The sequence below is a fragment of the Plecotus auritus genome (assembly GCF_963455305.1).
Source record: "Plecotus auritus genome assembly, chromosome: 8".
Lineage (NCBI taxonomy): Eukaryota > Metazoa > Chordata > Mammalia > Chiroptera > Vespertilionidae > Plecotus > Plecotus auritus.
This window is the reverse complement of record NC_137782.1, coordinates 139,495,965-139,640,143: the sequence shown is the minus strand read 5'-3', so window position 1 is coordinate 139,640,143 and position 144,179 is coordinate 139,495,965. Positions and strand designations below refer to the sequence as shown.

Genomic DNA, 144,179 nt, shown 5'->3' with positions numbered 1-144,179 from the left:
CTCATACAAACCCCCATGATTCCATTTCACAGGAGGGGGTGGGGTGATGGCTAAGTCGTGCCTATCAGGAATGGAGTCCGCTGGGGCCTGGGGGTCTCGTGCAGACTAAACATTTAAAACCCTGAACTCCCACAGATGTCAGTCTGGCTGGACAGCCCAGTCGGACACCTCCGAAAGGCCGTCCACTGCCTGTCTGAGAATAAACAGGACCACAAACTGTTGGATTTTTTTGGTGTGCGTGTGTGGATTTTTTTCTTGAAGGAAAAAAGAAAATGGCATTTCCTTAACCCAGAGGTCAGAGGCTCAGCCCTTCCCACCTCAGCCCACACACACACACCAATTCCCTCAGCCCCACGAGTGGCTGCAGGAGACAGACGTTCCCACGACTGTGTCCCTGCTCACCCGCACCCTCTGATCCTTCTCTTCCATGAAGGCTGCCCTTCCTGTCTCTGGCTGCCGGAGCCTCCTCCCTCCAGGATCATTCTCTCAATGTGTCCGATTTGTTCGAAACCTCATACCTGAGGTCTGAGCTGCAGTGACTAGCGCTAACTGTGCCTGGAGCCGTGGCCTGTCTCCCCAGCATCACACTGGTGGGACAGCCCTGGGGGAGTGGGTGCCTCTTGAGAGGCTTCCACCTGAGGCTGAGGAAGTGGCCCCTGTTATAGAAGAGCCGGCCTTGGCTTTGACATGGACTTTTCCACGTGACCACCCTCATCCCAAGTGAATTACAAAATGTCACTGAATGAGCAATCCTTTTTTTTCCCCCCCTTAATCCTCACCCAAGGATATTTTTCCCTTGATTTTTAAAGTCAGGGCAAGAGAGAGAGAAACATTGATGTGAAAGGCTTGGTCCCTTTGCCTCCCACACAAAGGGACCAAGCCTGCAACCAAGATACATGCCTTTGACTGGGATCGAATCTGGGACCCTTCCGTCCCCAGGCCAACACTCTATCCACTGAGCAAAACTGGCCAGGGCAACAATGTTTTATATAAATACGAACCTGGAGATCCCAGGATCCAGTAACTCCAACTTCATCTCATAAACGTCTGTCCCCCTCCACAGCAACTTCAACCCCCACCCAGGACCCTCTCTTTCTCTACCTTTTCCTTTTCCCAAACTAAACTGTGACTACCCGAGAAGTCTGAGGGGGAGCATCCGCGATATCACCTTGCCCATAGTACCACCAGAGCCCCCTCGGTGAGGGTCTTACTTATGACAGAGGTCCTTTTTCAAACTTCCTGGGATTCAGAGGGGCCAGTGTGCACATCTTTAATTTAATTACTATTTATTATTTATCAGCCCTTCATAAGCCTGGGAGCTCTGAGCCTTTAAAGAATTCAACATGTGTACTACTAAGATCTGCAACCCAGAGGAAAACAGATTAATCATTGGCCTTTTCCCTTTTCTTTTAATTTTTAAAAAATGTCTTTACCATTCCTGCTTCTCCCTAACATGCATTTACCCGGAATTAACTTTACAGAAAAAAAATCCCTCCCCAGGGAGCAAGAGGAGGGCAGGTATATTAATGGTCAACTCCTAGCTGACGTTTAACCCCCCAGCCCTTTCATCAGAAGATTGACCATTCAGTAAGCAAAAGGGCTGGGCTGAGGGCAGCTGCAGCCGCCTTTGGCCCCTCGTCCTTATCACAGAACAGATGTCTGTTCTCCCTGCCTGGCTTCAATCCAGAATCCAGGACTTCAAGAACAGGGTCATCACCAAGACCCCAGTGCAAAGCAGCAAGGACACTTGCTCTGCTACAGAGAAGCTGTGGGGTAGACAGACCAACATTTATGGAACAGCCATCTCTGAAGGGAAGAGTCTGGCATTTAGACAGTCCTGGGTTGAAATCCTGGCTTCACCCCAGACTAGCTGTGTGATCTTGGCTGAGTTACTTAACCTCTCTGTTTCTCCATGTGTAAATTATTTAACTCACTAGTTATCATGAAAAGGAAAAGTGATGGTATAAGTGAAGTGCCTGGCACATAGATGGTCAATTTCTTTTGTCTCTTGCAGGGAGGAAACTCTTTAAATAATTGGGGAGTGGAAGGGACAAAGAAAATAGTACTTCACTTGTTTCATCACTGATCGCAGAACCAATACTAACTCCCCTTGGATATAAATAGAAATTCATAAGTAATATAAGCGAAAAAAAACAAAACTAGAGAAGCTATGCATTCATAGGAGGCTTGTATGACAGCCTATTTTGGTCCATATTCTATGCCAGGGATCAATAGACTTTTCCTATGAAGGGCCAGGCAGTAAATATGTGTGGCTTTGAGGGCCAGTCTCTGTCACAGCTACTCACCTGCACTGCTGGAAGCAGCCATAGCCTTAGACAGAGAACCATAAAAGAATCAGCCTGGCTGTGTCCCAATAAAATAGTATTTACAAAAGCAGGCATTGCTCTGAATTTGGCCCCTGGGCTGTAGCTTCTGCCCTATATCAGTAAGTCCTGCATTTTGTGACTTCTTTGGAGCATGACAGGCCCACCTCTGAAGATCTTGCCATATTCCATATGTAGTCTCAAGGAGAACTGAAGTCTTGGGCATGTTCTCAAGTTTGCCAAGCTTCCAAACTGCCACTGGGTTGAGCCAGTCAACCTTTGTTAGGGGTTTTTGGTGACAATTGCTAATACTTGGGGAATATGTCATGTCCCTATCCCAGGCTACTATCAGACCACATGAAGCTGGGTTTAGCCTCTTTGAGGAAGAATCAAAGGATGGGGGGGAGGGGGAACGGGGAATGCAAACAATATGCAGAGCACTCTGTTCCCTTCTGAGCCACTGTCAATACATATCAAAACAAAACCAAGGGACTGAGCAGGTACCATCACTCCATTCTACAGACCTGCAAGCTGAGGTGGCAGAGGTGAGATTTACCTGTCACTAACTATGACTAATGAGTGACAGAGCTGGAAATGAAGTTCAGATCTTGGTCTCTCTACCATATTAAAACATCTCCTTCTGCCCTGATTTTCCTGGTTTTTGTTTCGTTTTGTTTGTTTTTTTATTTTAGGGCTTTCAAAAGTGGCGGTGAGCAGATATCTCCCACACTGAAAGGGACTGAATTTTTTGAAGCACAGGTAATGAATCAAGAAGCTCATGTAGATAGGAATTATTGTCTTGCTGTGTGTGATCTGTGATGTCTCAGGCATATTGCAAAGTTTAGCTCTCATCTCAAAGAGCAGCCTCTGCAGCCAGGAAGCAGGGCTTGGGAGATGGGGGCAGAGGGTGTCGGGGGCTGTTCCTCGTATTTTGTTTCTTCATCGAAGCAGATTGTTAAACAAGTAAAGCTGACCTTAACCTATTTAAGGATAGCTTTCCAAATGGCAACCGTTCTAAACAGGACTCTGAACCGTCATGCCTGTCCTGGAGGTAACACTAGGTTTCTGCATGGGTTCTTCCCACCACAGTGCTCTGAGGAGAGAAGGATTCTTCAGCTCCCCAAAATAAAGGAAGTCATGTTTGATCAGGGGTATTGGTTGATAGGGTACTCAAGACACATTCCTGCGCCTGTTACCTTTCCTCTTCCAAATGTTCATTGTAAAACTCTGCCTTTGCCCTATGGATTTATGCATAAACTGTCTCTAACTCTTTTAAATGAGGGCTAGATATAGATCTTAAGAAATGAATAACAACCAGCGTATATTGAGAGCCAACTCATGCCAGGCACCTTGCATGCAGCAACTCATTCACTACTCGCAGTGACCTCATTATTGTCCCCATGTCCAAGATGAGGAAGACTCTCAGAGCAGGTACAGCTTCAAGTGACACTCAGGATTTAAACCCAGGTATATTTGTCTCCAAAGTCCTCCTGCCCTGGCTGAATGGTGCTCATTAATAGAGCTGTCTCTCTTTATAAAGCCCGAAGGAAGTTCGCCTGGGAAACTGCTATTCACTGGTGGCTCATTCTCTCTCCCACCAGCCTTCAAAACTCAGTGTCCAAAAGATGAAGGGGGAAAGAGATGAGATATTCACTATTCTTGCCCACTTTATTCAGCGTCCTTGGGGAGACCTAGAGAATCTTGACAAAGAGGTGAGTCCCAGCCAGGGTCTTATGCAGAGCAGCTGTGCTTATGCAGGGACCGTGGTGACAGGACGGATGAAGATGAAGATCAAAGCCAGAGGTCCACAAGGTGAAGGGAGGCCATCTGCCCACATCACCACAGGGCAGCAGACAGCCCCGGAACCAAGAGCCATAATCACCGCTCTCTGAAGCCTTTTCCAATGTGTCTGTCTGCCGAGGTTTCATTCACCTCCTCTGAGGTTTCAGGAGATGACCTGACACTGGGCTGCAGACCTGAGGCTCTCCTTCAAGGTCACAAGCATGAAATACAATACGGCTCCCTTCCCCCAGCCTCCAGTCCATCTCAAGGCCTCCGGCAGCTCACAGGAGCCCCGGAGGGGAAGCAGACAGGCCTGACCAGGGAGAGAAGGGAGCGCATGACCTTCCAGGATTTCTCATGCCACCACATTAAAAAAAAATAGATAGGTCAAATTTCATTCATGTCTTCTGGTTTACAGAAAGCAACTCTGAGAGTTCAGGCGGGAAGTCCACACAGAAGAAGGTCCCTAAGGTACAGAAACCAGACAGCCTGTGTATACGGAGGGGAGGGGGTGACATACTGTTTGACAAAGGTGTCATGTGATATTAAACATGGTCTCAGACCTGCGAACACTGACCTTCGCCCCCTTTCAGCCACACCCCCTTCTCCCCCCATTTCAAATCTGAAATGTAGATTTGGCTTGAATACAAAATACCTTCTACCAACCAGAACTGAACGTTTGCACACCCGACTGCATTGAAATGATACAATGCCGGGGTCAGAGTAACACAAAATACTAGGACCACTAGACATAACACAGACTCTTTATTTCTAAACATCATTCTAGCAGTTGGCAGTCCCCAACCCCCATCCTCAACCCCAGGCTCAAATGGAAGAGAATTTTCACTTTATCTCCTCAGGCTTGTTTTGCCTTCACTTTCATTATTCATTCAGTGTCTCATTGTTTTCTTTTGGCTTTTATAAAAAAAAAAATATCAGGGTTTTATTGAAAGCCTCGGCCAGCCTTTTTAAAACAGCCTTGGTGCAGGAAAAGGCACCTTCAGAAAATGTGTGGAAATCTGTTTGCAACTTTCTGGAGTGTAATTCTAAACCACAAGGAAGAATATCCTTCCGCCCTGCGCGGCTGAAAAATTTAACACACCACAATGGCCTTTCCCACTCAGAGGCCAGACACCCTCCCGCCGGACAACTGGATTCTGAAGAGCAGGACCGATGGGAAGAATCCTCACGAAGATGGTATCTTCTCTCCACTCACTCACCTTGAGTTCTGAGGATGTAACTGTGTGTGTGTGTGTGTGTGTGTGTGTGTGTGTGTGTGTGGACATGTGTATGCATGAGTACATATTTGTGCAAGTAAGTGTATACATGTGAATGTATGTATGTGCCTGTGTGTATACATGTGTGTACAAGTGCATGTGACTTTGTTTATATGTGTGAGAGTGTATGTGTGTATGTATGTTGATATGCATTCATGTATGTGAATTTATGAGTTTCCGTGAACTTAAATAAGTGCCTATTTGTGCAAATGAATGTATATACGTATGTGTGAATAGTGAGTGTCTGGGCATGACTGTATATATGTGTATGTATGTGTCAGTGTGAGTATGTATATAAGTGTGCATGCATGTGTGCATGTGTGTGTGTATATGGGTTTTTAATGGAGAAACGCAGCATCTGATTAATCAGCCGGAAAAGAGCTCTACTGGCTTCACTTGGGACCTGTCCCTACCCCACCCCTGCTGCTCCTTAAGTCAGGAAAGGTTGGTGTTGAAGTCACCGGGAGATGTGCCATGAGACAAAGGTCAGAAAAACACAAAGCAGTGAGCATTCTAGGGAGCCGGTTCTATTGTTGAAGACACTGACATTTTTGGGGTTGACCCTGAGTCCCTGGAAAAGCCTACCACAGGAGGGAAAGCCAATATCACAAGATGGGCCCACACCCTAGAACAAAGCAGGGGAGAGGATGAGACTCCCAGCAATGCTGTTTATTTGCCGAATTTCTTAGTTGTCTATCTGCCCCAAGTTCACCAGACCTCCTGCACCAGGGGGAAGATGCCCAGCCATAAGGCAGCCTGCACTGTGGGGCAAGAAACTGATATATCCTGATCCACCCAAACTGGTTCCCTCCTCTTCATCCGACCTCTACCCAGCATTTTCTCTCTCCCTCTTAGTCCACAGCACTCTATCAACCAAGTGACAAAAGACTGGAATTAAATTTTCCTTTTCCCCACAAATTTATGCTCTTCACTACCCCCTTATATTTCTAATCTCCTAAACTCATTTAATTATGTCCAGAGTAATTAAACTTGCTATCAGGGGGCATCTGGAAGAAAACTTAATACATTTTAATTTGACTTATACAATGAATATTCGATCCCACATACCGTGTGGGGGGAGGTGCTTATACACACACACATTCTTGCATAATGTGCTCCTGGGGAGCATGGGTTACAGGAGGTTCTCAGGGTGGGAGCAGGGAAGATTCACCCAGACGTGCCAGGAGCCCATGAGCACCGTGTGGACGAGGCCTCGGGGTGAACGGGGATTAGTGGGGAGTGTTAAAACGGGGCAGGGTGGAACGTCAAGAATCTCAAATACCCTTTTGACAAAACAAAGTCCCTGAAATTTAAACCAGACAAAAATCTTCCTCAATAAAAATTGAGGATTTGTATTTCCTTTTAAAAGCAGAGGTGGGTGGGGTGAAAAATAAAATGTGTTGCTTGTACTGAACCTCCCTCCCAAGTGAATTTTTAATGAGGCTATTATCCTGAACTAGCCTGGCAGGGAAAGGTGGACACAAACAAAGGTCCTCACATGCTCCTTCTGAGAAGGGGTAAGGAGTGAGGTAGCTGCCCGCCGTAGGTACGTACCATGTCTCTGTCTACACATGTGCCAAGCCATGCCCACACCTCTTGTAAACCAAGAGGATGAGTTCTCATGACTTAGAATCCTGAAGCTGGAGGTCTGAGTCCTGCTCCTTAATAGGCTGTGTGACATTGAGCAAGTCCCTTCCCTAACGGCTCCCTGTGACCAGCTAGCCTCAATTTTGTCATCTGTGAAGTGCCAAGTTGAACAAGAGGCTTGCCAAGGTCCCTCTAGCCAGGACACTCTATGGTTCTATATCTTCTCGCTTCAGACCTCCCAAGGGAAGTGTGCTCCCTGGTGAGAAGGGGTTGTGGGCCAAGATCTGTTGGCAGTAGAGTTCCCCAGCAAAGGACATTAATCCACAAGGGGACAGTTAGCATAACTGAAATTTAATCGAATAAATGGCTAAACCTTAATTGTTAAGTAGGAGCCTGCCTATGCCATCTGACAGATGGCATATTCTCTAATCCTGCAGCTTATTGCACGGCTGGACGCCACTAGAGGGACTGGGTGGGACTGAAGCAGATCCTGCTCACCTCCCAGTTGGTCCCAACCACTCACATGCTTGCACTGGTGAGGCCACTTGTCATCAGAAGGCCCCATTATGCTAACAAGCCACAGAGATAAAACATGTGACTATTTGAGGGTCCCTGGTGGGAAAGACTCATGGTAAGAGAACGCACCTCCCTGGAAACAGATGTCCTGATCCTATAACACAAATTGCAGTATCACATCCCCAAAATACAAGCCCTCCCATAAATCATTCAGGGGAGCCTGTTTCGTTTTCCTGTTCTGATGAAAGTGACCCGTGTGTGGGGCTCAAGGCCAGAAGTGCTGCCACACTCGAGCAACTCCACACTTCCCCACAGCTTACTGTAAAGGTGCTGACCAAAACCACCATGGCTGGAACCACTTCCTCGCTTGCCCTTGAGAAGCTGGCATTCCCCAGGCTCTGTCCACAGCTAAGGCCCTGCCTTCCCCCTCTTCCTGTGCCAACCCCACCAACCCCGCAAGCCCATCCACACAAGTCTCCTTTCTCCTCGCCACCCCAGGAATATCTACATAAAGTTGAGAGCTAGGTCTCATCTTTAAATTTCTATGAATGAGAGTTCTAGTTGCTCCACATCTTTGCCAATACTTGTTATTGTCTGTCTTGCTAATTTTAATCATTTGAGTGTGTATGTAGTGGTATCCCCTTATGGTTTTAATTTGCATTTTTCTAATGACTGATGATGTTAAACATCTTTCCAGGTGTTTACTTGTCATTTGTATATCTCTTCTGGTGAAATGTCTGCCATTCAAATCTTTGCCCATTTTTATTGGGTTTCTTATTATTAAGTTATACGAGTTCTTTACTCTGGATACAAGTTCATCAGATGTATTTTTGCAAATATTTTCTCCTTGTCTCTGTCTTATCGCTTCATTTTATTAACAGTGTCTTTTGAAGAGTTAAAGTTTTCAATTTTGGTAGTGCTATTTTATCAATATTTTATTTTATAGTTTGATGTGTATGTGTGTGTCCTATTTAAATGTATTTATCTAGCCCAAGGTCACATAGATTTTCTCCAAAGTTTTCATTTAGTTTTAGCTCCTACATTCAGGTCTATGATCCATTTAATCTTTGTGTATATAGTGTGAAATGGAGATTAAAGTTAGTTTTGGGAGAGTGGGGTTGCTTGGTTTGATTTGGTATGGTTTTTGCATCTGGAATCTAAATACTTCAGTTCATTTGATGAAAAGATTATCTTTTCCTCCACTAAACTTCCTTTGTATCTTTGTACAATTTTCAGCTGAGCATGTGTGGATTTATTTCTGGATTCTACTTTGTTCTATTGGCCTTCATGCCTACCTATACACCAACACTACAATGTCTTGATTATTCTAACTTTACATTAAGTCTTGAAATCAGGTAATATAAGTCCTAAAACTTTGTTTTTCTCTTTCAACATTGTTTTGACTATTCTAGGTATTTGTATTATATAAATTTTAGAATCGGTTTGTCAGTTTCAACAACACAGTCTGCTGGGATTTTGATTGCATATGCATTGAATCTATTGATCAATTTCCCTCTCCATTATGTTTCAAGTTCTTGGAAGTCATGGAACCTATCTTACAGTTCCCCCATGGTTCCTGAGTGGTGGTCACATATCCACCTCGGTGTGGAAATCTGGCTATGACTGGGGGCAGGGCAGACTGAGGGCAAGGGCAGAATGGGAGAAGGCAGAGCTGAAGGAGCACAGGCAAGGAATGATGTAGAGTCAAGTACAGACATGAGTACAATGAATGGGAACTCTTGGGTGATGTCATATATCCTGGGAGTGGCACAAGAAAAGGGCCAGTTTCTCTTATAGCCAAGGTCACTGTGTTTCACATCAGGGAAAGTTCCAAGATGTCCAGAACTTGACAATTCTAGAAAGAGAAGCTGGGTCTCCTGGAGGCTGGGAGCTGGTGATCAATCACCCAGAAACGGAATGAAATTTGATTTCATTTCCATCTGACTTTAGCTCTCCCCTAGAAAGAGTTGGAAAGGTTTTAGAGATCATCTAGTCCATGTTTTACAAGTGACCAAAACAAGAACTGAAGAGATTTAGGTCACAGATAAATAGTAAATCAGTGGTACAACTAAGGACTAGAAAACGATACAGGTCTTCTGTCCCCTTCTGTCCACTATAGCTCAGCCACTTTTTTGGGTACTGTGTATCTTCTCCAACCTGTCAACTAACAGAGCCATTCGCTTCCAGAACTAGAGCTCAAAGAAGTTAATCAGATGGCTGTTCCAGAAATTCAGAGGTTGGTCTATAGATCTCCCCAGATGCCTCTGTCCTTTCTGTCCACCCATCAGCAGAAGCCATTTTCAAGAAACTGTAGTGACTTCTTCTCAAAAACCACACTGCAACCAAGCTCCCTTTCTCTTCCTTTCACATCAAGCCAGCTTTGGCTTTCCCAGCACTTTGGTGAAATGAAAAGACTCTGAACCAGGTGTCAGGAGACCTGTCTCTGGACCACCTGCCCCAAACTCACCATACAAATGACTGGCCTTCTCCAAGCCATGGTTTTTCTCCTCTGTCAAATATAACATTTGCCCTATCTGCTTGAAGGTTCTGTGAGGATACTATGCCTATAAGGTGGCATACAGGAAAAGATACACGAATGGAGATGACGGACTCCAAAAATGTGCTTTTTCTGAAACTTTGCCAGAAGCAGGAATTACAAAGGAGGTTTGGAGCACACGCTCTTCGCAAGATTGAACTACCTCCTTGCTTGTAAAAAACCTGATTCGCTTCTTTTGTTTCCAGTGTATGTAGAGGTTTCATGTGTTTGGGAAAGTGGACATGCCAACTCTGCCAATCATTCCATCTTCCTCTCTCCTGAAAATAGGACCTTCCCAGAGATATTTAAGCTCACCTTTGCTCTAATCTTGGAAGCTCCTCCTACTCCAGATAATTGTGCTGCTCAAGTCCGCAATATGCAGCAGCCCCTGCTCACTCTGCCTCCCAAGTAAGTCCAGTGTCCTGACCCATCCCTTGAGCTGTCTCCTACTGCAACTCTGATTTGTCTCCTCAATAGCTACCTCAAACAGCCCAGGGCTACATCCTTCCATAAGCCTGCCATGCCTAAAATGAGGTGGTTCATTCATTGAACACAGTTTTGAACACACCCAAGTATTAAGTGGGAAAGAACCTTACGAACCATTAGCGATCACCTCCTTGATACCAAGCACTGACCCCATTCTAAAAATCCCAGATAAAACTGCAACTGGTTCCCATAGACATGTTCCTTTTGCTTGCCTTTCTCTCCCCAGAAAGGAGACACTACCTCCCCGCAACACTGCTCACATGGAATACCCTCCTTCCTGGAGATGCAGGATTCAACTCCTATTCCTGGAAGGCCTAAAATTCAGGGCCCCTGGAATTAACTCTAGGCCTGCTTAGAGCAAATTAATTATCAAATTAAGGTAATATCATTGTTTTTCTAATCACAAATAACATTAAAATGATCAATGTCGCTAATGGGTAGCTGGATCTCCCTCCAGCCTTCTCCACCTACTCACAGCCCCTTCCCCCAACCCTCCCAGAATCAAACTGTCCCCTCTCCTAGTGAGAGTATCACATTTCCATGTAAATTGAGTGTCCAGACTGAATGGGGTGGGGGTGGTGCCCAGACTTTCTCCATGGCTGAGTTGCTGGAGTATTTGCATAATAAAATGCGCTAACAGCTTGGAATTAATCATCGCTGCAACCCTGGATGGCCTAAAGAACTATTTTCCAGGCCCTCTTCTGTGAAAACTCTGGGTGGCATTTGTAGGTAATGGAGCCTCTGTATATTTTTCTAATTATCATTACATTTTTTTTTTCTGTCTCCAAAATGTGCCCCCATCCTAGATTATCATAAAATGTGGTCGATTTCTTAGGATATTTTTATTATATGAAAATCCTTAAGTGCGCAATTATACACTGCATGCCTTTGTGCATGAAGATTAGACTGGAATAGGGTGAGTAAAGGTTTGCATGATTGAGTGGACTGGGTACAGGCTCTGGAGTGCAAATGACCCCAGTTTGTGTCTTTCTTCAAGGATGATTTAGATCCTTACTAAGATTCGGTTTCCTCTGCTGTAAAAAGGGGATGTGGTAGGCTGCCTTCTAAAATGGCACCAATGCCCAACCTTCTGGTATCCATACCCTTATGTAATTCCCTCCCTTTGAGTATGGGCTGGACCTAATGATAGGCTGGCTTCCTTTAACACAACAACAACAAAAGATGGCAAAAGTAATAGGATGCCAATTTCAAGATTAGGTTACAAAAGACTATGACTTTCCTCTCTCGACTTGCTCACCTAATAAAGCTGGCAGCTCTGTGTGAGCTGCCCTATAGAGGCCCACACAGCAAGGAACTTAGGATGGTCTCCAACCAACAGCCAGTGAGGAACTGAGGCACTCAGTCAACAGCCCACGAGGAACTGAATCCTGCTGACAATCGCTCAGTGAACTTACCCAGTAGAACCTCCAGAAAATTGCAGGTCTGGCCTACACCTTGATCATAGCCTCAAAGCAGAACCCAGCCCAGCTAAGCTGCCCCTGGTTCCTAACCTACAGAAACTGAGATAATAAATGTGTTTTAATGTAAGTGCTACCTTGGGGATAATCTGTTTTGCAGAAATAGATAACTAATCCATGAGATCAAACCATATAAGCTACTTCACAGGATGTTTTCTCCTCTGAGATAATAGGGTTTTAAATAGTGAAGGACCATACAGATGTACATTATCATTTGTTTTCAACCCAATAATAAGTCACTTTCCTAAATACTCAACTTGCTTTGGCTGAACAGCCAGAGGCAGTCCTACTCTCCTCCCAATGCCCCCATCTATGTATTTTCCAGGAGTTTTTATTCCTATGGCAATTTTGGCTTCAGGGCTTGGAGTTTGTTTTGCCTGATTGTGGACAGGACCACTTCATAGAAGAGAGTGGGTAGACAATGATGAGAAGTAAAATAAGGTAACAGGAAGGCTGTGCCTATAAAACTATTTTTACATGAGCTTTGTCATGGACAAACTCCAAAATAATAGTGATAAGAGTCATAATGATAATAGCTACTACTATTTATTAAGCAACTACTATGTTGGCAAACATTCCTTCAGTTCCTCACCACAATCCTGGGGGGGAAAAAATCCAGAGGCTTTAAAACACTTGCTCAATGCTAATCAGTTAGAATGTGTCAGAGCAGAGGTCAGACTCAAACTCTTGTGTTTATATTTATTCCTTGTCTTTTTTGTATGTGTGCCTACATCAACTATCTATTTAAAAGGCTAATATGCAAAGTGTCCCCTCGGGAGTTCAACTGGGAGACCAGGAGTTCGATCACTCACTATGATGTGCGCTGACCACCAGGGGGTGGCGCAGAACGAAGGAAGGCCCCGGCCAGCAGCTGGAAGGCCCCGATCGATCGATCCTGATCACTGGCCAGGCCTAGTGACCCTACCCACGCAAGAATTTCATGCACCGGGCCTCTAGTTTTTTTAATAAAAGTGAGAATTTGTTTTGTATTTTTTTTTCTACTTAACACTTCATTGTGAGGATTTTCCTATGTTATTCAACTTTTTAAATGCTATTTTAAAAGGCAGCATAATATTCCATAATCAAGCAGATTGACCCCACCCTTATTATTCAACATTTAGACTGTTTCCAGGTGTTTTGCTATCACAAACAATGCTGTGATAAAGCACTCTTGTACCTACAACTGTGCTCACATCTCTGATTATTCCCTTAGAATAAAGCCCGAGAAGTGGGTCTGCCAGGTCAAGTTTGTAAACGTTTCTAAGGCTCCTGATGCGTGTTGCCAAATTGCTTTCCCGAAAGGTTGTACCAATTCATATTCCCAAGGAGATAAACACTTAACTTTGAAAGCAAAGGGAGTTTAAAATGTGAGATAAGCTGGCACCCTTGTTTAAAGGAACAACTCCTCAAGTCCCCTGCAAAGGCCTTCTGAGAAGCCCTGTGAACTGCTGGCTGAGGAAACATTGTTCTGCCTTCCTGACTGGCTGGTTAAATTCCCAATGTCCCAGATGTTATTTTATTCACGGTGATAGGAGGGGACTGGGTGGGGTAAGAGGGGAAATGGAAACATTTGCATGATAATAAACCTGAAACTTAATAATCATGCTTTTACAAAACGTGTATATGGTCCTTTCTTGAGGCAGCTTTGCCAGAATTGGATGACCTTCTCCAAGGGGACAGGATATTTTTCTCTGCCAGATCTTAAGCTAGGACACTGAAACAATTTTTATATACATACACAAAGAGGAGGGAGCTGAGGTGCAAATATTTAGTCACCCAAAGAGAGGAGAAAAGATACCATGGTGGCATTAATTATCTAGATAGTACTTCAAGCCAAAGGAAGATTTGGAATTTTTTTTTAATTGTTAAAATTTTCCATCCCAATTTGTTATGCATTGACGTAGCTAAAGAACCATTGGCCTATTTTAACCTTTGAACATTTCTATTTTACTGTAATAAATTGAGAGAGATAAAGGAAAAGAATATTCACAAAGACAATGGGGGAAGAAAGACAAAACAGAGGAGGGGGAAGGCTATTTCAATTCTCTGTAGTTACTTGAGTTTTCAGACCATAGGCTAGGTATTAAGAAACAGGTCGGCTTCACATACCAGTACAGTCCAGGCAGGGCAGGGCCTGAGTGGTATGGTTGTCAGAGGCCAAGAAGACTTCAGCATTCTGCCATTATTTGAAATGCCTTACATTGATCAGATCAGGCCAAACTGAAGTAGCAAACAACTTGCATTTCAGAGGCCTGACACACACCAAAAAAGTTACTTCTTCCTTGTATCACAGTTTGTTGCAGGTTAAGGGGAGGGCAGGGGTGATGGAGGGTCTACTCCACACTGTCATTCAGGAACCCAAGGAAATGTGATGTAAAACAAGACCATAACATTTTCATAAAATGTGAACTTTTGCAACAAAAAATATATCTGTATATAAATTGTGTGACTCAAATAGATTTTGGGAATTATAAAATAGCCAGCCGGTGTTCTGTGCCCCCAGAACATGCAGAGAAGGCCCTCGTAAGCAAAGCTAAAAGTGGAAGCCCCAGAAGGAAATGACTGCCTCCCTACAAAGAGCAGCTTTTGGCCACAGGGAAGAGGCTCTTTTAGGCTCTTGTGGCATCAGAACACTCCCTACAAGAATAAATCACCAAAATCAGTACATCTTGGATCCTGGACATGAAACCTCCAGACTCATGTCTAAGCTCCTGCTCTTCTGTGCTCACGTTTCTTACTTAGCAGCCCAATCGGAGCATCAGTTTTGGAAGACAGAGTCCTTGTTCCCAGGCAGCGGGCGAGGGGTGGGAGGGGGTGGGAGAACTGGGTGCGGCCTAGCCACACTCTCATCAGACTCATTAGAATCATGCCTCCTGCCCTGGACAGGTGAATGCTGGACAAGGAGGCTGTGACGAATGAGAAGGTGGTTTCAGGGACATTTGGTGCAAGATCAGTTAGACCAGGGCCAAACTAGCCTGTGGAATAGGAAGTATCTAGTTACACAGGCCTGGGGATGAGGGCAGAAATCAGTTCATCATTTAAATTTCAGTATTTGTCTAAGAGAGACCTGAAGAGCCTCACAGGGGAAAACTATAACTGCCAAAAAAGACTGTCACTTTCTAGAATTTTACTACATCTCTTAGTGATACCTCCACTCTCCTTGGTTGAGCAGCACCATGCTAACTCATGCCACTGTCCTTAGGGTGGTACCTCATCCCAGTTTGCTCATTTGCCAAATTTAAAACGGAGGGAAACCCCTCCTTCTCAAACCAGCATGACTGTTGGTCACTCCAGTCCTTCCACACAATTTTACTGAAAGCATCAACTGGGGACTGTTTTACCCAAGTGACAAGGGATTGGGGCTGATGCCCTGACATTCTCACCTGGAGAAGTCAGGATGATGGCAGGTTAGGGCTCTGTCTGTGACCCAGCACAAAGCAGTATTATCCATCCCAGGAGAAGAGGAGACAGAATTTACAACTTGGGCCTCTAGTAACAGATTTGGGAGGGAGCTTGGAGATTATCTAATGCAACTATCCAGATGGAAAATAAGGAAACGGGGATGGAGGAATGTCAAGCAACTTGATTAAGGCCGCATAGCAGGATGGTGCAGGGTGAGGCTGCTTTTCTAATCCGGTGCTCTTTCCACCTCATCACACAAATCTGTCACAAGAACACCCAGCAACCAAATCAATGGGACCCAGAGATGAACCTGGACAGCCTCCCAAATCCTATGAGGGCTGCTCCCCCCAGTCACCACCAGTGGCAAAGGAGAGGAGGGCGGCAGCAGCCTCGTTGGGGGAGATTCAGTGTGATGGCTAAGAGGCCACGCCACATCTCCATCAGCCACCGTGTCCTTCTGGGGCTCCACCCCAACCTCCAACCTCTCCTGATTGTCAGACCCCAAACCATCCTGTGCTTTCCTCCCATCCTGCCTCCTCAGGTACACGGGGCTGGTAAAGAAGACGAGAAAGAGGGAAGAGGTGGCCACGGGGTTGGGGAGTGTCAGTAAATCAGAGTCACCCCAACAGCCTCCCTGAGAACCTCTCTAAATTTACTGACAACTTTTGAAAAGCTGGATGAATACCCAGCTCAAGTTGATTCCACAGAAATGTCATTTCTGTTTTCAAAAACCAAGCCAGCAGCCAGGCAACTACTTCTTCAACTAATGAAGCATCTTTTGACAAAGGTCTTAAAGGGAATGAAAAAGGTTTTGATCACACCTAGAAAGGAGTCTGTGCAGCTGTAACATACGCCCCTTGGGAACACAGGGCTTTTAAAATCATGACTCTTCTGGCTTCTCCCGTTACTATTCAGGTTTATTAAGCCTCATCTGTGTACATGTACCTGTAGAAAGGTAATTCAGATTGGGTATCATTTTAGGAAGCATTCGGAAATTGCCATCAAAGAGTATCTTATATTCTCACCTCCCTCCCAGCGACCATCACTATTAGAGCATATGGGAGTAAGGCAATGCAGTCTATCTCCATCCTTTCCAATATTTGGGGGATTAAAGGGTAATTTCAAGTAGATACATTTGAGCCTAAAAGGCCAAGACATTGCCAAGTTAAACCATCTATTCCAGTTTTCCTCTGCACCTCACTGTCCCCCCATATACCTTGTTCTACTTCTCCTCTCTGCTCCCTGTTCCTACAAATCTTTTCTATGCTCTGAGACCCAGCTTAAGATCCTCCCAAGACATCTCACCAAGCCTCTCCAACCCACATCATTATCCGTTCCCTGAATTCATGTAGATAGTAAAGTAGTACTGAACTACAATACATGGTATATTGTGCTTTGTCTTGTGATTGTTAGATTTGTTTCCCTTGGAGTACATGCCTGCAAAGGCAGCATGTTTGATGGAAAATGCTGGATTAATATTTGTTGAATGAATGAGTGAATAACAGCAGATTTTGGAGTCAGGAAGGCCTGACTTTACCTCTTTCTAGTTAAATGACCTTTATCAAGTCACTTACCTAGTTTAAGCCTCAGTTTCTTTATCTGGAAAATGGTAATACTCCATAGCTCAGGGAAATAAATGAACTAAACATAACAGCTGCTCCAAAACAGAGTGTATCCCTTACCTTTGCCCAAGTATCCCATGAGTCGGCATTCATTTATCATCTAAATAAGTTTGTATGTATTCCAGAGTCTTCTTTTTTTAGAGAGAGAGAGTGGAAGAGAAAGGGAAAGACAGAGAGAAACATCCATGTGAGAGAAATACATTGATTGGCTGCTTCCTACACGAGCTCCGTCCAGGGTTCGGGACAGGGAGGAGCCTGCAACCAAGGTACGGGCCCTTGACCAGAATCGAACCCGGGACCCTTTGGTCCACAGGCCGACACTATCCAATGAGCCAAACAGGCTAGGGCAGAGAGTCTTCTTTTTTAAAGTGTTCACACTGGGCTATGTCTACTGTATTTTAAGTAGGACAAAGTTTGGCCTACTGATTATGAAAGGTTTCCAGAAACCAAGACCAAATCCCGTAGCAAAAAGACACATGGAAGTCACTGTGTAGATGTGTGCTGATATGCTTTCTTATCTGAGAAGGACAATTCCCCAAACTTAGTACATTTCAGAAAATATGTTTACTGTGTTTCCCTCAAAATGTCTCATACTGTGCTGCACACATAGTAGGACATAGTGGGTACACCTTTTGAGTTTGTAAACTGAACTAGAGTCATGATTCAGAAGTGTTGGGAATTTAAGTATGTAGCTGGGGTGGGAGGGAAATGTTTTCAAAAACTACTTAATTCTTTGCACTCAAGACTATATTTCAACAAAACAGAACTCCAAAAAAAATTACCCAAAGCTGCAGCCAAAACAGCCCTGGGCTAAGAGTTGTTGAATGGTGTTCTTTAAACCCTGCCTCATAAATACTCCCAGTCTACTGACCCCATGCCCTCACACAGCCTCTGAGCTGGTCTACTAACCCCAATACATGTTAAATTTATGATTTCCAAACAAGATAAAAGACTTGATTGGATTTATTCCCTTTTAAAAAAAAAAATAGCATGAAAGAAAGCATTCCATTCCTGACCAAGTTGAGACCCTGAACTGGTTTGTTTGCTACTAGCACCTACTTGCCCATCACTTAGGCCAAAACTCCCTCTGTAGCTTCGTCTTCCTTCCCTGACTGGCCTGAGTCTACTCCTGTCACCACAAATTGCTCATGGCAGTGGCTCCTCAGTGATTCACTGATTCCTCCTACAACTGTGCCTGATGACTTCCTACCTGGTCACCACTGAGCATCATTCTCCCAGGTTTCCCTCCCAGGTTCTCCCCTCCAGGGAGAGGCACATAGAATCTTAGAGTCGGAAGTGACCTTAGAATTCATCTACTCATTTTACAGATGAGAACACTAAGGCCCAGAGAAGAAAATAAACTGAGAGAGCAGGAACTAAAACCTAATTGTCTTGGTTTTGAAGGCAGTGATGTACCACCAGGCCCGTGGCGTGAAGACGTTCTCATGCCCTCCCCCAGCACACATTCCAGGATCCCCTGTGAAGTCCAGGGCGTTTGCCTTTGGTGCCTCGGTGCCTCAGCTGAGCCTCCAAGATGTTGCCTGGAGAGGCTCTCTGTGGCTGTCATCCTCCCTCCCAACATCCTGTGACTCCAGCCTTGTCTTACCTGACTTCTCAAGGTCAGACTCCTTGCTTCTGGAATAAAGTGAGATGTGCAAAACCTAACAAGCTAATCTATCTGAGGAAGGGAGACTAACAACTTCTCCCAGATAATTTGAAAATATTAAAACAAGGGCTTTCTAAAGAAAATGGCTTTGCTATCCAGACCAGAACGATAACTTTTAAAGAAGGCATTTGAACTTGGAGGGTGAAGGGATGAGCTGCCCTCTTATGGGTAAGGCATAGGAGCTGGCCAGGCTCAGAAGTGGCCCAGAGGCTGCAGGCAAAGAAACGAATTCCAATCATCTGCCTCCATCACCAGCAAATACGTTCTGACTGCTCCCTGGAAGCAAATCACAGGGTTGAAGGCTTAGGGTCCCTTGCCCTGGTCTCAGAATGTAACTTCAAGTCTCTCACGTTCCTTTGCTTTTGAGGCCAGTTCTTGACCTTCAAGTTCATAAAGTCCAATAACGACCAAACGAAACTCTTGTGCCCACTGTGTCTTAACTCACTGTTCACATCTTGCATTCCAGTCTCTTTCTGTCTACAGACGTGAACCTTCAGGGTTTTGACAGGCAGGGAGTTTTGCAAGGATAGGCTGTGATTATACCATCTTATCACTTAAGGATGAAAAAAGGGGGGAGGGAATTCCAAACAAACAAGGAATGACCACACAGTTTAACAGGACAGGTGCGATTTAGAATCTATCTTCCCTGATCCACCCTGAGTACATGTTGGAAAACCAGGTTTTCCACTTTTCCTAATGGTCAGTATGGACAATAATGGAACATTTAGAATGATACCAGTAGATTTCACACACTAACAGTGAAGAGCCCAGCCCCAGGCCCGGAACATTCCCCCTGCCTTTGGAATGCCCCCATGACTTGAAAGAACCCCACTTCTTGTGCTTCCTAAGTGTTCAGAAATTATTCAGAAGTGGAACTACAGTGAGAGGGAGCAAGATGCCTGGAATGTGATGGTTTTCTCCGTTTCCTCCCCAACAGAAGCCTTCCACTAAAGTAAATGGTGCTGAGGGCGCAGTTCATCTCAAAAGTACTCATATCAACCACCGGCTTTAAAATGGACATAAATATCAGGTCAGTTTCATAGCCGTTTATCCTACTCTCGGGATAAAACTCATAAATAAATTGGAAATGGACACTTCTCCAACCCCAGAGAGGTGACCCCACCCGGGGGCTCCAGGCACACTGTTGAGTAATAAAAGAAAACCTGCCTTTCTCTGGCTGAAACTGGCCGGGACAGTGTCCCTGAAGGTGTCTCAGGTCCCAGAGAGTGCCTCTCTCTCCTGACAAGCTGCAGGCCCCCAGGCAAAGGGCTTCCCCTCCCACCTTCCATTCCCATGCCACTGTCTCCCACCCCAGCCCCTGTCCTTGCCCTGTGCCTTCTCTGTTTTCCTTACAGCCTCTGGTTTGCTTTTTTGGTTGTTGGTGGTCCTTTTTGTTGCTTTCTGTTTGGGCTTTGTTAGGTTTTTTAAAGTTTTTTTTATTGTGGTAAATTACGTATCACATTATATGAGCCACTTTAACCAGTAGTGAGTATGCAATTCAGTGGCACCAAGTACATTCACAGTGCTATGGACCTATCCCCACCATGCATCTCCGGAACTTGCTCATCACCCCAACATAAACTCTGTGCCCATTAAACACCAACTCCCCCTTTCCCTCTCGCCCCAGCCCCCCGTATCTTCTCTCCTGCTTCCTGTCTCTATGAACTTGCCTGTTCTAGGTAACTCATATAAGTGAAATCATACATTTGTCCTTCTGTGACTGTCTGTTTTCACTAAGCATAATGTTTCAGGGTTCATCCATGTTGTAGCATGTGTCAGAATTTCATTTCTTTCTATGGCTGAATAGTAGTATTCTGTTGTGTGCATATACCACATTTTGTTCATCAACTCATCTGCTGATGGACACTTGTTTCCACTTTTCAGCTATTGTGAATAATGCTGTTGAGAACATGGCTTACAGATATTGTTCCAGTCCCTGCTTTCAATTTTTTGCGGTAGGAGTCCAATTGCTGGATCATATGGTAGCTAATAGCACTGATGACATGCTGCCAGTCTACCCCAAGAGAAGGCACTGAACCAAGTTATTGTCTTGGAGGGAAGAAGAAGCAAATCAGAGGACTTTAACTTGTCAGAGAAACAGAGGTCCACAGAGCTCCTTTTATACCATCCTCACACAGTACTGAAGCATCTACCCTGGGGCCTGATTTGACTCCTAACTAGCTGTATAATCTCAGGAGAGGCCCCACATGGCTCCGAGACTCAGTTTCTCAGTGAAATGGAGGTAAGAGCACCTGTCCTGCTTGTATCGTAACCACAGTGCTGCTGTGAACAGCAAGTGAGAGAATGCTTGTAAACTTTTTGTAGGCCAGTAGGTACACAAATGTAAGGAGTGGCAGTAATAAGAAAATGGCAGGGAATTTAATCCCTCCGTGAACTTCTAATGCCGCCTCCAAAAGCCAGAGGCTGCTTCCCCAGCAACTCAGTGTGTCACCTGGGCATCTCTCAGGCGTGCATGTGTAATCAGGTACTTAGGGCTTTCCCTTCCAAAGCACCTGGAAAGATGGCTTCTCAAGGCTAGATCTAAACCTTGGAAAAACATCCTGGGAGATGCAATTTTCCCACCGAAGGTTATGTTGGCCCTTCCAAAGGGCCACTTACATCTGGGCACCTCTCCAGAGAATGATGTGTGGGCACTGTGCTTGCTCCAGGGAAAGCTAAAAAGTGTGGAACAGGGACGGGTGGAGAGATAAGAAATTAATTGTAACGCTGCAATTAACAAAGCTCTAGGAGACAAGCTCCTATTTAAGAGATAAGCTGGGTTTAAAAACAAAAACACACATACACACACAAAAACTTCACTGAGCAATGCAAAGTTGAGCAGTGGCCTTTGCCGCTGCACGCCTAAAATACCTTCTTAGATGCTTCCACTCTGCTCGCTCAGTATGAAGTAAACTGGGCCTCATGCAGGGTTGGAGTCTTCAAAATGCACGCTCTGCAACTATCTTCTTAGTTTTCGCTGAGTTTATCAGCCCTGCAAAACCAATACAGGTTCTTCTCTTCACCTGTCCACACTCAAGGATCGATTGTCTGGTTATTCTTTAACTCACTCATACTTAAGTGTTACCTCAACCCCGACTTTGCTGTGTAAGCATTTTCTCTCCTGACTGTGTTATGAAAGGATTTTCATCTTATTAAACAAGTTTTAGGCAGGTTAGTGGGAGCAGAATTAGTCAAGAAGCCCCTGAATTCACCAAAGGCTTACTCAGCCTGCCTCAAGGTCAGCAAGTTTAATTACCTAGGGTGGCCCCGATCCCTGTCCTGAACCCTTTCTCTCTCTTCCCTGTCTCCCTAACTTCCACTTTCAAGGAGGTAACTGGCACCCTATTTCTGGATAGGGCAAGGCAGGACAGACTACCCTTATGTCCATAGCTTTTTCCAGGGCTTCTGCCAACACTATCAGAGCAAATGTATTCCCTCAGCATACCCTCTGTGCCCTGCAAGTTGGACAACCCTTTCCCCCCCAGCCCACATCAAGGTGACTCAGGTGTTACCTAAGGGAGTTGTGCCCTGATAAGCTCCAGTGTATCCCCATGCTTCCTATGATATTTTTCCCTCTAATCACAAAGATTTCAATCTCCCCCCAAAAGATCGTTGTTTGGAGGACCCTCTCTTCATTTTACAAACCCTAAATGGTAAGTGCCAAATGAGAGGTTCATACCTGAGTAGGTCAGAGGACAGGGTTGGCAATACTTCTTAGAAGTCAATACACATCATTAAAATGAGGGGCTAGACGCTGTGCATTTCTAATGGGTTTCCAAGTGATGGCCAGGCTCTGTGGTCCACTGATGCACTTTGCGTCTAAGGGATGGAGGTCCCTTCCCCCAGAGCCACTAGGTGAGGAAGGCTTCTGAGAGCTGGTAAGAGCTGAGAACAGTTTTCTCATCTGTTGAACCCCACAGGAGTGAACACCTGGAGAGATACAACCTAGCGATGCCACCCTGAGAGGGAAGCATAATTCACCTGCTCGGAGTGGCAGTGGTGGCGGGAAGTCCGAGTACACCAGCAGACTATTTGTGCCACCCGAGGAAAGAGGAACTGACCTTGTTCTCGTGGGGAAGTACATCTTCTCTTGTCCAAACCACAGACTCACAACAAGACTAGCTCAAGTGAAGTTCCTGCGATGACCACTGAGCATGGGCCTGCCTCTTCTGGCCCCCACCCAGGGACTCCCACCCCATGGGTCTGGGCCAGCCAAGCAGGCCACCGTTCCCCTGCCCTGTGGCAGGACCCCAACCTCTCCACCCAGGAGCATAGCACCACTTGCCTTCCCAAGCCAATGCTGTGATGCCTCGAAGCCCAAGCCAGAAAAGAAAGCTGTATACACTGACACTTAAATTGGATCCTTACAATTATCTCTCAATCCTGGCCTGCCCTGTGCTTTTCTATCACTTTTTTTTTATAGCTAAAGTTACTCGCCCTCATTTTAAGTACATTGTGCAAAAGGCATAGGCCAACTTCTGATATATTCCCACAAGCAAAATTAAATACCAGTAACATGTGTTTTAGTGAATTGGGTTCCTCAATTTGCATCTTATAATAAGGATGTTATCATACTGGTTTATGGCTCAGCTCTTTAGTTTGTACCTCTCTGGGGCTAGATTCCCCTCATGAGTTCAATATAAGTCTATGAACTAATGTAATTTTAAAAACGCTTTTCTTCTGTGTTAACATTAACACCCTTATGAGTGAAAGGGTTTTACTCCCCAAAGGGTACCGACTGTTTGCAGTCACTGGAGGATGGGGTGGGATATTAGCCCGCAGTAACATCTGTGGCCGCTCTTAAGTGAAAGAGTTTAGTCAGTAATCCAGTCTGCCACTAAAAAAAAAAAAAAAAAAAAGGCTTTTTCACCTCTTTGCACCGAGACGTAATCTCTGGTGTGTTAATTCCCTTACATTTAGATTAATTATAAAACATTGTCACCAGAATATTAAAGTAATGTTTAATACACAGAAGGGAATAAGGTATTCTGGAAAATGCATAATTTTTCTAGGATGATTTTGCCAGTTGCATGCAATATGATCTTTTGATTGCCAGCTATAGAAATATTGTGACTAAGCTTTCACTAGCTTTTTATTTTTGCAACCATCCTGTCATAGCACTTTGAAAACTGTAAGCTTGGCCGATCAAAAAAAAAAAAACAAAACAACCTAAGGGTGCCCATGCTAAAGAGTTCTCTCAGTCTGGTTCCAAAAGAGGGTGGTGAAAGGAGAGGGTATAGAGTATACAGTAGCACTTTCCATTTCAGCAGCCCTAACACGGCAGGACACGGCAGGCTGGTGGAGAAAAGACTGACCCAGCCCTCTCTGAACCAGTCACACACACACTCACTACACACCACACCACACCACACACACGCCATGTCCCTTGTATATGGGAAGGTGTCAACATTCCAAAATGGAAATCTCTCAAGCCCTCTCACTTGCTTCAGATTTTCCAAGCTCTAGTGCAGCCACACCCCCAGGAGGGATGGTTTAAGTCAACACAGAACAGCAGTGAGTGGAATGTTCCTTGCTGGTGGTGGCTGAAATGGGACCTGTGCTCCTTGGGGGGACTGCTCCTGGGGATTGGTTACCTCAGCCATCTCCCTCTAGGTCACTGGGCTCTGTCCTGGGCTGTGTTGGTTAACAACCAAGTGTGGTTACCAGCACAGAGCTCCTGTCCTTCGAGGTCTCACTCCAGGTCTCTGCAGGTGAAACTTTTCCATTTCCATAGTAATTTTTTTAAGTGATAATAACAAATGCAGAAGGAGCCCACACTTCTCGTGAGCACTCGCCACACAAGTTGGCATTCCCATTCCTCTGTCACACCACCAAGAATGCTGGTAGAATTCTTTGAGCTTTTAAAAACTGGAATTAATTTTTAAATATTTATCCATATCACTGAATGACAATATGCCCAACACCTGTCATCTTGTTTCCATTATCTTCAAGGTTTCCTATGCTTCTCTGACCTCCACCCTCTGCTCTCCCAATATATACCAGTTGTATATATGAAAAACTAAGCTCTCTTACCCCAAAAGGCTCAGAATCTGGAGGCTTAATTACCTCTCCATTTGCCACACAAAGGCCTCTTGGGTCAGAGTTAAATTGTGGTTTGCAGTAGGAGAGGGAACAGGTTTATTCCATTGCCGCCCATCCTACATCTGTTCTGTAGGCATACTGTCTCCTTAGGCTGGGAGAAGATGAACAAAGCTTCTCTGGCCAGCTTTGTGGGCCTTGACCTTTAACTTCTAGAGAAGAAAGGTGGGAGCCCAAAGCAAATACAGTTTCTGACGATAAGACTCTAGAAACTAGGGAGTGATGAAAACCAAAGATCCCAAACCAGTAATGTCCTTAGGATCATCACAGTCTTTACAGATGAGGCCTGTTCTCCTGTGTGGGTGTGTTTGGGGATGTGGATGTGCTGGTGGCACACACAAGATATGAGTATGTTTTTGTTGTAAGTAGGTGTATACATAAGGAATTATAAGTGTCACTGTGCGTGGGTATACACTTCCTGAGCTTCTGACTCACGGGGAAATTGGAAAACGTGGTTAATGCAAACTATTTCATTAAACAATTAAATGGACACTTGTATTTCCTACCGAAGTATATACGGCTTTCAGTGGTTATCATTTTCCTATGGTGTGGCTTGAGCCCAGGGCTGACGTGTAAGACAGGGCCCAGCTAGAGAGGGGAGTCTGTCTGCTCCACAGACTGCACCTTGCAGACGCCTGGCTTCCCTCCCCGTCCCCCACCGAGGTCTGTAGGGAACCCGGTGGTCCCTTTACCTGCTTTTTGCATTCCCTGGGTTTCAGTGCTGAGTAGTGAGCTCTTCTGAGCAGCGGACTGTTTTCCTTCGTGTGCTGTTACAAGAAGCGCGATGAAATCTCACGCTGTCCGGAATGAAGTCTCGCGCTGTCCCGGGATGAAATCTCGCACTGTCCAGCCGGGGACCTGAATCAACCCTTTGGCCAGCCTAGCTAGGCTGTACCCGCTCTTGCCCATTAGCCACTGAGTAGCCATCCTGTTGTCAGATCAACTCTTGCAGTGCTTGTGTTCAAGTAACCCTATTTCACTTAATAATGACCCCAAAGTGCAAGAGTGATGATGCTGGCAATTTGGACATGCCAGAGAGAAGCTGGAAAGTGTTTCCTTTCAGTGAAAAGGAGTACCTGACAGAAGATTTTGAGAGATACCACATTTATATATATGTAACTTTTATCACAGTATGTTGTTTTAATTGTTCTATTTTTAGTTATCATTAATCTCTTACTGTGCCTAATTTATAAATTAAACTTTATCATAGGTATATACTGAGTGGCCAGATTATTATGATCTCTGAATGCATAATAATCTAGCCATTCAGTGTATATCTTATATAATAAAAGGCTAATATGCAAATTTTCCCCTCGACCAGGAGTTCGACCAGCAGGCAGGCCGCCCAACCTCCCATGTCCCCTCCCCCTGGCCAGGCTGGCCGGACCCCACCCATGCACGAATTCATGCACCAGGCCTCTAATACACACACACACACACACACACACACACACACATACACTGAGTGGCCATATTATTATGCTTTCAGAGATCATAATAATCTGGCCACTCAGTGTATATGTATAGAAAAAATAAACAGTATATATACGGTTGGGTACTATTCACAGTTTTAGGCATCCAGTGGGGTCTTGGAATGTATTCCCCGCAGATGAGGGACCACTGGACTTAACTTGTTCTATTATATTCTATTTCAGTGGAAAGGAAAGCATGGGCCATATTATCAGTGTTTTCACACCTCAGGGAGCATCTCCACTGGTGTTGAAACCCTTGGGCAGCTCCCGGCCATTTCCGACTGATCCTTAGCATGTATTTATAGCCTAGACCAGTGGTCGGCAAACCGCGGCTCATGAGCCACATGCGGCTCTTTGGCCTCTTGAGTGTGGCTCTTCCACAAAATACCACAGCCTGGGTGAGTCTATTTTGAAGAAGCGGCGTTAGAAGAAGTTTAAGTTTAAAAAATTTGGCTCTCAAAAGAAATTTCAATTGTACTGTTGATATTTGGCTCTGTTGACAAATGAGTTTGCCGACCACTGTCCTAGACAGTCCTCCTGATGGGTGGGGCAGTGCTGAAGCTTGTGGCTGTGGACAGGTCACAGGAATGGGGGGGAGGCTCTGGGAGAAACTCAAGGGTGTAATGGAGAGTTCACAACCCACTGTCAAAAGTAGTTCTTAATGTGCCTTACATGTTCTGACTTATGACAATGGACAGTCGTAGACTAGAATTGCTTCCAGGAGAAAGAGCGGGGTAGGCAGGGGGAGGGAAAGTTACCAGATGAGAAGACCGCAATACAAAAATACAAAGGTCTCTATTTTTTTTTTCACATATTATTTTTTTTTAATTTAATAAATCTTTATTGTTCAGATTATTACAATTGTTCCTCTTTTTTCCCCCATAGCTCCCCTCCACCCGGTTCCCACCCCACTGTCCTCATCCATAGGTGTACGATTTTTGTCCAGTCTCTTCCCATACCCCCCACTCATCTTTCCCCCCAAGAATTCTCAGTCGACTCCCTTTCTATCGCCCTGATTCTATTATATTCACCAGTTTATTCTGTTCATCAGATTTTTTTATTCACTTGATTTTTAGATTCACTTGTTGATAGATATGTATTTGTTGTTCATAATTTTTATTTTTACCTTTTTCTTCTTCTTCCTCTTCTTAAAGAATACCTTTCAGCATTTCATATAATACTGGTTTGGCGGTGATGAACTCCTTTAGCTTTTTCTTATCTGTGAAGCTCTTTATCTGACCTTCAATTCTGAATGATCGCTTTGCTGGGTAGAGTAATCTTGGTTGTAGGTTCTTGCTATTCATCACTTTGAATATTTCTTGCCACTCCCTTCTGGCCTGCATAGTTTCTGTTGAGAAATCAGCTGACAGTCATATGGGTGCTCCCTTGTAGGTAACTAACTGTTTTTCTCTTGCTGCTTTTAATATTCTCTCTTTGTCTTTTGCTCTTGGCATTTTAATTATGATGTGTTTTGGTGTGGTCCTCTTTAGATTCTTTTTGTTTGGGGTTCTGTGCGCTTCCTGGACTTGTAAGTCTATTTCTTTCACCAGGTGGGGGAAGTTTTCAGTCATTATTTCTTCAAATAGGTTTTCAGTATCTTGCTCTCTCTCTTCTTCTGGCACCCCCATTATTCTGATGTTGGTACGCTTGAAGTTGTCCCAGAGGCTCCTTACACTATCTTCATATTTTTGGATTCTTTTTTCTTTTTGCTTTTCCAGTTGAGTGTTTTTTGCTTCTTTGTATTTCAAATCTTTGATTTGATTCTTGCGATCCTCTAGTGTGCTGTTAGATCTCTGTATAATATTTTTTATTTCAGTCAGTGTATGCTTAATTTCTAGTTGGTCCTTTTTCATATCCTCGAGGGTCTCGCTAAATTTATCGGCCTTTTCTAGAAAATTCTTGAAAAACCTTATAACTGTGGTTTTGAACTCTATATCCAGTAGTTTGCTTTCCTCCATTTCTTTCATTTGTGATCTGTTTCTTTGACTCCGCATTTTGGCTGCTTCCCTGAGTTCATAGAGTGGCTTTGTGTGCTATGTGTCCTATAGGGCCCAGTGGCTCAGCTTCCCCAGTTACCTGAGGTGGACACTCTTGGTGCACCCCTTTGTGGGCTGTGTGCACAGTCTTGTTGTAGTTAAGCCTTGATTGTTGTTGGTATCACTGGGAGGAATTGACCTCCAGGTCAATTGGCTGTGAGGATCAGCTGTGTCTACGCTGGGAGAACTTCTGTGCTGGAGACACCCTTAATGAGACAAGACTTGCAAAAGCCTCTGTGCTCAGCTTGGATGGGGCAGAGTCTCAGGGCGGAGCAGACAGCATTGGCTTCCCATCAGCCCTGCCCTAATAGGCCCCTGTGTCTCAGTGTCCCGTGGTAATCACTGCAAGCACCTCTGAGAGAAAGCCGCCCTCGAGTTCTGCCCACTGCCAGACAGTCCAGTTTCTCCCCGAATGAGTCTGGGTCCCCAGAGTCTTGTCCGGAACTGGAGTTCAGTGCAGTCGGGAGCTTTTTTCTCCCTCCCGCTTGAGAAAGCCAGCTGCGCACTCAGTCGCCAGTCCTCTCCACGTGTGCCTCAGTACCTCTGCCTCCTATAGCTCCTCTGAGTCTCAGTGTGCTTTTCTCTTTCCTTCTAGTTGTAGAATTTCCACTCAGCCAGCCTTCCTGTAGTTCTGGATGATGTCCGTTCTGTCTTTTAGTTGTAGTTTTGAAATTGTTGTGCGAGGCAGCAGTTTAGGTGTTTACCTATGCCGCCATCTTGGTTTCTCTCAAGGTCTCTATTTTTGAAACATAAGCTCCAAGAGAGTGAATCCTGCTCAGCCTTACTTTGTGCACAGAACATTTCTCTCATTCAGTATAAACATGCTTCCTTACTTTTAATTCATGCTTTCTGTATGAAAGTCATATAATGCTGTGGCCAAGTGACAATAAAATCATATTACAGGACCTGGAATGTATCAACAAGCATACAACAAAGAAGAAAGCAACATAATATAACTTTTACAAATAACCAAGAGAAGCCAAAAAATTCTTAAATCTTCCCCACCCTCACCCAAAAAAAGGAAATCCTTGGAGCCCATTGAGCTACGATATTCTAGTAGTTTCCTATTCTTTCTCCAGTTAAGTTTATCATTGTGCTTGAGACATGATGTTAAAGTGTTAAATGCTTGATGTGACATGTTTTCCCTTTGTATTATAGAAATAGTCGAGCTCTGGGAACTAACTGACCTGTTTGGGCCTCAAGGTCTTTATCTTTAAGCTCTTTATTGTGTAGGCTTCTAACAACAGCCAACATGTAAGGAAGACCTTTTGTTGGCTTCCATAGACTGGAATGGATGTAGACCAGGGCAAATAGGGAATTTAGATATAGTACCATTGAACAATTGGGTCATTGTCTGCTTGAAGGTGCTAAAGGTGACTGCATAGTCTGACCCAAATATTCATAAGTAGAACCCTTTCTTTAGGAACTTGCCAACACCTACAAGGGGCAGCCTCCTACTGGTTTCTTGGTCTCCTTTGAATTCCCCTTCAATCCATTCCAGGGTCTGGTATGCTCTTTTTACCAACATGACTTTGAAAAATTATTTTTGACTATGATACAAGCCCCTTAGCCTGTCGTTAAAGGGCATCCATAACATGGCTCAAAATTATTTTTCAGCCTTACCTTACATGATTTTGTAGACAACCCTTATTTTCCTGGCACACTGGTCTAGCCTTTGCCCTCCAAGCTCCACAGTACTGCCTTGAACTGGTTTGCCCTCATCCTTTCTCTTTATCATCTAAATCAGCCTAACTTGAAAGACCCATTAAAAGCCCAATATCTGGACCTCAGAGAAATGATCTTTCTTTTTTTTTTTAAATAAATCTTTATTGTTCAGATTATTACAGGTGTTCCTCTTTTTTTCCCCCTAGCTCCCCTCCACCTGATTCCCCACCCCACCCCATGCCCTTACCCCCGCCACTGTCTTCATCCATAGGTGTAAGCTTTTTGTCCAGTCTCTTCCCGCACCCCTCACACCCCCTCCCCCCTGAGAATTGTCAGTCCACTCCCTTTCTATGTCCCTGATTCTATTATATTCACCAGTCCATTCTGTTCTTCAGATTTTTTATTCACTTAATTTTTAGATTCACTTGTTGGTAGGTATGTATTTGATGTCATTTTGTTGTTCATAATTTTTATCTTTACCTTTTTCTTCTTCTTCCTCTTCTTAAAGAACACCCTTCAGCATTTCATGTAATCCTGGTTTGGTGGTGATGAACTCCTTTAGCTTTTTCTTGTCTGTGAAGCTCTTTATCTGACCTTCAACTCTGAATGATAGCTTTGCTGGGTAGAGTAATCTTGGTTGTAGGTTCTTGCTGTTCATCACTTTCAATATTTCTTGCCACTCCCTTCTGGCCTGCATAGTTTCTGCCGAGAAATCAGCTGACAGTCGTATGGGTGCTCCCTTGTAGGTAACTAACCGTTTTTCTCTTGCTGCTTTCAAGATTCTCTCTTTGTCTTTTGCCCTTGGCATTTTAATTATGATGTGTCTTGGTGTGGTCCTCTTTGGATTCCTCTTGTATGGGGTTCTGTGTGCTTCCTGAACTTGTAAGTCTATTTCTTTCACCAGGTAGGGAAAGTTTTCTGTCATTATTTCTTCTAATAGGTTTTCAATATTTTGCTCTTTCTCTTCTTCTGGCACCCCAAAAATTCGGATGTTGGTACGCTTAAAGTTGTCCCAGAGGCTCCTTACACTATCTTCATATTTTTGGATTTTTTCTTTTTGTTTTTCTGGTTGGGTGTTTTTTGTTTCCTCATATTTCAGATCTTTGGTTTGATTCTTGGGGTACGTTGATCTACAGTTGAGTTTCTGTATATTCTTTATTTCAGACAGTGTATGCTTAATTTCTGACTGGTCCTTTTCCATTTTTTTGGCATTCTCATTAAGGTCCTTGAAGGTCTCACTAAGCTCCTTGGAGGTCTCATCAAGTTTCTCGGCGGTTTTTAGAAGATTCTTGAGTAACCTTATAAATGTGGTTCTGAACTCTATGTCATCCATTAGTTTGCTTTCTTCCATTTCTCTCATTCGTGACATGTTTCTTTGTCTCCGCATTTTGTTGCTTCCTTGTGTTGATGGAGTAGCTTTGTGTGGTAGGTGACCTATAGGGGCCAGTAGCTCAGCCTCCCCAATCACCTGAGGTGGACGCCTTTGGTACACCCCTTTGTGGGCTGAGTGCAAAGTCTTGGTGTAGTTAAGCCTTGATTGCTGTTGGTACACTGGGAGGAATTGACCTCCAGGCCAATTGGCTGTGAGGACCCGCTGTGTCTATAATGGAAGAACTGCTGCGCTGGATACACGCTTATGGTGCAGGACTTGTTTCAGTGGGGCTTTGGTGCTCACTGAGTCTGCCTCTTGAATGTATCACTTATGGATGTGAGGAGTTGAAATCTGGTGTCTCACACTGACCACTAGGTACACTGGCTTCTGGATCTCCAATGGGGTGCAGGTCAGCTACTGTCTGAGGCCACCCAACAGGAGCTACAGTAAGAACTACAGTTTTCTCCTCTTTGCTTGGGGTTTGGAAGTTTTGGAGCTGTCTGACCCGGGTTGCAAATTTGCTAGGTTAAGCTGCGATAGGGCAGGCCATTCATATGCTAAAGCCGCTGCTTGGAGCTTGGGTGGGTTCGTAGATTATGCAGGGCGGGGTTTCAGGGCGTGACTAGGCTAGGGCGTGGCAAACAGCAATGGCTGCCAGTAAGCCAGCTCTGCGGCTCTGCGTCTCTGACCGTGTCCCCGCGTCCTGCGCCCCAGCACAATAAACAATTGTTCCTGCGAGCAGCCCTGCAAGCAAGCCTCCCTCACTTTCCGACCCCACGGCAGACAGTCCAGCTTCTCCCCGTAGGAGTTTGGGTCCCCCGCGTCTCCCCAGAAACGAGTTCGGAGTAATCGGGAACTTATCTCCCTTCAGGTTGAAAACAGCAGCGCTCCCAGTCACCCGTCGCCAGCCCGATTCACGGTCTCCGTACCTCAGCTCTTCAGCGCTTGTGCACCCCTCAATGCTGTTTGCTCTTTCCTTCTAGTTGTAGAACTTCCACTCAGCCAGCTTTCCCGTGGTTCTGGGTGATAGACATTTTGTCTTTTAGTTGTAGTTTTGAAATTGTTGTGCGAGGCAGCAGTTTAGGTGTTTACCTACGCCGCCATCTTGGATCTCCCCAAAATGATCTTTCTTCACATTCCTACACTTTGTGTCTCTCACTTCTGAATTAATCATATTGCATCCTTTCATTGTTAATTACCTGCTTTTATGCTTATAATCTTATCCCACCCCATTAGGACTGACTATAATCCCTTTGAGGACAGGGGTTAGGTCTTACACTTCTTTGAAGTTGCCCACAGTACCTAGAACATTACCTTTTTGCACACTGGAGGTAGGGAAGACAAACTGGGCTTATGTTCTGAGAGAGATCACAGAACTGCATGTAGAAAAAGTGCAGATTTCTTTGTCATGTTCCATTTAGATTAAATTAGCAGCAGGTAATCAGGTACATGTCAGTTTAGAGAGTTGAAATACATGGACTTATCCCCTATAAAGGTTATTTACTCTTGATCACAGGACAAGAAATGTGTTCCTATTACTACTCTCCTTCTAAATCATCTACTGTTATTTTTTACAAGGAGGACTGGACCAAATGCATGAGGAAACATCAATGTATACTCATCCCCACCATTTGAGAAACAACTTTTAAGTCTGAGTCTTATTGATCAGATACAAAGAATAACATTTAAAAAAAAAAAAAAAAAGAATAACATTCCCATTCATTCAGGAGCTCCAGAGCCCCTTGCTTGGGACTGCTATCTACATTGGCAAAGTGAATTATGTATTAGCATTTTAAAAGACCCACTGTTCTCAGTTAAGCTGAGACTAGTTATTTAGTAGGATTCTAATTAATTTAATTCTCCACTGGTGGCAATTTCTGATGGGCAATGACTGTGCCTTTTACCTCTTTGCATTCCTTCCCCAGCACTTAGCTCAGTAGGTTGCATATAGCATGGACCTAATAAATATTTGTTGATTGAACAAATGAAGGAGCCTTACTACAGATGGAGAAGATGCAAGAGTGAACTCAGACATGCCTCACAAAAAGCAAACTCCCAGTGCTGAGGACGGACAGAAATGCAAGCACCATGGGAAATACTGATAGCAGCCTTGCTCAATAGTTAACAAGACCAGAACCCTCAAAGCCAAGCCAGTCTGCGTATGCTTTTTAATCTGCTTAATTAGCACTATTGTCATTGTTTTTATATGGTATCCTCACCCTTTTGCATTGGTGACAAAAATTCTTTTCATATATATACACTAGAGGCCCGGTGCATGAAAATTCGTGTACTGGGGGGAATCCCTCAGCCCAGCCTGAACCCTCTTGCAATTCAGGAGCCTTCGGGGGATGTCCTAAGCCAGCATTTGGACATCCTTAGTGCTGCTGCGGAGGTGGTAGAGGCTCCTGCCACCGCTACTGTGCTCTCCCTGTGGGAGTGCACTGACCACCAGGGGGCAGCTCCTGCGTTGAGCATCTGCCCCCCTGGTAATCAGTGCGTGTCATAGCAACCTGTCAATTTGCATATTAGCCTTTTATTATATAGGATATTTTTTAAAATTGATTTCAGAGATAGAAACATCAATGATGAGAGAGAATCATTGATCAGCTTTCCCCTGCACACTCACAACTTGGGATGGAGCCCACAACCCAGGAATGTGCCCTGACTAGGAATCAAACCATGACCTCCTGGTTCAGAGGTCAATGCTCAACTAATGAGTTGAGCAGGCCTGGCAGTGACAAAATTCTTGAATGAGATTGATCCTGGAAGTCAATATATAAAGGTTAAGAGTGAGCATTCTGGAGTCATATCATAGTGGTAATATTAGTTGTATAACCTTGGACATGTCACTTAGTCTCTTGAAGCTTCAATAAAATGGGAATAATCATAGTACCTACTTCACAAGATGGTTACAAAGAAGAAATAAGAACAAACATGGAAAACTCTTATCACTGTGCCTAGAACACAGTAAATGCTCAATAAACATTAGCTAATATTGTTATTTCTACTTTAACCTATATTCTGCTCTTTACCAAGCTCTAGGCAGTCTGCTAGCTAAGGATGGGAAGGGTTAGGCATTCAATGATAGATCATATTTCAGACATGTCCTGGCCCTCGATCTCCAGGCAGCAGTTGTGTGGTGCTTTGCCACTCCTGGTGGGATGCATGAGGCCCTGTGGGAAAGGGCTGTCCTTCAATGAGTGCTACCCTCCAGCAAGGCGAGGGACTTCCGACTTTAAGGTGCACCAAAGTGATAAAATGTGCCCCCTGAAAGGCAGATGCAACCATTTCAAAAAAAAAAAATGAGCATTTTTAAAACATGATGGCAGCCTTAGATTCCAAACAAAAATCACTGCCGCTTTTCTATTCTGTGACATAAACTTATAAAGAAAATGGGTTTATTATGCAAAAGCAAAGGAAAGTTCACCCTGAAGATGGACCACTACTTCATTTCCCCACAGCCATCAGGCCTGGATATCAATATCCCCAATCCTCTGTAGGGCCCAGGGCATTACACTGTTGAGACTGTTGTGTGCTATTGGCTAGTAGGTAGGCAGGAAGCAAGGTGTGTCCTTCCATTTTTGGAGGGAGTAATGGGCCTTGAATGGGATCAAGTACAGAGAGAGGGGACACCAGGCAGGTGAGCGTGGCAAAGACAGAGCCACCATTACAACCTGGAGCTGCCGGCTCAGACACCAGCACCATTTACTAGTCTAGACCAAAACCCCAGGAGTCCACCACCCCCAGCACAGCCTGTCAGAGGGAAAAGAAAGTCTACTCTCCAAGAGGCTGAAAAATAAAAAAAAAACTCCACAAATAAGGCAAAGTGGCTACAGGCAAATCCACACAAAGGGGTCTACATAAAAGGCAAATCTCTGGTGTTCCTGAGTTCTGAGCTGCAGATGAGCTTCGGAAAAGAAGTGTTTGCATTTGGGTTTTTCCCCTGTGTGTGGTGAAGTAAGCAACAGGCAAAACGGGGCACTCTGAAATCGGGGCGCGAGCAACTCTCCGCCAACCAGATCATCTCCCCGTGCCCCTCTGTAAGCTTTCAAGGTGTCTGAGAAGAGAGGACACAGTGACTGGGAGAAAGGAACAGAAGACACAGCGAAGCCAGCAGACGCTGCCTGTTTGCATCGCTGTCTCGGGAAATTCAGGGAACTATCACTAGGGGGAAAAATGGGGCAAATGACTTCCTCTCCACAACCCCCCCCCCCCCCCCGCCCACTCCACCCCCACCCCCACCCCCACCCCCACCCACCTTGAAGGGAATGTTTAATTCGCGGCTGCTCTGGGAGACTTCCCCCAGTCGCGCTCCTATTTCAGGGATGACTTTGCCCCTGCAGGCTCCTAACAGCTGCTCCCTACAGCAACTGCCGCCCTCTCCGGCCCCAAGACATGGAAAGTCAACCCGTGTTCATTCAAAAAAAGTGCGTGTGAATCAAAGGATGGCTGGCAAGAAAAGAAATGGCAGCAGAAGAGCTGAACATAGCAGATCTAATAAGATCAAATTTGTACATCTCTAAACACAGAGCCAGGGACCCCTGATCACAAGGGAAAATGAGTAAGATTTAATCTTGCACAGAAAAAGACTGTGCAGCCAGGAATAGGATGTTAAGTGGAATAATCCTCACAATCGAGTTGTATACCATGTCCATCACCCCTCCCGTTAGTTCATTGCTCCTTCCCCACCTCGGAACTCTAAATTAAATAGCCCTAGTAACATGATTCGGGTCATTCGGGTTATACGGATTCTCTAGCAGGATGTGATGCAGCCTCGAAATTCAAATTAAGTGGGAGTTTCTCTTAAATCCTGTCTGGAGAATGGAGCAGATTGTGCTATCTACTTAAGTCATTTAAAATGCATTTAGTTTTCTTATGCCTTTTTAACTTTAAAGGCTGTCTCCCTACAAGGGTTGGTCCCTAAGTTTATTTCTACCATCAGAGAGGTGAATTAAAGGAGGAATCCTCCCTGGTAGTGACCTGTCATCAGGATGCTGCTTAGAAACCTTTGAAATGTGGGCCATGCTTACTTGCTCCCTGCTAGGACTGGCACCCAAACAAGCTTTTGATTTCATTCTTAAATCCTTCTGTAATGCACACTCTTCTGCCATCCCTGCTGCTGAACTCTGTAGGCCGCTAAGGAGAGATTTGCAGTGAGAATTCCTTTGCCCAGGAGCTGGAGGCTGGGGTTCCAGTCCTAGCTCAGCCACTAAATGTGTGGTTTCAAGCTTGGCTATCCCTTTTTTTTCCAAGGTGTGTGATCATAGGTCCTTCACTTCATCTGTTGCCCTGATCTGTAAAATGCATGATTGGGGTGGCTCCTTGCAGCTTTCGTCTGTTCTAGTCCTACTGAATTTCTAGGCTCACTAGGAAAATTGATTCTATCATGTCTATAAAAGTACTCCATAAATCTTCAACATTTCCTGGGAGCATTTTTAAAAATATAAAGCAAGGGGAAAGGTAATGTGACTTAACAAAGAGTATGTTAATTTATACCAAGATGGGATGGAAAACAGTTACTCCTCTCTGGATTTTGCTGGAAGTGAGAAGTTCTTTGGCTTAATATACCCCTGGGGGCATACAAACTGAAGAGTGCTGTCTCTACTGGGGAGTTGTTGGTTGAGAACTGAAACAGGATGGATCCTTGCAGTTTGTTGTTTTTGAACTTCCAGCTGAACTTCATACGGACTTCACAGCCAGTCTATAAAGTCCTCAAATCTGTTCCCTCACATTATACTCCAAAAGGAGCCAAAGCTGTGAGGCATGTAAGAAGAGACACAATAGCCACCTAACACTTCAATTCTGACCCTCTCCACCACTTCTTTCTGGGACATTGATTTGTAAAATAAGAATTCTTGATAGTAATAAACATTAGTACTGAGGGAAAATATGGGTTAATGTTAATAATTATCTTTTTCAACATTAACCTCACTATCTAGCCCTCAAAACAAGAAAACCATGTCAGGACACACACCTTGAAAGATATTCCTCACCCCTTGAAAGGCTTGGCTCGTCCAATGCAAATGCTCTTGAAAACACCAAGCAAAAGTGCCCAGGAAACATTCTGCCAAGATTGGGGCCCCCCCATTTAGGCCTCAGTAGAATTCAAGTTAGCTCTCCTTGCCTAAGATTTTTTTTTTAAATGACCACCAGTTTCGAGTGCAATCATTTATATTGAAAAGGCTGAGTGCTAGGTGCTGCAGAAGCTACTGACCCTCTGTCATCATGCACCCAGAAGTCTAACAGACCTTTGTGTTTAGTGTGACAATCTGGACAGACCACAGAATTAATGTTCATAGACCAGGCTTGGTAGGGTAAGAGCAATATCCCATATTTGGTCCCCACCCTCTCACGCACCCGGGGCTGTGTCCTCAAATTGGAGCTCGGTGCATGCTGGGTCAACAGTTAATCTCTCCTCAATGTGAGTTCCAGTCTCAGGAGAGGGCTTGGTGAGAACCCCAACCGGATATCTCAGCCCCTTCTGCTGCTCCATTTGAGGATGGCCGTGACCTGGACAGGTCACACAGGGAGATGGCTTCAGTGATCATCAATCCTGTGTGGGTTTTCAAAAGTCCTAGTCCGAGAACAACATCATTATTTCATAGGAATTTAATAGATGAATCTTTTTCTTTCAACTGAAAAAGGTATGAGGAAAGGGATGGCCTTTTTTTTTTAAAAAAAAAAAAAAAAAAAAAGGAGGGGGGGAGATCTTTTTTCTCCAAAAGGGGGAGAAAAAAGAATCTATCCTTTACCCAATCCCTCTCTCCTCCCCCATTCCCATCCCCCTAAAATCCCACTTTGAGAGATGCCCATTTATTTACAAACTGTCTCTGAGTGAAAATAAGAAATGAAAGTGTAGTGAACACCAAGAGTGGTTACCAAGCTGAAGTTGTCCAAAAAAACATATTTGTTGTTTTAGTCAGGTCTCCCTTTTAAAGTGCCATCACCCTAGTTATCAGCAAGGACCTTAGCACACTCAAGAAGGATGTTGTCACAAAATCCCTAATGGTCTTAGGTGTCAACAACCCAGGCAGAACAGGGGGCAGGGAGGGTGATTCTCCACAAAACAATTTGTCTGGAAGTACCATCTCACCTAGGTGTGAAGACATCTCAAAAACTCATCAAGGCCACCTAGTCAGTCAGGGTATTTTTTTGTCATGGAGAAGTCACTGGGGAAAGGTGGCAAGGAGGGAACCTTGCTCCTGCAGTGCACACAGCTGTTGGCCGGAAGAGACAACTGTGCATGCCCTTACCAATGGACATCCTTGATGTGATGTGTATGTGTGCGCGTGAGCCATACATGTGGGCTGATGAACATTCATGGCATGTGTGCTAACAGCACAGGGAGGGATATTCCCTTTGATCAGTTACAGAGTTTAATGGAATCAACTCTGGACTCAATACCAGAACACCTGGCTTCTGGGCTCTCCCTCACCTTAGTGACGTGGTCTCAGGCAAGCCCTTAACCTGGGTGAGCCTCACTCTCCTCATCCTAAAGTGGAGGTTGTGAGATCTGTCCCAATGAGGGTCAGATGAAGCAATGTACATGAAAGCACTGTAGAAAGTATAAGGCAGCAGGCTACTGAAAGGAATCATTATTTATGGTGAATAAATAAGCAGAAAAGAATCCGGTTGCCAGTAATTTTGTTATCTTCTCACAAGGTGAGGTAATCTAGCCAGAGGGTGAGTGGGTACGATTCCCCCCCCCTCCACCCCCTCACATGCACAGCCAATATGTAAATCTACAATACACGGGTTTTATTATTTATAAACCTATTTCAATATGCTATATGGTTTCTAGTTCTCTTTTGGATCTCCAGGCAATAGAAAATACCAAATTGAGAAAAGTTCTTTGCAAATTAACTGAGCCAGAAGGAGTCTTTATCACCTGTCTGTAAACATAACTTATTTGTGTCACTGATTTCTAAGTAATGGGGCATTACTATCATTACAATAGTGTGTTCTGATAGGAACCTCTTTCCTCCTAAAATTTCCCCCCTTATAAAATCTGTTCTAAATTTCTTGATGTAAGTAATAAAGAAGTTTTATGTATGTTTGTTTGTCTGCATTAAGATATATTTGCCAAAGGTTTGGGAACCTAAAATTAGAATATTTAATAAGCAACAAGTGACATTTGCCACCTTCCTTGGGATTTACCACTAACCCAGTGATGTTATCTTTCTTGAGCTAAATTAAAAGACAAATTCAAATCCTGCATGGTAGCCACCAAAAGCATATATTTGAAAAACAGAATTCAGCGTGCCATATTATGCATTATTTAATGGTATGCAAATTATAAGTCAGACAGTTAGGAAAACCACACTTCAGCATTAATAAACAGCAATACTACTACTACATTAATTATGATATCGCTATGATTTATTCCCAAGTTTTGCATGTTGCTTCTTGAAAATTTATGCCATCCAATATGCAGTAACCTATTTCCCCTCGTACGCCTCCTACCCATTCCTCAAATCTGTCCTCCCTACCCACCCAATGGGTGTCTGCAGGAAATGGGTACAGAAATACAAAGTTATAAGCAGCTGCATTGTCTTATAAACATTAATAATTAAAGAACAAGAAAACACCACCTAAAGCTCCAACATTTATTGTGTCAATGTTAAGCACACTTTTTAAAAGACAACATAGAATGTATAGAAACAAGGGGTCTGGGACTCATGCTCATTTCCACAATATGGGTAATTAGGTTGGCTGGTTTCAAAGGGGCCAGGACGTCACTCGGGGCAGTGTTGGTCCGTGGGCCCTCTCTCTATGGGACTGATTCACTATTCCAAGGTGGGTCTGTTTTTTTGTTTTTACTTTTTATTAAAAAATATAAATAAAATGGTGCTGCAGGCCCAGGCAGGAAGGCCTCTGCAGGACTCTGTCTTCGCACACGGCTTCTTGGAGGCTACTGTCAGAAAACACCACAAACTAGCAGGATGACAGACCACGCAGATGTTGCCGGGCGGCACGCGTCCACCCCGCCCCTGGGGGCTTCAAATTTTCTCAGAACTTAAGGGCTCTCGAGCTTCCATCCGAAAACTGCCACACATCTTGAGCTCTCTGGACACTACGCCGAATGGGGATGTGTGAAGAACCTAGAAAGAGGATGGAGACAGAGGAGGGGGAGAAAAAAGGTACAGGTGTGACTTGGCCCAGTGATTTTCTGTTCTCTAACTAGCTTTTTACACTCATTACTTAAACCAGCCACAGGTTGAGCCACTGGCATCTTAAACATGATTTCAAACTCCACCGCCCCCCCCCCCCCAGTCTCTAACCTCCGAGTGCCTTTCCCATGAGCTCCCTCCGTGCCTTCCCCCAAAGGACCCAGACCCTCTACCCAATCATATGATAGTCCTAATAAAGTGGGGACACACCTGGAAGGAAACACTTTCCCTTATGACTGAGAAAACTTGAGTAGGAAACAGTCCTTTGGTTGAGGAGAACAGGGGAGGAAGGAAGGAAGGGGGACATTTCCTTAAAATAATAATAAAATTATAAAGAAACTGAAAAATCAAAATTGATGTAAAAGCAGCACAACGAAAACATGAAATGTCATCAAGTTCAACGTCAAAGCAGCCAACGATTTACAAGAGGCGAACAAATCTCTGAAGAGGAAAACCAGAACCCAACATAGTTGCTCCCAAATTGCACCAAAAACTGCCTGTAGTTTCTTTCGAACATGCAGTTTTCTTTTCTTTCTTTCTTTTCTTTTTTTTTTTTTTTTTTTTTCTTTGTTAAGGGGGAAAGGCAATGGTGAGGGGAAGATGGGAGTTATTTTCCTCCGGGGTTCCTCCCTTGCTGTGTACATTGACTTGAAGCAGCAGAACTGGGAGTCCGGATGTGGATGTGCCGAGGAAGAGGGCTACCACTGTGGCATTCCAGGCCTCGTTGCCATGGCGACCTGAAGCAGGGGCCTGGGGCCTCCTCTCCCCTGACTTGGCTCCGCAGGAGGCTCAGGGTCTGGAGCTCAGCTGCTCTCAGGAATCCTGAGTGGTGGAGACCTGGGCTGAGGGGCCTGCTGTGTCCAGGTGGGCTCTGGGAATCCGGTTCCCAGTCCAGCCTTAAGTCATTGTCGTTGAGGCCCCTTTAGCTGATACCCCCATCAAACCTTTGTCAGACCTGCTACCAATATTTAAAACCCTAACAGACAAAAAGTGTAGCATGGGCATGTACCACGCTCACTGGTATTTAAAAGCACAGCCCCCTGTAGGTGTGAGGGTCTCTGTAGGTTTAGAGGGTAGACTTTAGAGAAATCCTTAGATTGCCTTTTCTGCTGTTTCATAAAGACCTGATATTTGCTCTCTTTAAGCAGTCTTTGCCACTTTACAGGAAGGAAAACCAGTATTTGGACCAACCACTGCATTGTGTTCAGCCAAGTTTAGGGTTGGAGTACAATAACCCATGTGAACTGTATTGGTCTTCTTTCCCATTTGAAAAGGAGAATTAATCGCATCCTATAACCATAGATGACACTGGGGTGGGGGGGGGGGGGAGGAGAGAGAGAGAGAGAAACAGGCCCATCCCCCAAAGGCTGATTCACTGGCCATGTGTTTTGCTAAATGAAACAGTGGGCTAATGAGATAACAAGATGACAGTAAGCAAAAAAAAAAAAAAAAGTGATACCCAACAACCCATGTCTACAGTCTGTAGCTGTCACAGCCCTGGAATAAATGTATGTAATCCCAATTCTGCCTATGTGTTCTGATGTCCATTTCTCTAAAAATGAGTTCATTTATTTGTAATTGGGAGCTTCAGGGCCTTAGGAGACACTTAGGAAATTTGCTAAGTGGCTTGTGCCTTTTAAAAGCTAAGTCTTCCAAATAAACATTTTTTTCCAAGCAGTTTAAAGAACACTGCCAATCCCATCCTCATATCAGTAAAATTCCCACAATTTTTCTTTTTTAAAAAGGAAGTTTTCTGGGGAAAATGAAAACAAAAACAAAAAAAACAGGAGAGAATGGGATGGGTACATTCTTGAACACACTAGCCGTGGGGACAACAGAGTAACAGCATCATCATGAAGAAGACAGGATTACAGCACAGTCATAAGAAATTGTGTGTGTGTGTGTGTGTGTGTGTGTGTGTGTGTGTGTGTGGAGAGGGGAAGGGTTTAAAAACAGAAAACCCCGTATTTCCTCCCTCACTCTCCATGAGTAAAGTGTGTGAAACAGGACAGGATGGGATCTTTTCAGGAAGGCTTGAAATATCCCAGTACCTTTTCCCAAACTTGGAGTACCTGTGAATAAGCCACCTCATTTCCTTATTTCTCCAAACGAAATATCTAACCCTCACTGCCACTTCCTTTCAAATTCTCACTTCTAGCATTATGAATATATACAGTATGTACTTATTGCATATACAAAAGTGGTATTTAAATAAACAGCTCTGTCACAGAATGCCCTGGGAAAAACTCGACTACTTCACACTTTCTGCCATTACTGTTACAAACGAAGAAGCAAGTGTAAACCTCACTTCTTAGCAACCGTTAAAATGGGCTCGCCAGTCCTGTAGGTCCTAAACAGAGGCTAATAAATGGTCTCAGGATGGAGATAGTCCTTGTATTGAGTTTCTGGGTTAAAGTCTGTGAGAAATAACATCTGCTATATTCCTGTTTATTAAGTTGTTCTCAAAATGAAGATAAAAAGGGCCCTTCTTTATAAGTGGCAGTTCAGGTATATAGAGGACATTGCATCAGCACATTGGGAGTGTCATATAACCTTATTTGAAATTTTTGAAAAATGTCAATGTTCATAGTATTCCCTCATTTTAAAAAGGATATCGTGAATTCATCCTACTGTTGAAAATGTGGGGGATTTGGGGTTATTTTGCATTGATATTTTTAATTTTAGGGTTCTGGATATAAGATGCCATTCTTATTGTCTAGGTTTTCATGCTTCCGTTGTTTGTTCAGCTTCAGAAATAGTATTTTAGAAGAGGGCCTTGATAAGTCAGGTGACTAAGAACCCTGAAGAACCTGTCTCCCAACAAATTTATTTCACTTTGGGATCATGTGAATCAAATACAATCTGTGATTTATCACCAGATGTTTGCATCCCTCCCTATCTGCCATTTGATTTAAGAAATCTGAACATACAAGTATACAGTATCCACCATTAATTCTGCCAGGACGCAAAACCTAATTACACTAAAAGCCTCATATACTGAGAAATTAATATAAATACTGTATATAAAATGTGCACAGCTGCACTCATAGCTCCCAATAAAAGAGTAATAGGGACACACAGCGGCTTTAAAGACATTTAATATGGTGGAGCAGAAGTCACCACGTCTAAAACTGTCCTGGCGCTGGGGAATAGTTCTGTCTTAAACAGCATTCTGGATTCAGTTGTGAAGTAACCTAATCTAAAACACATATATCTGCCCTCAGTTCATTGCCAATTATCAAGTTCTACAAGTCACCAGCCTTGCCCCATCCCATCCCATCCCATCCCATCTCATCCCAGCTCTCCCAGATCCCCTCTTACTAGACTTCTCTCTGCCTCCACTCTCTGCTTCCCACCCAAACAGGCTTTTAAAAACAAACACCCTACTACTTTCTCTTTATTTAGAAAGATAAGACTATTCTTGCCTCAGATAAAAGGCTTTACATGAAAAGTCCACCTCACAGGCACCAGGGCATAAGAACTGAGCAACAAAAAAATGCTACCACAAGAAGACAACAGAACAGCTTGTTTTGGTTTTTACAAGAGTAAAAACAATGTTGTGTCCATTTGTCTACACTGGGAATGGGGAGACGGTATCACAGAAATATGTGTTGTAATAAAGCAAATAGATGCTGCATCAGGCAGTATTTGTAAAACTGACAACATAGATTTCTAAAGGGCTGGGGGACTTGAAAATAGACCTAACTTGCTTTGCCAAGATGATGTTTCATTCATAAATCTGTTGATTGGCCAAAAGATAATTAATTGAAAGGTATTCCCACTCTAATTTGCTATCAGCCAGGAAGACCCTATAAAAATGCCTAAAAGATCTGTCCCGTCTAGGACCCTAGCATCTCCGAATCACAAGACAAACCACCACACATCTCAGAAAATCAGTGGCTGATTCCACAGATTTGGCCACATCTGGTTACTGCTTTCATTCTTTTCTCTCTCTCTCTCTCTTTCACCTGATGCCTTCATTTCTGGATTTTTAGATTTGGGAGGTGTGTTTATTTTTGACACGAGGAAAGACTATGTGGGAACAAAAAAGCTGATTCCTTTAAAAAAAATAACAACACCTGTTTACATTATGCTCTAAGGTAGGATGAGAATGAGAGAATAGAAGAGAACTTTTAGACAATAAGAAGAGCAAAAAAAATCTAAAGGAAATCAAAGCTTAAGATGCTATTACTATTATGTTTTTTTCTTTATATCTGAATGGATTACTGCAAGGAGATGAAGGGAAAGTTTTTAATATCAGACTGAAAACACCTTCTATTTCTTGAAAATTATTCTAGAACTATAAAGTCTAAAAACTATTTCCATAGTTTGAGATATATCTATTTTAATATAGTAAGTATTTTATGTTCCTTTAGGGTATGATACATGCATCAAAATGCCCATAGAAATAATCCTGAAAAAGACTGACTGGCCTTCTCTTAAAACTTGTTATTTTCTTGAAAGTAATTTACAGAGTGTGTCAAATGAGGACACAAGAAGCTTACATTGTGTACTTTAATTTTTTTATTTTTTTCAATAAAGGGACAAAATGGGTGTATGAACAGGTTAATGCAGACAACTGCCAAAAAAAACACAGACAGTGGTTTTTCCAATAGAACTTAACAAAGACCAGAAACAAATACAATAAAAAGCCAGGTTGTAATGACCTTTGGTCATCCAAATAAAAAAAAAATAAAAACAAAGAAAAATAAAAGATCAAATTAAGTGCCTCTGTTTTGAACAGGGCACATAAGCAATAATAAATAGTGACTCCCATAGTAAAAGATAAAATTTCAAGTTACGACAAACAGCTTTCATTACAGGAATAGAAAAGGCCAATAACAAAATATTCTGCATTGCCATTTACAAAAAAGTATTGACTAAAGCGGGCTTTCTCTTTAATATGCTTTGCATATGAAATTCTTTCCAATCTAAATATAAAGCACCATTTAGTTTTTGGCAATGAAAAAAACTGCAAAACATTGTGGGGTGTTGTTTTTTTTTTTTTTTTCCCTTATTTTCTTTCTTTCTTTTACTGCATATGAAGGTAAGATGCTGGAATGTAAGGGTGATAGAAGGAAAGGGACAAAAAGCACACTACATAACAAACCAACGTTATTAGCTTGCAGTACTGCATACAGTATGGCAGCAGGAAAAAGGAACAAAAAAGGATATGTACAACCCCTATGACAGCCATCTGTGTGACATTCTAGCAGGCTCCCCCAAACGGCCATTATATGGCTTCTCATTTGTACAATGTCACACTTTTTTGTTTTTCTCTCTCTCTTTTTTTTTTGAAGCATACAAATAATTTGTACTATATTATCCTGCCAAATTAAAAAAATATACTGTGGCAGCCTGTCTTTTTTTTTTTTTTCCACTACCAAAAAAGGTACACTGATACCTTTTAAGAGAACAAGCAACAGTTAAAAATACAAGCTTCAATATAAATACTATAGTGCCTAACACTAGATGAACATTTAATTCAAATACCATTCTAGAAATACAGAAAAAAGACCATAAATGTGTTTTAGCATAGGAATCAACATGAGTGTGCATTTTCCTATATTTAAGTACTATATAATCTTAAACCTTTCCCCAATGTATGTTTGTTTTTTTTTTACAACCTGAAGAGCGGTGTGTATCCAAGGCATAGAATTTCCACTACCATTTTTAAATGGATAACAAGTCTTGTAACACCACCAAGACAATAGAACCCTAAAATGCAGCCCCCCGCTAAACATAATGAAGTGTTTTTTAAAAATTTTTTTTAACATTTATATTTTAAAAAGTTTTGTACAAAAAAATCCTTGCACTGTAGAAGCGAAAGCAATCATTCATTTCTATGTTAAGTGTATTCTGTTTTCCATTCACAGCGCTTGCAATGTTGAGTCCAAGTAAGTAAGCTCATTAGTCAAGTAAATGGCTGGCAAAGGTTTTTTTTTTTTTTTAGTTTTTTAAAAAATGCTCATCAATGAGATTGTGTTCAATTTTTTTTTTTTTCAGCAATCTTGTAACTTTTCCCTTAAGTATAGACCTGTAAACTGGGAAAATTGTACAGTGCACTTAATTGTCCTATCTGAGCAGGTTTATTTTATACTCAACCTCTGTATCTCTGATTAGAGAAAAGATACAGATATTACAGGCAGAGTCAAGTGCTATTTGAACACCAACTGGGGCAGATGCTAGCTTAATAAAAAAGAAAGAAAAAATTTAAAAATAAAATAAAAACAATGAATCCTCTTCCATGTTAACACAAATAGCACACAGTGTATGGAAAAGAAATGAAGTACAACTTTAGGGAGCACAGACATATATACTGCTACTCTTAAAACTCTCTTCTTTTTTAAGAATGTCACATTTCAATGCATCGTAAGAATTCATAATCATCATTGTATCAATATTAGCTTATACACCTGTTCTAGTTTAAAATGGCAAAAAGTACCACGTTGTGCTAATAAATCACTTTTTTTCCCCTCTGTTATCCTCTGTCAAACCTTATGGTCAGCCTCTCCTTTTTAATATGGAATACGAGGTCTTGAAGTTTATTGTGTGATTGTCCTTTTGACAACCAAGTGGATCTGGATCTATTTCTTCTGGTGCCAGAATTTTTTTAAAAGACATTTTTTAAAACAAGTATCTTCATGAAGTGAATTCCTTACTCGTGTATTTAATTATATTCCAGGGCTTTGCACATTACACATTCAATGTAATCATCATTTAAAAAACAAAAAAACTTTGGGCAAAACAGCCCATTTCTTTTAAGCTCTCACCAGGAGCAAAATAGCTTTTATACTGGTATAATCAGTTTTGCTTACAAGATTAAACTAAAGGGAAAATGATGATTAACTAGGACATAATGGGTCATATTTTTAGGTAGCCATTGTTGTGAGAAATACAAGAAAGAATTATATGTTAGGTCCTAAGGTTTATTACCTCACCCAATGCTGAATTAAGCTACAAGTTTATTACAAGTAAAAGAACCATCAACGTGGCTTTAATAGATCCAAGGCACTCATATTTTAAAACCAAATGATAGAATAAACTTGTTTTGTTTTTTCTGTTAATTTGTCAATTCAAGGCCTTTTTTTCCCTCTCCAATTAATACATTTAACCCTTTAGAGACAGACATTTAGCTCATAGAGATTTTCTTTCAGCACTACCTATTCTGTCTATAGAGGGTTAATCCAAAGACTGTTTTTCCTCCTCACATTATAAAATAAAACTGTACATGATATGTATTACAGAATGTATGCAGCATGGTCTTTTTCTCTCTCTCTCTCTCTCTCTCTTTTTCTCTCAGAACGGAACTGGAAACAGCAACGTTTTTGCTCAACAATGAATCGGGGACAATTTAAAATAGCCATTACATACCATACATGCTGTCTAAGTTAAAAAAACAAAATAAAAAAAAAAAAAAACAACATACACAACATGTAAATTATTGCACAAGAGAAAGGCTCAAAGTTTGCGTAAAATGCAATAGTATTGCCCCATACAGATCATGCATTCAAACGGTGAGAACATAAAGGAAAAAAAGAAAAAGAAAAAGAAAAAAAAAATAGGTGTGCTGGTGACAAGCACTCTCATATTCTTAGCTTCCGTTACTTCTGTTTGCTTGCTTGCTTGCTTGTTTGTTTAAATCACATGGGACTAGAAAAAAAATCCTACTGGGAGTGGGTCTGGAGGGCGATGGGGAAGAGGGTGATGAAAAAAGGAGGTGTCAAGTGGGAGTGAGGGGGGTATTAATATACCTCTATTCAGTTTTTATATCATTATTCAACACTCGATCACTGTGCCATTTTTTCATGTGTTTCTCCAGGGTACTGTACACGCTAAAAGGCATCTTACAAATTTCACATTTGTAAACGTCCTTCCCCACCTGGCCATGCGTTTTCATGTGCCTGGTGAGCTTGCTACTCTGGGCACAGGCATAGTTGCACAGCTCGCATTTATAAGGCCTTTCGCCCGTGTGGCTTCTCCTGTGGACAGTGAGATTGCTACAGTTCTTGAAGACTTTCCCACAGTACTCACAAGTGTCGCTGCGTCTGCCCTCTTTTGAGCTGGGCCTGCCCGGGCCCGGACCACTAATATGGGGCGTGCTCCCTCCACTTCCCGTGCCGCTGCGCCCCGAGATCCCTCCGTCCAGCTCCCCGGGTGGCGTGGAGAAGCGCAAGCTCCCGTTCTCCGAGGAGTGCTCAGACGAGGAGGCGAAAGGCGATTGTCTGGAGTCTCCGAAGCTAAGGAAGGGATCTTTGAGCTGCCTGGAGGCCGCGTAGCCAGCGAGCCACTGCGAATATACGTTCTCAGTGTTGGGCATCGCGGCTGGGGGCAGGTCGAACTCCTTCTCGAGCTTGATGCGCTTGGAGAAGGGGCTCAGCGAGCTGGGGCTGCCCAGCAGCAGCTTTTTGGACAGGCCCCCGGAGGCCGACTCGCCCGGGGAGCAGCCGCGGCCGTTAACAGTGCCATCGTCTATGCGGTCCGACTCGCCGGCCACCGAGTCTTCGTCACAAGTGTCCCTGTGGCCCTCAGCCTCGGCCAGGTGGCCACGCTTATGCTTCTCGCCCAGGACCTGGTGGAAGGCCTCGCTGAAGTGCTGCATGGAGCTGAGCACCATGCCCTGCATGACATCGGGCAGGGCACGGCCCTCGTCGCCCACGCCCACCACGGCACCCCGCGAGCTGTTCTCGTGGTGGCGCGCCGCCTCCAGGCTCAGCCCGAAGCCGTAGTCCACCCTCTCGCTCTCGGTCAGCTCCTCCTCCTCCTCTTCCTCCTCTTCTTCCTCTTCCTCGTCGTCCTCCTCTTCCTCCTCGTCCCCATTCTCCGGGATCAGGCTGGGGTCATTCTCGCTCTTGAACTTGGCCACCACGGACTTGAGCGCGCTGCTAGCACTGCCCACCAAGTCGCTGGTGCCAGGTTCCGGGGAGCTGGCGGTGGAGAGGCCGTCGTCGGACTTGACCGTCATGGGGGACGACTTGTGCATGTGCGTCTTCATGTGGCGCTTCAGCTTGCTGGCCTGCGTGCACGCGTGGTCGCACAGGTTGCACTTGTAGGGCTTCTCGCCCGTGTGGCTGCGCCGGTGCACCACCAGGTTGCTCTGAAATTTGAACGTCTTGCCGCAGAACTCGCATGACTTGGACTTGACCGGGGGCTGGGAGGGAGGAGGGGCAGACTGCAGAGGAGGGAGTGGGGGCGTCGCCAGGAAGGGCGGCTTGCTACCTGGCTGGAATGGTTGCAGTAACCTTTGCATAGGGCTGGGCCGGCCTGGGGACAGCGGTGGGCTAGACGTGTTCCCTGCCAGCTCTCTAAGTCTCCTAGAGAAATCCATGGCGGGAGGCTCCATAGCCATTGGGTTCAACCGCAGCACCCTGTCAAAGGCACTCGGGTGATGGGTGGCCAGGGCCATCTCTTCCGCCCCCAGGCGCTCTATGCGGTGGGGGTCCAAGTGATGTCTCGGTGGTGGACTAAACAGGGGGGGAGTGGGTGGAAAGCGCCCTTCTGCCAGGCCGGAAGCCTCTCTGGATACTGATCCTGGTATTCTTAGCAGGTTAAAGGGGTTATTGTCTGCAATATGGATCCCATGGAGAGGTGGCTGGGAAGGACATTCTGCACCTAGTCCTGAAGGGATACCAACCCGCGGGGTCAGGGGACTTCCGTGTTCGCTTTCTAAGTAGATTCTTAATCCATGAGTGTTCTGTGCGTGTTGCAAGAGAAACCATGCACTGGTGAATGGCTGTTTGCAAGTTGTACATGTGTAGCTGCTGGGCTCATCTTTACCTGCAAAATAATACAACACCAACATCAATGTTTAATCACCGAGGAGGGCATCAGCAATTGCTTATTTATGTTCTACCTCAAGCCTTCCCTGCCCCCAGCTCCCAATCCCCAGGCCTGAGCCCTCCCTGACCTATCCCCTGTACCTACACAGTGCTTGGCATATCCAGTGGTTGGTGCCCAATAAATACTTGCCGAATCAGTCTTCCTGCCATTTAATTCAGTTCTAGGAATTTTAAATCCAGTCTCCAAAGCAGAAAAATCTAGACCAATTCAAGCTTGAGAATGACCATCCCTACAGCCTAGAGAACCTTAGCAACATCTTCTGAACTTTCCAGTCTGCCACCAGCTGTGGTTTGGGGAAGCCATTTCAATCTCGTGCCCGTTTTCTCATTTGTTAAGTGAGGGACTTGGACACGATGACCTAAGGGAAACTTTTCTGCTCCCTAAATCCCATCGTTCTAATTCCCCCCTGGGTGGCAGGTGAACTTTCTAAATAGGCAATCATTTCATGGAGATATCAAAAAAGAGAAGGTCAACTCATTACAATTCTCTGTGGCCCCAGAGATGCTTTTAATCTTAGTCTGAAATACACTAATTGTTGATATTATTAAAAAATGAGAAAGTTCTCAAAAATAATTCCATGGAAGAGAGACTAGCAACATTCTCACATCCCAGCCTGTGTGAGGGTCAGTGAGTCCCAATTCTGATTCCACAGTGCCCCAGGAGGACTCTCATTTTTATCTCTCAAGGGATGTTGTGAAAATCTCAAAAGATAAATTTAATTCGGTTTTAAACAAAAGGCCATGTCAAATCTTGAGGAGTTGTCCCCCAGTCAAACAAATGCAAGCCTAGAGTTAGGGGGAGAGGCTGGTGCCAACTTACGCAGACACGGCATCCTAGTTTAATAACAGTTAAAGCAGCCAGCACCATGACCAGCAGCAGGCTGAGAAATGCTACACTATCCTCCTCCTCATTATTTTGAGAGGCTAACAACGTGAACCAAATTATACAACATCCTGCGCCCTCGGCTGAGCCTCAGCTCCAGTTGAGAAAGAAACAGAAAGACACAGTTCAGCTAGTCAACTCTTTGGCTAGTAGCCAAGCCGTCTGGAGAGGGGCCCTGCTTAAGTCACATTATTTCTCTCTCGTTGAAAAGAACCCGAGAGTGGTAAATGCCACTTTGGCAAAGAGGGGCCAGCTTGACTTCACGATCATTCATTTCTGGAGATAGCTAAATTTAAAAACAACAACAACAACATATACACGCCAAGGAAGTAACTAACAGTTTACCAGTCAACTGCAGTATTAAAGAGGGCACGAATGTTGGTGGGCAAAAGACAGGAGGAGCAAAAAGAAAATTTCCCACCAGGAATTCCAAACAGACAGTGTATAAAAAACAAATGAGAAAAAACAAACTTTAGCCCCTCTCTTAAAAGAGGGGCCAGAGGCGTTCCTGAAAGCATTGGCTAGTAACTTCTTAATAAGGAAAAAAATTCATACATGAGCTAGAATGGGAATGAGGAATTAATCAGTTATGATTCCTCCATTTAGCAAGTCAGGAAGGAAAGCTGGCAGGGTCTTCTCAGAAGCCCCAAACACTCCTATTCCAAAACAAGCCAGTCTCGCACAAGCACTTGTCTGAATAATGGACTCCCTGCCCTGACCTTGCAATTTACTTTACAATGCATTTATAATCTCACTCACTATATCCCACTCCTGGGCAAATCTCTTTAACAAGATTAGATGATAAGATACCAAAATTAGGTTTTAAACATTTGCCTAATGTGGAGGGAGAAAAAAGGCAGAAAGATTTTGAAAGAAAATGCTGACATTAGTATCACATTATCTGCCTATTTTTGTTTGTCTCCTCTCTTCAAAGGGAAATAAAAAGCATCATTGAGAGTATTTTCATAATTTTTTTTTTACTTGAGTCTTAAACAGATAGGAAAAAAACGATCCTGGTTCCAACTACAGTGACCCTCTGTGGCTTTCTCCTTTGCCTCTCTAGGACTCCGTATTATTATCATACATTTAGCCTGACAATCTGAATTGGGTAAGTAAAATAGAGGACTTGTCAGCTGAACCAAGTCCTTAACACTTTCATCACTCCAAATGCCTTAAAACCATATTTTACCTTACAATATTCTATTGAAACCCAGCACTTGGACCCCTGCGCCATGAATGTGGCCACTGATAAACGCCAAGATTTCGATAGCACTACTTCAAGGAGCCCCTCTGTATCCTATCAAAAAGGCTTACCTGAGAAAAGCCCATTTTATTTTGCTGCCCTGAGCATCCTAAAATTTTGTTTTCAGAGCCAGCGTTGTGATCATGTTAACACTGTGCTGTTACCTTCCCTTCTCTTCCATACATCAGGTCAGAGAAAATGGCATTTTATCTTCTAATGAGCACACAACATACAGTTTTCACTATTGCATTTTAGTATTCCCATCAACTAGCTATTCTAGATCACGAGGGCAGCTAGTGTAATCATAATGTCAATGAGAAGGGCTGTTACAATTGAGACTAAAGATTACATGAAAAGAGCTGCTTTGAAACTGGTAATTATTACCAGTCCACTAATAGCAAATGATGCATTACGGCTTCCCCATATAATCTGTATTTCACTAAGCTCATGCCCGCGCACCGTATTATATTACAGTGCTCACAGATTCTAAATTCCTAAACTGCAGTCATCAATAAATGTGTTACTTGCCATAATTTGTGAAATTACTTTGTTCATAACATCTTTGATGGTTTAGAAAGACCAGAATTGATTTCCTGAGTGGCAAAATTAGGGCTACATTGATTTATTGACTTGTAAAATATAATAATATTCTTCATTTACTCTGATGAAAATCAACTTCTCAATTTGAGAGCCTCATTGGGCAATCCCAGGGATTGTTTTGATTTAGAGCAATAAACTGAGACCTGGCCCCCCATACACACAGGAACTCAGGGCATCAAAACTGTTAAAATGAGCTATGAGCTCACCTACTGGCTTTTATTTTATTTCTTTTTATTGTATGGGAAGGAATGACCCCATTTCTAGTTTGTCAGGTGATTAAAAAGTCACATGATCAAAGCCTCAGGATTTAGATGAAAAAGAGAGTTGGCCCCTGGCTCTGCTGTACACTAGCTCCTGGCTCTGGGACAGCCTTGGGTTTCCTATCTGTAAAATGAACATAAAAATAGTACCTTAAAGAATTGTGAGGCTCAAATGACAGACGGGTATAAAAGCCCTCTGTAAACTATCAGGTCCAACGTGAATGACCGTGAATGTGAATCTTCATTACTACTAGGCTTGACTGGTTACCTAGCATGATGACTAACTACATCATACACCCAGAAGAGCATCCAGGGGAAAGTCTGAATCTAGAATCCAGAATCCAGGTCTTACCCCAGGCCAAGGCAGGGGCCAGGCTAGAGGAAAGCAGGAGGGGGCTGTTTTAAGGAGTGTGACTGTGCCCACTAGCAGAGAGGCCACAGGTGCTTAGTGCTCTGAAAGCCTGGCTCGGGCAGCTGAGTGGGGTCGGTGTCAGCTTGGTGCTAGAGCTTTCTGAAACCCCACCACCCATTTCCACATACCTTGCTCTGGTCACTCCTAAACTGGTCCTGCCAGCATGAGCACCAGCAACTTAGGCACCCACCCTTTGCAGCAAGCAAGGAAGACCGGGGTTCCATATCAGGCTCCTAGTTTCCCACCCCTCAAATCAGACTTCCGGCCCTTGGGAGGATCAAGTGGAAGAGAGAGAACTAAACAGATTCCAAGGCCAACAGCCCTTGGCTACTCAGCTCCACCCTCCTCTCTACTGCCCCACTTCCCTTCCTTCCCCTTCCCTCCAAGGTGGCTCTGTTCCCACAGCCAAGTGTGGGGCCCCAAGCACCCACAGCCAAACAAGGAGAACTCTCCCCACCCAGCACTCAGTTAGCATGTAGGGACTCGAAACCATGAGTCCAACCCCCTAAGCTCTTCTATCTGTGACCTAACCAGGCTTAGACCCAGCTTGGTGTGTGGGGGGGGTGGGGAGGGGGGGTGTGCTTTTAACCCCTGCACCACCCAGCCCTCAGGACCCAAGGGCTTGTGAAATTCACACAATAACTCTTTGTTACCTAGGATTACCTAGGAGTTAACAAAAATAAACAACTGGCTTTGAATTTGGTCCCAGGGTGCATACCATGCCCTGCAGACACCATTCACAGGTCTAGTTTACCTCCCATCTGAAAACCAGCCCCCTGTACAGCTTCTACTCCTGCTTCTTGCTCTTCGGGTATTCTCTTCCATGACACTTTCCCTTTCTTTTTTTCTTTCCACAATAGGCTATTTTTCATTTACTTTCAAAATGAAAATACTTTCCTTAAATAAAAGTTAGATATCACACTTCTTTTTATCTTGAACCTGCTTCTTTGTGTCTGGGGTAGAATCAGCCTCCCCCCGACCCCCTCTAACTTTTTAGCCATGCATGATTCATACCATTTATTCCTACACAGAGAAGCAAACTGTATTACTTTCTAAAACAATATCTTTCAAAAAACATTTTTATGAACATACAAATCTAAATTTCATAGGAAGTTCTCCACTATAAAATTTGGCTTGAACAAGTAGTGGTTGGTGGTTGTGGTGGTGATGGTGGTGGTGGTGGTGGTGGTGGTGGTGGTGGTGGCTATGGTGGTGATGATGGTGGTGGTGGTAGTAGTGGTGGTGGTGTCTTTGAATTTTGGCAACAATGCTGTGCATTTTCCCCTAAAACTAGGAAAAAAACAAGTAGAAATTACATATGTATGCACATATATAATGCACCACATATATATAAAAATACACCATGTTTAAATACACATGTAAATGCATATGTAACATGCATGAGAATAACTTTGGAGTGACTCTAAACTGACTCCCTTTGGTTCCGGCCTCTGCTAAAAATGTATGCCATGGAATAATTCAGTCTTAAATGAGGCCATGGGAGCGAATATCCAGCAATAAAATGGGCTCTGACCACACAGACATTTGCAGTCACCAGCCATGGAGCCAGACAGGACCCTGGGGAGGAGACCCACAGGGATGCGCTGCAGTCAGCTCCGTGCCCTCAGTATAGAAGGAAAGAAAAACGGAGAGGGAAAAACTGAGTGGAGTGAGTGGGGGACTGGGTGCCAAGTGAGTAATGGAATAATACATGTGCGGATGCCAATCTATTTTGGAAGTAACTCCTTTCAGTGCATAAAAAGTAAGGGTAATTTCCAGAAACTCTCATCTCTATACACATGGACATTTGTAGAAGAAATAATGCTCAACTTACAAATACCCTGCGGGCCATATTCTGCACTCATCCCGGGCGTGGGGATTAGAGCTCCGTGTGCAGAACGAGGGGAGGAGAGGCCCCTCCAGTGCAGAAGTTTATCTGTGAAAGAAACCCAGAATCAGGCACTGAAGCTGTGAACAATGTGCATCGAAAACCACAGAATATCTCCACATTTCCATTCCAATAAAAGAGACCAACATCATTACAACAGCCTTGCAGATAGTTAGCAGGACCAACACCTGTATCAAAAAACAGTGAAAAGTTATTTCCCACCGTTTGGTTTAATTTTTAATCTTGGTCTTTTTGACAAAAGGAAAGAGGTTTCTAAGGTTGGTTTTTTTTGTTGTTATTTTTTTCTTTTTTGTATTGGGGGTGGTTCTTTCATTTATTTATTTGTTGGTTATTGCTTGATGATTGTTTCGTAATAAAGTGTATATAAATAGCAAGGGAAAACTGGTAATGCATGGGTAGGCTGGTAAAATAGGGGATTTATCTGCAAGGCTGGTTTATGTGCATACATTTACTTTATAGATAAGCCCAAGGAAAAAACAATATGCTGATAGGAAATGAGTGGGTTTGTGAATCATTCCTTCTCAGGGTCCCACTCCGCCTTCCCTGTCCCAATGCCCCTTGTCCCATGCTGTGTTTATGAGAGCACATTGGCTGATAGGGAAACCTGAGACACTTCAGGACTTAGCTGAGCCACACTCCAGAACTTCTATCAGTGGAGTACCCCATATAGACACAAAATAGTGGAGAATTAAGATTAGACTTTTGGGATTAAAATAACTTTGGCAAGTTCTCACCATGAGCATAAGGAACCATCCCATTAAGTGACGGGGAGAAAACCAACATTCCAATACAGTGGCACCCAGAAAAAGTGACCCACCTTCTCCATTCCACTGCACTTTGTTGCACTCTGGCAAGGAAAAAAGAATTCTCACACTAATAAACATAAATCTAGCAGTAAATCAAGCATTTCTAGCAGTGAAATTTTTGTGAGAAAGGAAATATTTGGTTTGTGCAACCTGGGGATTATATGGTTTATGTGGGAAGTTCCTAGCTTTTCCAAGTCCACCTTGAGCTAACCAAGCAAGCAGAGGTCAACCTTGAGGCAGGGTGGAGGACAAATGGAGCAGGAGATGCTCAGTGTGTCCTAGAGGTTTGTAGTTTGTGATGATTGGGGGAGGCAAGAGAGAAGAAAAACAGACTTTGATGGTGAGTAAACAGAGTATGTTTTCCATTAGCTTAATATTAAGAGCACTTAAAAGTGTTGTTGTTATACTCTAGGACAGCAGGTCTCCAGTGTAAAATACATCCTGTTCTCCTTACATAGATCATATTACCAAGAACAGCCAGGGCAGTCGGCACAAGGTTTCCTTTCATGAGGACCCAGTGGGTAACAATGGCATGGGGCTCATGGAAGCTCTTCCCCGGACGGCACAAATCTGTTGCTACCAGGAATGCAAAGAGAGGCTGCTGGGGAGCCTCCACCCAGCCCACAACCAGCTATAGAGGCACGTCCTCCTTCCTGACCCCAAACAAAGTAAACACCACAGAATGAACCAGCTAAAGGAGGAAGCCTGGACTCAAAAATTAGGTATGTCTTCATCTGACCACTTATGTTAAATGAATTGAGAGTATGGGATAGAATTACCTACGGATTTAGTCATAGTGTTTTTCGACAGGAGATCTAAGAATTCATTTTTGCCCTTGTATTTGCCTCAGCTATTTAATAAGTGTTTGTCGCTGAGACTAAAACCCTTTTCTCAGGTGACCCACACAACTGAGGTGACTCTGTGACCCCAGCATAAAAAGCAACAAGGTACTTGGACCTTGTAAGGAAATTAGACAGGCAGAGTCTAATTTCAAATTCCCTGCCACTCACTCTGGGAAGAGACCCTTGGGTGCCTCAAATGGCCTCCAGCAAGAAATGGGAGAACTGTTAACCTGATCCAGGCCTGGCCACCTGCATGTGTCTCTGGTTGGCAAACCTGTCCACAAACCTGGTGGCCCTGAGCACGATGAGCTTCAGGGAAGCAGCCTGGCCCAGTTCTCCACAGCACCAGGCCATGTGGCACCATAAGGGCTCATCCAGGGGAGTGCTGAGTTTCTGGTACCATGCTTTTTTAATCTTTATTATTGAAAGTATTACATATGTCCCCTCCCCCCCGCCTGCCCCTCCCCCCGTTTTTGTTTTTTTGAGTTGTAAAAAAACTAAGAGATCATCAAATCTATGCCTTTTTTTTTAATCCTCACCCAATGATATATTTCTTTTTTTTTAAATATATTTTATTGATTTTTAGAGAGGAAGGGAGAGGGATAGAGAGTTAGAAACATCAATCAGCTGCCTCCTGCACACCCCGCCCTGGGATGTGCCCACAACCAAGGCACGTGCCCTTGGCTGGAATCGAACCTGGGACCCTTCAGTCTGCAGGCCGACGCTCTATCCACTGAGCCAAACCGGTTAGGGCCCAATGATATATTTCTTTATTGATTTTTAGAGAGAGAGGAAGAGGGAGAGAGAGAGAGAGAGAGAGAGAGAGAGACATCAATGTGAGAGAGAAACATCAGTGGGTTGCCTCCCATACACAACCTGACCAGGAATAGAACCTGCAAGCTTTTGGTGCATGGGATGATGCTCCAACCACTGAGCGACCCTGCCAGGACTCTATGCCTTCATTTTACAGATGGGGAAACTACAGCCTTGAGAAATTAAATGACTGGCCTACAGCTATATTGATGGTTAGACACAAAGTGAAGATCAGAATTAGCCTTCCGACTCCACGTCCAGTGCTCTTTCCATCTACTGCCTCCCCTCCGCCGGTCCTGCCCTGGTCTTCACTGACCAAGAAGTGCCGTGAGGAGGACTCTCCTTCTCCTGACCCAGTAGGAGAAACAAACTCTTTTAACCTCTTGGGGGAGAGTCCAGCCCAGAGGTGTCGAGTGGGCCTTTCAAAAGGTCCAAGTGTACTGACTTGGTTTCAAAATCGGAAAACAGCACCTGATCAGCCTCCTGCGACTCTTGGCGCGCCCCACTGTTCTCACCCTCTGCCTCTGTTCCCCTGCAGAATTAGCCAGCTGAAGAGGAACAAACCATTCCTACCAGCCTAACAAGCCATCGTCATTGTCTTTATAAGACAGACTCATCCTTGAGTTTCTCTTCCTCCTGGAAGAGTGTCAAAGCAAAGGCGGTGCGGACCCCAGCTGACTGCCACCGCTCCCACTGGACGCGTCCGCAGCACTCTCCTTGTAAGTAGAATCGACATTCCCACAGGAACTGCAAATGCTAAACTGTTAATCGTTTCCCCAGGGTTTCACTTCTTGCTATGATGCTTTCAATTGTTTCATCACAGTTTAGGCAAAGCAAAGTCTCACATTAGAACTTATATTTTAATGCTTCTAAGCATCAGACTCAACGCGCAGCTCTGCCTTCCCAGGCCACCCTGGTCAAAGACCTCTTCTACTACCTGCACTTCCTTTCTCCCCAGGGAGAGATGGGCTCGGGTGACTGGCTGGGAAGTGGGTGGTGCTGCTGTGCTCTCTTTATGTCCTTGATGATACTCATAGGGCAGAGGTTCTCACAGCGAAAGCCCAGGCCCAGTATGAGCATCGCCTGGAACTTGTTGGAAATGCACATCCTCAGGCCCCACTCAGACCTACTGAATCAGAAACAGGGTGCAGGGTCAGGGGGGCAGCAATCTGCATTCAACAAGCCCTCCAGGCGACTCAGCTGCACAATCCAGTTTAACAAGTGCCACCTTCAGGTAGGGTCTGATGTTCCCCTGGCAGAGATCCCTAGTCTGTGAGGCTGTCCTCCCTTCTATCTGGGAACCTCCTCCTTTAGGACTGGGATAGTCAGAAGTAGAGCAAGCTTGGGAAATCCCTAAGGCTCTCTCCATGTGGAATCCAAGGCTCTCCTCTCCCTCACTGATCAGGACAGGAAACAGGCCTGGCCTCTCCAACAAGTAGGAACACTCTTTGCATAACACAACATCCAAACCAGCTCAGGTCAGGCAGGTGGTGTCCTCACTGCTCCCATAGAAGCTGAAAATGTTGGGGATGCAGCTGTGGCACCCTGTATGGCTGGAGCTAGAACTGGACTCCTGCTTCCCTTTCTGGACACTCAAAGGTGACATGTGGCCCTTTTCTGAATCAACCTTTTAAATGTCCTGATTCCTCTGGTGAAAGGTGTTTTAACCTGTTCTGTTTCATAAAGGTCTCTCCAGACCCATCATCTCCACTTGGGGCCTCAGATATGTCTTATGCATTGTTACGCTGCAACATTTCCTTATGGCTGAATTTTAAAAACAAACAAACAAAACACCTTATTTTTCAGGTCTCATTAAAAATATGCAACAAATTGGGAAGGATTTTGATTGAATGTAACACTTTGGTCCTTCTATATTTCTATACACAGTAAGTACCAACTTTTGATGCACTATAAACCCGGCTGGATGTCCCTGGAACTTAAGGTCATTAAATCAAGTTTTCAGTTTCATCGAGAACATCTCAAAAATCCATTTACTATAGACATACTATTTGTTTCGGACACTAATGTAGGTGTGTAGTACATCCACGTTATTGTCTACTAATTAACAAGGAATACTGCTGATCTACAAATGTGCCCAAACCGCTACGCACAAAGCATCATTTCCAATACACTTAATGACTGCCCTGGGTGCCCAACTTTTATCAGGAATTAAAACCCCAGGCCTCTCTAGGAGTACAGATGTTTGCTGTTCATTAAAACGTATATGTGTGACCCTGCCCAGTGTGGCTCAGTTGTTTGGGTATTGTCCTATGCACCAACAGGTTGCTGGTTTGATTCCCGGTCAGGGCACATGCCTGGGTTGAGGATTGGTCCCCAGTAGGGAGTGTGCAGGAGGAAGCCCATCGATGTTGCACTCTCACATTGATGTTTCTCTCTTCTCCCTTCCTCTCTCTCTAAAAAGAAAAATCAATAAGCTATTCTTTTAAAAAATGTATATGTATGCATATATTTTTTTTCTCAAACCTATATTTGTAGATAACATCCCTGTTTTTCCCATGAGACAGGGCACAAAAGAAGTCAAGCTGTCCCCAAGAGGAATGGCTACCTTCTGACACTGTGACCTACTTACCATGTTGGGTATTCAAGAAGAGAAAGGATGACAGCCCACCATAATAGGGAGGGATCTCTATATTGGTGACAGGCCAAAATAAAGGACCCTTACAGCCCCTTCCAGCTCCAAGATTCGCAAGTCTCCTCCCCACCCAGCCAGCAGCCAACTTGTAGACTACACTTAAAATGCATCCTGGGAGTTTGTAAAGTTCCCTGAAAGAACCAATTCTAGTTTATTCAATATTACTGAATCCAAGTCACAAAAATAACAACAGTGCAGCTAGTCTGAGCTAGAGGCTTCTTTAACCAAAAGCAAATCCACGGAACGTCCTTCGAGTTCTTGACCCACCGTTTACGATAGCTATCAGCTCCCCTCTCTCAGAGTCTGTGACTTCGCAGAGTCTTACAGAGCGAACGTGAGCTGTGCCTGTACCCTGAGTCATGTCGATCTAAACTGAAATGTGCCAGCTAGACCACTGCTAATAGACTTCTTAATTAACCTTCCAATATTGTCAAAGTCACGTTCTCGTTTGTTTTAGAAATGAACATTTCCATGAGCATTTTTCCATCACTGCTTTTTGACCAGCAAAGGATTTGCCAAATTGTGATGCTCTTTTAAAAAGTATATTGTATACAAATGAAAGCAAGGGAGAGTTCTAGAGACACCACACTACAGAATTTCTTTGCTGAAACTTGGTCACGGTTCTTACATTCCTTGTTATTTCATCAGCGACTTTAGTTTCATCAATCACTCATTTAAAAACTCATTTTCTTTTTTGACCAATTCTATCCTCAGAGCCTTGATTATCTAAACAGCACGTTACTAACTTCACCTCAGAAGAGTTCTCACCCTATGCATTCACTCTATGAGCTGGGAGATGGAGAGATGACATCTTTTATGCCCCTTTATCTGTAAAAATGCAAAAAATGCACGCCACCAATCTGTCAGGCCTAAACAAAATTTTCTGCAATCTGTGTCTTTAACATAAGCAAAGCATATAATTTCAAAAAAAAAAAAAAAAAGAGCTTGCTTTTCTGAAGAATAACTAAGCCAGAGACAATGTGTTCCATCTTTGTGTTGAAATGCAGATTTCCCACTAAAAGGCAAATCCTTCATTTCAAAAGGTTGAATAGGATGGTACTTAAAAAAAGAATTCCAGCTGGTTAAATTTAGGGTGTTGAAAAAAGTTCACTCCAATAATATTCTTTGGCTCTGGGCCCAAAGTATTTTCGCTTGATCGTGAATTAGATAAATTTTTATTACACATTACGCTTTTGCCTTAGAATGATAGAACTTATTGAGGAGACTGGAAGGGCAGCTGCATTAAAACGACAAATTGTCTTAGGACAGTTTTTTTTTTCTTGGTTTAACTGTGTGCTTCACTATGCAAAATGTATGTACCCAAGACACCTTTCTTTCTTTCTTTCTTTCTTTCTTTCTTTCTTTCTTTCTTTCTTTCTTTCTTTCTTTCTTCCTTCCTTCCTTCCTTCCTTCCTTCCTTCCTTCCTTCCTCTCTCTCTCTCTCTCTCTCTCTCTCTCTCTCTCTCTCTCTCTCTTTCTTTCTTTCTTTCTTTCATGCATACATTCAACAACCCTTTACCAAACGCCTATAATGCCCAAAGCAGTAGGCTAGCCGCTGGTTAGCGCACAGAAAACTCAGACCCAGACTCCAGCAGCTTTCATCTATAGTAGAGAAGAGAAGGCTAGAACAGAACTCGTTCTATTCCAGTGTAGGAAGTGTGTCACCAGAGAGGCACAGATAAACTACGAAGGAAATTCAAAAGGAAGAAAAATGGCTTCCATTTGGGAGAGAGGGCAATGGCGTTGGGGAAGAAGTAACTTAGGAGCCAGGCCTGGAGAGCTAAGAGGAAGGACTTTCTAGACAAAAGAAAACACAGGTATGGATGCCCAGAGAGAAGCAGAGCCCAAAGTGTGCACAAAGCAACTGGGGCCCAGGGGGTATAGTGACATTTAAATCAAACTACGGTGCATTGATTCATTCAGTTGACAACTGGATATGGTCACCTAAATGGCCCTCTGAGGACTTCTGTGGAGTCTTTAGCTTTCCCAAGTTCCTATGTTCAAACACCACGTTTTCTGAGGGACGCAGGCATGTGAAACTCGGAGCAAGTTCATCTGCCCTCCTTTGTTTCCCCACCTTGACTTTCTTCCCCTGATGAATGGTGGGTGGTCTCCCAAGGCAGACTCCACTGTGTTCTAGCCCCCAAGTCAGACAAACAAGTGTTGATAGCCACATTCTTTGCAATCCTGCCTCCCCAGCTTAAATGATCTATTTCAGATGTATCATTGCCAGTTTAAGATGGGCTTGTACTTGCTGACACATTTTCAACAAATGACTGTACAAGAAATGTGGAGATTTTCCTATACTGCTTTGTCTCTTCAATCATCAACGTGACCTTCCCTCCAAAATCTCCCTCTCCCTTCTCTCTCCTCTTCTCCACAGGGAGTGGAGCCACTGAGTCCTTATTTGAGGATTTTGTTTGTGTATTGTGAGGTGTGCATGTGTGTGTGTGCTTGTGTCTGTGTGTGTACAGGCTTGCCTCTTCCTGAGGTAGTTTTCAGGTTATTTGGGGGATTTGGAAACTATCTTCTAAAGATGCCCTTGCCCGGTGCATTCCTCTGTGAGCCCCACAGACCCTCTCTTCAGAGTCTTTTCTTTCTTTAGGATGTGAGGGACTCATTCCTCGGAGAGACTGCTGGAACGAAGTCAGAAATCTAGGTTCTTCAGGCCCAACTCTGCCACTCACCAGCTGTTCGTGACCTTGAGTCCGTCCCTTCCCCTTTCTGGCTCTAAGCGTTCTCATCTTTAAGAAGAGAAGACTGGCTGATGTGTATGACTTCTCTTTCCTGTTCCCCACACCAGCTGCAGTCTCCTTGAGAGAAGATTTAGGGCGGGAGACTTGGACGCAGTTAAGACACCTACTACGGGCCTGACCAGAAGCCAGCCTGGATGGGCTTTGTACCCTTTGTGCCTTGCAGGGATCAGGAGGGATCCAGAGACTGGGTGGGCTGGGTTCTGCCCCAGGTTCATTCTTAGATTTAGTGTAAACCTCTGGGGCACAGTCTTGCAAAGCTCACCTGTCTCAGCGTCAAAGGGGAAACCTAAGTGGGTCCTGACCCAAAGAGGCTGAAGGTCAGAGAGAACCAGGAAGAAAGTTCCCACAAACTCAGGCTAAATGTCAAGGGAAAAGGTCTCTGCTGTCTGTGCCAGAAGGCCCGTGGCGAAGCTCGGCCTCATGCCAGAGCCTCACACCCACTGCTCACCAGCAGGACTCTCGAAAAAGCCACCTCACACCAGTGTCCTGTGGTCCCTGCCCTCGACCAACGCAAAGGGTTCCTGGAAAGCCATGTGCAGGATGGGTCTCTGTAAAGTGAATCCCATTTGCTAACCGACATACTTTCTGAGATGTTTCATCACCCTTCCAGGCTCATCGAAAATTGGCAGGGCTTCTAAGATCTTACCTTTGAAGAGCTTCCTCCTCCACCCCCTCCCAACCTCTCTGTCAAGTAGTTAATGATCTGTAAACAAACACTTTAAATTCAGTGGGGGAGCTCACTATTTAAAGAAACCCTGTGGTGAAACCTTTTGAAAAGTTAACAATCTTTCTGTAATGTGAAAAATCACCCTCTAATTGATCAGTTTCCATTAGTGAGACTTGTGTGTGTTGGACTTTCTTAAGGTGGGGCTCACCTGCAACCCCTTTGTGGTTAGAAGAGGAGGTGAGATGTTCTAAGACTCCACTCACACCTCTCTACCCTACCTGAGAAATGAAGAGAAGGGTGGAAAATCATAGTCCTAGACACCTGGCAAGCTTGGAAAACCACCCGAGCTTCTGATTTAAGTATTATTAGATGTCTTTCACATTTGGGCTGTCAAGATGGATCCCATGAGACTGACCATTTGCTTAGCAAACGTTTAGTTCTGATAACACCAGCCAGGGCAGTGAAGACTTGTCTATCAAAGCCAACAGAACGTGCAACTCCCAAATTCCTCTGAAGAGGCCACCCCGAGCCTTTTTATCTGTGTCAACTCACAACAAATGTAATTTATGTCTCTCTATCACCATTTTCATCAGTCTCAAGAAAATACCACAGTAAGCTTCAGGAAACCAAATTTAGCGCGTATACCAAGACCCTTGATGTTTTCGGGTGTTCTTGGTGGAGGAGGACATGGGCCGGGTGGGAACACGGGTGCTGCTGGGGGGACCCGAAGGGGGAGGCATGGTTGGAAGATGGGAGCAGGCCCAGGAGCGCTGCCACCCTGCAAGCTAGAGTTTTCTGCTCTTATCTCCCAGGAATGGCCTGAGCAAACCCTTCCATGGAAAAAGGCCCAGAAGAACGGGCAGCCCCGGGAAGGCTGTGTCAGGCCTCCACGTCTGGCCCTTCTTAAGGAAGTCTGTCCTGGCCTCTGTGGAGGCTTTATCTGCTTCCGAAAGCCTTTCCCTCACATCTGGCCCCACAGCAATCCTGTGGGATGAGGTCAGGTGTTATCCTCACCTCCCCAGCCATGAAAATGGGAGATCTCAGGGTCATCCTACAGGGGTCGTGAGGGCAGGGTGGGACACTCAGAGTCCTACCCACCTTCTTTGCCCCTCGTCACCACTCACCTCAGGTTCCCTGGAGTGGGTCAGGGCAAACTGCTGTCCAGGCACTAGTCTTACAGACACTGATTTGCCTTCCTGGGACTACAACGTGGTGTGTGTGGGTGTGGGTGTGGGTGTGTGTGTGTGTGTGTGTGTGTGTGTGTGTGTGTGGAAGTGGGAAGGCACACTCTACTGGCCTAACGTTCTGTGATGGACCAGCTTGGCCAAGAGATTCTCAGAACTAGAACTGGACATTTTCCAGAATGAAAACCTATTATGTCCTATGGTTAACACAGAATTGCTCAGAAATTATGAGAACTAATTTAAGGCTTCAAAGCTCTACACACTTAAAAAAAAATGGTCTAGCAGGTCAGGCTCTGACTTTTCTTCAGGAACAAAACTAGGCTGCCCTCTCGCCTGAGGTGAGATTGAACCGCGGAGGGTTCTGGTGCTGGGAGGCCAGGCCTTGTCCCAAGGTAGCAAGTCCCTCTTTCAGAAAACAGGCCTCTGCCCGCCCACACGCTCCTCCGGCTTCTGCCCCCCACTACTCAGTCCCTCAGCACCCGCGCCCCCTCACTCCTCCCGGACACACAGCAGCCCTGCTCGGGCCTCAGCCCTAACCTCTCAGACACAGTCCCACAGAACAAAGGCGAGGCAGACATAGCCTATTTATTCAAGGCCTAGTTTCTTGGCTTCATAGTTATTTTCCTGGCTTTTTACCCAATTTCAAATCCTTCATTTATACCACTTACCAACCTGGAAAGAATTTCCTGAATAAAAAAGAAATGCCCACATGTATAATCCGTAATCATTCAAGAGGCCCCAATCCAGCCACAGAATGGGTGCTGCTGGCTGTTCTCGGATTTACTAATTCTGTTGATTCAATGGGGGTAACACCCAAAGCTATCAGACACCCTCTCCCCCCACATCTCCTTAAACCAAGAGCGTGTCATCTCAGCTCCGGTCTACACACTGGACAGGTACACGGGGAGCTCAGCTCACGGAGGCCTGGCCCCCCCGTGCAATGGGTACACAATGCCTCTTTTCCTTCTCCATAGGCATCAATGGCGGGGGAGAGCAAAGGAACCCCATACTACAGAGGAGACCCCGGGATAATTTTTCATTTTGAATGCCTCTAAGATTCAATGAGATTCTTCAATCAAGATCTCTTACGTCTACCAGGAACAGGAGACACTCCACTCTCCCTAACAAGCCCCTCGGGCTGAAATCTTTTTGCTTCCAGAACCTCAACTTTCGACTGCTGGGTAGAAAGCCCCGTCTGTCACCGGCCCACAGATCTCCGCCGCCTTCGCGCTCAAACCCTGTCAGGCGGTGGGGAGTGTGGACAGCAGGGCTGACACCATTTCAAAGAGGCCGACCAGGCAAGAACCGTCCTGTACGCCTGCCCCGGCTCTAATGCAATAAAATGTCTTTTATCAGCCTAACTCAAGGCAAAGAGTCAAGGGTCTGTCACCATTTTAAAGAGGCTTATTACATGGCCACAAAAATTTGCCTCAGGCTGCAACCTGGCATGTATGGTATCAGCGTGGGACAGGTTCTTTTGATTTTATTTTATTTTCTTACAAAATCCGAAAATGAAACGCTTCTGTCCCTCCCTTCCACCAACCGTTTTTTGATTTATGGAGAGGAGGAAAGAAATCTGAAGTTGACAGGTTGGGACAACTCCACTCGGCTTTCTTACTCAAAAGCTGCTTTTGTTAAACCATACTTTGCATTTATGGCCTGCGGCTCCTGGCTGACACAAGGGCGGCTCCTGCAGTGAGGAGCAGGCTGTGGACTTCCCCGGGAGGAGGCCCCACTGAGATTACTGGGAGCACTGAAGCTCAGGGGGTGGGGGCACCAAGGCCCCTGGCTAGACAATGGATAGGACAGCAAGGCTATGGCGCTCTCTGTCCCCCGCTCTCCACTACATTTGGAGGGCTCCTGGAATTATCATGTATCCCACCAGCACTGGTCCCCCAGCTGAAGTCCACGCCTTCTGAGAACCAAGATTGTCCTGTTTACTGCTCATCGCCCAGCACCCCTCTAGGCAAAGAAAAGCCGTCAGTAAACACTGAGAAATCGAGGCTGCTCAGTGGACTCTCCTTCCTGCTGGAGGCTGTTTGTTCTAAATGACCCGGCTGGCTGGAAGGAGCGCCGGCCGGGGAGCCAGCTGTGGCCAGGGGAACCTTCCCTTCCTGAAGCCATTGAGGTCTCTTCAGTAAATGATTCACTCACCAAGGAGCCTCCGGGTCAGCCTTGACCCAAGGCATGATTACAGCAGCCCCTTGAAGGTGGCTGCCGGTCTATCAGTCCACTGTACAATTTTGGCACTCTGTAACTGTATGTTTACTCAATGGCTGTTATGGACAATCAGGTTAATAATTCACTTCCCAAATGCTGTGTAATTACTAGATGTCAAATTTCCTTACATCTTCTGATGAATTGGTCCCAATTACTAGTCTGGGTCCCTTTCCTCTCCTCTCTTAATTTTTTTTTTAGTAAACCCTACCACACACACACACACACACACACACTTTCCTCTCTTCTTACCCCCTACAGCACCCCCATTTTTATGCCCCAAGAGAAAAAATAGCATGAAGTCCTTCCATTAAGATAATCCTGTTTATAACCCATAGTTTTGCTACAATAAAAGGGCTTTAAAATGAGGCTAGAAAGCTATCCATGGAAGGGTCAGTAAAAGCTGGCTGGCTGATCTCGCCTGCCTCCCTGCCTCAGACGCAGAACACCTGACCCACCCACACCTCATCACCTGAGCTGCACCCGATCCTGGCACAGCCCAGCGTGGACCCCGAGGAGAAGGAATGCAGAGCCCTGGTGTGTTCTGCGAGACCGGGGCTCCCCAGCCCAGTGGCTGGCAAGGGCCCTGGGACGTGAAACCACATGGGCTTACAAGACAGCTCTGCTTGGGACATGCCGGAGGGGGTGAAGAGAGAGACACAGGTACCCTGAAAACAAAAATGGGAAAGGTATCCCAGGAAAAGCAACAGCAGCCAGACCCAGGGCCTCCTCTCTGTCTCCCAAGGGCTCTTCGCACCTCTGCTCTGTGGTTTTAACACACTACACCTCACCCACCACAAGCGGACAACCTGCTTTCAAGGGTCAAAGCAATTTCTGCTCCCCAATAGGGCAGTGTGGTCAGCTGACCGGGGTCACCCCAGCCTGGAACTGAAGCCACCCAGGCCACAAGCTGTGCTCAGGGACGCAGGCAAGACAAGGGTCCCTGAGCACAGCTGCTGAAGGAGGAGAGGGGACAAAGGCGACAGGGTTGTCCCCAGCCTGCTCCTGGCCACGAGTGACTGCGGCTGAGACAGTGTTTCTTCTCCAAGCTAATGGGTTGTGATTTTTTTAAGTCTTTTTTTCTTTTCTTTTTTTATGTTCCACCCCCCTACACCTTTCTCTCTCCCAGCACACACAATTCGAGGCTCTAGTATTTTTAAAGGTGCTGGTTTGTTTGGGGTTTTTTTTCCCCACAGATAAGATTAGTTTTCTAACAGACTCCCAATGCATTTTTCTGTTATGGTAGGAAGTGAAATGGGAAAAGCCTGGCCAGACAGCCAGCCCCACAGAAAATTCCCAAACTCATGAAATCCATCTAGATAGAGAGAATGTCTCCTGAACCTCTTGTCCATTCTTGTCCATTCTAACCTTGGTGTCAAAAGAATGCAAATGGACTAATGTTTCCCGGCTGAGGGCTTGGCTGTCACTTTCAACTCAAACATCCCTGCTCATCAGGGTGGGAACAGACTGGTAATGGGGGATTTCTATATATTTAGAACACAGGGGACTGTTCTACCTAGAGTTTAGTTTGTTTGGCATTTCTGTGTTGTTTATTCAGGTTGTGGTTTCTTTTCCTCCCTAGCGGGGGGTGGGGGGTGGGGGGGGAGTAGAGCTGTATTTGTTTCCTGATCGTGGACAGAAGGAGGGTGTGCAGTGGAGGAGGTGTGTGGGGAGCAGGCGGATAGATGGAGTGGGGCCGAGAATATCCGGAATTGGAGGGAAGTGAGAAATGGAGCTGTTTCTTGGCTTCCAAACAGTTGTAATTTCTACCGCCACTGCTTAGATCCTGGGCACCAGGCACGAAGAGTGGGAAAGGGGGCATGTGACAACTTTGCAACAACTCGGGATTTGGCATTTAAATCCACAGGAAATAAGAAAAATAGAGGGACTTCTTATTTATAGATTTGCAGATGAATTGAATGAGATAACCAAAATGCACTTCTCATGTATCTGAGGAGCAATTCCATTTTCAGACTTGGAAAGTTTCCCATAACTGAGTATCTGAGTATCACCCGACCCCAGCTGCATGCTGTGTCCCAAGGTTAAGATCGGCATCCTGAAAACCGGGCAGAAGGCCGCTGCTTTGGGGGTAGCGCGAGAATTCTCCTTGGAAGGACAAGTTGGTACCACACTACATTCAACTGGATTCAGTTCATCAGATTACACAGTGCCTTGCTTTCTAGAATATGTAATCATCTCTTTCTGATGACATTTTAAATGTCCAACTGGACAAATAATTGCAGCAATAATTGATAGCAGAGTCAAGCAGGAAGATCACTGATTGGCAGAGTCCCCGCCGAAACAAATCTTTCTTTCAAATGTTACAGGAATGATGCTTAAATCTAACTTTTGCTGATAAATGCTCAAAATCTGATTTACCGATAAAGGCACTGCAAGAAGACCTGCACTTCAGCCTGTGATTACTTTGTGAGCTGTTTGAGAAGAATCAGGCAGCGTGATTTATATTATCTCACTTCCCATGAATAATTGCACGGATAGTGTGAGTAGTTTGGGGAGAATCAACACGGGCAAGAGAAGTGTGGCTCCTGGTGCTGCAAATCCTCAACGATGCTGGGCAACCATCAAGTTTACAGCCCTTTCCCCTCCAATATGCATCCCTGCTGGAGAAATGTTGGGGGGTGCGGTTGGGGGCACACAGAAAGGAAGACGCACAAGTGATCAGCTCCGCTCAGGCCCTTGAAAACTGGTTTAAATCAATGCCTCAAACCAGGACTCAAACTCCCCAGCCCTCCCTGCGCAGAGAGCCCTGAACATGGTCGGAAGGCATGGGCTCAAACGAAACCCAAGCAATCTCAGGCAGGTCCCGGGAAACGGCTTCTATCTGCTTCAGCCCCCAGCCTGTTTCTCCATCCAAGGCAGAACCCAAATCGATTGTCTCTATCATGTGTTTTGATTGCAAGATTCAAGTTGTTACAGTGTGGGGAACTGCTTTCAACAACTCGGGCCCTGTGGAATGCTGGTATGGTCAGAAATAACTCACGGAGGATGCTTGTCTCTGGGAAACATCAAATGAACGAGCTGGCGTATTAGCAGACACAGATTACCGTAAGGAAACTCTGACCAGCAGCAAAGCAAGAATTCAGAGATGGGGGTCTCAGCATTTGCCAGAAGCACTAGAATGAGGATATCCTTTCATTTTCCCACTATTTTCTTATTTTCTTGTTGTTCTTTCTTCATTTCTTTCCTTTTTTGGGGGGAGGGGGTGTGCTCCCCCCCCCCCCCCATTGAATCTGAACCATTACAGGTGAGTCCTTTCATAGCTTCTGTTAAAAATCAGAAGCTTGTTAGATGTAATGATTATCTGCTCTGTGACACTTAACCACGTGCGAGGGGGCTTGTCAAACAGCTTTCCTCTGATTAGAGCTCCTCCGGTAATTAGAAAGCCCTCAGATATTCTGCAAATGCGGGTCACTATCGACAGCTCGTGCTTTTGATGCTTTGCCTGTGACAGTTGTTGGGCTGCCCTTCTAGGAGCTGGCAACGTTGTCCAAACCCTGACAGTGTCTGAAAATTCAGTCACCATGGCCGCCTCGCAGGGTGTTCCACGCAAGGTGACTGTCCGCACAGTCTGTTCCTCCATAGCCAGCAAGCCTGATGAAACCTGCACTCACATTCAGCTAAAAATAGCTCTAATTTCAATCCTCTCTCCCTTCTCTCCCAGCCTTTTTCTTCTCCTTCTCACCTCTCTCTTCTCCCTTCTGCCCATTATCTTTCTAGCATCTCCCTTCTCTCACCTTCCTTCCCCTTACACCTCACCCCCACCCCGCCCAGCCATCAGGGATCCTTGGCTCTTGAAAATGGTCATGTTCACCAGAGAGGGAAGTAGGTCTCACAGATGAACCAGGTTGTTTTTTATTGAAACAGCAGTGATTGTGGAACAGAAACTCTCCCCCTCTTTTAAAAAAACATTTCCTATTTTGTGTGCAGGTCAGCAGCTGCACCTGGTGAGGTGGAGGTCAAGTCTATGCCTCCAGCAATGCTCACATGCTTTTCTCCTAAGGGAAGGGGGACCTTGAAGGGGGAGAAGAGGAAGAGGGAGGAAGGAAAGGTTAACGACTCAAGCAAAAATGTACATAGGGCTGACGTTGTCCATTCTCATCACTATTCCAAGATAAGACCTTAAAATTATAAGAATTCTTACTTAGGAATAGCTTATTCTGACCTATGTGCTTGGAGAAAGGGGGCAGTGGTGATGTGTCCGTGACCATATGTGAGTAACTTGTGTTTATTTCACCAAGTTCATCCAAACTTCATCAAGTTCAAGCCAAAAAGAAATCTTCTGTGGCACTTAACTAAGACTTGGCCAAAACAGATACCAGTATTTAAATCAAAATGAGAAATATAAACACTATTTGCAGACACAAAACACATACACACACACACACACACACACACACCAACAAGGCACAGCCCGGGAAGAACCAGCTGTCCCTTGCCACCACAGTTCCCCAGTTAACTCATCTCACCAGGCCAAATCCCAAGTCTTACCTAAGCAGGCCCAATTCTTCCTTGAGGTCCCTGTAAACAAACACAGGAGCCTGCGGGTAATGGGAGCCTGGCCTGGCAGTTGCTGGCTTATGAAATGCAACGTGGGCTGGTGGAATACTATGCAGCAGTAAAAAAGAAGGATCTATATTACCTTTGCGACAGCATGGATGGACCAGGAGATTATTATGCTAAGTGAAACAAGCCAGTCAGAGAAAGACAAATGATCTCACTTCTATGTGGAATCTAATGAACAAAATAAACTGATGAACAGAATAGAGCCATGGATGCATGGAACAGACTGACAGATCTCAGATGGGAAGGGGTGGAAGGATGGGAATACATTAACCAAAAAACATATATGCATAGCCCATGGACATGGACAATAGTGTGGTGAAGGCCGGGGGTGAGGTGGGGGCTGGGTGGATGGAGGCAAAGGGTGGGAAAATGGGGGAAATCTGTAATACTGTTCACAATAAATAAATAAGTAAGTAAGTAAGTAAGTAAGTAAATAAGTAAAATGCAATTGGCTGGGATGGGGGTGAGATGCCATGCGCTAGAATTCGCACAAACGCAGATTAGCTAAAGTCACAGCGACTGGGCATGGTGGAGCAAGGTGACCCCCGCAAGAATCCAAGGACAGCATCCTCAACAGTGGGCCGCTAACCCCAGTGGGGGCCATGCCTCCACCCACATCCTGCTGCTGACGGCTTGGTCACTGGCCTCCAGACGTCAGCCCAGGAGAGCCCTCAATACTTTTAAGCTTATGGGGTGGCGGGGGTGGGGAGATACCCAGGCTTATTTAGATCCTGCCTATGAGGAAAAAATTTAAAAAAACCTAGGTCCGGAAAATAATGTGAATAGTGGCAAAAACCAATCAACTCATTTCTAGAGAAAAACCCTCCATCCAACGTCACAAACTGCCGAATATTAGAATATTCCTTGGAAGCTGTCCCAGCAACCTAGATATGAAAAACTACACTTGCTATTCTGAGGTGAGAAGCGAAGTTGCCTTTCACTCGGGACTGTCAAACCTGGCCTATAAATACAAGCACTGACCCTTGTGGACACCGGGCTAAGCTCAGCCCAGAGAAGGCAAGTGAGTCCCTAAGGTCACACAGTAATTCCGGTCCCCCAGACCAGTCCCCCTTCACCAAATAGATGGTTTTATCTTCTCTTGAAAATATGTATTGCTACATCTGATCCCCATATTCAATAGGAGAGCTGAGGAATGAGACTGTGCATTTTAATGTTTCTCTCCCCTACTTTCTTTCTCCAACTTCTGTTCGGGTTCTTTCCTCCCCAAACACACACACACACACACACACACACACACACACACACACACACACAATCTGTTTGGTATATTTAGGGATCTATTTCCATATCTACCCAATATTTCTAATACTCTTGTTCTGTCAGCAGGCCAAAAGTAGAGGACAGTGGCAAGCCGTTCTCCATTCTGAAATGGACTTCACTGAAAGGCTGCCAAAGGTCAAGACAGCCTGGGGAGTCTGGTACGTACACAGGGGCTTTCAGGGTCATTGCCCTGTGGGTGAACTCATTTCCAGAGCATGGCTTGTGATTTGTTCTCTCCCCTTCACATCAAATCGAGACACCAATCACAGCTCTGCTAGCCCACCTTGCCCCACCTCAATGTAGCCTTCTTCTCACATAATGAGATGGGTGTGGCCAAATGCTGTGAGTCCACTTTATGCACATACATGTAGTTTAGTACTAAGGCAAGTAAGGAACCTATACTTCACACACATACACACATATGCACACATACACACACACACTCACACACACACACACACACACTTTAAGCAGTAATTTCTAAAGTCCTACCAATGTGCAATATTGAAAGAAAATGGCTCTATCCAGCCTAGAAAAGCCTTGAACTTGTCCCTTTCTACATACCACAAGCCCCATGGTGGGCCTGGGATCCTCCGGCTTTGAAATAAATAATGCACAGAAATGGGCAGATTGATGGATTAGCTGGAAGATAATCAGACACATGGAAACTCCAGCCCAACATCAGGATTAGGCCTGGAATTTCCTTCACGGAGACCTTAATAGCATTAGACAGTTGACCAGGACATCATGGTGTGACAGAGGAGCAGCCCATAGTCTTCGAATGACCACTGCCTCCACGGAATGCTTGCACTCAGTGCCCTGGGAATGGCACTCGTCCAGCCTGAGACAGTCATGCCATGGCTCTCACCTGACCACTGCTCTGCCTGCTGCTCACTCCCCCTTTCATGCATTCACCCTTTTCCCTGCCGTCACAAATGGAATCAGAACAAATTAATACTTAATTTCAAGATTATAAGTCTATCAGAACAAAGAAGACTTGGGTAGATGCAAAGCTAAGGCAAACGCCCCTCCCACAAATCTAACTTAGCTATTCAGACGCTCACAGTTCTACAACAGTCTTCCTGCCTTCTGCCCACTATTTGCCAGGGGCCTGTGCCACAGGCAGGAGGGGAGAGCTGGCACCACACCTCAAAGTGTGTGAAGTCCTAATCTTTTGCCCACGAAATGATCTACTTAAAATATTATATTATATTATATTATATTATATTATATTATATTATATTATATTTTGTCTTTAATCAGAGAAAGAGTAAGATAATTTGATATCCCATAAAACTCCCTAACCTATATTTTGCAAGTCAATTATCCAGTCTTTTTGCATTAATGTCAGCATATCCCATATGCTGCACCTCCAGTCCAGCTCTCAGGGGCCTGCGACCCACAATGCCACACACCCTGAGTATAAGAAGAAAACTCAGGGTGGGGCAGGGGGAGTCATGCAGTGGGCAGTTACTTTTTCATCATCTAAGAGGAAATTGGGAAACTGTCTTCTCAAATGGAGATTATCTTCCTGAGGGATCCTTCTGGTGGGCTATAAATACTAGCACATACTACTAATCAACATTATATATTTAAAAATGAATACAGAATCTAATTAAATTATAAAACTAAATTATACTGTTATAACATCCAAAGCAGAGAGAGAGAGGAAGAGAGAGAGAAAAAAAAACATGAAAAAGAACGCTTAGCTAGTCCCCTTAAGTTTAGCCCTATTCTCTGGCAGTCAACCCATCCTTAATAAAGGGGCTCTAAGTAACCATGTCTCACTCCCCTATTTCTGAACAACAGAATAAAAAAAGCAAGAGGTTTGTTTTTACTGCATTCCCCATCAACCATCCCATCTACAGAAGCTGCAGAAAGGTGAAGACTTAAAACCTGCATAAGAATTTGGCCTAAACCTATGAAGAGGAACACAGATTTGTGGAACAAACACAAAATACAAATGTTCCCAACTCCAGCTGCCCGATAATGTTCGTCTCTAACAGGCTTATGACTCCGCTTCCCAACTCTAAGATGGAAGAGCTAGCCAACTCTGGGGAAACATCAAAACTATTGGATGTTAAACTCTTAGAACCCTCTCTTTGTTATTACTTTTGACCCGGTTTTCAAAACACAATAATAATACTTCTCCCGAGTTTTCATTATGCAGGAACATTAACATTTTCCCAGGTGAGTCTGTCTCATTGGCTGTTAAAAGAGAATGTTTCTTTCTTTCCTTTTAGGAACAGGAGGAGTGAATCTGGCTGTATCATCAGCGTCTGTACAAGATACCTGAGTCATCACTTTAACGGAACAATTTCTCCAAGAATTCCACCTCTGAGAGGGCGAAGACGACCGTCTCCGCAGTGTGTTGGGAAACACCACTGTATTCTCCCTCATTCCTCTCCTCTGTCCTTGGCAATCCAGTTACGATTTGACAGCATTTAAAGATGACAGTACTTGAGGTAATAGGACAATGCCATAACAGGATTACAGCAAATGTGAGAGAAAGGACACGCGGAGGTATTGTCATTTAGGTAATGTCATCTGTGATCAGTTTTTGTTTCATTTTTTGCTGACACAGAAGTCAGTATCACTTATACAATTCATTGTGAACCCCGGTGTGGTCGTAAATAGTTTGCTTCCCTATGAAAAGAAACATTTATTATACTGCAGGGGGATTCGGGAAAACTTTCTAGCTTTGGTTGATGTGAAAGCAGTAACAAAAGAATTTTCAAATCAATAACCAAAGATCCAATAATAGTCTGAAGTCACTACCACCTCAAATAAATTTATCTTCAAAGAAAGAAGAGCCCTACCCAGCTTGGCTCAGTGGATAGAGCGTCGGCCTGTGGACTGAAGGGTCCCGGGTTCAATTCTGATCAAGGACACACACCTTGGTTGCAGGCTTCATCCCCAGGCCTGGTTGGGGCCTGCAGAAGGCAACCAATCGACGTGTCTCTCTCACTTCGATGTTTCTCTTTCTCTCTGTGTGTCTCCCCCCCTCCCTTCCACTCTCTCTAAAAATCAATGGAAAAAAATATCCTCAGGTGAGGATTAATTAAAAAAAAAAAAAAAAAGAAGAAGAAGAAGAAAAATGTCTGTTGGTCATGGACAGTAGAGGGCTAAGAGGTTTCAGAAGACTGTCTTAGACCCCAATGAAACTGTTGCTTTAGAGAGTTTGGGGAAGATAAAGTGGAAATACGTAACTAAATTCCCACTGGGAACAGTCAGCCCAGGCCTCCCCGACAACAGGGTCCTTGCCAGTCACTTACACTGTTCCTCGTGCCATTTCCTTTATATTGTTCACCCACAGCACATCCAAATCCATGCCATACGAGCTTTGGGAAGTCAGTTCTTTTCTACTCTCTGATTAATTCTGGCTGCTGTTAGTTCTTTCCCGAAGCCACCACCTCTCCTAGAAGCTGTGATTCCTTTGCAGAGAACACAGCTGCCCTGCCATTAAAGCGGCTTCCTTATTATACAGGACAAGGAGCGTGCTGGCTAGAGGAGGGTTAGGGTCAGGAAGGAGGCTGAAGGCATGTTCCGACCATTTCAAATCCTAACAGAGACTAGTTCTCTAGAACATTCTGGGCTCACTCGGGTTTCTGGTCTCCCTCGGACTTTCTCCACTTCCCTGGCTAATCTCCTTTCCAAATGCGTATCTACTAGCCCTCTTGTCAATTCTTCTTCTACTCCACCCAAAAAAAAAGTTCAAACTCAGGCTAGCTTCATAGCCTCCAGAGTAGGAGGGTACTATTTAAGAGAGTGCACAAGGACATGAATGTCGGTGCCTGCCTTGTTCCATGGCATGCCACCTGAATGACAAAGGCCATCACGAAACACTGTCCACGCCCTGAACAACTCCCCAGCATGGGTCATCTGGAAGGGAGAGGCAGGGAACAATGCGGAACCTGATAGACTCTCACTTCCCAACTTCATTCCTGTCCACTCCCCAGTGAAAACTTTGCGAGACTTAAAATTTCCTCTCCATTCATAACAGACCCATTTGCTAGTCCCCTACAATGGTTGGCTCCATTTTGCTTATGAAAGGAAACCCTACAGTCAATCAACTCCATCCTCTAGAACATATATGTCAATGGGGGAGAGAACTTAGCATGAAGGACATTACGGAAAAGACCCAACAAGCCGCCCCATCCCACCCCTGGACAGAGTCCTTGATTTACATCTCCTAGAATGCTGCTTTTGGCCCGTGCTCAGCACAGTCCTCCAGCCTTGATGGTGGACAGGATACAGACTAAATCCTTAACCCATTGTCCCAGAACTCCATAATCTAGTCCCGGATTTCTACCTCAGGCTTAGCTCCCGCTATGCACAAATGAAAGTACCCTGCTCAAGTAAAAATCCCTTCCAGTCTCATCTCCATTCTGGCTTTTCTCCTTATTCTCTGACTTCCTAAGACCTGTTCATACTTGGGAGGCCCAGCTAAAGGTCTACGAGCCGCCGTGGCATGCAGACTCAATTTCTTCCTTCTCCAGCCTCATAGAGTACTCATTCCCTACACTGCTCTGGCCTCATCCCCATCCTTAATCACTGGTTACCTCACTCAGCCTCTACTGAATTCCATGACTTCCCAATGTGCTTAAGGGCAGAGACTCCGTCTTCTACTTGTTTTTATTTCAAAGTACCCAGCAGAGCATGTGATATGATACATATCCTAGGAATTCAACAAATAATGGTCTGATGACTCCACCTTCCTAAAAGGGAAGTCATTTTGCCAAATATAATTTCTGTTCATGATGGTCATTTAAACCATCTCTGTACCCACAAACAGTTCCCTTCTGATATCTGTTGAACTTCTCCAGATAAAAACAGGCAAGTGGCAGGAACATGTTATGCTCCCCAAAGATTAGCATTCATATCCACCCTCTTTAAACAGCCACCCCACACCCTGGAGAACAACCAGAGCATGTGCCAAGCCGATCAAGTCTGGGTGTCAGAGTTACCAAAAAATAATGACATCTCTACGTGAAACCCAACTGGAAGGTTGGGCAACCTGTAGCTGTACTTCAGTTACCTGCAAAGAAGTGAGGCTCAGCAGGAGTGTACCCTGGATGCAAAGGCCAGGTTCTAAAAACATACTTTTCATACTCTTTTCAATCCAGCACCACTAAAAAGGACTTTGTTTTGATGCCAGAGAGCAGTGAACATGGACATTGCTGGTTCCCTTTAGCTACTGGGTGTGGCAAAGGGAAGGCCTAGCAGAAATGAAGGCAACGGTGAATGTAACTACCACTTGAAATGTTGGCCACAGTTCTCCAGGCTGGGCTGACTGTTCCTATCAAAGTGCCCTGGGCATCCTTACTCTACCTTGACAGCTAAGACCTGGAGTCAGGCCATGCGGCCAGGTAGGACCCGACACTATGCATGCACGAAGGTTTCCATGGTAAGGACCCAAATCTACACAGCCTTGCCACTGGAACTGGGTTCATTCAGAAAAGGCACTCCATGCAAGTCTGCCAAAGAAATGAGCCAAATTCAGATACCGTCTTTATGGCAACTACCTTGGAAACTTGGCATGAGAGACAATTCGGAGAGGAAGGTGGAGGTTAAAAGCAAACAAAAAAACTCTCACTTTATAGGAATTCGCCAGACAGTTACACAGTTGGGATCTCCACACAGGGAGAAGATACATCAATGAATAAGCCTTGGGCACCCTCTCCCTTTTAAATTTTTTAAAGCCCACTGGGTTTTATGATATGAACACCCTCCCTTTACTTTCTCCATCCCTCACACACTCCCAGGTGCTCACATGTTTCTCACCCAGATACATATGCTCTGCCGTGGTGGATAATACCATCTCGGTCTGCTTCTGCCTATTCTGTGAAATCATCACCAACTTCTATGAAATCTCCTCAAAATCCAAAGAGCATTCTGATATCCCTGGAATGGACTGTGGTGCCCCCATACCACCCCCCAGCACCCTCCGAGGCAGCTGGGGTCTTGAGAAGTCGCAAATAGTTAAAAGGCTAGAGATAGACAGCCTCCCTTCATGGTCCAACCCAAGGGGCTGTGTGTGTGTTTTCCGCTTTATTGAGGCATAATTTACATACAATAAAAATTACTCCTTTTAAGTGTACAGTTTGATGAATTTTGCTAATTCTATACAGTTATATAATCTCCACCAAAATCAAAATATAAAACATTTCCATCACTCTAAAAAGTTTTCTCACACCCCTTTGCACTCAATCCCCTCCCCATCCTCTGACCCCTTTCAGTCATTGATCTGCTTCTCATCACTCTAGTTATGATGTTTCTAGAATTTCATATGTATGGAATGATAAGGCATGTCCCCTTTTGTATTTAATTTCTTTCACTAAGCAGAATGACTCTGAGATCCACCCATGTTGTTATTCTTACATTGAGTATTCCATTGTATGGCTGTACTACAATTTGTTTAACTATTCACCTATTGATTGACATTGGGGCTGTTACTGCTTTTTGACGATTATGAACAATAATACAATTAATATTTGTGTATGTGAGTTTACATCAATGCATGTCTTCCTTTCTCTTAGGTAAATATCTAGGTCAACAAGTTTTGAGGACACAGAAAGGGTTTTGAGTTTGAGAGTCCAAGGAGCCCCCATTCTGTCACCCCACTTCTTCCCATCCCCCTGGGAGTCCAACTCCAAAGCCTGTATACCAGCCATCTGTTTGGCTCAATTACCAAATGTCATCTTATTCCCTAAAAAACTCTCCACTACCCTAAAGAAGTGATGGGAAGAGACCCCAAACCCTTTTTATAATGGACATTCATTTGGACTGAGGTCCCTTCTGAGTCGGGTAACTATTAAATGCACCGTTGAGAACCCTAAGAGCCCCCAGTGTGTTGGAAAGGGGGATGGTTGACCTCCCCCATTAGCCATGTAGTTGAACAGCAGCCAAGGGTCCTGGAGATAACTTCTACTTTACCAAAAGGCCTTGGGAAGAAAGACAACATCAAGGCCTCTCTCAGACAACACCCCTGGGGGGCGGAGGTGGGAGTGGGAGGACAGCTGCTGGCCAGTGCTGCGGACAGCAGAGAATCAGGGGGAGAAATGAAGAGTCCCCTTATTCCCCTGTCCCCCAACCTCTGGGAGGAGCCAGAGCATGGAGGCTACAGCCGCAGTGGTAGAAGGGGATTAAGGGAAGAGATGGGGAGTTGAGGGGATGTGGACAAAAGAGAAGCAGCCACCTTAAATAAAAGGACAGTAACTCAAGGGGAAGAAGCTGAAGAAAAGAGAACAGAGACTGCTACTGGCAATAAACTGAGAAAAAGAAAGCAAAGCCCATAAGTGAGGCACACCTATTACTTAAGATACCTGAGCAGATTCTTATTCCTGGGGCAATAGATCCTTTGGCTGAATAGACTGGGGAAGCAGGAGCTGGGGGAGAGGATGGTGCTGAGGAGTGGTGTAGTGTGGGAGTCAGTCCCAGCTTCTCATCTGTGTGCCCCGCCACTAACGGGCTGGGTGACCTTGCCAGGTCTTATCACTTCTCTGGACCTCAGCCTCCCCAGTATAGACAAGCAGGTTGGAATAAATGATCTCTAATACCCTAATGTCTTTAAACCTGGTGTCATTCTACATGGTTGGGAGTGTGGGAGAGGGACGCGGAAGTGGCTCAGAGGTAGCTGACAGGAAATACTGAAGTGCTCATTCCAACTACCTAATCTTCAGTTGGCAAAGGGAGACTTGGAGACATGCAGACTGGTCCTGTGATGACAAATAGCTGCCGACTTACCCCTAATGTATTGCCACCAAACTTTATTTCTTCAGCTGGAATAAAAAAAATTGACTCATCTGTAAAATGGGAATAATAATAGTGTCTGCTTCATAGGGTTGTTATGAAAGTAAAATTAGTCAATATTTGTAAAGTACTTAGAACAGCGTAAGTGCTGTGTTTGTGAAATAAAATGCGTGCCTCCTGGTATTTATTAATTATACCTCAGCAGAAATGAGGTCATCAGCCCCTCTCCCAAGAGCAAGTCCAGATCAACCGAAAAAGGAAGAGGGAGAGAAGCGAGGAAAAGAATGTGAGGCTCGGAGAGGGGTCGATTGGGAATACAGATTCTAGCATAACAGCCGGCAGCTGATAGATGCCTCTCTATGACAGACAGATGGGCAGGTGGACAGTGGCTAATGGATGAAAAATGGATGGACAGTGATGAGGTGGGAAGAGTTATTTCCATTGAAAAAGAAAATCTAATTCTCTGCTTACAAGAGAGCCTTCTGAAAGAGACCGCCTGAGCAAACAGCCACAGACCGGAGTTCTACCACTCCTCTTCCACCCCTCCCCAATCGGAAGCCCAGCCCTTCCATGGGGCCTTTGATAAAAGCGACTGTTAGCTTGCACCAGACCCATGTGTGGATCCTGGGTTGTTAGTCTAAGAGTGAATGTCCTATCTCTATCCGGGCCAATGTTGGGACTGTACACTGGAATCAGCTACCTACCCTTACCTATACACACCTGGGGCACCAACCAGCCCTGTGTCTCTCCTCAGCCATATCACTCCCAACCTAGCTTCCTTTCCTCTCACATGACAATCCACCAGCACCTCAGGGCGGACCCCCCGAGGAATGAATGGGGGCAGTCAGGTTGTTTTCCTGGTTGGGGTGCAGACACTGTGTTGTGATTCCTGTGGTCTGAGAGTTTGGGACTTTTCTGAAAGTCAAAATGTTCCAAAGGGACCCTCAATCTGAACATATACATAAAAGGTGTTTGGCAAACCCCAATTCCCTTCCTGCTGAGATGGGCAATTCAACACTCCTCCCCTAACCCAAACATCCTGCCACCGTGAGGCTGGGCAGAGATGGCACGCTCAGGGCATGCTGGACCTGCAGGCTCTAAATGATGCGGCACTGCTCTGAGAGTCTAAATTACATTCTTCTTAGAGTTTTTTTACAAACACCTAAGAAACATAAGACAGACCAGGGAAAGATTGCCAGAAAAGAGGTGGGGGCAAACTAAAAAGAAAGAGGCCAGGGTCACCCTCAGATGTGAACACTCAAATGATGATGAAGACTTTAAGGATAACCAAAGGAGAAATGATTGAAAGCTATGTGTATACAGAGGGAACAGATTAGGTGTACATGGGCTTACTTGTGAAATCCCAGAACGCTAGGATTAGGGGGGAACACTGGGAGCAGAAAAAACAAATTCTGGCCTATACAATTAAAGTCCAATAAATGCATTTACGGAATGCCTTGCCCTCCGGAGGTGGTGCAGGCTGCCACAGGTAGGGGGAGGGAGCAATATCCTAAAGGTGTTAGTAAAAGGACAGTGGCTAACCCTCTGAGGTAGATGTCCAGGACAGACCAGGAGCTTTTTACAACCATTTTCCAGGCAGAGGCAGGGCTGGGGCTAACCATATGACGATAGGCCGTTGTTCCCTGGTCAGCTCTGGACACATGGCGAAAGGGAGCTCAGAGCAGCAGCTGGAAGGAGAGCAGGAGGACAGAGGATGACACCCACCTTCTCCTTTGCCACTGGACTGAGACACAGACTTGAGCCAGTTTCCCCTGGAAGAGCTTGATGAGTACATCTCTCCCACCTCACACAACCCTCTCTCCTCACCTGCTTTGTTCTCCCAGCAGCCCAGGGACCTGGGGCATTTCTGGAGTCCAAACCCCAATAACACACAATTAAATTCCAGCACAGCCAATCCCCTGCACCCCATGCTCCCAAAAGGAGTCTTAGGCCAACCCCTTCCTCAAATCCCCCTCAATGGATGCAAACAGGATACAGTAAAGCAGAGCCCATTTTCCCAATCAATAGAGGCGAGTGGACACAACTTGGCACTTCATTTCTGTCTTCCCGACACTGTCTTCACAATTACTGCACAAGAAACGTGGGTTCCAAAGGGACTGCAAGTTCTCGGAAGGGTGGTTCGCTCCCCATCTCTCTTCCCCCAGCCTTGAATGCATGGAGGGCTTAGCAGACACCTGTTGTTCAACAGGCTCTAATTCTCTCGAACTAGCACCCTCTAAGCTGGAGCAGGGAAGCTATTATCTTGCAGCCTTCCTTGTCTCTATCAAAGCCTTTCCATGGAGTGGTTAATGGCCTGTAAACACTTATGGAGACACGGAAACATTCCATCGAAAAGGAACAGCACTGTGGATTCTTTAGTAAAGTGGGGGGAGGGGGAAATCACTTGTAAAATGAAGCATCACTTTACTGCTGTTTGATAAAGTCAAGGTTTTTCACAATATGGATAACTAGTGTCCAAGGACATATAAGTTGTCTTCAAGTCAAAACCTGGAAATTAGTCCTCAATATACAGCAAGCCAAGGAAATACCAGAGAGCTGTGAAGTCTAGACACACCCCAGCTCTTGAATTGAAGTGGAATGTTCCAGGTGGGCAAATTCATAGCCTCTGAAGTCAGGAATCAGCTGGAGACTCGATCAGTGCCCGCCAGTTACCACCTACCTCATTGCCATAACCTATAATGGTGATGATAATGACCATTATGATGATAATAGTAATAATAGCTTCCACAGAATGGCACTTTGCAGCTTACAGAGTGATTTAACAACTTGCAAGGCCTTCCAGGCCAGTCTTGACGCCCATTGTCTCTGTACCTTATCGTCAGCACTGACCCCAGAGGACGCCATGGCCTCTTCTGTCCCATGTCTCCCCTTGCCAAGGACAGGACAGTGATGTGGCAGAGAGATGCTCATGAGGTCCTGTGCATGGCCCTAACTGAAACCTCGGCATCACCGAGGGCCATCGTGAGAACCCAGGAAGGTCTGGGTGCTGCAGAAATCACTGTGCACAAAACCAGCAGCCCCGAGGAGGTGGGGGACTGGGGGACCCACAGGCAAGGAAGCCCCTAGAGAACAGGGTCTGGTCCTTTGGGGAAAGATGTTGCCCTGAGCAGGGCTGGGCTGATCAAAAGTCACTAGGCCAGGTTGTTGGAGGGGCGGGAAGGGGGTGGGGGAGACTGGGTCAGACTCTGAACAAGAGGGGCCTCTGGATAGATGGGCGTGTGGCTCTTCAAGGGGACACCATGGCCCTGGGCGCAGAGGTGGTGAGGGGAGATAATGCCCACAGTGATAACCAGCAGGGCCCTGGCAGAAGAGGCCCTGGACACTGCGGGCTGGGCACAGCCTCAGGGACAGCTCATGGGACGTGTGGTAGTGCGCTCCAAGGAGAACTCCTCCCTACTGGTGACCCCTATCAGTGCGCACCAAGCACACAAGACGCACACCCAGGCTGGGCTGGACGCAGGGGTCCCTACGCGGTTGCAGGGCGTGCACTGAGGAGGTGGGGAGGTGACAGCCTTCCAGCATTGCATCAGCCCAGGACCAGAAGGCGCCGTGAGGCACTGAGCTGCCCCATACTCATGTGGCCTCTTAGAAGTGGACTGGGACATTCATAACATTGCCACCTCTGGAACTGCATTTATTTGTCTAATTTTAATAGCAAATACATTTAGTGTACCGAAGGGAAGTGGGTAGGGGTGATCTGATCTACCCAGCTACTCGCCAACACATATGAAAGAGAGGGAAGCGGGCAGATGAGGGAGAAGTAGGCCTGACGCCAGTGGGGCCACTAAGGTCATCTGCACGTCCAAGGTCGTCCCAGCCCCGCCCATTGTTGGCCAGGCTGCTGATTCTCCAAGGCGCCTGGAGAGCTGGTTGCTAAGGGAAGGCCCTTGGGCTTATGTACTAATACGTGTACCTTAAACATATATTTGAAGAATCCCTAGACCTTGATCAGACTGTCCAGCTCATGCAGAAACTGCATTTCTCTAACAGAACAGGAAGCAGGTAGGGTGAGGGGATGAGGCAGGCGCAGGGTCTCCCCTCCCCGCACTTTCCCTTCCTCTGGCTCTGCACACGAGCAGCAAAAGAGAAGAACGCTATGACAAAACACGTATCTTCTCCTTTTCGGAGAGGTGACCCTATGGCATGTCCTCTGGAACTCAGGTTCCTAGAGTTGCCATCATCTTCTCCTATCTCTGGGCGCGAGCCAATGGGCTGAAGAACAATGTCTGGCCACAGAGCCCGGGGAGGCCAGGGGCAGCTCGGGCCACCACACGTGCTGTGCTAGGTCAGCAGACAGTGCCCCTCAGTGGGCTGCCAGGGGCCCTGGCACACCCCTTCGCTGCCACACACTTCCAGCCCGCAGTGCCTGAGGTCAAAGTCAAAAGACCACCGTGCTTTCTGCCTTCCAGAGCAACGCCCCTGGGAGAAGACATTCATTCGGGAACACCTCTGAGCTAGTGACAGTCAAGCAGAACATTTCTCCCCAGAGGACAGGAAAGGTAATTAGCCCCATTCTACAGATAAGGAAACTGAGGCTTAGATCAGCTTGGTTCAGGCCATCCAGCCAGTGGGTGAAGGAACTCATGGCTCCTTCAAAGTGCTACCTTCTCAAGACAATGTTTGCCAACCCCCCTGGCACCTACCCACCAGCCCCAGGCACAGGTATCAGTGAGGCAGAGGGACCATGAGGCCCCTACAAGCAAAGCATGGACTGGAGTGAAGAAATCCGCTCAGCCCCGAGGGGAGTGGCTACTTCGAAACAGCTCTAGGGCAACACCTGGGCCACGGGTGTGGTGGCAAAGATACATGCCCGAGTTGTTTGCTGCTCTGCTATCTCCCTTCTTTCACCTCCTCCTCCCTACTCATAACCTTCAAGACTTCCAGCCCCTGTGTTCCTGGCCCCACACACAGCTCCAGCAGCTGGCCAGCCGCCAGCAGGACTGAGCCCGAGAGAGTAGGCACCGCCTGACTCCCCCAGGGCAGGCCAGCCTGGGCTGGCCCCTCCAGCCGGGGCACCCACCCCACGGTGTGCTCCTGAGCTGGCTTTTGTCTCTCGTCTGGTCTGCTGCAGCTCTCCTTCTCCTTCCCCTCTCTGTCCCCTGCCCAGGCCTGCCGGAGGCTGCTTGCCAGAGTGATTGCATGTCAGGACTGTGCCCAGGGCACTGAGGGTTAGGACTCCCACAGTCCTGCTGCTCTGCCCAGGACGGAAAACCCAGAGGACGTGAAAGGTCTGGGGGAGACATGGGGCAGCAGCGGGGCTGTGGGTCAGTGGGGTGGTCCTGAAAGTGAAACTCACCAAGTCTAGCCTGGCTGGGAGAAGAAAGGGGACAGGTGAGGGTCCCTGGGACCAGTTCCCTCAGGCCAGCGCCTCTAACTTCTCCACCTCTTGAACCGCACCCCTGCGGGCTGACAGACATGCCTCGGGAGCGGGATGGGGAGAGGCCGTGGCCCGGCCTGAGAAATAATCCCCGGCAGGAATGCACGTGGGAGCCAGTGGCCTACCCAGGAGCCAGGCAGACAGTCTCTGCGGTAGGGAAGAAAGGTGAGGCCCTGGGAGAGACGGGAGAAACAGTGGAAAGAACTAGGTGTACTAAGGACACTCCACTCCTCCCAACCCCTCAGGACCAAGTCCAGAGCCAGCCTGCCGGCTGCTATCTCTAAAAACAGCACCTGCCAGCAGTCAGGGTGGGAGGCTGACAGGCCTGGGACATCAAACCCAGAGCGCGTGGGCTCCAGCTCTGGCGGGTCAGCAGGGCGAGCACTGAGGCTCCTCAGTTTGATTCTGGAGTCTTCATCTACCACCTCTTCCTGGCTGTGCAACCCAGAGCAGCTCATTAACCCCTCTGAGCCTCAGTTTCTTCATCAGTAAAATGTGCATGACAGTACGATACTGTCAGCCTCCTGGGGTAGCTGTGGAAACTGACTTAAATATTTGTCTGTGAGGCGCTGAGCCCAGAGCAGAAGCTCAGGACCTGCTGGGACTCAGGCACCTTGCAGGGCAGGTTCGCAAGCACATCTGGGCTTCACTTCCTCATCTGCAACATGGGGGAAACCTTAACTGCTTGGCCCAATCATGGTTCACTAAATCAACAACAGAGGGGCTCCCACTACCTCATGATCCCCTCCCAAACGAGACGCTCTTGGCCTGCCTTCCAAAACAAGACTTGTTTCTGGCAAGGTGTCAGTCAAAATCCAATTCTGCACTTTTTTACGACGTCATTCCAGAAATGCTACCTTCCCTCCCCTTGATATTCAACGGCAGCCAATTCCTTTCATTTGATCCACACGCGTACGGCTGACAGCCAGGAGGACAAGATGAGATGAGCTTCATTCCTTGCCCTTAAGGAGCTCACAGTCTAGCGGCTCTAATCCTTAATGACTGTAAATGGACGTGGAGGTGTCCCAGGAAGGCCTGGATCCTTCAGGAAAACGCAGGACACTTTTGTAATATGATTAGTCACTGACCAATGGTTTATAAATTCTTTCAGGTGCTCACCTGAGTGGCAAGAGATAAAAGCTTTTCACGAGTACTACATTGCTTCCTTAATTACAGCACTGTGCTCACCTCCCATGAAAAGTTAGGAAGGGGGTGCAGTGAGAAACATGCTGAGAAGCCATACCATCCTCTCTGCATTCCAGAATTATTCCTGGTTATTTCACTAGTTAATGATGGAACGAACCGGGTAATATCCTGTTTCTCTCTGCACAACTTGTGTTGCATTGGGGGAAATCTCAGGCTAACAGGGTTTCGGGGAGGAAAGGCCAGATCGAGCATAATCCTCACTCCACTGGGAAGCTTTGCCACCAGAAAGTCCTGGAAACCTGACAGCTTTGCGTGTTGCAACAATGCAACTCAAGACTATCAGAATCATATAAATATTTGTACAGCTACCTATCAAAGCAACAATCAGGTATCAGGTCCCTCGGAGCAAGCTGAGGTGCCTGCAGTTTATTGTCCTGATTTGTAAAAGTCGGTGCAACAAAGTGACGCGCAGCCGAGTTGCCGAACTCCGAAGTCAGAGAGCAGGTAAATCAGCAACCGCGTTGGCTTCCCCCCACCTACCGGCTTCTTCTATGGTCCGCAGGCAGACGGAAAAATAACCCGTCAGAAAAAGTCTCGGCCTCGTAAAATCACACAGACAGAATAACTTCGTGGAATTCAGAAGGGTAGCCCGGTGGGCTTGTGCAAGCACGCTTTTTTTGTTGTTGTTTGTTTTCATTCTGCCTGCACAGGCTTCGTACATACAATGCCAATCTCAGGCATTGCTCCGGAATTGTCCCCACTCAACTTCCTCCCCTTATCTTCCTCCTACATCAAAAGTATTACTCCTCCCCAATCCCCTGCTTTCTTATATTAAAACATGTGTTTCAGAAATGCCAGTAAGAAAAACATATTTAGCACTGATCATGGTAAATACAGTAGAACAGAAAAAGCACTCCCCTGGCCAATCCTAGTCCTGTCACTAAGAAGCTGTGTGACCAGGAGGAGGCACTTAATCTCTAAGAGTGTCAAGTCTCTTGTGGGCAAAATGAGACAGGGGAGGGCGTGAGCTAGACAGAGAGGCAGAACACTCCTCCATCAGGGGCTCTCAGAAGAACAGCACTGCTTGTTGCTTTCTCTCTTCCAAACACCTACCTGTCTTTAGGACCCAGCGCCCATCTAGGATGGATGGCTACTTGCTTGGAGCAAAACCAATGTGTCTGTCATCTTAATACGCATGGAATGTGTTTAAAATAAGGATCAAAGCCAGTCATGAAGGCCTCTGTGGGGAGGGGAGTCCCAGACCCACTCACTGCATTTGCCTTGAGGGTAGGAACAGGGGAAAAGGCCACCCCCTCCAAACCCAGTCATCCCAAAGCCAGGAGGGCCACCCCCACCCCCACCCCGAGCATGTCAGCCCCATTCAGAAGCCACAGCCATCTCCAAGCAGGTAGGAAAGATGGAGGCCAACCAGGAGACCCACGACAGAAGAAGGGGGCAGTAGCAAAGGAACCTCACTTCTCCAAGGATCTGGCTTCTCAGTCAAACTCTCACCCATATACCACCCCCCAGCCTGGGCAGCCATTCCAGAACCCAGACTTCTCCCTGGAGACAGCTGCCTCTTGGCTCTCTATGAGCGCCATAACTTTTTTTTTTCTGTGTCTTCTCCTCCATCTGTTCTCAGGATGGAGCTTAAGGCCCCCACCCCCCAGGAAGACTTGCCATGCACTGCCCAAGGCCAGGTAACCTGTGGAACTCAGGTCTGAGGGTTGTCCAAGCTCCCACACAGGGTTTACAGCTGGTGGTTTCCACACCCAGCAGTTCCCACCCTGGACTGAAAAGCCTTCATCAAATACTCAGATGGCTGGACCGAGAAAGCGTGACATTTTGTGAGGACTAATTTAACCCAACTACAAGATTTGGGAGAAAAGATGCAAACCCAATGCCCACTGAGAGGGACAATGCTCTGGATCAGCGGTCGCCAACCTTTCGGACCTCACGGACCATCGGTTGGCGACAGCTGCTCTGGATCATTTGTCGGAGTTTAATTCCTTTTGTAAATCTTTTTAAAGTAAACAATAATTTGCATTCATCTAAACCTCCTGAAAGTTAATTATCGACTGTTGACTCAAAAATAATAAAGGAGGAAAAGAAGGGACGGAGGAAGGGAAGGAGAGACGGAATGAAAGATACTGAGTGTCAAGACCCAATCAAACCAAAAAAGGAAGGAAATGAAAGACACTGAGCGTTTAGCCCAACCAGACCAAAACCCTGCATTTCCCACAGCCTGCTGGGAGCACTCGTGGCTTTGGGTGGCACATGCTGCAAACTCTGGAAAGGATCATGCATCCTACCACCGCCCTGTGCCGCAGGGCCCTGGTCCCCTTTCCAACTCCCGCTCACCTGGCAGGACTCCCCGCCACACACAAAACAGGGATGCCCACCGAGCCTCCGCATGAGAGCCCAAGGCCAGGGCTCACCCTGCACAGCTGCCTCCCCAGCCGCACAGCTGCCTGCTGGCACACGTGCAGGGGTGATGATGAAGACGCACGCACCATCTTCCAGAGGTCTGTCCGGCCTACCCTTCCCTTTTGAAGTTGCTTCGGGGCTTCGCCCAACCCAGCCACCCACTGCAAAGGTAGAGGAGGACACCAGTCTGAATGCCAGAATATTACACACACTTGCACCTTCCGCCCTGCCAGCCCGCCCTCCCCAAGAGGAAGGCATAATAAAACAAACAAGCCAACCTCCGACTACCTGTGGTTTTTATCTGTGCACCCATATTCTCCTGGAAATGGGAGCTCAGCATCCTGGAAGCCAGGAAAAGTCAAGTCTAACGCAGAATGCAAATGGAAGGCCGAGTGCGCTGAGAGACCCAACTCTGTGTGCCTCCCTCAAACCCCCTCCTCGGAGCCGTCTCCCGGCTTTGCAGCAAGTGAGGAATAAGCCTAAGGAACAGGTACTGCTGCCCACAGGGAAACGTACCTGCGGAGTTTACTGAGAAAGAAGCCTCTCCACACTAACATTTCCCATTGCTCAGGGACCATGGCCATGCATTCTTGAAATCATATAGAAAGGCTGAATGTCAGTACAGTTCTGTCCCTGCAAACCCTAAAAGGATAAAACTAAGTCCTGCCACCTGCCTCCCGTAGCAGCGAGCACCCCCAGCCACTCCTCTGCTCCAAGCTGTTCAAACCGACCTTCCACCAAGAACCAGCCTCTGCAAGCCCTGCTGGCCAGCCCACGGGAGGGCTGCGGACAGTGGAGGACAGGAGTCCGGAGTCCTGGGTCCTAGGGCTGTGTGAGGCCAGATGTGCCCTTCACCTCTCTGGGCTTCCGATGCCACCTCTCCCACCTCTTCACAAGGTTACTCATGAGGAGAGGCTCAAATCTGACAATGCCCATCCAAGGGCTTATTCAAGACCATAAACACACACTGTGGTTTTTATGCCTATCCTCGTTATTAATAGCACAATGAATGTCTGAAATGGGATGGGCCTAATTTTTTCATCAACCAAAAAAGCTAGCCGGGTTGGCAGGAAGGGAAGGCACAGAGTCTCAGAGATTGTTTCGAGGGTGTCCTTCAGAGCCCCATTCTTCCAGATTCTTCCAAATGCCTGCTACAGCAATAGCCCCAAAAGAACACGCCACCTTGTCAGGACTTGTAGGTGAAACGTGTTGCAGCAGCTGTCAGCTCGGGGAAATCACTCATCGCGTAGTCAACCGAGTGGGGCTGCTTTCAGCTGGACAAACACTGGATCCGCACCCGAGTGCGGGCTTTCCTGTCCTTCCCTTGGGGCAAACCAACCCTCCTTTACATTCCTGTCCCAACCAGTAGCCTCCTTTCCCTCAGAGGCACCCCTCCCCACCCTTCCTTTCTGTTCCGAGAGACAGGGACCTCCAGGCCACCGAGGCAAGGGATTGAGAAACAATCCCACAGCCTGCCGCCCCCTCCCGGAGGCAGGGCCCCAGCTGCCTGCTCTGTGGTGAGGACAGGTAACCCTCCACCTGGGTCTTTAATTTTAGCCGAAGTCATTCATGGATGAGTCCCGAAGGAAAGGGCCAATTACAGACATCACCAGGAACAGCCCTACCGGAGGGAGGAGGACAGTTTCCCCCAAAGCAATGGTGGGCAGAAAAATTCGCATCCAGCCAACACCCAGGAGCGACAGCAGACCCAACTGATTTATTGGCCAGACGCTGCGGGGGAGGCGCGGTGCCATTTGGAAGTAACCCACACAGGGTGTTGCAGGGTACAGGACACCACAGTAGACTTTGCAGCCAGGGTGAAAACCAGATGGTGTCAGGAGACAATGAATGCTCATAGGCAAAGGATCTGTTGTCAGCACACCTCAAAACCCCTTTTTTCTAGCCATCATTTGACACCCACCACACTAAATCACAGAGAAGTGGGAAAGAACACCTGGACCCAAAATAGCTCATCGTATTATCCAAAGGCTGGTGCTCCCGCTCTGTCTGAGGGTGTCGAGGCAAGGCAGGTGAGCAGGGCTGGGGCTCTGGCCCCTCTTTAACTCCTCTGCATCTGCCCGAGCTGTAGGTTGACTGGCCTCATCTCATGTCCCAGGTTCTGCCAGTGGCTGCCACCCTGGTCTGCAAATCCCCTGGGACCCTGAGACAGCCCTCCTTCTGATGGACAGAGCTGGCCTGGAGTGGCATGGAGATAAACCCAAGTGTGCCACGCCTCGACCTTCCAAGGTGACAAAGACCTCACTAGATTGTGTCTCGTCAGTTCAGACTCCGTGAGCCAGCCCCAGGGGGCAGGCTGCCTCCCAGGAAAGCCCTGGATGCACTCAACACACCAAAGTGCCTTTGTGTGTCTCTGCTCCAAGGACTAATGATACAATGGCCATGCCCAGCAGCCTCCCAAACTGTGAAGGCAGCATTCACCACTGATGAGAGAGCCCCTCATGTCTCCTAAAAACCTGGTATATATCCATTTTTCTGTCAGCAACCTCAAATAATGTCTATAGTGCTGAGATTTAGACATGTGTACTTCTAAATGTTATTTCGTTATAGCCCCTGCAAAACTACCTTCCCGCCTAAACATTCAATTAATGTAATTAAATTGCTACCTGATGGCATTATCTCCTTTAACTTGGGATCCAAACTATTGAAAAGCATGTGCCTTTATCCCCCGACTGGTAAGACATGTGATGAACGGAGCTATAAACATGTTGGCATAACTGAGCTGTTTAAAAATAAATTAGCAAACTATAAAAATAAACAGTTACATACATATGTACTCAATTATGAACTAACTCTAATTTTTGTTCTGAATACTGTCTTTGACCTCAGTCATAAACAAGCACTATTAAAAAAACATAATATCTCAGCAGACAGGAGGCTAAGGATTAAATGCTCTCCAGTGCCTCAGAATGCAAAACAAGGGAAAGAAAGAAGAGACAGAGAAAGAGAGGGAAGGGGGAAGAGGGAAGGGAAGAGGGAAGGGAAGCGGGAAGAAGGGAAGGGAAGGGAAGCGGAGGGAAGGGAAGCGGAGGGAAGGGAAGCGGAGGGAAGGGAAGCGGAGGGAAGGGAAGGGGAGGGAAGGGAAGGGAAGGGAAGGGAAGGGAAGGGAAGGGAAGGGAAGGGAAGGGAAGGGAAGGGAAGGGAAGGGAAGGGAAGGGAAGGGAAGGGAAGGAAAGCGGAGGGAAGGGAAGGAAAGGGGAGGGGAGGGGAGGGGAGGGGAGGGGAGGGGAGGGGAGGGGAGGGGAGGGAAGGGAAGGGAAGGGAAGGGAAGGGAAGGGAAGGGAAGGGAAGGGAAGGGAAGGGAAGGGAAGGGAAGGGAAGGGAAGGGAAAGGAAGGGAAGGGAAGGGAAGCGGAGGGAAAGGAAGGGAAGGGAAGGGAAGGGAAGGGAAGGGAAGGGAAGGGAAGGGAAGGGAAGGGAAGGGAAGGGAAGGGAAGGGAAGGGAAGGGAAGGGAAGGGAAGGGAAGGGAAGGGAAGGGGGAAAAAGGGGGCTGCCTTTCATTAAAAGCTGGGGAAATGTGTACAAACATACAAAGACTGCTGTGCTCTGACTGATTTGAAGCTGCTCCTGTCTGAGCCAGGAAAGTTAAAACCTGGAGAAGTGCTTTGCATTTTCAGATGTTTTGGAGCCTCTCAAGAGAAGAGGGCAGCAAGGGGAAGCACTGTTTCCAAGTGCAGCTGTCGCAACAGCTCGCTGTCTAAGCTTCTGTCACAGGGCGGCCTCCCCACCTGAACTGAGCTCGCTGTCCCAAGTCTGCCCCCGCCTTTGAGTTGCGAGCTCTTCTAAGACATATGGCAGAAATGTGGAAATTGTCCTCCAAACAGCCCAAGACAGAAAGGGGGAGGGGGCACAATCAAGCTGCTGAAACCAGCTACAGGACACGTTTTCACACTAATCCAGTGCCCCTGTAACAAAGGACAGCCTACTATGGGATAATTACTGCGGATTATTATTACAGTTTCTAAAGCAAAGGAACAAAAAAAAATTTCACAAAAGACATATTACACACGCAGATTTCTAAAGCTTTAAAATCATATGGTCTTCGGGGCTGGCTCCTATGGGGTTATGGGTAAGGCCCTGTAAGGCCCTAAGTGAGCAGGACAGATGCAAACACAAAAAAGAAGTCACAATAAACCTGAAATTCTCTCATGTCATGGTGCTTACTGCCCTTTATTTCACAAACAAAAGTAGTTGAGCAACAGCTAAGTACTTATTCATCTCAAAGAGACAACCTAAAATTCGGACTGCCCCAGGGCTGTCTACCCCTATTATTTGTGTCAAAAATAGTTTCTTCCTATTTTTTACACAAATAAAAAATAGGAAGAAACTCAAACCCGGCCACTGTTTTTAGAATGTGGCGGAGAAGGCTTGATGTGAAAGAGGAGCCAGAGAAAAGCTCCTTGGGACACAGAATGACGCCCAGGCCACTCTCCCTGCCGAGGGGAAGGGGCCAGGACCGCAGCCCAGTTGCCCCGTCTGTCTGCCGTTTACAGAAACAAGGCGTTTGCCAGCTGCTGCGAGAAAAACATCCCTACAACACATTCTTTAAGAGCTGTGGCTGTGAGGTTATGGAACAGCGAGTGTGGAACTGTGCTGAGCTTCTCCCTTTCTGAAGACTGTCTTTTCCTCCAGGAGGGAAGGACGTGATTGGTGGGTGGAGGATGGTTCCTGGTGCTGGGCACCTTAGCAAACTGGCCAAGGAGGGGTGCTGCCACGAGAATGAAGACGGCAGGAACCCAGCTCTGCCTGGCTCAGGAAGAGGCTGGTGCTGACATATCTGGGGCCATGGCTGTGGCTGGAGGCCTTGAGATTCCCTGAGGGTCTCTCGGACAACAAGGCTAGACCTCTGAGCAGACAGCCTAGACCAGTGGTCGGCAAACTGCGGCTCGCGAGCCACATGCGGCTCACGAGCCGCGGTTTGCCGCTCTGTTGACTGAGTTTGCCGACCACTGATAGACTCTCAATTCCAATAATTACAGGCTGCTGTTGTTCCTTGAGATTAAGCCCCTATCCCAATGGTCGGCAAACTCATTAGTCAACAGAGCGGCAAACCGCGGCTCGCGAGCCGTATGTGGCTCTGGAGCCACAGTTTGCCGACCACTGGCCTAGACTGCTCTATGGGCTCTCCTTTGAATCACCTCTGGTTCCAGAATAATTTGTTCTACCTGTGGAAAAGGCAGCACTGCAGAGAGAGAGAGAGAGAGAGAGAGAGAGAGAGAAGAAAAAAAAATACTAAGTCCTAACTTGAGGGATGGGAAACTCTTGTTCTAAATGCTGTGTTTCAAGGTCTTTATTGAGACTGCAGGGCAAAGGAACCCCCCCTCCCGCCCCCCAGAAAGGAACCTGTTGCTGGCAAAAGATGTTCACCTGTGAGCCCTACACCACAGAAGACCTCTTAACAAAAAGGGGGCTCAGACAGAAGCAATTGACTCCTGTTTCTCATCAGACTCCTAAAATCCCCGGTTTCTGATCTAAAGATTCAAGCTGAGGTCAGGGCAAGAAAGCAATTTGTTTGACTCTGGCACTTGCAAATTACCCCAAATAATTTACTTGGTCTCAGCTTTGGCTGGCTTGGGTGCTATGTGGATTCCAAGAATTATTTTACTTTTCCATTAGAGGGCTCTCCACACTCCTTTCAAGGAAAAACACTCTATCTGCCAGCCAACTTCTTTCCAGGAATGGGAAAGGGAGGAGGAGGACCCGTGGAAAGGAGGTTAACGGATTTCCATAAGGAATTCCAAACCCCGGAGTGACCGGTAGGTCAGAGCGCGGCAGAGCCACAGACGCTTCAGAAAAGGAGTCTCTGGAGGTGCGGGGCAGTGGATTCCTGGGAAGCCGAAGGCACCAGGAGAGGGTGCTGTCCAGGGAAAGACAGCTTATATGCCATTTCTAGAGCCCATGTTCACCAGCAGCCCTGGGGGTGCGGGGGGAGAGGGGCGGGTTACCCAAGCTCTGAGAGGCCAAGCTAAGGAAAGAAGTGCAAGTCGCAAAGCACGTCTTTCAGTGTCTTTGGTATCTAAAGAAGAACAGAGCAGGCGACGGAATAAAACCAATTCAGAAAAACACCTTCCCTAAAGAACCACAGTTTAGAGTTGGACTTACAGCATCTCAGCTACAAGCCGTCTACTAGAGCTCTCCCAACTGCCCCATCCGAGGGCCACGTCCCTGCCCTCCCAAACCCTCCTGAGCAGGGCAGTCTGGCACCCACCCTTGGCCCCAAGCAGAGGAGGGGCCTGAAGCTCTGGTAGAGCACCTCCCAATGCCTTCCCCAGCCCAGAATACAGCAAGGCCATCCTTGTAGGCACCAAGCCAAACACCTTAGGATCTGCCCTAACTCCTCTCTTCCTCTCATACCCCACATCCAATCTGTCCACAAATCCTGTTGACTTTACCTCCAAAATATGTCCCAAGCCCAGTCTCTTCCCGTATCCCCACCACCCTGATCCAAACTGCCACTATCTCGCCTGGGTTTTGGCAACAGCCTCTGACTGCTTCTGCCTCACCTTCCTACACTCAAGTCTTTAAAAGGAGCCAAAGGAACCTTCCGGAAACCCAAGTCACCTACCGCCACTCCTCCAGAGGCAAAGCTAAAGTCTGCACAATGGCCTACAAGGTACTGGTCTCCCCTCCTTGGGCCACAGCTCCTACTCACGTCCCAACTACTTCCCCCCTGACCACAGGGCCCATCACGCCTCCTCCAGCAACCAGACAGATGGTGTGCTTTCTATTCACTCTGCTTGGAACCCTCTTCCCCCAGAAATCCACATGGCCGCATTAGAACCAAATTACAGTTCTTATCCCTAAGGCTTAGAGGAGCCTCTAGAAGCGGCTAAGAGCCTGGGAGGTGCCATTCACCTGCAGCTCTTCAGAGCTCTTGCCCCTCGGTGTACACATGGGTCCACACACGTGTACCTTTGCACAGCCACGTGTCCAGGCAAACTGAGATGCAAACTGAGATGCGCACACGCACCCAGCGCTGTGCAGGAATACTGGGCAGGGGCAAAGCCCTGAGACACCAGCTTCCTCCAGGCACTGCTCTTCCTCTGAAAGCTTTCAGACTCTCCCTCCTCCTGGTGGGAGAGGTGTAGGGGGCGGGGGGCGGGGGGGGCGCCTTGGGAAGGGACCAATTGCTTACACCTGAGAGCCCAGGACCTGCCAGAAATGCTAAAGTACGTCCTCCCACCCTGGCATACATTTTGACAAGCAAATAAATGCTCCCCAGTAGGCAATAACAAGGAGAAGTCTGAATTAAAAGAACTTGCCAATTTGAAAAGAAATGCCATTCTATGTGACTCCACTCTCTTCTGTTACCAATAAAACACTTAAAGATGCTATTCATGCAGACATAAAGTGCTAATGGCCACTTGTTAACATGTTTCATAATGCTAATATTTCCCTCCGATTTCCAACAGTTCTCTTTTTTTCCCCCCTTCTTCTTTTTTGGGGCTATTTTAAGTTAACAGAGCACTAATCTGATTTGAAAGTGAAGGCTTAAAGAGCCACACTCTACTTAACTGCACTATTAATGACAACCATTTCTTTACATGCTGCACCGTTTCATGAAAACAATCATCACTCAGTCAACGGATTTTCCAAATCATAGAAAGAAAAGCTGTAGTAAGTTGAAAGTGCAGTAGGCATAGAAGAAGCTCCTCGTGGAAGACAATGGTGGGGACGGGTGCCGTCGGTTCTTCTCTAGGCTTTCTGCCCTCTATTTCCATGAAGGCAAGAAGAAAAGGAATGGTAAAGCAAGTGGGATTTTTTTTCCTTTCAAAACAAACAAATAAATAAGAATGTGGCAGCTTCACCTGCCTCATTCAGCTCACCAAGCTGGCCTTCTGGTAACCGGGATGAGAGTTCCAAGGCCACAGGAAGGACGTGGCTCAGTGCTTGGTACTAACTGGGCCAAAGAAACAGTAGCACTTCCCAGGAAATGCAGTGTCTCCATGACTCAAAAAGGAATATGTGTGCAGACCTGGACCTGCAACTTTCTCCCAACAATGTGGAAGGCTAAGCACGTGGAGTGGGAAGCAGTAAAGAACGCTTGGTACTCACCCTCCCTGGAGAGCTGTCCAAAGTGGAAGCCTGCTGACCTAGGATGCTTTAGAGGGGGCGATTCAGAAGGCACCTAGAGGCCCACCTATAACTTTGTTGAGGTGCTAATGGTGGCTGGCTGCCTGACGTGCTAGAAAATGCACTGGTGGGTCTAGGAGGCAGGAAAACCTATTACTGTTTGTGGCTGAGCTCTGCTAGGTCGCTTGGTGGCCTGGGCACGCGTCACTGCCGCTCTTTTAGGCTCACAGGTAGAGGATTTGCCCGCCCCTCCCCCCCCCTGCCCTCCTCTCCCAATCAACCCATCTCCCAGATGAGAAAGTCAGCTTCACGAGTGAGCGAGAACGGGCCTGGTCTGTTCATCTCTGCATCTCGTGCCCAACACAGCGCTGGGCATAGAGTAAGGAAGTGCTCACTGCACATGTGAATAAAGCAATGAGGTTACATGGCATCTGCTTCTCAGCTCAGCTCTAATACTTTGGTCCTGTGAAAACAAAAGCCCCCAGTAACTTCATGCCGCTTATCAAATAATTTAAGAGGCTTCAATAACGTAGGCATCAGGGCATCCCTGGGTTGCTTGAAATTTGTCCCGAGCCTAGAGAGGATCGCCTCTGATGAAGATGGTTTATTTTCTTTCAGTTTCTCAAGGGAGTGCCCTTTAACGAGGGGGAGGAGAGCAGGCGGGTTTTACTGCAGTACACATCTGAAGTGAAGAAATAAACTTGACCATGTTGCACACCCACATGGCATCCATTTGGAAGACAAGGGGAACGGAGTTTTACCCATTAGCATCTCAGAGATGAATCTCACCCAAAGACAAAACCCCCAGGGCACAGCAGACAAGTCCCATTTGCCCTCGCCAGCACTTCTGGGTCCCACTGAGAGAGGCAGACAGAGCAAGGACAGCCCACAGAACAATCAATCACCCATGGGGAGAGTTTCCCCAGATAGTGAGGAGTCCCCCTCCCCCTCCATAATCCACGGGTACAGAGCCTTTGGGAAGCCGTGAATAACTGTCTCCTTCTCATCCTCACAATCTGAGCTGCTGTCTCCTGGCAGGAGGATGACCAGAGTAAGGGGATATGGATGGTCTTACCTATACATATACCGGAGAGAGAGTGAGCCACCCTGTGCTAACTAGGTTTGAGGCCCACTCCTCTCGTTCCCCAGTCCCCAATCTATGTGGTCAACACTGCTCCAAGATGGTGGGATGTGGGACAAAGAGGGGACAAGGACTTTGGCCCTAGCAGTGGTACTAGATGAAGTCACTGCGCCAGCCGCCCACTCCCCGGGGGCATTCGCTGCCAGGCGATGAGAGAGAAGCTGCTCCCATGCCCCTTGAGGCTGCTCTGCAGCAGGAGCCACTGGCCAATGCCCTAAAGCCAAGCGCCCATGGCAGCAGGTGCTAGGGTGCCTCACCAGGGGTGGGTGCTGGGTTAGCCTCTAGCAAGAACTCCTACTTCTTCTCTCTTGTTGGAGCATATCTTCAAGTGCTGCCAGGATCTTCCCTGTTCTGCTCTCTCCCTTCTAGATCCCCTTTCCCTCCAAGGGCTGGCTGCCCACTCCCACCCACAACAGAACAGACTCATCCTGGGCCAGGACGGAAAGTCTCCACCACACGGATACTCCCATCATGCCAGCATCTGAGAAATTAGGAGTGAGAGCCTACTCTAGAGCCGGGCACATCTGAGTCAGCACCTACGCTGGGGTGCTGTGTGCACTACAGACAAAGGGCAGGGGGCCCATCTTCCCAATAAGCCAAGGACATGCTGCCTTCCACAGAAGGGCACCTCCAAGGATGAGAAGCAGTTCCCAAGGTCCTAAATTCCCAAAGAAGGAGGGGATGAGGGAAAAGGAGGGGAGGAGAGAGGGGCGGAGGAGAGAGAAGGAGAGGGGAGAATGTTAGGAAGGAAGGCTGGCCTGAGGGAAGGCCGGTGGACTGACCTGGGCTGAGGCTGAGGGGGTCCACAGGGACCTCTGGCAGCATCAGCCATTTCTTTCAGACTCTCCCCCTCACCCCCACCCTTCACCCCCGGAACTGCCAGCCAGCACAGCAGGGCTGCTCACTGCTCTCCAAGAGGAATGCATGTGCGCTGGGCCGCCTCTGCTGGGACAGGTGGGAGCAGGTAAAGAAGTAATGAGAATGGCCAGCAAATGAACCAGAAGGCTGTGTGGACTGCCCTGGGCACTAATGGAACAGCAGTGCTGAGCCTGGCCCTGTGGGCAACCCACTTCTGCACAGTCTCATGAAAAAAATCAGAATTGTGCAAGTAAATCTAGTTGGTCTGGATGACCCTGTTCACAACATGTCGGAAAGGGTAGCTCTGCAGGAGTCGGTGAATTCCACTGGTAAGAGGATTTTCCTCCAAATATCGATGGGCTTACATGTGCATACACCAGACAGAGAGTGAATCACTACTTAAACCCAACCCAGCATCTGCCAGAGCCACCAGAAGAAAGGCAGTACTAAGTCCCTTCTGAAAGCAGCCCATACTCCCTTCTGGAATGTTCTGGGCTGATTGCAGGATGCTGCTCCCAGTTCCCACACCCTAGAGGATCCCCTAGCTGCCCTCCCAATGTCTGCCCAGGTCTGAGGAGCCTCCCCCACACCAACTGCCCGGAGAGAAGAGGCAGAAGCTGAAAGCTCAGAGCTCACTTGGCCAAGAGGAAAGGTGCTCAGGGAGGGAAGGCCACCCCCATCCCATCCCCAACCCTTCCCCATCCTGTCCACAGGAGAAAGGGGGTGGGGAGGGGAGGACTCACTCACCCAGCCAAGGAATCCAAGGCAAAGCCTACCCTTTTAATTTTCAATCCATTAGCCTGAACGAAGTATGAATTAAATGGCATCTATTTAGTATGAACTGGCATTATTTGGGGCATGAAAATACAAAAAGTAAAACAAATCCTTGCCCTCAGAAAGTTTATAGTCGGGGAGGAGAAAATATCAACACCCAGGAGTCAGCGTGAATACCACTGATGTGCCCTCACTAACCCCAGAGCGATGCTTCCACCAAAGGGAGCAGCAGAGCTGGAGCCACTACCTGATGGAGTCAAGCCTCTGTGGGACCCCACTCAGCGTTCTTGGTGACCTGGAGGAAGGGCCTTGGAGATCCGGCTACAGAAACAAGCACTCAGTGCGTGTACCTGGGAACAAGCTACCTTTTCTTCCTTGAACCACAGCCCGAGCTCTGGGGGCGAGGAGAACAGAGAGGCAGATGAAGGTCTGACACCCACACAGGGGTTTCCAAGCCACTCTTGATCCCCCAATTTCCAGGCTTCCCCATTTCTGCTCTGGACTTGAGACTGGAGGCAGAAGTTCCCAGGGCGCTTCGCCCACGGTGAGGTCACCCTGTGGGGATTACCGAGTCACCTCCGGGCAGGGCAGGGCAGACAGGAAGCGAGCTGGTGAGGCTGAGAAAGTGCCAATCAGGGATGTTCTCTGGGCTCCGTGGGGCCAACACCCATGCAGGGGTTCTGGGCTACAAACGCCCCGGAGTCTGAAGAGCAGGTGGCCCCTCTTCTCACCAGTTTATTTACGTCCTGATTGCACTGGGGCAGGAATGAGGGAGGCAGGGACTGAGAGTCCGGCCTTGTGGCTCTAAGCCTGCTATTACTCATGCCGTGTTTGTGTGCCCTGAAATGCTTTCCCACGTCTGTAATGCTTTTCCTGTCGTCCTACACACGCGCCGTCACCCCTCCTCACCCCAGCACCCCGAGAAGATGTGCTTATCTGTGCACTTGGGTTTTGGTTTACTGTTAAGCACAATGACCAACTCCTATTATTATAACACAGGTTGTGCAGGAAACTCAAAAAGGACTTGGCTCTGCTGGCTCTCGGGGAACCTGGGCTCTGCTCCTCCAGAATCTATGTTGTCCAGATGTCAGTGGAAGTTAGGAACAGCTCTCTCCCCAGCAGTGCGTGAGGCGAGAAAGGCCACTCACGGTATTTCTCAGCCTCCAGGAAGCCATCACTGGGAGGGGAGCCGAGGGGGTGGAGGCACCTTCAGGGACAGGATCCCAACTCTCCGTCACCTGGTGAAGCAGAGAGGTGGTCGGGAAAACCTGAGACAGGAATGGAGAACTAAGTTTAAGATGAACAAGGACAGAGAGGGCGGTCTGAGATGCAGCACCCATACGGTGGGGACTAAACATTAACTGCACAACGATGGCTGACGGACCGAGGAACCCCAGCGGGCACCCAGCTGGGCACGAGTCATCGGTAAAGCACTGGTTTTTAAAAAGCAAGCAAGATACCTGAGCACAGGGCTAGGAGTAAGGAGCGTGGACAGCATGAAGGTGTCTGCAGTCATGAGACCAGGGTTTGAGTAAAATACCTGGGAAATCAGGAAGTTCTAAAGAGAGGTACAAAAATCATGAATGAGTTAAGAGATCATTGATTTATGAATTCAAGTTCAGGAAATCGAAATTATTAAAGGGAGTAAAGAAAAGAATTCTAAAATATGAGGGGTCTTAGCCCACAGCTGGTGACAGGACGACAATCTGTCTTTTCTGGAATGAAGAGGAAATGGGTAAAGACTGAAGCCGAAGGACTGAAGGCAGACAGAAGGATTCCCTCCTCTCGAGAGAGGTCTTTAAAACCAGAACCCGTGGAGTGGAGGAAGAGGTTGGGCTGGCCAATTCTCAAGACCTGCCTGCCCCTGAGAGGGTATGGGCACCACGACCACCCCAACTCCATCAACCCCCTGTGTCCAATGATCTGGGTAAAGATGCCAAGCGCACACAGGGCAACATCAGAGCTGCCACACTGTGGGAGCTCCAGCAGGAGCCAGGGCAGAGGACAGAGGCAAGGAAGGAGGTGCGATGAGCAGGCGAGGCAACACACCCACTCTCTGCAATGGCCGTGTGGTTGGGTGTTCTGTTGTTTGGTTTTTACCACGGGATCCCTAGGTTAGCATTGCCCAGAGAGACCTGGAATCTCTATCAGCAAAGCTCCAGTTCTGAACAGTAATCCAGCCGTCGTGATGAAAGCACTGGGAGCAGTACAAGGTACTCGGCAGAGGCCCAGGGAGCCGCCCCTGGGTCCTGCGGGGCAAGGAGAGGCTGTAAAGCTGCTACCGCTTTACAGGGTGAGAGTGAGGGGGCCGGGCTTTGGGCCATGTCTGTCCCTGCCTAGGGAGTGGCCTCAGGGACATGGCAGTCTAGAGAATTTTGTTACTACTTAGTACTAATAAAACTTCCTCTTTAAATGTCTGTGTTAGAGCAGACTCGAGATGGTGCCTGTAAAATGACGTTCCCATTCACCTGCATCTCAATATACTCACTCGAGTGGAGAGGGAGAGGCAGGGCCCAGCCGGAAACTGCCCGTGGGAGGGCATCAGACATGAGAATGTCAGTTTCTCACATGCACGGAGGTGGCTGGGCAAGGCCAGAAACATCCAGGCCCAACCTGAGAGTTGCCACATACAAGGGGGGTTGCGGGGGGCGGGGGAGGGGGGGTACCAGAGTGTGTTGAGGAAATTTCAGAGTTCCCTTGACAGTCCATCCAGAACCAGACTGTAAGAGGGGGTGCCCCAGGGCTTCCTGAGGACCCAGCAATTACTATTCAAGCTCACGAAACGCTGGACGGACCTCATCAACGTGCCGCTGTTTGATGGGCTCAGATGAAGACACGGTCATTCATAGTGGGAGTTCACGGGGCTGCTTACTACTGACATGTTGCCATTTAAGTTGAGACCCAAAGCCACAGGCTGCACCCAACATGCCTCCTTACAATCCACAGCCAAAGGAGAGTCCATTCCTTCAAAGAGCTCTGGTACACACCTCTCCACCCACGAAAGGAAATGAAGAGAAGGGGGATTCCTCAGTCTTGATAGGTTGTGCCAAGCCAAGAAGCTTGTTGTCTCCCACGTACACCAAGGGCCCCTTTTCAAATGTAGACTACCAATAAATAAATGAACGAGTGAATGAATGAATGACTGTGTGAAAGTGGGGCAGGAAAGGGAACCTAGGAACTGTGCATGGCCGGAATGTGGGGATCAACATCTCCGAGGCACTCTGCGGCCTCTTTGATTCTATAACCTCCAGAGTGAATGACATAAAACACAGAACATTACACCTGTCAGGTGCAGTGCCCCGAACCATCTCCAGGCAGCTTAGAGTCAGTACATCAGACTTTTAACGACGTGGAAGTTAAAGATTAAGAACATGTTGGAACGCTGACTTTAGGCAGTGCCAACAATGTGTCTATAACCTGTTAGGGGAGATGGGTGTGGAGCATCGTACGAGAAAGATGACAGCACTCACGCCGCAGAGGGAAAAACAAGGTCCCTTCCCTAGCTTTCTTCCCTCCCTTCTGTCCTTCCTTCTTCCCTAGGGAAGTCCCTCCTGCTATCGGACACGCCTCCCAACAGCGGTAAGTCAGCCACTCCAGAGAGGGAGGCTGGAACCAGTGGAATGGGGGCACGCTGCTGAGGCCAATTCTGTCCTGACACGTGAAGTCAAAGCCCCTGGTTCAGACATGCACGTGGGCATGGGACGTGCTTATTCAGACAAGGGCTCCAGGTCACATCCTGCATTCTCCTGGATTACTCCAATGACAATAAAAAACTCACTGAAAGCAAAGAGATAACTTTTCACAGGGCACTGCCATTTGCCAATCTATAATGTAAGCATTCATGGCTACACTTAGTTGACTCTCCCTTGACATGGAGTATTAAAAGTTTGCATCTGTTTGTTCTGCTCTCTCTCCCTCTCTCTCTGGCAGAAAATTCATGTCACTGATAAGCAATTATTGTACCTCCTTCAAATAACTCAGCTTAAATTTTCATGTATGGCTGTAGGTATATGTGCCCAAATGTGTACCTGATGTAGTGTTATGGTTTCTTTTTTTCCAAAAATTCAGAAAGCCAAAGATAGCAGATAACATGATATACCTTGAATGGCATGTCCTATGGATAGAAGCAAAAAAAAATGTTTTAAGTCCTTGCTAAATTATTATGCAGGAGTATTAAATTTTTCCTCAAAAGTTCCCTGGCAAATGGGTGCCTCTTTAATTTTCACCCTTACAATAAACTCTTCTGCAGGTTTTGTTTATTTTGAGGAAACATTTCACTTTTTTTTTTTCTTCAAGACATGAGGTGTGAATGATGCAAAACAGTATTTGGATATGTAAACTGAGTTATTTGCATAATGTATTACTAATCAGTGAGTATAAATCCTGGAGTCTAAGGAACTGAAATCAAGTGCCACAAGATTTTTAAATCTAGATTAAAAAGTAAAAAGCATCGCCCTTTGGTGGAATAATGTGCACATTTGCATTCCGTTTATAAGAAGGAGGAATTATCCCCACAGAGTTTGCTGAAGAGTTTTAAATAAATGATGCTGATGTGCACTGCTTTGCTCTGATTCAACAGTCCAAAATTCACAGGCACAACCACACCAAGCACCAAGGACCAAGGAGAGTCAAGTTATCTGCATCTAAAAAAGCAGACCTCACCCCCACCCCCACGAGGGTCTGCCTGCTGGACCCACAGGAGTCTGTGATATGAAGCAGGACAGGGGGGCAGCCAGACATTCTGCCTGCAATACCACTTAGATCAACTTGATCACGATGCCATGGGGCCCAAATCATCCACGCCCTCCTTCTGCTGGGTGTCCACTGGTCCCTTTAGGCAAGCTTAGCCCCTTCTTTGCAGAAAAGCACTGGCATGGATGTGCAAACAGTAAAAAGAGTATTCCAACTTTGCACACTCCCTTTGTCAATCAAGCACAGTAAAACCAAGTCGAAGAAACTATCTGTCTGAACACACATATTTTGGGGAAGGGATGAAGTGTGGAGAAGAGAAAAAGGAGGTGTAGCCCTGCAGCCGGCCTCAGACAATGGCACTTTTCCCATTCCCACAACAGTGGCCTGGCGGGTCCCGAGTCACCCAAGAGTCACCTGCATGCTCAGAACTCCCCAAGGTGCACATGTGCACGTGCACTCACACACACACTCACACACACACACACACAATCTTTGAGGGTGCCAGGTTACATTTCTACAGCAGCTGGTCCTATTGTGTACTGCCAGTGAAGCCAAACCAGCCTAAAATTTAATTTAATCTGCTGTAAACCCAGTGTCATGCACTTCGATGGCAGCCGAAAGCGCCACTCTCAGATAACTGAGTGACACCTGCTAATAATAGCCTCTACGTGAACCGGCCTGAGCGGGCATTTTGTAGAACCAGAGGCACCGATGCCTGGGAAGGCTGGTGTGGCCGCAGATCCGGCTAAAGCAGGCCCACCGGGCGCCCACGTGCTGGCTGCACTAAGACCACCGTTGGATGACCTTGCTTTCAAGCTACTCGGAGACAGTCCTGGCTTTTGCCAAGGAGCACTGAAATGCCCCTGCTCAGCTGTGCAATCCTGCACTGCTCCCTCTCACCTTCGGGGGCGGTGCCCAGTCCTGCCGTGACTGTGTTTTGGTCCCCTTCCTCCTTAGTATGCGGTCAGGCCCCTCTCAGGCGAACCACCTTTCTCCAACAGCCAGGGCTCCAGTGGCCACCGGAAGGCCCAGAGCCTGTCTTCCTCACACTACCAGGTAAGTGGGCACCGCCCCTGCTCCTTCCCGACACCCAGCTGACAGAGGCACAGGTGCTGAGACTCACTCAGCTCCACTCCACCTCTTCTCCATGCACCAGAAAAGGCTAAGGGATCTCTCTTCTTCCAGGAGGAGGGAGCACAGAGCAGACTCTTTATGACCCTTTAACAGTGACCTTTCCCAGATACCAGACCTGAGCTCACAGGTACTTTCGTCCCAGGTACAGCGGCCACCTCACTATCTCTGAGCCAAACCCTGGGGGAAGAAATAACACCCACTGAACAAGGACATTCTGCTCCTTAGCAGTTAGGTAACACCTTTATTTTCGGGAGACTCTCACCTGTACAAGAGTAGAGTCTGGTGTAAATCAACCCGCAAGCAGGAGTCATCCAGCTTCCTCCTCTAGCCTCTTGCGCCAATCTTGTTCTATCTAGAACCCCATTGCCAACCCTGCCCACTAGATTACTCACACTGATTCTAGACATCCTATCACTTCATCAGTAAATACTTCAGCGTGTATTTTTAAAAGATAAAGACTTTTTTCTTTAACCGCAAAACCATGATCACACCAAGAAAAATGAAATGACAATAATTTATTATCATCACATAGAGGAGTTACTTTAGACTCAGAAAGACTTCTTTCCATCTAGGTCATGCTTTGGAGGATCCCTTTCACCCAGGTTCAAGACTGAAGCCCAGAAAGCATTCAGAGAATCACACTCTCTCAACAAGGTCGCAGAGTTTGTTTAAAGCCACCTTGCACTTCAGCCCAATTCCTGCCCCTTGCATCCCTTGTCCTATGTGGGGTCTCATGCACCCTCCAGAGTCCTCACTCCTCTCCAAGTCCCCCTAGGCCCGGAGTCTCCCTCACTCCCCACCACGTGTCCCATCACCCATCGGCAAGCAGGTGCACTCCCAGTGTTCAGAACTGGTATTTATTTTTCTTCAAAAAAAGTGTTCTCCGAGCCGGCTCTGCACAGAATTCATTCACAGAGCATGTCTTGGATATACAGCTGACTAGATATGTCAGTTATGTTCCAAATGGGGTTTCTCAGGTCAAGGTTCTGCAGGCAAGAGCAAATGCTATTTTCAGCCAGGATAAGGTCACAGTGCTTTTAGAGACAGTGAGGTCTACAATAAAACCTATTGATCAGCCTCTGGAACTGGTGCTCCAGAGAGACACGGAGATTGAAACAAAAATTGCCTGGCCGTTTTCTCTGCAGACTCAGTGAGTAAAAGCTTGTTGGACTTAATATCTTTCAGGATATAAAATAAGTAAGAAGTAACTGCGTACAGATTACTGAAGTCCGTTTAACCAGATGCAGAGGCGGGTCACGGGAAATATCCTCCTGTCAGAACTTTGAGGAAGGGGACTTCAAGGCAAAAAGGATCCCCCGAGAGAGATCAACACCAGCTTCTCAAGACAGTGAAGGCAAAGGTACAGGCTGCATCCATGGTTTTGCCTTCACATTATTGTCCCTAAATTTAAAACACTGCCCCTCAGTCCAGGGCTATGTGAAAAACAGACCCTCAGAGACAAACAGCATGATGAGAGGAGGTATGAGCATGGATGATTTTTAAAACTTCTATACTGAAAATGGAATCACGGGAAATCTGGAGATCTTCCTATCTATACACATTATATAGAGACAGAATGCATTATATCACTATATATATACGTACTCATGCTATATGTGATACACATATGTGTGCATAAATGTATGTATGTGTACATAAATATATGCTATACCTTATGATGATAGTGCTGCTGCATATGGGAATTTTTTTTCAAAAGATGTACGTTTTTTATAGGTGTAACCCACAGGATTCCACTGAGAAAAGTCATTTATTGCCAGTGAAACTTGAGAAAGAAATTTGGAAATCATACAAACACATGGGCCCAACCAAATGAATCGTCAAGGCACAGAAAGCCACTGGAAAGTCATTTCACTGGCCCGAAGGTTCGTGAATTTACTGTGGTTTCAGCAGCAAACCCTAAGTAATGTATTTAAGTCAAATAGGAGCTTTAAGTAAAGACATTAATGTAATGGACTATCACATCTTAAACTTCAGCCAGAGATCTAAAACTTTGAAATCAATTAAGTCCCCATAAATACCTCTCCATTATCAGCAGTGCTTGATTGTTTGGGAGACTCAGGACCACAGGAACTAGTGTGAAAACTGTAGGGCCTCTTCATTTATCATCTGCTCCCACCTCCCAGCTCAGCTCGCAAACAAAATATGCCATAGTAAACATAATCCATATATCACACGGTGACACAGCTGACCCCATTAGTGAGCCCAGCCGGTCCTAGAGGCAGCACCCTATCATACATTAACAATACAACGGCCGATACATTTGCACAATACAATGAGGGGTTGGGGGGAGAAGAGGGGCTGTCGGACTATGACATCCCAAACTTCAGATCTGAACACATATTTGGTCGCCTGTCTCTTTGGCATGAATGTTGCCGTGCTTTCTCCTCAGGTAATAACCGACAGGGAAAGCGGTGCCTCTAGGTGGCTGCCATTCATTCACTCTGTTACCTTCCTTTGGTTTGGGTTAGGACTAAACTTTTTCTTTTCCTGGTTTTTTGTTTTTTTCTAAACTTGTTCTTTTTGTTTGTTTGTTTTTACCGGAACCAAACAGCATGCAAAATCTGAAATAGGCGATTATCAATGCCCTAATAGAGCACTCCTAATAAAAAAAAAAAAAACCCAAAACATTACAAATTAAAGAGGCAGTCATTTAAATAAATTACTTTTTTATTGAAGCTCTAGATCTCAAAAGTGCCTCTGTCCTTTAAGAAACACATAATTTACAACTGGTTCATTTCCCCCTCCTCTCAGCACATGGGATAACAGAAGAAAGTTTTAAATAACCATTATCAAAGAATAACTTTGTAGCTTTTCAGCATGCTTCTGCAAACATAGTTTTCTATGTAATTTAATGCCACAAATAAATGGTATCTGCTGGACCGTGTGGAAAACAGAAACATCCGTGCTAAAAGTCAATGGAAAACACCAAATTTAGAAAAGACTGCAAAAATCACATGTCCCAGAACAGGCCATATGCTTTTACCTACATGATGAATAAAAAAAAAAAGAGCATTTTCCCTCAATTTATGCTGTCTTCAACACTAACAGAGGGAGAGTTCTTCTAAACATGTTGCATCCGATGCCTTTAACAAGCAAGAATTTGTAACTCCAAGAACTCAGCATATGTAGGCTATGTCCATACTGAGAAAACAGCTTTCAGGGGAGGAAAAAGGAAAATATCACTGAATTCAGTCAGCTAATTGAATTTAAAATACCTGGTTGTTTGAATTCAACTGGTTTCTTTGTCAAACATATTTCTATTCTGACATAGCGAGAGTTGCCCAAAAAAGCAAGCTTGGGGAAAATACCCATTACACTCCTTAGAGTTTATCCAAAAAAACAAAAACAAAAACAAAAAACCCACCAGTTTGCAACAATTAAAAGGTGGATAAATCTTATAAGGCTGGAACCGTCTGTGCATTGTTACCGTTCCATTATACCGTGCTTCAGTTTTGCTTCCAGCAATTTGAAAGTTGTCCTTAAGCTTTCTGCCAAGGGATCATGAGCCCAAGCCTTAATAAACACCATGGCTTCCATCTTTGAGGAAAAACAAGAAGTATTCTGCCCTCTTTGCAAGTGAGCCCCATTCAGCAACTAGACTCCAAAAAGAGCAGGGAACCTGCCTGCCTGAGCTTTCAGAGAATGCTAGAACATGACGGGAGCTTGGAGATCCACCCAACCCAAGCAACCCGTGTTATAGATGAGGAAACTAAAATGCCAAGAGGCAAAGGAAACCCAAGGTCTCACAGCTCAGGGTCAGAACCTGCTTCCCAGACCAGTGTCTTTCCACCATCATTAAAGTCAAAGTTTGGTTCTAGAAAAATCATAAAAGACTTCAATTCTCTCCCCAAAACCAGTTTTTGTAATTTTCCCCTGCCTTCGTGGGAGAGTAAATGTCTAGTTATTGGGACTTTACAAATTTTTATTTTATAGCTTTTTTTATTTTTTTTTACTTTATAGTTTGATAACCAAAAATAACTCATCATCATGCTCTCAGACTGTCTTCCTATTAGAGGCAGAGACTGTTATTTTCTAGTAGAGAATGGTAGCAGGATTGTTAATAAGGATGTTGTTTTTATTAAGCATTGTAGTTTTTTTCTGTAACAATGACTTCACATTCCCTTTTTTTCTGTCCCTTTTTCTTTATTTTATTTTATTCATCATAATTTATCCCTTCTTTGCCCTCTTCCACCTCCCTCCATCCCCCACTATCACCACACTGTTGCCCATGTCCATGTTGCCCGTGTTCTAGGTATAAAACAGGTATGGTTTCTCTCACCCTTAACTTCTGCAAAATCTAGAAGGAATTAAATTCAGAATCGGGTGAAAATCCTACATTTTAGGACGATGTGTTCTAGCAGAAAGCTCTCGGGTTGGCTATATTTTGCTTTTTCCTCCCGGACAGATTTTTAAATAGTTTTCATTTTTAAAAGGATTTCAACTTCGGATTGTGCCGATGCCAAAGTCTCTATGCATCTAATCAATCAATAAATAAGACAAACAAAGCAGCATATGTTTACCCTTTACCATCCGGGAAGTGTACATTAATTACCGCAGATTGTCCCCTACGCGTCTCCCCCCACCGCAGACAGCAGTGCTCAAAAGGGTCCACAAAATAAAAATGTATGGGGTAATTGAATGGATATTTATAATTAGAACTTAATAATTTGCATCAGGGACAAATGAGCTCTGATTTTAATCGGCAGCGTGTATTTAGATTAGCCCAAAGATAGCGTAATTTGATGGTTTATAGGCCTCCTCTCGGATTATGAAATAATACCACGCCTTCCAAGACAGCGGGTCTATGTCAGGAGTGTGTTAGAGAAGAAGATGCAATGGAAATGTTTGACAACGTGAAAGCAGCCATAAATTACATGACAACTGTGTAAAAGTCATGATGAAACAAATAAAGGGCTGACCTATAATGCGTCTGATTCATTGTGACACACACAACTCCCCGCACTAATCTCTGCCCGGCCAACGCATTCTTAAGCGGGGAACTACTTAGCACCGGGAACGCTGTAAATTATCACTAGTCAACAGCATTGATTTTTAGTCGACATTTCAATCAGGTTGAAGTAGAAATACTACCCAGCTCATCCAACAGCCTCTCACCCAGTGCGCTGGCCCTCTGCGGTCTCCTCAGTTACGGCTTTGTTAAATTTCCATTGCTCTCACCATTCAATATTTATTAGCGCGTGGCCACAGTCAGGCACTTGGCCTGAAGGGTCACCGGCCTGCCTCTGGGGACATTAAATTTGTGCTTACCTTGAAGAAGGCAGCACCAAAAGAGAAAAAGAAACAAAAGGCCACCATCAGAGAGCTGGCCTGATTTTCAAGAGAATGGAGAGAAAACTGGGGACGGAGGGTGGAAGAGAGGCTCTAAAGCAATGATATTCCTGTTATCATTTCAGCTCTGCAGTCTAGGAGTCTGAGCAAACAGAGCTCAGAACTTCCCTTCTGGGTGATCAAGGGATACCCCTGCAGTCCTGGCCCAGGGCGTGGAGAGCCAGTGGGAGAGGTGGAGGGCCAAGAAGCAAGGATGCCAGTCCCAGGGCAGAGTAAGAACCGAAATGGAAGGTTTGGAGTTCGCTACCCGCATGCATTCTCAGCGGCCACCTCCATCCCCACCCCCAACGCAGACAACCGCCTGGGTCCATGCCAATGACAACCTCTTGGGGGTGGGTCTGAACAACCTCCCTCGGTCCAAAGGGAAGGGCTTACCATGTGAGCAGAGCTCCCAGATAACGCTTGTCAGTGCTGAGGCTGACTCTTCAGCTCCCCGCTGGGGCCTCCGCACACAGTAGGTGCCTCTTAACCACCAACTGACTGAAATTATGTAAATGGAGGTCTATGGTGGCCCAGCCAATCGAACAAATGGGTAATAAAAGGAAAACCCTGACATTTGGTTTTGGAATACATTACGTAATCCCTCTACAACAAACCTCAGGTCTTGCTTCAGCAAATATTAATGGTGTCAGAGCAGCCTGCGGAGTGACTGGAGGAGGCCACCATGCATTTGAAAACTTGCCTCAGGGAAAGCCACATGTGGATCAGATGGAGTTGTTGACTGTAGTTTCCATTCAAGTATTCCCTCAAGTCTCCTCGCATGCCTTCCAGACTCGCCTTACCACAGCCCCGATGTGGCCAAAAAAGAAAACCTCCTTGAAGCAGATTATTACCCCCTAGCACCCATCATCCCCAGCACCCCTACACACACACACACACACACACACACACACACACACACATACACACTCACACACATTCACACACATTCTCTCTCACACACACACACACACTCACACACATACATTCACACACATTCTCCCTCTCTCTCTCTCTCTCTCACACACACACACACACACACACTCACACATATACACACTCACACACATACATACATTCACACACATTCTCCCTCTCTCTCTCTCTCTCTCTCTCACACACACACACACACACACACACACACACACACACACGCTCTCCCTCACAGTATAATGCTGATTCTCCCCTCCACCCTTTAAAGGTGTGGTCAGTGAAGGGAATGCCAAAGAGACGACAGACAAAACTGCTGAAAGCCAGACTTCACCAGCCCTGAGAAATCCTAGCTTATTTCCTGGTCAGCCTACTGCCCTCTCCTAACCAAGTCATACACAAGTAGTAAAACCTCCTCGCTCCTCTTCACAGGACCCTGGCCCATTTCTGGCTCACTCTGGACAGATGGAGAAGTGACCACTTGCAAAGCAGAATTCCTCGCATTGCAACTCTTTTCCAACAGCTCCAAGGCTGCTCCAATGTGCCCAGGACAGCTGCCCAGGGACTGGATGGGAACATTCCTCTCCTTCCCAGAAGACTGCAGAACTTGACCACAGAACCCACAGGAGGCCAACCGTCCAGCACCAGAGATTCCCACCCAACTGGTGCCCTGGTGCCCAGCCCCGCTGCAGAGAGCGGCAAAGCTTTTGAGGAGGTGGCAGAGGGTAATGACTGGAAGCCAAAGAATTGAATCCTTAATAACTGTGAGCCCTCAGGGAAGTTATTTAACCCTTGGTGAGCTCCAATTTCCTCCTCTCCCAAATGGAGCTATTAGGACTTCCCTTCTGGGGTTGCTGTGGGATGGAGTAACAACAGGTCAGATACATAGTATGGCAATGAAAACTCTTGGAATGCATCCTGTGCGGCAAGTAATTTATGTGCTTTCTCTCATTTACTCCTTGCATCCACCCTATAAGGGAGGTACGTTGGTTCATCGCCATTTCACAGAGGTTAAATAGTTTGCCCAAACTCTCCCAACCAGTCAGTGGCAAAGTAGGACTCTGCACACCAAATGACTGTCGCACACCCGGGCACACGCTCCGGATGACCGTCGCACACCCGGGCACACGCTCCGGATGACCGTCGCACACCCGGGCACACGCTCCGGATGACCGTCGCACACCCGGGCACACTCTCCGGATGACCGTCGCACACCCGGGCACACGCTCCGGATGACTGTCGCACACCCGGGCACATGCTCCGGATGTCTGTAAGAATAGAGGCCCAGCATTGAGGGGGCTGCCAATGGAGAGAAGCCCCCAGTCACCTCACCTCACCACATCTGGCTCCTGAACCATCTCTACCCAGGACCCCTCCCCAAAGGCTCCCAAAAGAGTCCACCCAAGGCAGAAAGAGGCTCTGAGGGCTTTAGCACCCTCTCTGCCCTGCTCTCCTCTCATCCAGCCTGCTCAGCCCCACACAGGGAGGAACTCTGGGGACCCCAGGTTTCACAGGAGAAGGAAGTTCCCAGCCATGAGTCATAATCATAGTGGTAACTAGCTTTTCTCTAGTGCTTACCGCATGCCAGGCAAGCATTCTCATATAATGCTCCCAGCGTCCACGAGGTGGGTCCTGTGACTCCCCCCGAAATACAGATGAGGACACCGAAGCTTAGAGAGATGAGGAAATCTGCCCAAGCTCACACAACTAGAAATGGCACCACTTCTTCGCCATTTTATTTCACGGACTCACCGAGGCTGAAGAGGACAAAAAAGGAGATAAACGTATTTTTAAGAGCCTATTTCCCCCTCTTGCTTTCCCTACCACGCAGGTTACAAAGACACCTCGGTGGGAGAGAAGACGGCCCCAAAAGGCTTGGCTGAGTGTTTTTGGGAGATTTGTGGGATGAGCCCACAGGCCTCCAAATTTTCCCAGTTTCCATTATCTATTAGATAAGGAGGGAGGAAAGCTCACCTGCCTTGTGAGGCGTCAACCTGGGGAAGTAAACATGACTTTATCATATTTTATTTGGATGGTCACATTGGTGCCTTTTCAAGTCTACGGTGGGGAAAAACAGATTTCATTGTGTGAACTGCCCTTCAAACAGGCCCCCTAACCACTTGGAAGCTCTGTGTCCCCAGGTGGAACTCTATGAAGCCGGCAGTGGCCCCAGCAGCCCCTCTGGTGGGACCCGGAACATGCCTCCTGCCATGAGAAACAGGGAAATTCAATTACCTCGCCACTTGTGGCAGGAGGGCAAAGACTGCACATTGAAAGAGTTAAAAATGTCAGGAAGCTCCTGGCTGATGGCTCTTGCTTGCCAACCCTCATAAGTGAATGCATGATGTCACAATAAACTAGAAAACACAGAAACAGGCCAAAGGAGATATGATAATTGAGAACAAAACAAGCCTAGACACAGGGGTTTGCCACCAGCTCTGCACAGGAAGTGCTATGCTTCCAACAAGAGCACTTTTCCCCACTCCTGGCCTTCCTGGGCCCTGCTTGTGTATTATCTTTCTCAGCCACCAACAGATTAGTTTACAGGTCCTTTCCAACAAGGAGTTTAACTTCAACCATAAAAAAAAAAAAAAATAGTTTCCACCGAGTTCTACGTGCACACGCAGGCCCATCCACCACGCCCCACCCTGGCCTCGCACACTTCTACTCCGGCAAACGGTGCGCACACACCAAACCCTTCCGATCCTGGGCCCTCAGGTTACTGGCGTTATCACAACTTTTATTCCCCCCCAGTTGGCAAGCCAGGAAAGATGATAGAACCTGTGTTGTCGCCAAAGGACTGGCTTCAACTGGTTCAGTGGGGAGGGGGGAAGGGGGGGATTGAGCTGTGTGTCTTTTTTTTTTTTTTTTTTTTTTTGTCTTTTTCTTGCCTTTAGCCAAAGACCTGGGAGTATTTGATGTACAGTCAGCAGGTATTTAAAAAAAAAAGAAAAGAAAGAAAGAAAGAAAAAACACCACTGAAAAGGCTTGGCTGCACTGGGGCCCTGACACGCTCTCATCTAAAGCTTGGCCCTCGGCCAAGTTCATCTGTTAATGGACAGCCACAACCAAGGGCCTGCACCTCCCCCACCTCCCCGACTCTTCTCTGTTCTCCTACCTCTTTCTAGCTCCTAAACACTAGACATCGATTATGTCTGTGCTTTTCCCTTTCTATTCAAGATAAACAAAGTGCTTCAAGTTCAGGGCACACCCTGGGACCCTTGACAAAACAATCTATCATTCTGTCTGCTAAACCAGTCTGGCTACACCACGGCAGGCCGGGAGAGCAACGCTCCCATGTACAATTTTCCCTTTGTGCTCCTTCCCTCTTGCCACTAACCTCTTTTCTTTACCACCTTCTCGGGAGCAGATGGACTTGACCACTCTGCTTAAGCCTCCCCTCCCGCTCCGTCCCCGCGCCCCCCCCCCCCCAACCTCAGGAATTAAAGAAAAGAGCGGAGCTCCTGGCTGCCCCTCCTCCTGCCCAGGTTTCCCTCCTCCTCCGGGCCCCCACATCCCTCAGACACAGACATGAAACGCCCCCCCCCCCCATCCTTCCAACCCTCACACCACAGACACTCCACCAGAAAAGAAATTCAATGCAGGGACTGGCCCCTCTTTCGCACCCTGCAAGAATATTTTAAGTGAGTTTTGTTTTAAATCATATCCATTAATTTATCCTGACTTGCAATTAAATGCGGGTACACTTTTTACAACCATCACGGAATGTATTAATTATTACTACAAATGGTCAAATGAGAGCACAGTCCCTCCTAAAAATATTAATAAAATACATAATAAATAATATTAATGAAACAAAAATAGACTCATAAGCCTTGGCCAGGGCTTTTATTATTTCACACAAGGGAAAATCCAGCCAGTGAAACTTGCTATATACATACTTTGGAGGACTCTGGCCAACCACCATCACTGAACTCTGAAGAGTGTGTTTGAGGGGGGTCAGGGGTGGTGGTGCCCTAGGGGTTGGGGGCTCAGTGCAGATACCACCTCGAGAAGCTGAATGAGGGCCACAGTGCACAGGAAGAGCCCACACGGCTCACAGTTTTGCCATGTGGTAGGGAAGAGTTACCCACAGGCCGCTTCCCCTTCCTAAGGCGGCTGGGCTCATCCCTCCCCTGAAAGAACAATTAGATCCCCCGGCCCAGAGGGAAATGAGCCCAGCCAAGTTAAGGCTCAGGGTTCGTGCCCATCAGCACCGCTTAGCTTACTGGACCAGCGCTGGGAGCCACCTTCTTGCCACACCACCAGGCCCCCACTAACCTATCTCCACATCACACAGCCCCTCACATCACCCCCAGCACTCCCTGCCTCATCCACTCCCCCCAAATTCAACACACCCACAGCACAATTGAATCTAATTAAGATTAGGAAGAAATTTGCATTTTCTTTTTACTGTACCCCCAGTAATCACAGAAGTTCTTCAAATTTTGAGAATTTTGTTCCTCTGCTAAATTATTTCCCTCACTTTGCATTTCAAGGCACAAAGACGGTCTATCTCACTGGTGGTCTATTAATAGTTTGAAGTTTTGAGCATCAGAGGTGGGGTGGTGGTGGTGGTGGTGGTGGTGGTGGTGGTGGGTTCCCCCCCTCCCCCTACCCCCACCCCATCCCCACCTTTTAAAACTATTCTGTCATTTCCAGTATTGAAAAAAAGGTTTTTTGTTGTTGGTAGTGGTGGTGATGTTAATGTTTCTTCCAAAAGACAGCTTAGCAGTGCCATTCTGTGCATTACGATTTAGTCTCCCCCTTACAACAGTGACTCTGCCTGGTTTACTGATTTACAGAACCTTGGTATGTGAATGGCAAAAAAAAAAAAAAAAAAAAAAAAAAAAGGAAAGGAAAAAAGAAAGAAAATTCCTTGGCATAAGTATATGTTTGCTGATCAAATTTCAGATCATGTGTTGTTCATTATTATGACTTTACTTGAAAAACAGTTTGCCACAGTGAGATGGATTCACTTTATATGCCTTCTACCCCTCCACTCCCTTTAAATACTTTGAAAAAACAGTGCAATTCTTTAAAGGTACATTTAAAGCATGAACTGGTTTGGATTAAAACAATGTTTCAACGTCCGTAAATCCCCTCGAAATACATTTTTAAAAGACTTACTGGTATGCAAAGCCACACATGATTCTGAAGGAGCAAATGAGATTGTCCCACCAACAAAATTTAATGGTGATTTAAGAAATTCTAATACTTTTCATTTACTTCCTGTAGAATTACTTGTGTACTTGACATTTATACAGTTCCCCCATTATATAGCAATCTACTCTGGGTACACTAGATTATGCCAATCTATTAGAATGAAATTTGTACTCCATATAAGCAGAAGTTTCCAGTGGGTTTTGACTTACCATTATGTTTCAATGTAAAGTGTTATTATATCTGGGTATAAAGCACAGCTACTCCCTGCTCACGTTTTTAACTCTAATACTGTAATCTTTCTTGCTGCTTCTAGGGCTGTGTCAGTGTTTACATTCCTGGAAGTTAAATAAACCTACATGGCAAAACTCCTGGATAGACTGAATAATAAGGCCTGTGATGACTAAACTGTTTACTTTTTACCTTGTTAGGATCCCTTTCTTGTAAAGTTTGGGAGAGAGGCAGGGAGAGAGGGGATGGGGGGGGCGTGATATGAGATAGAAAGAGAGATTTACACACTGGCTTCCATATGTCACAAAGACCTTCCTACCCGCAACCAACGCGATTATAGCAGTGTGCATGAGTTAGTTTTGCCTTTCTCGTTTTGTTTTGTTTTCTTACATACCAGGTCATCTGAATACCCCCCTTCTCTACTACCCTCCCGCCAATAAAAAGTATGAACCTTTTTTTTTTTTTCACCATTTTCAAACAGCAAATTAGCCATTAGATTTCATCATATCTTAGTAAAGCAATTACATCAAGAAAATGATAGTGCGTGTGGAATCAATTATGCATGCAGTTGGCCGGAGACCAAAGGCTGTGAAGTCGGAGAGGGCAGAATCGCTCGACACACACAAATAAAAAGCCCCTGGATCTCACAGATGGACCCCATCAGTTCATCTTACTGCCTAAAAAGTTCATGCACTTAATAATTTATTTGTGTTCTGGATACTGTTTCCCAGCTGAATATTAACAACTTTGAACTGAAGCATGCTTTTAGCATGGTATGGATGGAAGTCACGGTAGGGCAGGGCTCGGGTCCCTCAGAGGTTAAAATTGTAGTTATGTTTCTTACACACTGTTCATTTTCCATCACAATTTATTTTCTTTCATTGCACATTCCTTTTAATCGGAATATCAGTTTCAGTGTTCTGATTCTGCTCGTTAACCAGTGATCAACTCAGACACCATGGATGAACATCAATAACACGGCACGGGCGGTTCAACAGCAAAGGCAAACGCCAAAAATCACAGGCTCTCAAAAATCGGAAACCGTTAGTTAGCACCTTGTTTTCACAACCAGGGCACTTGTGCACCTTGAGGGAGGCACCCGGGAGCCAGAGACCACGCTTTACTTTGGTGACTAGGGGAGGACACAGACAGAGCTGCTCGAGGGCAGCAGCCAAACAAGGTCAGGCCCAAGACATGTAGGTGCCAGCCACACAGTTAAAGAAGAAATCCAAAGCATTGTTAGAAAGGTCTGTAGTTTGTAGCCGTTTCTCTTCCAAAGGAGGAGCCTGATGTCTTCATTCACTGGAATATTCGAGTCTCCCTACCATCAAACTGCTAACAATAAAACTGCCCACGACTTCCGCGGGGGAACAGGGACAGGCAATACAGATTTCTGTACGTATCTGGATGTGCCTCAATCACACACTTAAATTTTACAGTCTTCTCCCCAAATGAGAAGGATTTCCAGCCAACACTTCCACAAACTGTACTTAACGTTAAAAGAAAACGGATAAAACATATGTAATTACTTAAGGTTAGACTTCTAATTCCTCAATTCACTAAAGGAAACTTGGCAAGAAGATGCATCATTTTGCTCCTTTCTACTGGGGCATCCGAGGAGGAGAGCCACTGAGGCAGCTAATACACAAAACATGATCAAAAGTGATTAACAACAGCTTCATATGCAAATTGCATTAATGAAGGAGTGCAAAGTCATCATGTAAATTAAATATGTCAAATCTCTTGGTGAACTTTCAATCTTGAGAAGAAAAAACACTGCTTTAATTTTTTTACATCATCAATTTTGCAAGATTGAAAATCTAAGAATCTTGGTGCTATAAACAATTTTCACCTTTTTTTTCTCCTTCAGCAGGCTGACAGGCCAGCCTGATGTGCACCGAATGCACATGTTAATAGGCCAATCAAAAATGCAAAACAATTCGCAATTACTGGAAGGACCTAATGGTCATTAGAATTTACAACTAGGTAATGAACTGAAGTCTGCCCACACCATGCATATTCATAAAGCAATTTAGCCTTTGAAGATTAAAGAAGTGCTTAAAATTCAAATGAGCTTTAGCAAATTATCAGTAAGATTCATCCAAAAAGCAAAGGGTTTTTCTTCCTATGATTTTCTCATTTTTTTAATGCAAAATTGTTATATCTTCCAGACTGAGCTTAAACTAAACATTGAGCTCCCAGTGAAGCCGAAGGGGCTAAGAGACAAACAGAGGCAGCAAACATCGTTACGGACTTTGTTCATAAAACTAAGCCCTTAAGAGCCAAACCTATCTCTAAACATGGTAATTTATCAAAAACAGCCCAGAGTTGCTCATAGGCAATACTGCACAGTCCTCCAACAAAACAGATTACCGAGTCCCACCACCCTCCCCAAATGCCTTTTCCCCCTCAAGTTGAGTCTCCTGTGTAAACATCCACTATGGTATAAAAACAGCTTTTTCATCGGCTTGGAGTGGCATTCACTTTAGAAGTCTCTGCTTCCGAAGGGAAAAGAGCAGGATAGGAGAGAGCATACGAGGCAGAGGAGCGAGATCTGGTTTGCTTCCGAAGAGTGAAAATCCTGTCGTGGGATATTTATCTTCCTGGGGGTTCCCCCATCCTGCCCTGGCAGCTTTTCATCCAAGAGGAACGAGTCATGCAGACATCAGCTGACATTCAGAAAGTTGTGTGTCCACCCACCACCACCGTCCCACCCACCCCAGTTATTAGAGTGTCATGGGAATCTGAATGCTCATGCTTCCCAATTACCAGTCTGGAGAAGACTCTAACTCACCCTTTGAATGCTACGTCACACCTTACTAACCTCATGACATTTCAGAAATTCTAGTGATAGAATTCCCCGGGGGGAAGGTCTCCTCTTCCCCCATCCCAAACACCCAAGGCCGGTGAAAGCACTAAAGTATATGTAAAAGTCCTATCTCTGTGAGTGTACAAGTCAGACTGGGGATAACAGCTTTGAAAGAACCACGTGCCCGTGCTCACTGCTCCACTGCTGGACCCAAAGGGTGACCGTGTTTGAACCCCTATTGAAAATATATTCCAGTACCTTCTCTCTGCCACCCCTCACCCCCTGCAACCCCCTGCCTCCAGGCTCAGATGTTTTCCTTGAGCTGATCTTACCTGAACCGTAGGTCTATCCAGGAAGTGGGAAAGAGTTGGAGGGAAAAGGGAGAAAAACCTCAGGTACTATCCCTGGTTCCTTGACTCTCTTTTCCATGGGCCCTGCTCAGCAACGTGCCACATTTTAACATTTATTAGAAAGAATAGGATGCGGAGCTGCATGGAACCGACATCCACAACCATCTGTATGAGCCACAGGTCCACAGTCCTGACCAATTCTGTTTGACACTAATGTTACTCTACATGAGTAGAGTTCAATGAGGGTTGATATGGGATGTGACAGAGTAAATCAGAATTAGATTAAAAACAAAAGTTTAGAAACCGATGCTACACTGCAGAGCAAATGGGACTTGAAGGCAAAATTTCCCTTAACTGCCTTCAAGCCATTTTCCCTATTAGAGTGTTTGCCTGCCACCCCCTTGCTGGCAATGCCGCAGTCACATCAGAGAGTAGAGTGTGATGCACATAGGAAGGCTTAAGATAGTCCTCTTTAGATACAATACCTATATATTTCATATATAGCAATTATCTTCTGGTCAGGAGTCTGCAGGCAGCAAGCTGCCCCAAGCAGATTGGGGGGGTGGGGGGGGGGGGGAGGAGAGGAGGGCCCAAAGCTAGGACAAGCACAAAAGACAGGTCCAATAACAATGCCTGCTGTCAGCAGCTGAATTATTTTTATACAGGAATTTTTATCTCTATTGTACAAACAAGTACATGTCTGTGCAGACTTGTTAAGCAATCCACTTGTATGTAGAATAAGATTTTTTTTCTTCCTTGCTACCAGTCACACAGCTCCAAGATCAGAAGAAATACATAGTCTTTGAAGCTGCTCAAATGTTTTAGTTAAAAGGACAGCAGTTGTTTTCAAAGATCCAAGAGTATCTTTATCAGAATTAAATTTTCCCTTATTGATTTTCCCCCTTAACATAACAAAAACATAACATGAGGTTACGATTTATTATTAAAATTTTTTCTCAGCCTTTAAATCATTCTTCAGTAGCCAATGTTCACTTTTAAATGTAAAAGAAAAAAAATTTTTTAATCTTAGGAGAGATGGAGTAGGAGAAAATCACGAGCTTTAAATTTAACATTGGTTAATGTATTGTTTTAACTGTGAACTCAAAGACTTGGGGGGGGGGGCACAATGAGCAGTAAAATGCCTCATTGTAAGCTGCCCCTTAAATGTAAATAAATCATGAAATCATGGTATCCCCTGAGTGGGTGAAGGGAAATGCTTCAGATTTTTTTTTTTTGGCCCAAATAGAAACTCCATATTTCAAATGTAAAAAAGATCAGGCGTGACATGTAGGGCATTGTGCTCCAGCTAAGGTAAGAATCCAAGCTACACCTTATTTCCCTAAAAATTAACAGATGTGATTTTTTTCAGCTCTTTTATGCATCATTACATATCAAGAAAATGAACAACTGATGAATATAAATTTAAATGCTCTGATGCGTTAGCAGAAGGCTCCTTGTGTTTTTTAGAAAGTTCAAACAGAAAATAGAAAAGGGGGGGGGGGGTACAACAGCACCTGTGTTCTTTTCAAAAGCACCTTTGCAGGTTTCACAATAATTCCATTCTTCATTTTAATGGGAGTTTTTAATCAGTGGACTCACCTCTATCTAAAACTAAGATCAAATTGTAGGTGTAATTGTTCATTGCCAATGCTAACAAGAGTGAAGATACAAACAGAAACTCATTGTGAGTGACCAAAGGTCCCCAGGTATCCCCTTCATCAACATGCCTGCTCCAGGTTCCCAGTGGGAATTCCCTGGCTGCCCAATTCAATCTGGTAACAGGCTGCCAACCCTACCTAGAAAAGGGTGTGCAAGGTGCCTTCTCACCTCTTTTACAGGAAGTTTAAACCTGATCATCTCACCTTTAGTGGATATGATTTGCTGTTGAACACTCTAAGAACTTGGTGTTTTATCTTTCTAAAGAGATCAAAAAGGAAAAAGGAGAGCAGCAGAGGGAGCGAGCCTAGTCCTTGTACTCAGCGCACTGGCTCAGAGCAGCAACCTGTTCAGGTAAAGCTTCCAGCGGCATTGCATCAGATCCGCTCCGATCAGTCTCTAGGGTGAACCCAGAGATGAAACACTCCGGTTCCCTGTCTGCAAACTTCTCATTCGCCAGTTCTTGGCAGCTTATTTTTCCAAGTGTTTTGTTTCAGGAAACGTGTGTATTTTTCTTTGTATGTTTTGTGGATTTACCACAACTGGTTCTGACAGCTGTTGATTCTGTTAAATGAACACATTATAAAAAATCCTCTTTAAAACCTCAAGCAACAGTGTACTCAAAAATAATGGTAAAACATTTTAATGGAGTTCCTTCCAATTGAGAGTTGGTAAAAAAAAAATAATAATAATAATAATAATAATAATAATACAAATCAAGGTACAGAAGTCCTTCAAGACAGCACTAAATTTAAACTGAATGTCTGTATGTGCGTGTGCATTTGTGTGTTTAATGGAGTAAGAGGGGTGTTGCAAATCACCACAAATATTTACACTGTACACCCTTTGTTCAAATCACATACTTGTAGCAGGAGAAGCTGGAACTGTGGCTATTTAAAATTTTAAATATTCAAACGCCTGTAATTAACCATATGAAACAAATTATGTCACATTTCTCCATACCAGCACATGCAAAAAAATTCTGGTGGTGGATGGGGAGGTGGCAGAGTTGGGGAGACAACTCCAGGAGGAGGAAAGGATGATGTTTTCATTTTGCTATAGATCAAAGAACAAGAATGGGAACTGTGGCATATCGAGCATTTTTACATCGCTGTCTTTCACACTGGGCTATCTAAGTTTACACAATTCCCCAGGCTAGCTGCATATTAAGCTGGCTGTGTACAGCTTTATTATGGTGCGGTGGTGGGAGAAGCATTAATATTCCGGCTCCGCATCTGACAGGGCATTTACATGCGCCCATCTGAGCGGCACCTGAGAGCTCCTCCAAGGTGCAGTCACTGTGTGCCTATTGTAAAGGCAAATGAAGCTCACCTATTCCCTGCTGGGGTCAGAAGTGACCTCACCACCCCCCATGCCTCAAATCCTTCCCTTGCCAACCGAACTCAATGCCATCGCAGAATGACGAATGAGCTCAGAAATAGACCCCCAGTTACAAACCCTGCTAAGAACAGCAAAAGCCTCTGCTGAAATGTTTTAAAAATGCATGGGGAGTGCAGCTGGCCAGTAAAAAAGCAGGACGACAAATTCCAGTGAACCCAATATGGACTACGTTACAGTCTAAAACTGATTAGAAATACAGTCTGATGTTTACTGGCTTCAAATTGAGTTTGGCATCAAGCATACTGACTTTAATAATGCTGGCATTTTATTATTATTATTATTTTAAATCTGCCTCTGGTCTCCAGGAGCACATGTGGAGAGCTAAAGCATTCTTATTCGTCAGGTTACATTTCCTGGAAATTAAGTTTGTGACAGAAAATGACTCTAGTAGCAATAATATGGTTCATGCTCAAATTAATTAGGTCATTGTTGTAAAAACTACATGGCAAATTACAAAGGTAAATTTACTGATATTGGCCAGAGCTCTGTACCCTGGGAGTAAAGAGGAAGCAGCTGAAGGAGGCTGATTTACCTGGGTAGGAGCAAAGAACAGAGGAGGGAGAGATACAATGGCCAATTTTCTATTGGTATTACAAATAAAAAATACTGGTCCTTACCCATTAAATTATTATAGTCTGAACATATTTTATGAACTTTATTAATGTCCTCTAAATTGACACATAAAATAAAAACCTGCTTGATTTAAGATAATGTTCAAAATGGGCACTAAGTTTTTTTAAAAAAAAATTTTTTTAATCCTTGTAATAACAACACTGCTGACATAACCATGACCCAAATGAAATCTGAACAAGCAGAAAGGTACTAAAGATCCTTGGTGATTAAATCTCTTGCTAAAAAAGTGGCAAGGTGCCAGGCTGGGTCCAGCTTGATGCTAAGTGCTTTTTATTGCACAAAGCTGGTACTGCTGTCTGTAAAAACAGACTTGGGCTTGGGGTAAATTTTGTCAAATGATTTCTTTGTGCAATAAAGGGAATGAACAGACCAACCCAAGTAGATTAAATTAACATCAAATGACACAATCTCGTTGCATCTCCCTAGCTGTGCTACTTCGGTTAAATTTCAGATTTTCCCCCAAAGGAAAGACAAACTTTCTTCCTTTCTCCCAGACTAACGTGGGAAGCCACCATTCATCTATTATCCTTTATTAAACATTTTCACGAAGAAATCACGAAATTCTGAAAAATGCTTCCCTAGGATTTGCATGTTTGTTATATACTCCAATTTAGTCCTCCCACATCAGTCAAACGACATTGACGCTGCAGTGTGAAATTAATGATTTTCCAGGACTCTAAAATGTACCATTAATATGCATCCAACTCGCCTCTTCCCTGAGCTCAGGGTTTGCTGTCCTGACATTGCCTGCACGTTTCTACACCCAGTTGCATTTTTCCAGCCCATGGTCAGCTCCACAATTAAATGCCACATTCACCCCGAGAAAGGTGTGCAAAACAGATTTCAGATCCTTTAAAGTAAAACTCACAACTTGAAACACAACAAGGAATGGGGTGATTTAAGAAATTACAGCACTGTTTTCTTAAGCTTTCAGAGAATAAACACAGAGAATGGGAGGGAAACTTTCTCCCTCTGCTCCTGTTCTAGAAGTGAATACATATTTGTGTTTCCAATAAAAGGCCATTTTTACATTAACTGTCTGTAACAGCAGGAGACAGAAAAACTAACACAATCGCCACATCACACACAGGAGGGTCTTCATATCACGTGGCCCTATTCTCAAAACTATTATTTATAAAAGACAACTAGGAAAATGCACAATGCATCTTTTCTGTGTCACCAAAAGGAAACTGTCTGCAGAACTTGGGATCTTTGGGATCTTCCACCTTTTAGATTTTTTTTTTCTTTCTTTTTGGCTTTCCCAAGTAAATTTAGCAGCCATGTGGGCCACTGTGTTTAATTAAGCTTTCAAAAGTCCTCTGACAATGCCAACAATTGTAAGACACTTCTGCGGCTCAATCATGCAATCACTGTGACAGTTCTATTTACAATTTGTCTTAGAAAGAGTTTCTCTGACATTGCACTTTGACAAAACATCCAAGCTGCCAGTTCACAACCTTTCTCTGTCTTATTTACAAATACAGCTTGTATGTAGGGCTCCCAGTCTCATGAACATGAGTCTTTGGGTAGTGGCCTCACAAACATAGGCTCCCAGGGAAAATCCTAGGTATTTAGTAGGAAACAATATTCTCTAGTCTGTGGATTCTGAAGGTAAATAAAATGTTAATCAGTATATTGGGGGTTGTTGTTGTTGTTTAGCTTGCCATACTAAAAATTTACTTCAGCAGTCAGTAGTTTTTATTCAGAATCACACAAATAAAGAAAAATGAAAAATAAGGAGTCGTAATAGGATACTATCATTTATAGTCTCATTTACAATTACACTGTAAAGTATACACGTACATCCTCCAGTTCAGTCTGAGCTGGCATTGGGCACAAAGAGGAAAGGCAAGTTGATTTTCTAAATTCTGAAAAGCATAAGTATGTTATAATTGATTTACCTTTAAGTAACATGCTAATGTATTTCTGTTCTGAATGAGTAGCTCTCCTTTCATTAGGGTATCTGTCTTACATAGTATTATCTAGATATGAAGTGTAGGCAAATAATTTTTACATACCCTGATATAAGTGTCTCTCTTCATGATTGTAAGGAGGAAAAAAATGTTACATATCAATAGTAGTAGACTTTACTAAATTTTGTAGAATTTGTCATATTATCTCCCATTCTCTCAAAACAAACAAACAAACAAACAAACAAACAAAAAGGTTTATTATAGCCCAATCCTAATTTAAAAATTTCTATGTGCAATAAGCCAAAACCTCAAATCTGATACGTAGGATAATATTTTTTGGCCTTTTCTATATGTGAACAGCGGTTTTATATTCACTAATCTCCAATGAATATTTCCCCGTCATAAAATATGAGACTAGAAAACAAAACCAAACCCTTATTAAGAGCCCTGGCTGCCAGTCAAAGGCTGCTGATATCTGATGGTGGATATTTGACACACAAACTGATGAACTGGGCCCCACACAGTATAACCTGCTCATTTCCAGTTACATTAACACTATTTCAATGGTCTCAATGGATCACAGTCACACAATATTTTGACTATTTGAATAAAGTGAAAAAAGCAACCTGATCAATGTAAATGTGTGTAGGTAACACATGTACATGGGTGACGTGCTGGGCACATACCCATCTATTCACCAGGTAAAAATTATCCTTTCTAAAAACATACTCAGCTTTGAGAGGCCTATGTACAGTCAAAATGAATAGCATTTTACTGAAGATTTAAAGAACTCTATCTTATTCTCCTATTTGAAAGCCCTGAATTTTAAGCTTTATTTATCTCAGGAAGATCTGTCGCTGTTTTATTCCTGCTTCCTGCCTATAAAATGGCCCAGAGCACACAGTGAGCTCAAATCCAACTTACATCACTTTAATAAAGCCTTTCCTACACAGCGCACTTAAATGACTACCTTTTATGTGGTTGCCAAACATATTCTTCCAGAGATTCATCAATACATCTCTTTCCTAATACAGAGCATTGCTTCTCCTTTATTTTTGTGACACGATTCAAATATCTACTGAATGATTACTCTTATTGTTTCCTTCCTCGCCATAAAAAGAGAAGCAGACTTGGAATTGTGAAGACGTGCTTGAGAGAAATGGGCTGGGAGTACACAGCTGTCTTCCAGAACTTCGCTTCAGAGGCACCTGAGGGCCAGGGCATCTTAATTTATGTGCAATAGTAGAATGTTAATTTCACCATAGGAAACTCTTAATTCATTACTGTGAATTATGAGAAGTCGTGATGCTAGCTACTGACATCTCGCTTTGAGATGTGACCATGCTATTTATGTTCAGCCAATTCCGGGGTGGGAACAGGTGATTAAACACAATGAAAGGAATCAAGGCTTTGTAATTATTCGTGCATGCAAGGTTTACCTCACCTGGGTCGAAGCACTTGTGTACCCATCATCTCAGTGAAATTATTTCATATTGGCCCTATAAAATATATTTTAAACTTGCCCTATTTTTTGGCTTCTGTGGGCTCTGTTATTGTACTAGTTCTTGAAAAAAAAATAAAACCTTTATGACAACCAGAGAGTTAAGGAACATATCTTTTCTTCCCCTGCATAGATTCACAACTATAACAGCAAAAAGCCTTTACTGCAGGGCCTTCCCCAGCTTTCAGAGTCCTCCTCTAAGTACAGAAGCACAAAATTTTCGAGCTGGTTAATCTGAGACTGAATAACCTATCTGGGACCTCAGTAAGAAGTGTGGTTTTAATTCTTGCTTGACAGACACTGTGTTTTGTCTTTTAAACGGGCAGCTCAATATGTAAATACGATGTTACATCACGCAAGTGTTACTCCATATTTGGTGATTTAGAAAGGCTTTGAATCTCCGAAGATGACAAATCCCCTTCCGCTTGCTCTTGCTTCATTAATCATGCCTTACACTTCTGTTCATTTTCCTTCCAGTCACAAGACAGCACATGGAAATGGTCATTGCTGTATCCTACGGGGGGTGGGGGGGGGAGGGAGGAGGGGATGGGGGGGAAATAGAATCTTAACCTACCCGTCACATAAGCTCAATGTGGTGGATTCGAGAAAAATATTTTGTAAATGCAGCTTCTCTGGGAGCAGATTTCTCATTTCACTGAAGGAAAAGTATCTGAATACTACTGCAGGACGCATTTAAAAAGAAAGAAATGCCACGTTTGATTTTAAGGATCAAATTCCAGAGGGGGAGAGAAGAAATAATATGACATTTAATCCCCTCTGGACCACTGACCTACTACAGTTCAACTTTGTGGTCAAACTAGGTCAGAGGGACCAGTTACAGTGAATCAATTGATTATATGCACTATCTTTCCTAAAACTGAACAAATCTCTCGTCTTTGGGGGAGGGGACAGGGGGAAACAGAGGAAAGTGATCCACTGACAGTCAAGCCATTTTTGTCACCAAAGACTCTGCATTCAGTTTGTCTTATGTGTTAAATCACTGTTGTTTCACACAAAGGTTTTAAGGACCACTATATAGTGTTGTGTTTATCTCTTAGAGTAGGGATTTCAGTCCCTCTGCTAGCTGTTAATTCCTTTTCCCTTGAGCTGCTGAGAAACCCACACACCTAGTTACCTCTCTGCTAAAATTAACCAAAGGGAGGAGAGCTGTTGAATGTATTGTACCTATTTTTCTGAGAGAATTTTTACATGGTGTTACAGCAGAAACAGTGGAAGTCTGGACTGGACATTTGTAAGGGTGACATGTGGTTGTGTAAACCACAAACAAAATCAAGATACATCTGTCAAAACCACATCAGAGACAAGAGAGAGCAGAGAGAAGCATTTATCATTTAGCTGAGGAGGCAGGCTGCAGGGAGCAGCCGTTCCTGTCAAACCAACCTTTTGAAATTTCCAACATGCCCTTAAACTTTTCGAGTAAGCATGTCTGTGCGCTTCAGCAACTGCCCTCTCTACTCTGGCCTGGCCAGTCGAAAATGGCATCTTAAAGTCAAGGTCACGGTGTCATCCCGCCACGGGGCTGTGTTTAATTACAGCCCCATACGGGCTGACAGCCAATATGGATCCAAGGCTAGCCCTTAAGCTCAGTTAACTCTTTCCACCCCCTCCAAAAATGCCTGTCAGCCCAGCCCACTTCGTGGAGGCCCTGAGAACGAACTGCACCCCTGGGAGGTCTGACCAGGTGTTCTGACTCAAACAGGTCACTGGCCCAACTACAGATGCCTACGTGGCCACAACGTCTCTAACTTGTTCCCCCAGGCTAGAAAGGGACACTAGAAACTGAGCTAGGTGTAGTAAGAGTCAACACTTAAAAATGAGAAGGGAAGAAAGAAGGAAAGAAATTCAGAATCAGCAGATCCAGAGGGAGGGTATCAGGTGTGTGCACCGACTCCACCTACATCTAAGTCAGTGAAGTGGAAAATATTTATTTTTATATTGTGTCCTGGATGTCAGCAATTGGAACGATTGTTTTAACATTACAGGCTGTCATGGACAGTCACATGGAGAAATACAAAAAGCACTCCACCACTCCTCAGTGCTTGGCTACAGCGCCTCTGGAAATGAAAAGAAAACATGCAAACAGCTTTTCTCCTTGCTTCTCATTTACCTGCTATGTGTTCCTGTTTGGGGCAAATTCCTCTAGATGACGTTGATAAACAATCGTCATCCTCTGGCGTGACCTGGATGCCAACCTCCACAGGATTGGATGCTTTTTTCATCTCGATTGGTGAAGGGGAAGGTGGCTTATCCACAGCTTTTTCTAAGCAGAGGCTGCCATTGCATTGTTTCCGTTTGTGCTCGATAAAAATAAGAATGTCCCCCAATGGGAAGTTCATCTGGCACTGCCCACACGTGAGGAGGTCATGGTCCCCTTCTGGAGCTCCCAAAGGGCCGTGGTCTGGTTCATCATCTGTAAGAATGGCTTCAAGAGGTTCGGCTGTGGTTGGAGAAACAAAAGCACAATTATTAGAGGGCCAGAAAGGAGAGACAAGAGAGAAATAATTATCAACCTATCCCATCCCACCACATTATGTAAAGTGTTTCTAGACTCTACCTTATAAACCCCAGAAAATGTGAACACCTAAAATGTACAAAGCTGTGGAGGTGGTCAGCAAGAAAGCAAATTTATCAATGAGGCAAGTCATCATATATTTAAAGAAATCATCTTATATTTGAAGTCTAACTTGAAAAGCTCCAGAAATACACACACACACACACTACAAATGTGTCTGGCTTGTGAGTTTGAGAAGAACGTGACTATTAAATAAAGTTAAGGCAGGGGACATAAAGAAAGCTTAAATAATAACTATTCTCCCCCCCCCCCAAAAAAAAAAACCTGTAAAAACATAGATTGGAACCAAGTTTCTTTTTTCCCCTACATACTAAGTTGTCTATTGTTCCAAAGAATAAAAGGAGAGGTGAATAAAAACACACACCCTTTGTGTGTGAATGTATATACTCCTAAGTTATACAGAGACATAGCTTCATAAATTAGAAAGCTACTACATCACACAGAAAATGTGCCACATTTACACCGCCGTAATAAGAAAACGACTGCATTCACCTGTGAAACGGATCTAAATAATCATCATCACGCAGCATCATTCACACTGCCAAAAACCTTTCTGATCTCATGCTCAGCAATGCCACAAAATCAAAGAAATACCAAATTCACTGGCAATTCTTCTCAGACACATTAGCTAAATGGGATACTTTTGAGTACTTAAGAAAATAAGCCAATTAGTCATTTTTCATTCTGAAGAAAGAAAGCCTAAAATATCCTAAAACATGTTTGTACTTGGTGGCCTCCATCACATAAAAATCAGAATGGTCAAGCAAACGCCACATTTCAGAACAAGGCTGAGAAGTCCTTTCTTTAGACTTGAAATACTTTGCCTAATGTTGTCAAAGTTGACTAATTTTCTGAATGAGCTCTAAAACGCTTCATTATGGGACTATTTCTGCACACATAATCACCAGCGATGGTATAACAAGGTAGATACGTCTTTTATTCCTGTTTCCTTTTTTTAAAAAACACCTTGCACCAAAATACTCCAGCATCTATCTGAACAGTTTCTATTACTGTTTAACCTTCCAAAGGGGAAAAGAGAGTTGGTAAGTCTCTGCTTCTGAAACCTTATGCTTACTCCATTAAAAAAAAAAATCATAAAATACAAAACACTTCCAGGATGCTGCCAGTTAATAAAACTGAAGCAGAAAATGTACAAGTCTTAAACAGTTAATCAGTCTGACCTTCTTTAGCAAGCTGCCAATTTCACATTTAATGAACTTAAAGCCACAGAGAATCAAAAAATAGATTTTAATTTGAGTGTAGAATATTGGAACAGATTTTGATAAAGTGCAAAAATCCAGTGAACTCAGGTTAAATTTATTTCAACCCTACCCAGACTGAATATTGAAGGGGAAGATCTGGAGTAACTCCCAGATGTGCTGGGTGAAATAATATTGAGAGAGCCCTGCCTAGCTGCACCTGTGCTCAAGTAGGACATGTCATAATTTCTAGCCTCTGGTACTCCTCCTAATTTAATATAAGGTCATCACAGGAATATGAAGGTTATATTCCTACTAATAAAGGCAGCGAGGTGAGCACTTACGTTTCTTTGCCCAACATACTGACCAAATGATAAACACAAAATACGCATGAATACTTCTCAGATAAAAAGCGACAGACGGAAGTGCTTATGCATTATGCCTCTATGTCATTTTTCTCCTACATTTGCTTTCATTTTGACCAAGTGAGGAACTGAATAGAGAAGTCATTGTCCCAGATCCCTGCTATTTGAATTCAGGATTTTAAGTACACATGGACAAATGTGGGTTTGTTGTTGTTGCTGTTGTTGTTGTTTTTCAGCATTGACTACAAGTTCTGAAGTTTACAGACTAAAGAAAGATTCAGGAAAAATATTTTATTTTATTAAAGTTAGTAGTACCCTTGGCAAAAAAAAAAAAAAAAAAATTAACTCCACCGTTAAGATTCTTTTTCTGTTCCCAAGGCCTGACACATTTCTGAAAGCAGAAATATTTAGGAGTAAATGGAAATACTCTCCTAGGTAGCAAATAGTTAAAGGTAATGCGGAACAAAACAGACTTGGTTAAAGTCTTCTGAATGTAGTGACTGAACTGATTTACAATCAAAACCAGGAAATGAAGTGGTAATTCAGAGGTTGCTGATTACACCTCCACATTTCACCTAATTAATTTTATAGGAGGCAAAGTTCTTGAAAATAACAAGATGATCAAATGTACAGATATAAAACCTGTAACCTCAACATTTTCTATGCTCTTAACGTAAATTATTGCTAATTAACAAGAATTATATCCTAATGTATGAAATAATGTTTAACATCGGGCTCCCTGCAAAACATTTGGCTAGTGATGTTCAGAAAAATACCAAAACGTGTTCTTATTATTGCTGCTATATTATTAAAAATCAGGCGGAGTGGGGCACAAAGAAAATATGAAAATACCATTCTCTTGGTGTAGTCTACTGATTTGCATTGACATCTTTTCTCAGTGGCAATCAACATTTCCTTTCTGGGCATCAGATAATTTCTCTGTATTTTAATGCAAATTCCTCTTTCCCTAAAAATATTCCTAACCTCAGCCATTTTACCCCCTCCTTCAATTCAACTCCATCCTCCTTCGCCCCCACAATACCATCCTTTCTGAGCTCCGGCCTAAGCTCCCGCTACAAAGCGGGGAGTCCAGGATTGAAGTGGAAGGGAGTGGGCAAATAATCATAATAATTAGCGCGAATTCTCTACAAGAGAAAGAAATAGAAAATAAAATGCTTCTGCGTTCAAACAGCAAGACAGACTGAAACGTCTCAATGCCCCAGCGGCTGACTGAGAGATCTTTCCTCTCTCTGCTGTTGCAAAGGAATAAATTTAAATTTTTAAAAAAAAAAAAAAGGCCTTAGAAGAAATGTAGGGAATGAGCGAGGGAAACTAGGGCTGCTGGGGAGGGGGGCGGGGGAAGAGATCTGCCTTCAAGTTTGCTTTCCAAGTCCTTCCCTTTGATTGTCTTAGCAGGGTAAGGAAGCAAACCGAGACTGAAATGCCGAGAGGAAAAGCAAAGAAACAAAAGCGAAGGCAGGGGCGACAGACCCGGAGCAGGGGGCCCGCGGGGGCGGCCGGTGCAGAAAGTGAAGTTGGGTGCAGGGACTCTGAGGCACAAAGCGAGCAGCATGCTGGCTGCAGGCTCCGGCCGTGCTCGCTGCGAACACGTGCAGCAGCGGCAGCGGGGACATGGGGCCATGGGGCCATGGGGCCGGGGGCCGGGGGCCGGGAGGCGGCGGGCAGCCGGGGGCCCCGACTGCCGCCTCCACTCGCCGCCGGAAGACAAGATTCCCCGGGCCAGCCAGTTGGGAGAAAAGGCACGTGAGGCTTAAAAATCTCGGCTGGTTAACCTGGTGCAGTCTCGGTAATACCGCACACACCTCCAGCGCGGCTCCAGAAATTCATTTTGTGTCCAAAGACTCACTTTACTTTGGGGGATCTCAGCAAATGCATTTCTCCCGCAATTCCGGCACCGATGAGCGCAGCGCCGCGGCGGCTGCGGTTATTCATTATTAATGACGCTGCTTGCCCGCATCATTATGATGATAACTATTACTATTGTTGTGATTTCGGGCTCCTAAGCGAGAGCTGCAGGAGGCGGGGGAGCCGGGGGTCGGGCTGCAGAGCCGCTCTGCAAGCCCGCGGTGGCCGCAGTGGTCCCTGCTTTGAGCGGGGGTGAGAGGGTGGAAGAAGTGAACCTGGAGACTAAGTACAAACTTGCCCGATCCCACCCGTTGGCCTTGCCGCGAAGCCGGAGAGCGCGCACTCCCCTTTCCTCCCTACCAACGTTGCCCGCCCCGAAAGAAAACGAGAACTGCACCCCGCTTGGCTCTCGGTGCCCGGGGATGTCGACGCACTAGGGTGCTTCTCCGCAGCCCTGGCCTGAAGCATTTTTAAAGTCAAAATGAAGAACAAAGACATAAGGGGTGATGGGGGGAGAAATGGAATTCTGCCTAACCGTCCGTTTCCCCCACCCCCACCCTAGCAAAGCTCTTCCCTCCCCGGCAGAGAAACGGAGAGCAGGGGGTGGGGGAGGCTCTGGTACAGGTTCAAGTTCGCTGAGCTTTCTTGATCTTGTTCTGCCTCCTAGCGACCGAAAGGCTCTCATTCAGCCCAAGAAGCAAAGGATGGGGGGGGGGGGGGTCCTGAAGAACCGAATGACTCCCGCCCCCTCTTCGCACCCAGTAAAAGGAGCGACCCCCGCACCCCCTCCAAGCTGGTCTCATAACCTAAAGCCCGCACTGGAACGAGTGGAGAGGGGGGTTAACCCACCCAGCAAGAAGTATCCCGAGATGGACCCGGGATGGGGGTTGGGGGGTGCGGCGAGGACTGCAGGTCTCAGTCCGTCCTTTGAGCCCCCAATGCATCCTTCCGAAGGGCCCGGCTTTCCCGACTCCTACGAACACTGCCCTTCTTTCCCGCCGGTACCTGGCCGGACTGTAACTTCACACCGCCGCGCGCCGCGTCTGCTCCGCATCCGGCGCAGCCGGGGGAGTGGGGGGCGGGGGAGAGCGGCGAGGGAGGGATGCGCGGGGGTGGGGAGAGGGAGGGCCCCGCAACGTGCCGGGGCGGGGGAGCTTCCAAACTGTGTGTGACAAGTTCCAGGGCCCAGTGAAAAATTCAATTCCCTGTGCGCACCCCCCCCCCCCTTTAAAAAATACAGAATTGGGTATAGATGGTCCTTTAAAATTGCATCAAAAATTAAAATAAGGGTGGTGAGTGAGGAGGGGAAAGGGTGTGGACTCTCTCACGCCTTTCTTTCCCTCACTGACAAACTTTCCTAAGTGCCCACCCCCGCCTTTCCAGACGCACTCTCTAGCCAGGAGAGAGCCACCTACCCACCCCTTATGGGGGCTCACAAGGGCCACCACCACCACCACCTATCCCGACCGAGCCAGGCCCAGGATAGAGGACAAGAACTCAAGGATGGGGTGCGCAAAGTCCTGGGATGCAGTACTCCCAGAACGCATACTCGAATATACTACCCCCTGTCGACCTCTCCACACCCATCCACCCCTACCTGGCTAGTCAGTGCTCAGGGGGACGGGGGGAAGGGCTGGTGGCCAGACCCGGTGGGAGGGGGGACAGGGAAAGCACGTGGTGACCTCCCCGCTGTCCAGAGCTGTAGACAAGAGACGCGGGGGGCGGGGAAGGGGGAGGCAGAACGCGCTTTTTCAGTTGCTTTACAAAATAAAAATGCTTTGCAAAGCCGAGTTTCTCCCCAGGCGATTTCGAAGTCGAGTTGGCCAGGAGGTGGTCTGAGTATTGTGCTGGGGGCAAGAGGGGACCGTGGACCCCGCCAGCGTGGAGTCTCGGTACGGCCAGCCGCAGTGCCGGCGGGCGGGCGCCGGGAGCCGGGTGGGCGATCCCGGGCAGGGCGGGGGCGCGGCGAGGCTCGGCGAGGCCCCGGCGAGGCCGGGCCGCCGCCTGCTCCCAGGCTGCCGCGCCGCGCTCGGTCCTCTGTCTGTTTGTTGGCAGGAGGCTCCCGCACACGCGGTGCTTGTAAACATTCAGACACGAGATTTTTCCCAATCAAAATCCACTTCCACTTTTTTTGAAAATCTTCCAAAAAATAGTAAGAGGAGGGAGTTCCTCGCTCCCTCTCCGTGCCGCTAGCGCTCCAAGTTTGCAACTAAAGGGGTTTGGGGGAAGAGGTAATTGTAAATTTTTCCCCATTATTTAAAGAACGTGAGATTTTTGCCGGGGGGTTGGGGGGGGGTGTTAAAGAGGAGAGCGTTGCAGAAAACGGCCGGCGGAGCGTTTGGCTTCTCGATTTAGGGGCAAGAAATTTTGCATTCTACTGCCTTGTTTTATTTAATTTTTAAATAAATTTTATTTTGCTCGTCTTCTCGCCGCCACTGAGGTTAGGCCGGGAGGGGCGGGCATCCGCAACCTAGTCGGCGGCGGCCCGGGCGCCCCTTCTCCCACTGCAGCTCGCCCCCGGCCCTTGCTCCTGCCCTTCCGCGGCGGCGGCGGCGCGAGAGGGCGAGCGCGAGGATCCGGCACAAAAGGCAGCGGGACAAACACCCACCTCGGGCCGGAACAAAAGGCGGCAGCGCGGACCACGACTCCGGTCCTTCCCGGTCGCCCGGCTCTCCCAGCCGCCGCGGCCCCTCTCCACACTCCGCAGACTCCGGAGAGCCGGGGGCCCCCTCCCACAATCCCACTTTCTCACTATTGTAGATGACTACTTTCCTCCCTTTGCACACTTTACCGTGAGCGCGCTGATGTCCGAAGGCCAGTCTCACCTATTTTCTCCCTGGGAATTGTTTTTTAGGCTTGGATTCCCTATCATACACACACACACACACACACACACACACACACACACACACACTCTCACACACACTCACACACACACACACCCGTTTTCCTTCCTTGGGTGAGTGGAAGCAACCCCCCTTTCCCTTCCAGTTCCCTCCCCTAGGTTTGCCTGAGAGTTGTTCGCATTCATACATATAGCATTGTTCATTATTTTGCAAAATTGAAGGAGAAATCATTGCATTCCTTTTCGAAAAGCGAAATAAAGCAGCGGAAAGCAGGAAAAAGGAGGAGTCAAATTTTTGTACAATTAAATAAAATAAAAAGGTGCTTGCTGTCCCAAAAGTACATACGGCTACGGTTCGGGATGGAATGAGGTTTTTCTCCTCCCTTTAATCTCTTTTATCCGACTCTCGGAGGTTTTTCTTGTGAAAAAAATTTTAAATGCATGCACACACCCCTGGCTGCTCCTCGCTCTTACTTCTCGTCCTGCGCGCTCTCGTGATTATTAATAATTATTATTACTATTATTGGGTTACTTACGCGAGAATTCCCGTTTGCTTAAGTGCTGGGGTTTGCCTTGCTTGCGGCGAGACATGGTGGGCTGCGGGGCGGGCGGGCGGCGGCGGCGGCGGCGGCGGCGGGCGGACGACGGCTCGGTTCACATCGGGAGAGCCGGGTTAGAAAGGAGACTCCAGAGAAAATATCTTCATCAGTGCCTTTTGACATCCAAAATAAATTAGAAATAATACAAAGATGGCGCAGGGAAGATGAATTGTGGGAGAGCCGTCATGGCTTTTTTTTTTTAAGCAAAAAAAAAAGAGAGAGAGAGAGAGAGGAGAGATAGAGGGAGAGAGAGAGGGAGAGAGAGAGAGAGATGAAAAAAATGGCAAAAGCCCCCCTGAGCTGCAAGTTCAAGTGCGGACGTGACGTCCCTGCGAACTTGAACGTCAGGAGTCTGGATGGACAGAGACACACAAAACATGGGCAGGGCGAGCAGGAGAGAAGGGGAGGAGGGAAGGGGAAGCTCACACCAATGGACACACATCAGGGGCTGGACATGAAAAAGAGACCAGGACAAGCCAATGGCCAGTGCGGGGCGGGGGAGGTGCGGGGCGGGGGGCTCTGCAGACGCCAGACGCGGCCCCCGGGGGAGGGGCAGGCGGAGGGGAGGGGGCGCTGGGGCCGCGGCTCACTAGTGGCCGCAACGAGCGCCGAAACAGCGGCGTGGCTGGGGGAGAAGAAAGGGGCGTAGGGGATAGGGGTGGGGGGAGCAAGACGTGCTCCTTCCCCCACGCCGCACGTGCACCCCAAAATGAAAGATTTCTTTTCAGCTGGAGTGTACGGGGAGGCTGCTGCCCGGGGCCGGAGAAGCGCGGGCGGAGGGAAGCCAGGTAGAGTTGCTCCCGGACACCCTCCTCCGTGCGCACACCCACTTCCCCTCACCGCCGCCGCCGCGCTTGCTCCCCGTGTGCGGACGCCGGCGGCTGAAGTGAAAGCCCTGAGCCCACGGCTGCGCTCGGGAAACTTTGCCCAAGGAGAGGATAGCTAGCAAAGAAAAATCACCCTAAGTTGAGAGCTAAGCCTCCAAGTTACAGCTACGCAGCGGGTGAGGGGAGGCAGAAGGGAGCGCGTGGCGAAGCGGAGTCCAGCCCAAGTTTGGAGGGTGGCAGGTCGGGAAGGGCAGCGCTGGGGCCTCCAGGCGGCCTGGAGACAGGGGGCAAGGGCGTGGGAGGCGGTGCAGGCCCGGGAGGGAGAGTCGGGAGGGCGCCCCCAAGGCCGAGCCGGGGGTCCGGGGTACTGAGCGCCCCGACAAACGATTGGGTCTGGATGCAACTAGAAGCACGGAGTAGAGGCGCCCAAGGGTCGCGGAAAGAGAGAGAGGCCGAGAAATAAAAACATGAGCAGCCAAACTCGGGGCACGTCTCGGCCCCCGGAGGGGAGCGATGGAGGCGCCGAGGCGTCCACCTCTCCGAGCAGCCACGGGCCAGAGGACAAAGCATGGGCAGTCCTGGGAGATCCAATCCCTGGGAACGTGCCTCTGGCGCCGCGGGAGGTCCCGGAACCGGGGCCCAAGGATGGACACACCCCCTTCCAATCCGGAGCCACTGCATAAGCACAGAAGAATGAAAAGAAAATGTTTCTTACGGACAGAGCACAACTATTCCTGTGCTGTTACCCGGGGAGAGAAAATAGGGAATGGAGAGAGCGACTGGCTCGTTGGAGCAGCGGGGATGCCATGGTGGTGGGGTGATCGCCCCGGGTTTGCGCCGCGCTCCCCACGCCAAGCCGCCCACCCTGGAGCCCGCATCACCCCCTCTGGCCTTTCTGCAGACGTTCCCAGGAAACTAGGGAAGACCTGTTGGAAATAAACCCCTGTCTCTTTAATGCATACGCGCGCGCGCGCGCGCGCGTACACACACACACACACACACACACACACACGCTACCGCTGTCAAAAAGCGGGCTTCACTCTGGCGTGGGATACTTTCAGTTTTTACGTAAAATGTACAGCAACAGCACCCCCTGCGATTGGAAAGTTTATTCGGAAACGTGCCTACAAAGTCCCCCGGCGTCTCCCGCCTCCCAGCCTCCTTGCCGGCCTGCGCCACCCTGTAGCTCCGGCCGCGGAGACCGCGCTGCAATTACAAATCCGGAAGGGCAGGGGGGCGAGGGAAGGGACTCAAGTCCGAGGGAGGCGCGGAGCGTGCTGGGTGGAGGCGGGTCACCGTGGCCCGCGAGACTCTGAGCTGCAGGTGGACGTGCGTGAGTGTGTGTCTTGCAGAGCGAGGAGTCTCCTTCCGTCTCCTCCAAGCAGCTCCACAACCCCTCGTGGCTTCTCTTTCCCCTCCTCAGCCTAAGGGATTTCGTTTTCGTAAATTCGCCCACCCGGCAGGGGGCTTTATTATTTTAAACAAGGGCCTGGGCTGGCACGGGCGCACCCACCTCCCAGCCGTGCCGGCAAGCGGCTGTTTATTCATGTGTTGTCTTAGTAAAGTTTCACACCTATTGGAAAATGACTGGCTTGCCTAGCTCAGCGAAGCTTCGGGTTCCTCTAAGGAAGAAAAAGGAGTTTTGACGGCAACATTAAGAGAGATGTGGGCTGGACTGCATTTGTGTAAACGTGGTTTGTTGTTTCTCTCCAGTTTGGCGGGGGGTGGGAGGGGGGAACTCAAATCCTGTTTAAGAAGCTGGAAGATTCACTTTCAGTAAAGCTCTGTAGCGTGTACGTTACACCATTTCCCCTTTTTCATGAGTTCTTCAGAGCAGGTCAGCATCTCGCTTCCACTACTATTTTTTTATCGAGTTAAACTTAGAGCAACCAAAAGAATGTCCTTGCAGGGTGGGGGAGGTGGGGAGGAGCAGGGGCTAGGAGAATAGTTCGAAGAAGGGGGGTAGAGGGAAGAAGAGAGTGCAACTGGGAGGCCTTTGAATAATATAGTAAATAAAAGTCCCTTCAGGTAACAATAGGGAGTCAGATTCTTTCGGGACCGAGCTTTTCGAATTTAAATATTTTCCCCATCCATCCATCCATAAAAGTCCACATATAGAGAAGGTATATAAATGGGCAAATGTGTTGTGGAAATATATATGTATGATTGATATGTAATGGTGTGTATAAAGCTTTTCAGGGGTTGGCTGTAGTGTAAAAAGTAATGACTTTATTACCTCTGAAAGGTTGTGTGGTTCACATTTCACAGTCCTCAGAATTATAATTCATTACACAATTGTGCGTTCTCTACAACCGGGACCCTATCAGGGCCGCTATCTGTGGTTATTTCCAATAAATAACTGGCAACATTTTATTGATTTTCTTTTTAAAAAGAAAACTTAGTTACAAGTAGATCTGCTATGTTATTGCACTTGTTTCAGATTCTAGGGGGGTTCCTTGCTAAACCACATCTTAAAACATACATTAAAATCCCAGTTTTGCAGCTGCTTTCCCTGGGTGCCAATGGAGAGGGAAGCAGTGACATTTCCACCATTAACATATATTTAGCTTTACCATCATAAAATACCCAGAGTGAAATAGGAACTGCCCTCTACTGCCGCCCCTCCCCCAGCCTGATTTCACCCAGTCCAGAAAACCAGAACTGTGTGTAGGCATTTGGTCCCTTCTGGTCGCAGACCCCAAGTCACGGTACCTCGGGCTCGCCCCAACGAGTGATGCCCCCTCCCTTATTGTGGCTGGATGGCTGGATGCTCGCTAAAGCGCCCAAAAGTGGGGGAGGGGGAGGGTTTGTATGATTGTTTAAAGACATAAAGATGTGTTGTTTTAAGAGGTTTTAAAATATTACATAAGTATTGATTAATGATGCAGGTGGTTTTGTAGAGAGGTGAAAGGTCACTTTAAACGAGCACACTTGGATACACAATAAGTATATTTACCTTTCCAAAAGTGGCTTTTAGAAAGTAATAAATTATGACAACATTAAAATTATTTTCTGACCGTTCAGTTAACTTCATTTGGAGCTGTAGAACCTTTGCTGATTCCACTAAGGGGGTAATACCCTCCGTGGGCTCTTTCCCAAACCTGTGGTGACGACATTGCCTGTAAACTCCAGGCCAGCAGACGACCCCTCCCCTCCGCCCCTTTTTATCTTGCCTGCGGAGGAGACTCCCCAGGACTTCCTGCAGTATATATTCTGCCTCTGATCTCCCTACTTAATAGCCAAGTCCTGGTTTATGCTTTATAATGTGTTGACAAGTTTTCTAACAGACTTTCTGAAATAATGCACATATATTCACGTCGGTTAGAAACCCACCGTATTTTTAGAGTCGAGTAGATCTATACCCTAATGCAGTGAGAGAGTGTAAATCACAGAGGATTTCATAGCCCTTTCAGTAGTTTTCGGTATGAAGTATGAGCCGCGTGGCCTCCAGACGTAACCTTTTAGAAAAAAAGACAGTGCTTTTATTTTATGGTGTAAAGTGCTTTTAGCTCCAGGGCTCTGAACGTGAATGTGGTCAACAAACAGCTCCAAGAGGGAGACTTCATACAGTCCCAGCCCTCGTGCCATGGATCGCCTGGCGCGGGAGACTCCGGCTGAGCCGGAGAATGAAGGGTTAAAAGGTCTGTCTCGATGGAAACTACAAGATTAAAATAAAATATTCACTGCCTGCCTTTAGGGGGAAATACCTTTATAGACTTAAAGATAAATAAATGAATGACTGAATGAATGGTTAAAAATACTATCGATCCCACCTTGCTTTTCACTTTTTTTCCCCCTAAAGGCAGTTCAGGAAATAGAGAATGGGCAGTCATCTTCATAAAAATAAAACTTAGGTACTGATTCTACACTTAGCATAGGTTTGCATTTGGGGGTTCTTGCGGGTGGGAGTGCTAGGGTGTTGTTAGGAAAAAGGAAAATTAATTAAAGAGAGAAAGGGATGTGTGGGAGGAAGGAGGTGGGCTTTAGGTGGGCACCCTAGATTGCAAGGTGAGCAGAAGGGCCACATTTCTTCCTCCTCTACTTTCAGTGTGATCCAGAGTCTGGGACCTAAGGAGGCCCCTGGGGGGCAGTGTCTACAACTTCTACAAAGGCACAGACTTCCCCCAGGGAGGTTCCTGGGGCAACACGTAGTCTGGTATATCTCCAGAGGCGCCCTGGGCCTTGGACTGACTGCCAGGCAGGCCACCTCACATACCTGGATGAACCTATCCAAAAAATAAGAGAAGGGAGGGAGGGAAGAAAAAGCTGAATCTGCTCTAAATAAGCCTATACTTGCCTCCAGACTGGGCAGCTGGGTGCTGAGTCAATAATGTGTGGGGAGAGGGAAGCAGTAGTCTCACCACTTAAGTAGGAGGCCCCTTTTAAGACAACAAGGAGTTCTGTTTAGAACACTGCTAAGTGAAATAGTCAACTCCCTAACATTGACTTCAAAAGCACACAGCTGTGGGGCAATGAAGCCAGTCCAATGTACTGTGTTAGAGATGTCTTCATGCAATACTCAGCACATAGTAGATGCTCAATAAATGGTTTTTGAGTGAATAGTGAATAAATCCTATTACTACATAAATGAAACCAATGTAACCATCCAAACTCCATTAGTTTCCCCGCCCCCACCCCCGCACCCCACAAACTAATAAGGCTTAGATCAGGCAATCCTATTAAGAGTGCATCTCCGCCCTAACTGGTTTGGCTCAGTGGATAGAGCGTCAGCCTGTGGACTGAAAGGTCCCAGGTTCGATTCCGGTCCAGGGCATGTACCTTGGTTGCGGGCACATCCCCAGTAGGAGGTGTGCAGGAGGCAGCTGATCGATGTTTCTCTCTCATCGATGTTTCTAACTCTCTCTCCCTCTCTCTTCCTCTCTGTAAAAAATAAATAAAATATATTTAAGAGTGCATCTCAGCCTAAAAGTAATTCCCACCAAGGGTGGTGAGATTTTAAAAAAATGTAATCCCAAATATCAGAGCAGCTGAACAATTAAGAATACAATGCAAGATATTTTCATCAAGTCAAGCAGACTACCTTATCAAATATCTTCCAAATAAACCAGTATCAAAACCCAGTATCAAAAGATCCTT

The 144,179-nt window shown here is 46.0% G+C and overlaps 1 protein-coding gene across 9 annotated transcripts; it reads right to left on the bottom strand.

Moving 5' to 3' along the window:
* Nucleotides 1-39,912: 39,912 nt before the first annotated feature.
* Nucleotides 39,913-138,617, bottom strand: BCL11A (BCL11 transcription factor A). Of its 9 annotated transcripts, none has more exons than XM_080685408.1 (5): nt 138,193-138,617; nt 130,917-131,246; nt 55,562-55,663; nt 50,125-50,267; nt 39,913-40,421 (listed from the first exon to the last, which is right to left on the bottom strand). In XM_080685408.1, exons 1-5 carry the CDS (start codon nt 138,245-138,247, stop codon nt 40,320-40,322), a joined length of 732 nt encoding a protein of 243 aa, XP_080541534.1. In that variant the 5' UTR covers nt 138,248-138,617; the 3' UTR covers nt 39,913-40,319. The 9 variants fall into 9 exon arrangements, with proteins under 9 accessions (XP_080541534.1, XP_080541533.1, XP_080541537.1 ...); XM_080685407.1 differs by having other exon boundaries at nt 48,525-50,267; nt 138,193-138,363; XM_080685411.1 differs by lacking the exon at nt 138,193-138,617 and adding an exon at nt 137,603-137,678.
* Nucleotides 138,618-144,179: the final 5,562 nt, after the last annotated feature.

Bases quoted from the DNA above. Each gene is read 5' to 3' on its own strand.
- BCL11A (XM_080685403.1), bottom strand. From the start codon at position 138,247: ATGTCTCGCCGCAAGCAAGGCAAACCCCAGCACTTAAGCAAACGGGAA. The intron at 131,247-138,192 runs GTAAGTAACCCA...CTCCAACCACAG, and splicing joins AAGCAAACGGGAATTCTCGC to CCGAACCTCTTGAAGCCATT. The intron at 55,664-130,916 runs GTAAATGAGAAG...TTTCTTTCACAG, and splicing joins CAAACAGGAACACATAGCAG to ATAAACTTCTGCACTGGAGG.